This window comes from Thalia democratica, chromosome 2 (assembly GCF_965202585.1).
Source record: "Thalia democratica chromosome 2, ktThaDemo2.hap1.1, whole genome shotgun sequence".
NCBI lineage: Eukaryota > Metazoa > Chordata > Thaliacea > Salpida > Salpidae > Thalia > Thalia democratica.
Window position 1 is genome coordinate 86,912,574 of NC_139166.1, and position 144,179 is coordinate 87,056,752.

General features: G+C 24.5%; 17 non-coding genes across 17 annotated transcripts; 11 read left to right on the forward strand and 6 right to left on the reverse strand.

Annotated features, from left to right (window-relative positions):
- Positions 1-50,216: 50,216 nt before the first annotated feature.
- Positions 50,217-50,288, reverse strand: Trnae-uuc (transfer RNA glutamic acid (anticodon UUC)). Its single transcript has one exon. It is a non-coding gene; the product is annotated as a tRNA-Glu (tRNA).
- A 1,486-nt stretch (positions 50,289-51,774) lies between these two features.
- Trnak-uuu (transfer RNA lysine (anticodon UUU)) lies at positions 51,775-51,847 on the forward strand. The gene has a single exon. It is a non-coding gene; the product is annotated as a tRNA-Lys (tRNA).
- Positions 51,848-51,900: 53 nt separating this feature from the next.
- Trnastop-uca (transfer RNA opal suppressor (anticodon UCA)) lies at positions 51,901-51,987 on the reverse strand. The gene has a single exon. It is a non-coding gene; the product is annotated as a tRNA-Sec (tRNA).
- A 6,258-nt stretch (positions 51,988-58,245) lies between these two features.
- Positions 58,246-58,318, forward strand: Trnak-uuu (transfer RNA lysine (anticodon UUU)). The gene has a single exon. It is a non-coding gene; the product is annotated as a tRNA-Lys (tRNA).
- Positions 58,319-59,178: 860 nt separating this feature from the next.
- Positions 59,179-59,250, reverse strand: Trnah-gug (transfer RNA histidin (anticodon GUG)). The gene has a single exon. It is a non-coding gene; the product is annotated as a tRNA-His (tRNA).
- Positions 59,251-59,257: 7 nt separating this feature from the next.
- On the reverse strand, positions 59,258-59,329 carry Trnam-cau (transfer RNA methionine (anticodon CAU)). Its single transcript has one exon. It is a non-coding gene; the product is annotated as a tRNA-Met (tRNA).
- Positions 59,330-78,181: 18,852 nt separating this feature from the next.
- Trnak-uuu (transfer RNA lysine (anticodon UUU)) lies at positions 78,182-78,254 on the forward strand. The gene has a single exon. It is a non-coding gene; the product is annotated as a tRNA-Lys (tRNA).
- Positions 78,255-83,286: 5,032 nt separating this feature from the next.
- On the forward strand, positions 83,287-83,359 carry Trnak-uuu (transfer RNA lysine (anticodon UUU)). The gene has a single exon. It is a non-coding gene; the product is annotated as a tRNA-Lys (tRNA).
- Positions 83,360-83,508: 149 nt separating this feature from the next.
- On the forward strand, positions 83,509-83,595 carry Trnastop-uca (transfer RNA opal suppressor (anticodon UCA)). Its single transcript has one exon. It is a non-coding gene; the product is annotated as a tRNA-Sec (tRNA).
- A 5,240-nt stretch (positions 83,596-88,835) lies between these two features.
- On the forward strand, positions 88,836-88,908 carry Trnaa-agc (transfer RNA alanine (anticodon AGC)). The gene has a single exon. It is a non-coding gene; the product is annotated as a tRNA-Ala (tRNA).
- Positions 88,909-91,157: 2,249 nt separating this feature from the next.
- Positions 91,158-91,229, forward strand: Trnaq-uug (transfer RNA glutamine (anticodon UUG)). Its single transcript has one exon. It is a non-coding gene; the product is annotated as a tRNA-Gln (tRNA).
- A 4,361-nt stretch (positions 91,230-95,590) lies between these two features.
- On the forward strand, positions 95,591-95,663 carry Trnak-uuu (transfer RNA lysine (anticodon UUU)). Its single transcript has one exon. It is a non-coding gene; the product is annotated as a tRNA-Lys (tRNA).
- A 4,378-nt stretch (positions 95,664-100,041) lies between these two features.
- On the forward strand, positions 100,042-100,113 carry Trnah-gug (transfer RNA histidin (anticodon GUG)). Its single transcript has one exon. It is a non-coding gene; the product is annotated as a tRNA-His (tRNA).
- Positions 100,114-100,911: 798 nt separating this feature from the next.
- On the reverse strand, positions 100,912-100,984 carry Trnaa-agc (transfer RNA alanine (anticodon AGC)). The gene has a single exon. It is a non-coding gene; the product is annotated as a tRNA-Ala (tRNA).
- Positions 100,985-107,073: 6,089 nt separating this feature from the next.
- On the reverse strand, positions 107,074-107,189 carry Trnal-caa (transfer RNA leucine (anticodon CAA)). Its single transcript has 2 exons — positions 107,152-107,189; positions 107,074-107,119 (listed from the first exon to the last, which is right to left on the reverse strand). It is a non-coding gene; the product is annotated as a tRNA-Leu (tRNA).
- A 1,442-nt stretch (positions 107,190-108,631) lies between these two features.
- On the forward strand, positions 108,632-108,703 carry Trnap-agg (transfer RNA proline (anticodon AGG)). Its single transcript has one exon. It is a non-coding gene; the product is annotated as a tRNA-Pro (tRNA).
- Positions 108,704-109,576: 873 nt separating this feature from the next.
- Positions 109,577-109,648, forward strand: Trnam-cau (transfer RNA methionine (anticodon CAU)). The gene has a single exon. It is a non-coding gene; the product is annotated as a tRNA-Met (tRNA).
- Positions 109,649-144,179: the final 34,531 nt, after the last annotated feature.

Sequence of the window (144,179 nt, forward strand, 5' to 3'; positions counted from 1 at the left end):
TTTCAACATCTTGAGCAAAATATCTAATCTAGATATTTGTAAAGGAGGTGACTTGAGGCTTTATTTGACTGATTTAGAATCAGATAAGAAAAATTTGCAAGCATTCATGAACCTCATCCTTCGCATTATATTAGAATTCAGTAGCAGACATTATTTTATGAAAGGTTTATTTATTTATTTGATCTTTTAAAATACTTCTTATTTAACCTAGTTTGTATTGTATTTAAGTAATCTTTTTATATTAAAAATTATTCTAAGTTATTTATTCTTTAACAGTTTTGCATAATTCCTAATATATATTAATTACGGTAGACTTCCTCTTGAGTTCGCACTTTTTAACCAAAAAAAAAGTTCAAATTTATATTTTCTTAAATTTAACTTAAATAAAATCTATTACTAACTAAGTATTAATAAAACAAAAGATACATAATATTTAATATCTTATATAGATATATTTTTCTAATGAATGTTTGTTTTTTTGTTTTAGTTGATTTCATATTTATTCATAATGTTATTGCATATAACATATTTAAATTTATCATTTTGTATAAAAAATGGTAACAATTTTTGAGGTTAAACTTTTTGATTTTGTTCATAATGCGAACTGAAGAGGAAGTCTACTGTATTTATAAAATGGTTTATGTTTTAAATATGTTAATAGCTTTGTTTTGACCTGGTTAATTTTGTAATTTATATTTGTCGATTTACATTACACTAAAAGTTTTTATAGTATAGTGGTTAAAGTATTTGTTTGAAAGAAATTTATTTAACATATTTTTGTGATTACTCGTTTAATCTGTATAAAAAAAAATGATAACCATTTAAGTTTTTATTTCAAAAATTATTTTTTGGTTTTAAAAGAGTATAGATTTGATGTCTCTATTTGAAATGACTTCAAATTTTTTATTTAAAAAATTGTTAAACTCAAATTTATTTTCTAATTGATTTATTATTGTAAGAAAATCTATATATTAAACAAATTTAAACTATTAATACAACTGTTTTTGTTTTATCTTATTTTTTAATATATTAGCTATTAGAATATGTTGTTTAGTTTAATAATTCAACAATAGCTTTTAGTTTTTCACTATTTTCTTCTGGTAAACTATTATACGCTAATAACTAGAGAAAAAATAAAATTAAACAGTTTTAAATAAGCCATCAAAAAGACTGCTACAGTGACAAAACAAAGTTTTAACATAATTTAAAGAATTTTTTAATTGATTACTTTCTGTTCCCAGAACTAACTGTAAAACATTTGATTTTTTTGGAATTTAAATTAAGAAAAAAAATGTTGAAATTAAGGTTTAGTTTCTTAAAGGTTATTCCAAGTCAAATACTATTTAATGGTTAACTACTACAAAAAATATTGTTTAAAATATTTAAAATTATATTTTTAATTTTACAACTAACTTGCTTATTATATATCTTAGCATTGAAATAAATAATTTTACTGCATTAACAGAAGCTATTGATAAAACCACTTTTCATGAGATAATGAGCCAGTTGGTCAAACTACCTAAAACTAGATCAGCAATGGTGGTTTAATATTTATTTTACTATGTGTAAAATAATCTGTTCATTCTTTTATAGTTTTTTAATCTCTGGTATTTAATTTTAGAACATGCCTACTTATAAAATAATTTAAGTATTTTGTGCGGCTTAAATAAGTTACTTAGTATTCACTTCTAAATGTCCGAAATTCGTTAAATGAGAGATAGTTATAATGTCAGGTTTCAGTTAAGATTTCAGATGGGTAGCGTACGGTCCAGATCCAATCAAATTTCGATCCGCTAAGTAACTTGAAAACTACTTGTGCAAAATAAACAAAGTTTAGTTTTTTGATGCTTATGATTTTGAAATAGAATTTCAATTTGGTTTTCAGTTACTTTAGTTTAGTATTTCCTAGATCACAATAATAGTAAATCATTTTATTACAATTATGCTTGAGCTTTTTAATTTTCTCTTTGTTATTTTTTTAAAATATGCAGCCTGCAATTACATTTTTCAACGAGTTGAAACAAGAAAAGATTTTTTAGTAAACATGAATTGCTGACTACAAAAGTTGTCTACAACAACCCTAAAAGTTTTATTAATTTCAAAACAGTTCATATTTAATTAGGATTGATTACTGATTAAACAAGGCTTTTTAAAATTTAAGTAATTTAAGACACTTTACTGGGCTTATAAGAAAACAACTGTAACTTAATATCCCAAGCCCTTTAAACTACTTTAAACACAGCCCAAAAGTGCGTGCATAAGAAATACCAGACTAAATTACATATCGAACACAAATTTTTAGGCTCAAAAGTTTGTACTCAAGAGAAAAACTACTTTTTGAAATCGTGGGGGGCGATTATTTTTCAAATTTCTGAAAAGGGGGCGATATAGTAATTGAGTTTGGGAAACCCTGTTTTAAACTAATAACAATAGCTTTCAATAACTGTTCATTATTTTAAAATTATAACTAACAGTAGGCACAAGAAAATTTTAAGTAAGTAAAAATCAACATTTTTAAGTAGAATCAAAGAGATTGATGCAATGTTAACTACAAAAATTAAGCAGTCAGGGTTTTATAATAAAGCTAACTTTCCATTATTTTATATACCTCTTTCACAAGTAAATAAAGTAGCTCAATGACTATTAAACTTATTTTAAACCTCATACAAGTTATAATTACCAGCATACCTGCTCTAAAAAAGTAAGTTATTCAAAACTTTTCTACAAATTAAGCTATGAAGGAAAGTACCTAAACAAATTAATAATGATTTCAAATTCTAAGTTTTCTAACACATTAAAAGTTCCGCTTGGTTGCACTTAACAGACATTCAAACTCCACATATAAGCATTACTAACTTTTAATTTACGGCAACATGGTCAGAAACAAATAGTACATAATTTTTACCAATATTTTAACGCGCCTCAGGATAACTAAATCAGAACTAAATTGGATAATTGCAACTAAATTAACATTATCGCTAAGCTGTATAGCTGCAACTTTTCTATAATGTTTACCTTTTATCAGGGGCATTTGATTTCTGCTTTCTACGACTTGATTTCCAGTATGCACCCTATAAAATGCTGGTCAATGACTGCACCCAAGTTTACTAAAATTTTATAGGTTTAACTATTGAGCTAGGTATATTACTGTGTTTCCACATAATCAGGATACTCATTATTTGTTTTATGTTTTTTTAAAGAAATAAGTTTCAGTAAAGTCAACATTTTTTTTGTATAATAGACTGATATAAATAATGAAAATGGTATTACTAAAAGTATCACTGGTATAGTTGTTGTGAAATATAATAATAATAGATTTAAATATATTAATAATTTGCGCTGTTATGTTATGTATCTATACATCGAAAATTTTACTTTTTCTCTGTAAAATTTATTTGATTTTACATTATAGAAAAGTAGAAAAAATTTAAAACTTGGACATTTAAACTTAGCTTTATAATGATGTTATGCAAGTCCTTGAAAATTATAAAACTCGTTACTAGACAATTTTTTTAATGATGTTTTATCTTACATATTATTAAAAGTTAATAAATTAACTTTTGTTTACAGTTTTTCATGTAAAAAACACTAGCAACTTAAGCTCAAATTTTCAATATTTCGCTTGAAAATTTTAAATACAAAGGTATTTTTTTTGTTCTTTAAACGATTTCATTTTATCAATAAAGTTTAGCGTTACTTTTTTTTTTACAATATTAGCAGTTACTGACTATATTTTAATGAAACATTTTTAATAAGTATTTATAACATAAAATAAAACCTGAGGTGAGATTTATACTTTTTTTGTAACCTATTTGATTTTATAAAATTTAATTTTTGATAATACATTTTCCTAACTATAATTGAGCGCTGGTCTCCAATGATTGCAGATTTTGATAATTTTCCAGAGTTAAACTTTACCTTAACGGAAAAATATTTTCTAGCAGTGGTTTAAACATTGATTCATAACTACAATTATTCAATGCAGCAGAAAGCTGGTTGTGTCATGACATAACTGAACGTAGCAAATACGCAGAAAAAACTTTTATCTACGGTTAGACTTTCACTTCTATCAGTTACTGCATTAAAACGAATTTTAGACAAAGTATCAACAAAATATCATGAAAGTAGTAATATTATTGAAGCTGTTTTGAATAATAAACAATAATTAAACTCAACCAGGTACTGCAGCCAAACTAATTTAACAATGTTAGTTTGTGGGGATAGTTAGTAAAAATGTAAACCTAAAGAAAGATTAAAATAATGTTAAGTTATTTAATGCAAACAATTTAGTTGAAGTCAATAGTTTGAGTCACATGAAAAAACGACACAGCAATTTTTTTTCAGTTTATTACAAAAAGTTCTAAATAGAGAGAAATATTTACAATGAACATTGAATAAAATTTTTCAGTTTGCTCTGTATTTGAAGGAAGAGTTGTTGTATGTGGTGGAAGGTACCATTATATTACAATAGACAATGTTGAAGCATTTGACCGTGTTGAAGATACCTTAGAAAACATGCCAAGTATGATTATTGAAAGAGAACGTAACAAATTAGTTGCAGTAAAAAAACAAATTGTTTGTAATTGGTGGATTTCTTGCAGACCGTTGAGATGTTTTTTATTTAATTACTAAACAGTTTACTCTGTTAAAACAGCCTACATTAGCTTCTAGATTTAGTTTATATGACCCTTCTCTAGTGATTACAATTGGCAGTAAGATTTTTATTTTTCAGACTAAGACTTATGTCAAAACCTACGATATTATACACAATGAATGGTCAGGAAAAACATGTGGAGCAACAGAAAATATAGAACGTTTTTCTTTGGTAAAATATTTCTGAAACCTTTAAAAGAACTTTTAAAAAAAACTCAGTAAAAAAAAATACATTAAACATAAATAATTAATAAAAATATTTTAGCCTTTCAGATTAGTTTTGTTTTCGGGAGCTAATGCGAAATTTATAGTATTTTTAAACACATCTTGCTCAAATATTTTACAAACATTTTTTTTGAATAGGTTATTAAATTTTAGTGTGCTCTGTATTAAACGATTCTTTAAGTAAACATAACAATTTATTCCCTTCTTCAAATACGTTTTTTAAACGTAAATACTCAATTTGTTTTAGAAGTTTTACACCAAACAAAATCTCTACAGCCAACGATTTATAAACTTTATTGTTTTTTAATAGTCATACTAAAAACAACTTTAAAAAATCCGATGAAATTTATTTGTATTTAATTTTTAAGTATATAATGTATTGATGATTTTTATATATCATACTTTCTCTGAATAAACTGTATACAAGTGTTGTACTACTATATTACTTGGAGGTTCTTTCGTACTCCATTTTCTAGCACAGGTTGTTTTAAGCTTTTTTTTTTTGTTCAATCAACAACTATATATTCAATTTTTATCGTCTTATTTTTTTAGATTTTATAAAAAAGTACAGAATTAAGATCAATAAACGCATAAAAAATGAAAAAATGTTTATACCAAAGGCTCATTGATGGACATTAACAATTTTAATATTAATATTCGTTTAGTAAAAAACGTCTAATTTTTTCTTTCAATATGGTACTCTACATTAGTATAAAACGAAATGGTTTCAAATGTAGAAATTTGTTTAGTTTATTAATAGACGAATGCTATAAGTTTTTATAGATTTGTATGTAAAAAAGTAGAGCTTTGTTAAATTAAACTTATCTAATAAACATAAACAAATTTATAGACAACTTTTGTTATTTTAGTTTAAAAGAATCATTAAAATTTTGAAGAAAAAACTAAATACTCCTTAGCAGGGACGTAGCTAGCTCAAAAAAGTTACGAATATGCAAAAATTAAAATATCTGAATAACTCGTGATAACGTCCTAGCGGGAACACAGCAATTTAAACTACCTCTAATGTTATTGAATTTAATCTAAAAAATTCAGTTATGTTAATACATCAAAAATGGAATGTTTAGGTACGAGTGATAACTCTATACAAGACAATTTAATTTGCTCCACACCCCCTATGACTCTTTACTTGTGTAAACAAAGAAAACATTCAATAAACGGTAGGAATTTTTATAGGTAGTTTTAAATATTGGGTACTTTCAACTGCAGCAATTTTTCAAAAAAAAAAGTATCAAATATTTTGATGACGTTATTAACTTTACTTTCAGTAGTTTTGAAGCTTAAACTTGTAAAAAAAAAACAAAATTGCTGTCTAAGCCTATGACAAATTCATATTTTTAATTTTCTAAAATATAAAAATAATCATATCTGAAATAAAACAATAGAATAAAACTAAACATTTCCCTATGTTAACAAAGATATAGAAATATTTTTTGTTAACATAAATTTACAATTTTAAATTTAAACACAAATTTGAAAAATGATTTTTAAAATTTTTTATGTATAGTTTATTGATGAATTTAATTCATAGAAGATTTTGAGCTAATTATACATGAGTTATGTACTTCAATAAAAGCAAACTTTTTATAGTTTGAAATAAAGTTAACAGGGTGGCCATCAAACCTAAATGTTTATGGGAATCTTAGAATGTTATATAAAATCCTACAATGACTTGAAATCCTGATCACTTATTTTGTCTAGAAAAGTAAATAAGACTTGAATTTAGAAAAATATATTAAATTTTGAAAAATTGAAAGAAGTTTCAAAAAAATTTTTAGGAGCCACCTTGGGTACAGGGAGGGTGTAGATCACTTTTATTACAATCTGATGTCACTTTATGAAACTTAATCTAAACTACAAGTATCTTTATACAAAGTTATTATACCAAAACAAATTTTTGATACAAAACTTTAAAACAGGAGAGTACAGTAGGTTTTAAGTGTTATCTTTTACTACTTTTCAAATATTGAAAGGAATACTTCCTTAAAATTTAAGCAGGGTTGCCGAAACACCTGGAATCCAGGAACTTGACAGTTTAAACAAAAACTGGAAAAACCTTGAACTTTTGAAATTAAAAAATTTAAAAAAATCTAGTGTTTAAAAAAAATCATCAAAAAATCTGTAACTTTTAAACTACTTCTACATGTAAAATAATGAAATTTTTATAAAATATGATAACTTAAAGTCATCAATAATATATAAAAGTAAAGTTTTTAAAGTCAGAAGCTAAATTTTTGGTTGAATTTAAAATTGTAACTTACACAAAAAATATCAAGTTAAAACTATATTTCCTTAATTTTGTTAACATAGTGAAATGTTTTGTATTGTTTTATTTCAGATAAAATTATTTTTATACTTAAAAAAATAAACAAAGTGAATTGATCATAGGCCTAGACAGCAAATTTATTTTTTTTACAAAGTTTATCCTTAATAACTACCAAAAGTAAAGTTAATGACATTATCAAAACATTAGGTTTTTTTTTTCAAAATTGAGGCAATTAAAAGTAACCAATACTTAAAACTACCCATAAAAAGATAAAAAGTCCTACCCTTCCTTAAAAATAAGTATAATAAATCACCGTTTAACTCAAAGACACTTATACTGTTTTGAAAATCAAACATTTAACGTAGTCAATAGTAACAACAAGGTATGCAAATTTTTGTAACATAGAATTGTATGATTTTGATTTTTGAAGCTACAGCTTCCTTTAGACTTAATTTTGCATTGCAGCTTTTTGACAAAATAAAGCTTTAACGCCCTAAGTGTTACAATTGAAATGTATTTAATTTCTTCAATTTTTTAAGACACTAAAAATGCTAAAGAGTACATATATATCAAAATTATCTCTCAGGAGTGCAAAATTAAGCATAAATGAATACTAAAAGCTAAGACAGCAGAGTTTTTTCAAGTTGAAATAAAAGCAAGTTCTTTCGCACGTAAGTATACGTTTCTGTAGATTTGCAGAAACCTACCTAGCTACGTCTCTGCTCCTTAGCAACTTGTTAGTAATTCTATAATTGTATTCATTTTATTATGCAAACTTAACCTTTAGTGAATATTTTTTCTATATTCATATTTATTAAATTATTTTTTTTGTTTAAGTGCAAACTAAACTATTTCAATCAGAAAATTAAAAGTATTAAAATACAAAGTTGATACATAACATAACAGCGCAAATTATTAATATATTATATTTTTAATTATACCAATTTCATTATTTATATCAGTGTATTATACAAAAAATGTTGACTTAAACTAAAACTTACATCTTTGAAAAAAAGTAAAACAAATAATGAGTATCCTGATAATGTGGTAACACAGTAATATATCTAGCTCAACAGTTAAATCTATAAAGTTGTAGTAAACTTGGGTGCAGCCATTGACCAGCATTTGGCAGGGTGCATACTGGAAATAAATTCACAGGAAGCATGAATCAAATGCTCCTGATAAAAGGTAAACATTATAGAAAAGTTGCAGCTATTCAGCTTAGTGATAATATTAATTAAATTGCAGTTATCCAATATAGTTCTAATTAATTGTTTCTAACCATGTTGCGGTAAATTAAAAGTTAGTAATGCTTACATGTGGAGTTTGAATGTCTGTTAAGTGCAACCAAGCGGAACTTTTAATGTGTTAGAAAACTTAGAATTTGAAATCATTATTAATTTGTTTAGGTACTTTTCTTCATAGCTTAATTTGTAGAAAAGTTTTGAATAACTTACTTTTTTAGAGCAGGTATGCTGGTAATTATAACTTGTATGAGGTTTAAAATAAGTTTAATGGTCATTGAGCTATTTTATTTACTTGGGAAAGAGATATATAAAATAATGGAAAGTTAGCTTTATTATAAAACCCTGACTACTTAATTTTTGTAGTTAACATTTCATTAATCTCTTTTATTGTACTTAAAAATGTTTGTATTAAATAATTAAAATTTTTCTTGTACCTACTATTAGTTATAAATTTAAAATAATGAACAGTTATTGAAAACTATTTTTATTAGTTTAAAAGCTAATTTTTTTAGTTTTAATTTTTTAAGTGAAAAAAATTAATGCAATAATAAAAACCTCTTGAATTTTGATTAAACATTTAAAAAAAGTTATTTTAATTATTGATTAAAAATGATCAAAATAATCTAAAATTTATATTACTTATATATAAAAAACATAAAAGTTATCTTAGTAAATTTATTTTCCTTAAGTAACGAACTGCAGTTAAAATTAAGTAATTCTCATTGAACAATTTTGAAATAAGAATGCAGTTTTTTGTTTTAAACCATTGCATTATCATAATCTTTTTAGTTATGCTAAAAATTCATTTAAATTTATGTTTTAGTTTAGTAAGAATTTATGTTTTAGTTTAGTAAGAATTTATGTTTGTTTATAGCACGGTTGCCTGGAATACTGGAAAAACCTGGATTTTAAAACTTAAGTATAAAAAAACCTTAAATGTGAGAAACTTTAAAAATTTTTCTTTTTCACATGTTAAGTAAAAAAATATTCTCACAATAAAAATAAATATTTAAAAAAAATTTGTCATAAAGAAGCACATTTAGAGAACTAGTAGTTTAAACCTACTAAAAGATCAATTGAAAGTTTATGTAATTTACAAACTGACCTTTGTTAGATTACCTATATAATTTTAGTAGGTTTTGCATAGCTTTAGATGTAAAATATACTATTGACTCTCAAAGAATAACTTCAATAAGATATTTTGGTTTTTTAAGTTTAATTGAAAATAACATTTGTTAGGGTTGCAAAAAAACCTGAAAACATTGAAAAACCTGAAATTTGACAAGTTAGGTTAAAAAGCCTTAAATTTGAGAAAATTGGAAAAAATCTTGATTTTATAACAAAATCATCAAAAAAAACCTAAAAAACCTGGAATTTTAAAACATTTTAACATGTTCAGTAGTAAATTTTGACTTCACACAAGAAATCTTACATACTAATAACTTTTATTATCATCATCAGGACATTTAAAGTTGCTTTACAGTATTTTTTCAATATTTTTCTACTATTTAACATAGTTTTTTATCTTAAATTTTATTTCAAACTAAAAATAGACCAAAAAATTTCTAATTTTATAAATTTAAAGGAATTTCAAAAAACCTGATGAAAATTTGCCAAAAACATTTGGCAAGCCTGATTCAACATAAGTTGTATAGTTTTTTGTAAAGGTCATTGAAATTTCATCTTTAGTTTTGAAAATAACTTAAAGGGGGTTTAGATATAAAGTTTTAAATAGTCAAGCTTGATTTTTTTCACAAAAAAAAAAACTCAGTTTTATAATATATCTTTTATTAAGTGTGTAAAAAACGACTTGAGCAACTAAAGCTTTAATTAGTAATTAAAACTGTTTAAGTAATATGTAATATATTATTAAATTGTTAAAAAAACTATTTTTATTATGATTTAATCTCAACATTATAATTTTGTGCTGGAAATAAAAAATAGTACTTAAAAGTATAATATTACAATAAAAGTACACTTACATTAAACATTTAGTAATTTTTTAGCATTCTATAAATTTTCAGGTCTTTAAAGACTTTTGTACCATTTTTTTAAATTTTAAAGTTAAATTTTGTTTATTTTCTATTTTCTATCTGAAACTTTTAACAGTTACATAACTACTTGTTGAAAATTATAAAATTTATATATTATAAAAAAAAACATTTAGAAGTTTTTAGTTTTACTAAGTGATCAGGAAAAATTATAATTTAAAGCTTATCTAAACAAAAAAAAATTATTACTTTTTATTAAAAAGTTTAAGAGCATGTGTCACCGTTTCATATGTATTTTAAATGTGAAAATGTATTAAGAAAAAAAGTGTAGTTAAAAAAAACTATTTTGTTTTACTAAAATTAATTTAAAGTTTTTTACATTTTTCACCATATTTAACATTGAAAAAAGTTGCTTCTGGTTTAGTATATCTAATGTAGTTATGTTACTATAATTACTTATTATTTATTTATGAATATTTTCAAGACTCTAGTTTTAAAACAAGTGCAAGTTAAAATGACAAATCTGCTTATAGGTACATGCAGGCTACTAGTTTTTTGAGAACTATAAAAATGTTTTGTAAGTAAATGTTTTTGTCCACTTTTATTTTAAACTTAATTAAAAGGTTAAAAACTATGTTAAGTAGTATAACAACATCGAAAGAAGCTACTATGAATGTGGTTTTTATTTCTTTATTTTTTTAAGATGACTAAAAGCTTTTATTTATGTAATAGATTTTTTGTGCTATGTCAAAATTTTACTTTTTAACATTTAAATTTAATATTTTTTCTCAAGTTTAACGTTTTAAGCCTAAATTAGCAAATTCCAGGATTACAGGTTAAGTTTCACTAGAAATAATCTGTTGTGCTTCAAACATGAAAATTTTGAAATTTCTTTAAGTATTTTTTTATGTTGGGAAATCACATAAAAAGTAAGCACAAAAAAATTCCTTCTTAGCCTTAAGTTTGCTGGAGCAAATTACTTTTGAAAATTTAGCTATACGCATTAGTATATAAAAGGGAATACAGACTATTTCACTAAAAATCTGTCAAAACATAATTTAAAAAGATAAAGAAAAAAAAAATGCAATAATAAGAAAAAATATTTTTACTTTTTTAAAAGTAATTATTTGTATTTAAATTATCTACTCTTTTAAAATTTTTTATATTAGAAACTCTTAAGAGTATATTGATACTAATTAAAAACAAAATTAAATTAGAACAAAATAACATTTTTTTGTCATTTTTGCATATATGTTTTTAGTGACTAAAAACTCTATTGAATAACCATAAAATGTCATCAATAACTTTCTTTTTTTTAAGCAATATATAATGAATGGGATAAAATTCATTCAAAAAAAACTTTTTAAAACAGCGGAAGTCAATTTTCTGAAAAAGAAAAATTATAAAATATCAAAACTGAATCAACTAAATTTCATTCAACATTTAAAAAAAAGTTTAGCTTGATATATTCAAAAACCTTAATATTTACCTTAGTTTTTAGTAACATAAACAAGCTGGCCTACGTTAACACAAAGTTCTAAACCAGCCTGAGTTGTCTTGAGTACTTATAAATTTTTATACTGGCCAAAGTTTTCCTGAGTATACTAAGTATACTATATATAATGAGTGTGTTGCAACCACGATGTTACTTGATAATAATTTATAAACATACTCGTCTTAATACATTAAAAATTAGTTATAGTTATTTAGAAAGGATATTTAAAATGTGTCCTAAAGTTTAATAACAATAATCTGTTATGGAAACTGTTTAGTATTTAAGATGTCCTATAGGTTTTATGGTTCTCCTTTAGTTGATTGTCAAAAGGTCCTCACTTCTCTCCGATCTTTTGAAAATTTTTAATATATTTCAATTTATTATTTTAATTAAAACTTCTTTCTTAACTCTAGAGATGAAACTATCTACTAAATTAATTTCACCCTTCCGAACACTAGAATGGTCAATTAGCAGAATAGCTATTAAAGTAAATTTAAAATTAAGCATTAGGGCTGAACTTAACATTAATGTTAAACTTATCGCTTGAAATAAGCTAGTAGAATTAAAATAAACTCTTTTATACACCCTAAAAATTTCGTGATCCCCAACAAAAATCGTGTTCACTAGCTTTCATCTTGACAACCACTGGTACCAACCATCATATCAATGTCAAAAAGTTATTCAAATGAAATAACTCGTTAAAAAAACAAATCGAAAAATAAGGAGTCTTATTGAAATTCTTGGTGTTTTCCAAATACTTGCTGAGTCATCATAGAATTTTTTTTTGTCGTTTATAATTTTATTTATTATTTTTTATTTAGTTTAATAATAGTTTGATTGAGGTGGATTAGGGTTAAGGGTACAAATAAAAACAAAAAATAAATATTTTATTTCAATGCTGACTCAGCAGATATTTGGGGAAAGACCTTAAATTAGAAATCGGACCCAAAAGAGTACAAAATGGCTTATTTTTAGTAGAAGCATAATATAATAGAAGTTTAATAAGTCATTTAGTATTTACAGCTGAACAAGTAACAAGCATAAAATGTATAGTTTTAAGATTTGCAACAATATTTTTAGTTTTCATACCATAATAATGATAATAAAATGTTTACTTAATTGTTATTACATGAAAAAATATCTAAACTAATAAAAAAGTAGAGTAAATTTTTATCTTTTTAGTTATTAAAAAAGAATTATTTATGAACAATTTTTTTATCATATTAGACCTAATTTTAAAACCAGGTCATTAGTTTCTTATGTATTAAATTTGGTCAAAATAGTAAAAAAAATTTAACTTATTTAAGCTAAACAAGTATTGCTTATAAAAGTATATAAAAGTTAAAAACACAAACACATGTTAAAAATAAAGATCGTATATAGGTTTCAATTGAAACAAAATTCTGTCACTTTAAAAAAATTAAGAAGAATTTTAACTAATTTTTAATTCTGTGAGTAACAAAGAAAAATAGTATAAAGTTTTTTTTTTTTTTAATTTAAAAGATGAGTTTTGTTAGTAAGATTTTTGAAAATGTTAAATTTAGAAAACTGAAGATAGTCAAAAGCCAAAATTATAAACTACAGAATAATTTAAGTCATTTTTTCCTGACCAAAAACTTTGAAACTTAAATTATTTTTTAGTTAATGAATTTATTTTTTCAAAAATTTGTTTTACAAATATATAGAAATAATTTTTTTTTTTGTTTTAAAACTTTTTTACACTATTGTTAGCTAAACGATTAACTGAAGTTTTGTGTTTCTTTAAGTTTGGGTTAATTGGGTTGGTGTTATAGTTTTTAACTTGAAATTTATTATTATTCAATTAATTTAGATTTTCATGAAAATTTCTATTTGATTAAACAAAAAGATCATAATGAATCACCAAAATTTAAAAAAATAAGGCTTATATCTTAGAAAGTATCAAATTATAAAAATATAAGAGACTGACCTATAAAGTTAGTTAACTGAAAAATATTCTAAAAAATTTCATTAAAAAACAAATATAGTTTTTAAGATATGCCCAAATGACAAAAAAGTCAAAATTTCTAACTTTATTATGGGCTCTACCAACAATCAACTAAACCTAATAACTCAAAAATAACATATTTTAATTTAACTCTATCAATCTGCTGTAAATTCTGTAAAGAGTATACTTTAAAACAAAAAACAAAAATGTTGTTTTGTTATAAAATTTATAAGCAAAAAAAATTCTCAAATGTCCTTTTGTTTTAAAATTATTTTTGAGATAGTGAAAGTAATATCATGTTGTTTAAGACATTGCTAACAATGTATTTAATGCTTTTGGTACATTTTTATTATTTTATATTGTTTTAAATACCTAAAAAAGTATTTTTTTAAAATATTTTTAAAATATTTTTCTTTAGAATTTATTAAGACTATTTTGATTATTCAAGCTGCTAATAATTTAAATTTGTATTTTTTTCGTTTAAATTTACAGTATCTATAGTTTTTTAATAAGTTTCTTATCTTAAGGGCTACTAAGTAGATATTTAACCTAATGATGGAAATTTATACGTAGAATAGTTAACAGTATAAATAGGTAAATTTTATTAGACAATAATCAAGTGTTAATGCAGTCTGTAGAATGCTAATAAAAGTTTTAATTAGATAAGGGTTTTCAAAAGTGATTCATATTGCCCCCTGGGGGGCAATAAGCAACAAATAGGTCAAATGGGGCCATGAGGCCATTTTCTGAAACTTACACTAGATACTCTGGAATTAATGAACAAGTTCAAAAAATAAATAAATAAAATTATTATATCTTTGTAAGGGTAATTTACCACTTATTGTAGATCCAGTAAGAAAATTACATCAGAACTTTAGAGGGCCATACGCTGTAAAATGATAAGACATGATGTCAAAATATAAAATTTAATTATATATTCCAAAGTTGATAATAAAGAGAATAAAAATTTTGAAATAAATTAAATATTAATTAACTCCAAAATTATATCAATTAACTTTATATCTGAACATAAAATCAGCATAACTACAAAGTGAGAAAAAAGTTATTAACAAGAGTTGAAACATCATTTGAAAATCAGTAATTATACTGAACTTTATATGTTTGTTTTATTAAATAAATATTAAACAAAATTGTTAATGAATAAATATAAAAATATCCCTAAGTTTTTTGTTTTTTATATGTAATGTTTTATATAATTGTTTGCTAGTAGTATCTTATTCTGTTGGTTCTTTAGTAGTGAACTATAGAATTAAGAAATATTTTAAATAAAACACGAGAAAATTCGGCGTTTATATAAATAAGGCTCATATATTGGCAAAAATTAAATCATATTGTTTAAATTCTTTTCATTTGGCTGCTGTAGTTTACTGTTACTTATAACATAATTTGTTGTGAAAGTTTTATCTAAATTACAGCTTAAAATTTATTTAAAAAAAATTATCTAAAACTATGAAAGAACCTTTAAATATTATCTTTTAAGAACACAGAAATTTACATATATAACTAATATATGGAAAAAATTACTCCAAAGGACATCCAAGATTCTTTAGACACAAACTGCTCTAATATGATTGATGAAAGAATAAAAAAGAATGAAACCAATCATCCGGAACAAAGAAGCAGTAAACTACCTTATAAAGATTCTCCAGTATGTGATTTAGTTAAGCAGTGTAAAGAAAATTCCTTTAATTTACTCAATATAAAACGTGAGCAAAAACCAAAGGACGAAATTAAACAAGGTATGTTTTTATAGACTGTCGTTCGTTTTCTTTATGTAATTGAAAATAGTAATTTTGTTTTTGTTAACTTGTTGTCTTTAACTTTTAAAACTAAATAAGTAAAGAAAATGTGTAATGAACTAAATAAATAAAATGATCTTTAATTCTAACTGTGGTTCCCGTCAAGCAAACACTAGGCACTTACCAATTGGTAGTAACAAAATATTTAAAGTTAAATTTGTTGTTCTATATTTTGACGTAATTTTAGTTAATAGACTGCATAGTCGTTTTTCAGTAGTTTATTTTAGTTTGGCATTTTGAAGTAATGTTATTCAAGATTAGGTGCTCCTTAAAATTTTATCCATACTAAATTCAACTTTAAGACACTTAGAAGAATAAAAAAACTGCCTACATCGAATTTTAAAATTTGTGTAAAGTCTTATACAGTGTACATTCTCTTTTAGCTGATAAATTAAATAAAGATATAGAAAAACATTAATTTAATTCAAATTTCAATTAGTTATAAAACTAATTAAACATCTTAACTAGAAACATTTTTATGAAAATTTAAATTAAAAATATAAAATTTATTTTCAAAATGAACTCATCAAAGAAAATATCTTGAAAAATTTACGCTGAAGAAGTTTTTCTTCGACAATTACATAAGCTTAATAAAAGTATATATTCATTCTGAATTAAAACTTAACTAATATGTTTTTTATAACAAAATATATATTACGGGCAACAACTTTAATGCAAAGTTTCAAAAACAGTCTTTAAGATTTATTCATTTATTATTATGGTATAATTATACTTGTTTAATGTTTTAAAACAAAACTCAAAAATATCAATTATTTGTTAGTGATTGATTATTGTCTAAAGTATTTTTTTGATTAGAGTTTGTGTTAAGTAAGATCTTTTATATTAAACTTTTTGTATTACAGGAAAAACTATACCACAAGTCAGTACTTTCATTTTATCTTTAAAAGATAACAAAGTTATGTGTAATGAAGATGTAGACAAAGAAGTCTACAGAAGGATCAAAGATAATATTAATTTATGCAATGTTCTAGCTCTTTATCAGCTATCTCAGGTTTTTAAGTTCTCAAACATACGAAAAGCTCCGATTCTATTTATCGAACGTCTCTTCCCTGTTATTAGCGAGTCTCAAAAGTTTTTGAATTTAGATTATAAATATATTGCTAAAATATTGTCAAGTAGTTACTTGAACATTGATTCTGAACTAGAAGTTTTTAACGCAGTAGTTTCCTGGCTAGGTAGTTGTAAAGAACGTAAAATATATGCAAAACGTCTTACTTTGAAGGTTCGTCTATCACTGTTGTCAGTTCCTGCACTTAATTTCATTTCAGGAAAAATCTCGTGTTTCATAGACAATCTTGCTTTTATAAATGAAATAATTGATGAAAAGAGTAAAGGTTATCAAGCAAAAAATTTTAAAACTGAAAGTAGGTTTTGTGACCAAGATAAATTTAATATAGTTGTATGCGGTGGTAGGAAAAAAGAAAAAGTTGTTCGTTTCGTGTTTAGTACTAAAGCAAACAATCATAGAGCTATTAAGAGTTTACCACAACTTGAAGTACGCAGACAATTGCCAGAAGTTGTTTGCATAAAGGGTGACATTTTTGTGTTTGGTGGCTATGATGATCATTTAAGAAGTATAATGTCTCTAGAAAAATACTCAAGTGATACTAAAACTTGGAATGTTATAGGAAATATTCCCGATGAACATTTTGGCTTTAGTGTGTGTACATTTATGGGGAACGCTTATATTTTCGGAGGATTTAATCAAAGAAGAGCAGTTGACTCTTGTCTTAAATTTAAAGCAGCAGACTTTAGCATGAATAAAATTACTAAAATGAATAATGCAAGACACCGTTCAGCTTGTGCAGTATTTGAGGGAAAAATTATTGTTTCCGGTGGAAATAACAATGATCGACTAAATACTGTAGAAGCTTATGATCATTTAGCTAATGAATGGACAAACATGCCTAACATGGTTGAAGAAAGATGTGGTCACAAATCGGTTGCTGTAAAAAACAAATTGTATATGTTTGGAGGTTATGCAAAAAAATGTGAAGTTTATGACTCGACTTGTAAAAAGTTTGTTTTACTTAAACCGCCTGATGATTGCTTTTCATGCTACTTAGATTGCCCACGTTCGGTTATTTCAATTGGTAACAAGCTTGCTGTATTTAATAGTGAAAAGAGTACTTCTTTAATTTATGATGTAGAAAATGAAAGTTGGTCAAAAGAATCCTGCAAAGTCAGTAGAAATCTGTCAAGCTTTAGTTGCGCCAAAGTACCTCAATTTAACCCATTTCAGTAAAAATACAAATAATTGAGCAAAAAGTTTCAGTAATAAAATAAAATACGGTTTAAGTAACTAAAACAGTAAAACTAAACATGAAAAAAATTACTTATTAATAATTGTCGTATAAATACCTATAAATAAAAAAAAAAGTTATAATCTCTTATTATTTTTAGCAAATTAATACTAACTAGCATTTTACATTTCATCTACAAGAAGCACAATATAATTAAAAAAAACTATTAATAACTAGTATTATGGCAATAAATTTAAAAAATAATGATTAAATAAAAAAACACATGACGTTATAGCTTAAACTAATGCTTTAACGTAGCATTCTAATTATTAGAAAAAATCTCACAAACTTAATATGAAACTGTTATCAGCAAACAGTATAAATATATACAATGTTGAAAGTTTTATTTTGAATGATTTACCTGATTTTTTTAAGATGTTGTTAAATTAAATAGGCTATAATAACAACCTGTTAAAGTGCACAAATAAATTATATGTTACATAATGATTAAAATTGACGAAAACAACCTAAATATTTTTTATAATGTACTAGATTTATAAAAGTGTTTTCATTTTTAATTACCCAGTTTTATAAATTTTTAACCATACATCTGCTTCGTAAATTTCTAATTAATTAAAGAAAAGCGAAGACTTGAAATTGCAGACTCAAAAAGCCTAATTATAAAACAAAATGTTTTAGTAAATTTAAAACCAAACATCTCTTTTCAAAACAAAAACAACGTTACTTGCGCGAAGAAGCCTTGGTTGAAGTTTATTTTTTTACCTAAAAATATAAACTATTGTAAAAAAATGAACTAAACATTAACATAAAGTGAATTAAGCTTTAGCCAATTAAAAAGTCTTAGAACTTGCAGCTGAAAGTTGAAGGCTTGCACTTCTTTGGTTTAAATTAAGCACTAAAGTATTTAGCATAATAATGCGCTTTGCTACAGTTAGTGATTATATATAAATTTTAATGTTTGTTCATTATTTAATACTCCCTTAGGCTTGTTTGCCATTTACTACAATAATACTAAAATAAATCTGAAATTAATGTTGCTTTTGTTTTAGAAATATTACGACATAATTAATATATCTATGATTTTTTATGTTCGTAAGGTTAACATACTTAAAAAGTCAAATTCCAACAAAAACTTTATCACTAACATTTTACATCAACTTTATTTTTGAAACTTATATTTCTGTATTGTGAAAATTTAATACTTTTCCAATAACTACCTTAGATATAATAACAAATGTGGAAATTAAGTATTCTATTTATTACCCGGGTAAAAAATACAGGAAATACGCAATAAGTATAGTTTACACATGTACTATTAAATCCTTATAAGTTGTTACTTTACAGTAAGTTGTGCAATATGTTTTGCTAAGACAAATAAAAATATAACAATACTTAAATAAATTGTTTAATAAGTTATTTTTTTAATTATTTGTATGTAGCTTTTTATTATGAGACTTTGAAAAACAAATTTCGCGGGTAAAGTTTGCATGTTTAAGGCCGTATTTTCACCCTTCATAGACCACATTTTTACGGTGGACCACAGTTTCTCAATGTATCATTAAAATTTTAGGAGCATACGTGTCTAATTTGTAAATTTATATATAGTTGTTTAGTTAAAATACACTTTTGTTCCTTTTTTTTTGAACAAGTATTAGAAGTTAACAAAAACTGGACAATATCTGACTAGTTAGCAGCTAATTAAGATCTAAAAAATACAAACTAATCTAAACATAGGTGACGTTATAAGAATTTGAATAAAGTTAGCTAAAAATTTCATGACAAGTTTTAGTAGAACATAAATAGCTCATAAATATTCTATAAAAAAGTTTGTTACTGTCTGTAGCTGACAGTAAGTTAGTAAATTGTGTTTTCTGTGTAAAAGAGTTTAGTTTTCAAATGTTTTCTGAAAGTAGTAATATACATGTTTATTAAACTGTATGTATGTAACCAATAAATTTGTTGTTTTTTTTACTTTTTTTTACTACAACTGAAAGAAGCTACAATGAAAAACTTTTTATTTAAAAATATTTTGTTGATTTAAGATTTCTTAAGTTTTTTTAGACTACTATTTTCTATAAAAATTAGACTACTATTGTACTTTATTAAAAAGAAACAAGGTTATTACTATACACAAATATATTTCAACAATTTTAATTAGTGTGTTACAAATGTTACAACAATCTTAAAATTTTAATTTTTTATAGTCCTATAATTGCATAAGAAATTAGTTAATCAAGTGAAACATAAAACAAAAAGTAATTAAACATAACATAATAGCCTTAAATAACTAAACAATGATAACACATAATCAAATGTCTCTACTTATTTATTTCGGTCTATTTAAATGAATTTACATGGATTTAATCTTGATCAGGTCAAAAATACATTACAACTTCTTTATATTCTAAATTTTATTGTAAATTTTTCCAGAAATTGGATTGATTTTAAATTCAATGTTTTGATATTGAAGATATATTCCTTGCATTTTAAATTGCCATACTAATTTTCTTTAACTGACTTCCAATATGATTTTTTACACACTTTTAAATGAGTTCAAAAAGTTTTAAAAAATACTACTTTATTTTCAATGATATATTTATATATCAAATGTCGATAAATTAATACAAACTATTTTAGTTATCTAAAAATCTACTACACATATTAATTGAACATTTTACAAAGACTTTAAAATGTTCACTAAATAAGGTAGAAAAAAACAAAATTTACAGTTTTAAACTAAAATATTTTGATTTTAACCAGTAAGGTTTTTAATTTCTCTGTGCAAAAAACAAATGACGTCATTAAGCGTGGCCTAACGCATATTAACTTTGATGTGCCAGCAAGAGTAAAGTTTTAGTCATAGTAATATTTTTAAAATTAAAAAATTATAAATTTAAAATTGATAAACAGTTTAGTTATTTTTTGGAATAGTTTAATACATATTTCTTAAACTACTGACTTTAATACTTTATACTAATGATGTTTTATTTGAAAATTTTCTGAATTAGATTTCTAAAAAAACGGTAAGTAATAATTTAAATAAAAAAATTTCATGTTCTAAATATCTATGTCGGACAAAAATAATATATAATGCTTCCTATAAATGAAAGTAGTTTTATAAATTTCAGTTTGTAGCTGTTTCAAGTAGACAGTATACTTTTCACGAATTAAAATTTGCTCGTTGTTAATAGTAATCGTTTGTCTTTATTTTATATACTTATTTTCTATATGCAAAATATCAAATTATTAGTTGTTTGTTTTCTAATCTCGTTATACAAACTAAAGTAGTAATAGGAAGTTAATTAGTTAGTAAAAGTTATTATTTTAACAGTATTTAGTTGTGACACAGTTATTATAATTAACAAAACCTAGTTTAATTAAGGCTTACAATATAAACTACTGTTGTTATTAATTCTTTCATCAGTCATTTTCAGTTTGTAGCTGTCATAATCAGATAGTGATTTAAATTTTCTAAAAGATTACTGTTTCTAGTTAAATCAAAAATATAATGCTCTATCTAGATAAAAACCCAATAGATCTAGATGTGTATATTGCTTCAGCAGTTAGAGCAGGGTTTCCCAAACTAATTTTCTAAATCGCCCCCTTTTCAGAAATTTGAAAAATAATCGCCCCCCACGATTTTAAAAATAAGTTTGTCTCTATAGTACAAACTTTTGAGCCGAAAAAGTTGTGTTGGAAATGTAATTTAGTCTGGTACTTCTTATGCACGCACTTTTAGGCTGTGTTCAAACTAGTTTACAGGGCTTGAGAAAATAAGTTACTGTTGTCTTCTTATAAGCCCAGTAAAGTGTATTAGAATACTAAATTATTAAAAAGCCTTGTGTAGTCTGTAATCATTCCTGTTTAGATATGAATTGATTTTAAACTATTGAAACTTTTAGGTTAGTGTTGGACAAATTTGGTAGTCAGCAATTCATATTTACTAAAAATATTTTTTAGTTTCAACTATTTAAAATTTTTTTTGCGGGCTGCATAACTTGAAAAAATAACATTTAAGAAAATTAAAAAACTCGAGCAAAATTGTAATAAAATGATTTATTATTATTGTGACCTAGGAAATACTATTGTGAACTGAAAACCAAATTAAAAGTGTATTTCAAGATATTAAATATCAAAAAACTAAATTTTGTTTATTTTGCACAAGTAGTTTTCAAGTTACTTAGCTGGTAGAAATTTGACTAGATCTTAACCGTACGTTACCCATCTGAAATCTTAACTGAAACTTGACATTATAATAATCTATCATATAACGAATTTCGGAAATTTAAAAGTTAATACTAAGTAACTTATTTAAGCCGCATAAATTACTTAATTTATTTTATAAATAGTTATATTCTGAAATTACTATACTAGAGATTAAAAAAACTATAAAAGAATGAACAGTTTATTTTACACATAATAAAATAAATATTAAAACACAATTTCTGATCTAGTTTTAAGAATTTTGACTGACTGGTTGATTATCCACATAAAAATTGGTTTCATCAACAGCTTCAGTTAATGCAGTAAAATTATTAATTTCAATGCTAAGATATATTATAAGCAAGTTAGTTGTGAAGTTAAAAACTTAATTTTAAACTTTTTAAACTATATGTTTTGTGGTAGAATACCATTAAATAGTATTTAACTTAGAATAAACTTTAGGAAACTAAACCTTAATTCTAATATTTTCTTTTTACTTAATCTAAATTCAAAAAAAAAAATCAAAAGTTTTACAGTTAATTCTGTGAACAGAAATTAATCGATTAAAAAATTCTTTTATTTAGGTTAAAATTTTTTTTGTAACTGTAGCATTTTTTTGTTGGCTATATTTAATACTGTTTAAAATTATTTTTTCTCTAGTTATTAGCCTATAATAATTTACCAGAAGTAAATAGTGAAAAGCTACAAGCTAGTGTTGAACTTTTAAAATAAACAACACATTCTAATTGCTCATATATTTAAAATTAAAATAAAACAAAAACAGTTGTATTAATAGTTAAAAATTCCTTGATATATAGATTTTTAACAATAACAAATCAAGTTAGAAAATAAAATTGAGTATAAGAATCTTTTGAATGATAAATTTGAAGTCATTTCAAATAGACAACTTAAATCTATACTCTTTTATAACCAAAAAAAAATTTGAAATAAAAACTTCAATTGTTATCAAGAATTTTTTATTAATATAGATTAAACAAGTAATAACAAAAATATGTCAAATAAATTTCTTTCAAACAACTACTTTAATCACTATGCTATAAAAACTTTTAGTGTAATGTAAAACGACAAATATAAACTACAAAATTAACTAGGTCAAAATAAAATTATTAACAGATTTAAAATATAAATCATTTAATAAATACAGTAGACTTACGCTTGAGTTCGCACTTTGAACAAAATCAAAAAGTACAAACTCAAAAATTATTACCTTTTTTTTTACAAAATGATAAATCTAAATATGCAATAAAGTTATGAATAAACATGAAATCAACTAAAAAATAAAACAAACATTCATAAAAAAATAGGTCTATATAAGCTATTATATATTGTGTATTTTTTGTTTTATTAGTACTTACTTAGTAATAGACTTTATTTAAGTTAAATTTTAGAAAATATAAATTTGCACTTTTTTTGAGTAAAAAGTGCGAACCCTAGAGTAAGTCTATCATTATTAATATTTATTAGGCATTATGCAAACCTGTTGTAGAATAAATAACTAAATAAAATTATTATTATATAAGGCTACTTAAATACAATATAAACCAGGTTAAACAAGAGTTATTTTAAAAGATCAAATAAAATAAAAAACACTTTTATAAAATAATGTCTACTACTGAAGTCTAATATAATGCGAATGATGAGGTTCATGACTGCTTGCAAGTTTTTCTAATCTGATTTTACTCTAATCTAGATTAGACCTTTTGCTTAAGATGTTGATAATTGAACTGAAAGCTTTCTCAACAACAAAGGAAAAACTATAAACAACAATCTAAACTCCTCTCAAATGATTGGATACTTCTGCCTTAATTTTTGATTAATCCAAAAGCTTTCATATCGTTCTTTGGAAAAATTTACTTTAAGTTCAAGGTCAGTTTGTAAGTCTGAGAAGGTTTCCTGTAAGTCGTTTACTTCAAAAAGATCTGTCTCGAAGGGATCCATATTTTTATCTATATGATAGCCTTTTTTGTCAAATCAAAATTTTACTTCTTAATATGTTGAAATTGTTAAAAATTCTAGATTTTTTAGGTTTTTTTTGCCTAAATTGTCAAATTCAAGGTTCTAAGTAAATTCGCAACCCTGTATAGTTTTATTTTTTAGTCTAACTTAGTGACTTTTCAAAAAAAAAATTGAAAATATCATGAGGTTATAGTTGATAATAGATAAATTAGAAATTTACAAACCATTTATGATCCCAAATAACATTTATGTCAGGTTATAAAATGGTGAGAGGGATTCCGATCGTCTATGATCTATGTAATTGTCAAATAAGAAAACATATAAATGAAAATATGTAATTTACTTGAAAGTAAGAGTTGTAAGTACTTGTTTTTTTTTTCTATATTTTACATAAACAAAATAAACTTTTTTATTTAAGTTTTACCTCAGGGTCAGATATTTAATAGCAAGCTAAAATTAGTAACAAAGCAGGATAAAAAGTAAAAATTTTATGACAGCTAAAAACTATAAAATCGCCCCCTTACTAGTTATCGCCTACCCTTTCGCCCCCTTACTAATTATCGCCCCTCCGACTTACTAAAATCGCCCCCAGGGTGGCGATATCGCCACTTTGGTAAACCCTGAGTTAGAGAAAAGGTTGTAGTAATTTTTTTTTTCGTAAAAGTTTGATTTTTTTTTATTAATAATATGTTTAAAATTACTTTATTGTTTTCAATCTTCTTAAATCTAAGTTTTTAAACCAATTCTTTTTCTAATATCTAACTCTAAAATAATTTAAATTTAATAGTAAGTGTTTATATACTTTTAGTGTTAAAACAAACTTTCTAACAAACTTTCAATCAGTCTACTTAGTCTACGCTTAAAGGTGACGTTGCAGTAATATTTTAGTGAAATATTTCTAAGTTTTTAAAAATTTACCAAGATATTTTAATAAAGAGCTAATGATGCAAGTAAAATAATAAAAGCTATGTATTTGATGGTACATTATAAAATCTGTTATTACTGAGTATTTATGTAGCTTGGATTTATATAAATATTCTAAGAATGTAGAATCTTATAACTTGTTTATGTTTTTTTTTAGTTGAAATTAAATTTGCTGAGTTTTCTTAGTATTCATTTAAATTATTTAAAATTAAAAAAGCATCCCAATACTTTGTTAAAGCAATTAAACTTTTATGTTTGTAAATTTCTAAGCTTTGATTTAATATATAATATAATAAAAATTTTAATAAGTTTAAAAAAAGTATTTTTGATCAAAACTTATATATGCCTAGTGAATATTCTAAAGAGATTGTAAGCAATATATAATGTAACAAAAACCATTAAATAATATTCTCCATCTATCTAAGAGCTTCATTTAAAATTATTTTATAAATGCTTCATTTGACAATGATTTCTAATTTTTAAGTTATCTTACGTTTTTATTTCGAAATTTAACTAGTGTTTTGACTATTTAATTATTGTGAAATATAAAACAAAGTTAATGTACTGGTAGATTTAAAACAGTTTTTTAAACTTACTTCAACTACACTAATAAAACATTTATAAATATTCACAAATAAAGATATAACTTTGTACTAATAAAGTACCAAAAGTACCAAAAGTAACTTTGTACTATATGACTTTGAAAAACAACTTTCGCAAGCAAAATTTGCATTATCATGGCCGTAGTTATGCCCTTCATAAGCCTCATTTAAACGGTGGACCACATTTTTTTTAGTATCATTAAAATTTAAGGAATACAGTAACCTCTCGCTTATTTACGCACATTGTGTCCAGAGAAAAAGTGTGTAATAATACGAGAGATCGTAAAGATACGAGAGGTACCAAATATACTTACTATAATGTATGTTTTTTTATATTGCTTCTAGTTAAAAGCAGACTGGGGACTTTCCAACTTTTAACAGTTTGTTTACTTTATTTATGAATGTGAAAACAAAAAATGAAACTCTACATATATTAAAAAAAAGATTTTAATTTATATAAAATAGTTATAATAACTAAATTTATTAATTTTAATAATAATTAGATTTTATTTTTATTTATTTATGACTTATTTCATACTTTATGTTTATATTCTATTCTACTTAACAATTTCAAATTATAATTTAGAATTTGCTTACAATTAAGAAATGGTGTGATGTCTACATTAAAATTTGTTTCTATAGCCTTTTACAAAATTTTGCATTTGGTGCTGTAATGGATTTCTTCTTTTAAACAAAAATCTATAAAATATAAGAAAAATGTTTAATAAAAATTGTTTATGTTACTACAACTTTTTTTAAATTGTTGTTTGCCCACAGAAGAATAAACTTGTCTTGCATTGTATCAAAGATATATTAATAGATACTTTGAGGAGAAATAAAATTTCATGCCATAAGAATTTAAAAATTAATTTTTTTTTATTTAAAGGTATAAAACGAGGATTGTTTAGACACCTAAGCTATAAAAGTCAAAGCAATAGAGTTCAGTAGGCTCCCTATGGAACGTACAAACTAAAAAGGCAAAAGTACTAATTCACTTAAAAATATACAATAATCCTAATTAGTACAATATTAACAAAATTAAAATTTTAATTTTTGAATTTTTTACAATTCTAAAATGCGTAACTAAACGAGAGTGCGTGACGTCACGAGTGCGTAAAGATGCGAGAGGTTACCGTATACGTGTCTAATTTGTAAATTTATAAATAGTTCTAAACTTTGAATACACCTTTATTCCATTTTTGAACAAGTATTAGATGTTAACAAAAGAAAGGAATACTCTTACTAGTTAACAGCTAATTAAGATCTAAAAAATAGAAACTAATCTAAACATAGGATAGGTTATAATTTAAATTTACAAAAACTAGCTAAATATTTCATCATAAGTTTGAGTAGAACATAAATAGCTCATATATTTTTTATAAAAAAGTAAGAAACTGTTTCTAGATATAGTAAGTTAGTAATTTGTGTTTTTTGTGTAAAAAAGTTTAGTTTTCAAATGTTTTTTGAAAGTAGTAACATACATGAGTATAAAACTGTATGTATGTAACCAATACATTTGTTGTTTTTTGGGATTTTTACTGTAACTGAAAGAAGCTATAATTAAAAACTTTTTATTTGAAAATATTTTGTTAATTAAAAAATTTAAGTTTTCGTTTTGAAAAAGTTTTCGTTTTTAGACTGCTATTTTATTTGAAAGTTATTCTACTATTGTACTTTGTTATAAACAAACAAGGTTTATTACAATACTCAAATAAATTTCAACAAATTTAATCAGTGTTTTACAAATGTAACAACAAAATGAAAACTTTAAATTTATATAGCCGTATGATTGCATAAGAAATTAGTTAATCAAGTAAAACATAAAACGAAAAAGTAATTATACATAACATAAGAGCTTTAATTAACTAAACAAGGATAATAAATAATTAAATTTTCGCTACTTATATAACTTCGGTTTATTTTAATAAATGAAAATGGATTTAATCTTGATCAGGTCAAAAATATAATAACAACTTCTTTGTATTCTAAATTTTATAGTAAATTTTTCCACATTTGGGATTTTCGTTCTGCTATTGAAGATTTGTTCATTGAATTTTAAGTTGCTAATACAAAAATTGTTAAAATATTTTTTGGTTAAACTTTTTTTTGTAACGAAAATAGTTTAGTTAAAATCTGAAATATATATTAAAATATAGGAAAATATATTAAGATTTATAAATGATTAAAACTTGTAATACAAAGGACAGAAACTTAAAGTTTTTTAATAAGTTTAAATTTTTTTTTAAGAAACTGAAAAAAAATCAGACTTTTTGAAATGGAATATTAATAATACAAAGCTTACTTTTAGAAATAACTTAATTGGTGTCTGCTAAAGTCATCTTTAAACTAAAAAATTAAACTTGTTATTTTTTCATCAAATGGTAATAGTACAATTTCTCTAGTTAAATAAACACAGATGTACTGTTAAGTCTTTTGAAACACTAAGTTTACTGTTTGGTTCCTACCCTGAGTCAAAAACCTTTAAATCTTCATAATCACTTTATATGTAGGTGAGAAAGCTAAATTAGATATTATTAATAAAAGATCAAACTTATACTCATACAAAGTAGGTAACTCAAACTTATTCTTACTGAATTAAAACATAACATATAACTTTTGGCTAGTAGTCGTCATGGTCATCCTTCGTATTAAAATTCAGGAAGGGACAATTACTTTTACTAGTAGTTTAATGAGTTTATAATTGTAAGTTTTTTTTATTGTTTGTTATCTAAGTTAAGCATTACCATCTAGTATAGAATCAAAACGCTTAAAGAGTATTATAAACATAAAAATGTACATGTGACGTCAAGATTACAACCAATAAAAACAAGCATACAAATATATTATAAATTCTAGTAGCATTCTAAAAATTTGTGACTAATATTAATAAATATTAAAAGTTATATTTTTAGTCTTTAGTCGTTTGTTCGTTTATATAAACACGACTAAACTGTATTTTAAGTTAACTTAAAATATTCCGTGAAGTTCTTAAAATTTCATAATAAAATAGTAAATGAACTAAAGTATACAGCGTCATAGTTTAAACCAAGGACGTAGCTTGGTACATACCTACTTCAGCTTGAAAAGACTCTGCTTTCATTAGCTTTCATTTATACTTCGTAATGCACTCCTGAATAATAATTTTGACATAAATGTACTCTCTAGCATTTTTAGTGTTGTAAAAATTAAACGAATAAACTACATCTAAATGGTATTCATTTAGAACAATACAGTTTTAATTCGTCAAAAAGGTGCATTGCGAAATTAATTCAAATGGAAACTGTAGCTTTCACTTTAAAAATTAAGATCGTACAATTTGTGTTACAAAAGTTTGCATATTTTAATGTTGTTTCTATTGACTTCGTTAAATGTTTGATTTTGAAAACAATATAAATAATTTTGAGTTAAAATATGTTTGTCTTATACTTATTTTTAGTGAACGTTTTTTGGGTTTACACAAGTGGCAATGCATACAGTAAAAAGCCATAGGGGGTGTGGAGCAGAAAAAATTGCCTTGTATACAGATATAACCCATACTTTAACATTCTATTTTAGAAGTATTAACATAACTGCATACCGCCATATTAAATATATTAATATGAGAGGTAGTTTAAATTGCTGTGTTCCCACTAGGACGTTATCACGCGTCATTTCAGATATTTCAATTTTTGCAGACTCGTAACTTTTTTACGCTAGCTACGTCACTGTTTTAAACTAATAAACGAAGCATAAAGTTTTTATATAAATGAAAGAAAAATTTTTGATGTTTTCTAGTACTGCATATGGAAGTTTCTAACTGTCTTTATCGGACAGTAAACTAATTCTTAAAAAAAGTTTGCTTGTTGTACAGATACTTCGTATTTATAAATGTTTTGTAAAGACGTAAAACTTGATTTTAATTAATAATATATGCAGAAATTTTTAGTTAGATATATTTAAGAAGCTACTGTTTATAAGGTGTTCATTTTACAATGCCTTTGAAAATTTCTCCTATTTTTGACGGATGCAGACATATATACCGTTTTGATTATTAGCGGATATCGTTTTAATTTTCTGTGTAAAAAAAAACTACTGAGGTCACAAAGCGTGCAAGAATTTCGCTTCTAATGCTAAGTGCATCAGTTGGAGGAATTCTTTAATTAGCAGGCTTTAAATTAAATCACATTTTTGATGAGAATCTAAATAGTTAAAAAGCTGTTTTACTCGCACAGAGTATTGTTGTTTTAGTTTTAATCGAAGAAAAAAAAATCATGCTATTTCAAACTACTATAAAGTTAAATACTAGTTATTCAGATTTTTTCAGAAAAATTCAGAATGTTTAGTTTATGAGAACATACAAAAAAAAACTTTAATAATATGAAAATTTTAGTCAAAACTATTATAAATAATTTTAGATAATACTTGAATTGCACATTGCTAGTAATAATTACTCTAGCAATTTTGTTTAGAAGAAAAACTTTAAAAAAATTACGACCTATATATTAGACTTATATGTTAAAAAAAAACAGGTTTTAAAAAGTATAAAAACGATATTCTTATACGTAATGCACTTTCTTAAATTGTACCGTCTACCAGAGACCGCTACAAATTCGCAATCGTTGTGTCTAAAAACATCCATGAACGTACTTTGTTATATAATATGATTTGAAGCTAGTTTTTAAAAATTTATATTATGACGTTACATTCTGTATTTTAGTAATAGATTAACTGAAATAAATAAATTATAACCATCTGACCTAATGTCATAACGATCTTACTTACTGTTATTATGATCTACTAACCTAGTGGTATTTAAAGATCTGACCTAGTGACTTTGTGGCCGTCTGACCTAATACAATTATAACCTACAATTTACTGTCATTATTACTAAGATGTTTTTTATGGTTATGATTATAATCATCTGTAGTACAGTGGTTACGAGGGGTAAGGTACTGTTTAAAGGAGCGAATAGGGAAAGTTAAATGTTATAGTGTTATTAATGCGCTGCTAAAAACTAAGTATATTTGTATTAATACCATCGAACTTGTGAATCGACTTATAATAAAATGTTATAAGAACTTCGTGGTAAAATCTATAAAAATTAAAAAACCCTAAGAGTAAGTACTTAATAACATTATTAATTCAAGTAGAAAACTTGAAAACTAATAACCTCAGTTTTCTATCTACTCAAAAACCTAGTTTTAACTGAAACAAAGTGTATGTGATACAGTTGCTTTCGAACTGAGTAAACACAACAAAATATTTATTACTTTTTGAAACTACAAATAGTAATTTAGGTTACATAATTACTTACAGCAAAGTTTAAACAAGTACATCACACTACTGTTTATTATTACGTTTTAAAAATATAAAAAAGTATGGAACAGTTACTTTCAAAACAATAAAACAATGTAAACAACGAGTAATTACTATTTTTTAAGCGGCTAAATAAAAATAGATGAAAAACACTTACTTTGAAAAAAAACTGACAATGCATTAAACTCATACACAGAAATTTAGACGAAACGTTCCGAATTTAGATAGGAAGTTGCTAAGCTATTTGAAGTTCAATAAGTTTAATTTATGGGTAAAAGGGCATAATAGAAGACATTTAATACACAAACCTAATTAAAATTAATTTATTTGTAACATGAACTAAAAAAACACAAAGATACAGTATGACTACATCACATTATACTAAAACTATAGTTAAACACAAATGGTCATGTAATACTTTTAAGCGCTTTAGAACTTAAGCAGAATGTATTAGTTTAGCGGCTAATTCATTAGTTCTTAAATCTAAAGTGTTTAAAGCACAACATTAGCATACATTAAACTGCCAAATGCCCATAACTTTCAAAATGTTGTTTGCTTTATTTAAAAGCAAATAAAACTTCTTTTTTCTGACATATTCATTGGAAAGAAATTAGCTTCTTAGAATAAATAATGTTATCGTGGGGAAAAGGGAAAACTGTTTTGAGAAAGCTTATCAAATGTTTTTATTATTACAAAAAAAAAATATTTATTCACACGCTTTAAAATTATAATTCGAAATGTTGATATCATTAATATATAAATATTATTTTAAAAAGTTCCTTTTCTTTACTTAAGCATGTATCATGGTTTTTACAAATATTTTAGATTTGTTTTTATGCATGTCTATTAAAATTTTGCTAAATTAGAACTTTGTACTTATTAGTTTAATAGATTTCCATATAAATTATCAATTCATTTAAACACATATTTTTAACTTCAAGATTATATTTTTATCTACTGATATATTTTAAAGAGAACGTGTATAACAATCATCGCTGCTAGAGACAGCTGTAAACTTAAAGATTACCTCTAAAGAAACCTTGGAAGAGCTAATTTCATTTATATCATAAATTATCGAGATAATTGTTGTTACCTTTTAATATGACTTCATATATTTTATTTATGATTTTGTTTTTATTTTTTAGGTTTTCACAAGATAATAAAAGTTTCCTATGAATTTTTTGTGCTCATTTTAGTTAACAACAAACTATAAACTTGTATATTCAAACAATGAATATGTATCACCAAGTCTTAAGTATTCACTCTCCGATAAATACGCGCATTACGGTTTGTTCAATTTTTGCACACAAAAAGTAAGTTATTGTATAAAAAATTTGGATATTTTTGCAACGACCGATTTCATAGGATTGATTATTTTGCTGTCTACTACAAACTTAAACGAGGTAATGATAATAATCAATCATATTTCTTGTATATTTTATATTATATTTACAAGATAAAAGTTTATATTTAAATTCCCTACGTCGTACTTTTTTTTTAGTATTTAGTTTTTTAAACTTGTTACCTTTTAAACAGATGTTCGTACTTTATTTAAACTATATAGTATTATTTCAGTTAAAAAACATAGCATTTTAATGAAAAAACTTGCATTTTACTAAATATCACAGTGTAAGCTAGAAAAATATAAGTAGAACATATGTAAAATGTAATCCATATTTTTTGGTTGTTTTACAAAATTTTGTAGATTTTTCTCAAAAAGGACTAGAAATAATTAGTACTATAACTTTATTTTTATACATAACAATTTTTTAAACATTTAATAATAGTTAAACTGCATACAAAAACATCTGAAACAATTTAACTCTTCATTTCAAATTCAACTTTATTCACGGTTTTAAATGTTACTTAACTAAATAATTAAAACTAAACTGTATATATCTGACAAAAAAGTTTAGTTTAACAAAAAATAAAAAATATATAATTATTAAATTTAAGTACTTTCTGTATGTACGAATTCTTGTGTGAATAGACAATAAGTTACAACAACCGGATTCATAGAATTGGTTAATTTGCTGTCTACTACAAACTTAAACGAGGTCTTTACTGTCTGATGGAGACAGATACAAATTTTACTTGATAAAAAGATAAGAACTTTTAAAATACTAATTCAACTTATAATATAATTTTCGACTAATTTTTGTGCAATTAGTTAAATATGTCACATGTACGTAAACCGCTCACATCTTTAAAATAATTATTAAACGTGCTTTGTTTAAGAATAACTAAAGTTAAATTTCGAATCCCTAAACTTAAAGACTGCAAGAAAACTTATAAAACATAACATATAAGTTATTCTTGTTTAGATAAAAAACAACTACATGAATTATTTTAAAATGGGTACACTTTAAAAATTTAAAGTTTTAGACATCTAATTTACTGTCTGCTGTAGACAGTTGAGTAAATTTTTTTCAAGTAAAAATTTGTATGCTTAACTCAGCATAAAAAGCATAACATGTTGAAAAAAAAATTTTTTTTGTTAAAAATTTATTTAAATGTTGTTTTTGAAAATTGTATAACAAACTTGAATGAAATACCAACTAAAATTTGTTAATATTAATTAAAAACAGAAACAAAATCATTAAAATGTAGCAAAGAATATCATTAATTTAGAATAAACTTAAAAAGAAAAAAATATATATATATGATATTCTATAATGTACTGTAGTAGCGTTCTTTAAAATTGTTTTTTGCCTTAGAGTTATGAAGTTTTTATTTGCCTCTAGCAAATAGTGAGTTAGTTATATTCATACATTGCTTTTAAAATACTTTTTTTCTATTTCATATCTTTTTTTAATTTAGCTTTGACATTGGTAAAACCAATGCATTAGTTGTTTAAGAAATGATTTTTTTTAGAATTAAAGTAGCAATAACAACAACTTGTAAAAATCAATCTATAACTAAATAATTAACTATTACATAATGATTGATTTAAGAAAAAATGTTATAGCTACTTTTGAAACAATACTCTTTAAATAATGCAGATACTTCGTTGAAGTACTAATATGTACTTTTTATAAATAATAGCTTATACATTGGTTTTACAAATTAAAAAAATTTTATTATACAATAGATTCAAAAACATAATATTTAAACTACAAAAAAATAGTTAATAGTATCTAATTTTTTGTCTGCTAGAGACAGTTACAAATTTAGAAATTGTTACAGGAGAAACTTATGAAAAAAAAACGTTGTATTATAGTATTTTATTAGTTTTCGTTTGTTTGTTTTATAATCATTACGTCAAACTTCTCTGAAAAAGAATATACAAGCACTTTCTAAAAACTCCTTGGGCAGATTTTTCAATTAACAAAATCAGCAGTTCTTACACCATGGAAGAAATAAACTGCCAATTGAACAGGTCAATTATGGGACAGTCTAAGTCAAAACAAAACTACCATAGAAATAAAAAATGCTCAAAAAAATACGATTAACAAAGCAGAGATGTTTTCAAACAGCAGCAAAGAAGCAAATCAAATTTTACTCAAACTACAAATAAATTAAAATCAGCAAAAACAAAATTTTACAAAAGAAACAACACCAATAAGCATACTTTAAAAGGATTGCACAAGTCACAACATGTATACTACTGATTAAAAAATTATCAGATCTTGCATGGTATCAACCACTAGTTTGAAGTTTGGTTTAAAAAGTCTGATTTTACTTAAAAAACCTTACCTCCTAATAGTTTACATATTATATTAAATTCCCCACAAATTTATTTGCCCCCCTCTGGTTTCCATTTTACAACTGTTAATTTTTCTCCTAAAGCTAAGCTTACGAAAAGCAACTCAGTCAAGTTTAAACATAATGGAAATTTCTTGCCTGAAATGAAGTTTTCAAACATATTACAAGTTTCTAGCAGAAAAAGAAACCAAGTTAGAGTAAATATAATTCAAAATTTTTAACTCTATGTTTAAATTGGTTAGCCATGTGTCAACAGTTTATCTACAGTTTTAAAATCAATATCTTGAACTATTTTACTTAAAATATTTTTCATCTTGCAGGGTATATTTGGTTTATCACAAACAAGTTCAGCAAATACTCTTTAGTATATGTTTGAAAAATTTGAAGCGTAAGTTTCTCAGGTTTTAACTATCTAAAATTTCGTTTCTTATTAAATAGTCGGAAAATAATCAGTCTCTAGTTAAATAGAATTTTATATTTATTTGAGTGTTTAATGAGTCTATTTTTATGTAAGTTTAATTATTTTGATTTTTAAAAATTTGTTCTTGGTTTTAAAACTTTAATATTTAGAAAAAAATTAGTGGGGGTAAGAAGCTATAGCTTTTCAGCCATGATGACAGGGAACGGTTCAGAGGATGCCATTTTGAAGGAATAGAGGTTACCCTTTTATTTTTCGTTTGTAGGTGATTCAATTTTTTGATACAAAATAAGTGAATGTATAAGAACTTTTTTAATAGTGAAGATACAACTATAATCTACAACATTATAAATACATTATTTTAGAAAAAATATAGTTTTTTTTAAATGTATTTCTTTGATAAATAAAACATATAACTACTTTTATTGAAAATTTTGTCGACAAAAACAAGTTATCTAAACTTTTTCAAGCAAAATTATATGCAGCAGAAATAAACTAATCCTTTAAAATATTTTAAATATTGCAATACTTAAATAAATAAGTATTTGCTGATAGTTTAAATTATCTAACATTAAATAATAATTATTTTCAACACTATATTTAAGTAAGTTTGTTTTAAATAAAAAAAATATTTACAGCAGCAAACTTAATAATAAAATATTTGACTAATTATGTCTTAAGTTTTTTAAGTATATAAATAGTATAAGTATAATAATTAAAGTTACTGTAAAAGTTTATACAATTTAACGATAACTATAAACTAATTTTTTTATAAATATTCAACTTGAGCTATTAACTAAAATTGTGTTTTAGACATTTTTAAAAATAAAAATTATACAATCTTTCAAATAAATTATACAATCAAAATGCAATATTTATCTTACAATTTAAAAAATCTTTTAAACACTACAGAAAAAATAATCAATTTGGTTTAATTACTTTGTGTTTTTCAAATTTAAGTTAAATTACTAATTTAAGACATATTTCAGTAGAAAGTTGTTATTTAACAACTTTAACTGTAAGCATTAAACGTAAAGTTTTAGCACTTGGTGTTGATAGTAAAATTTCATAATCAAATATTAAAGAAATAAAGATACGTAATATGATACTTTAAATTTATTCATAACTAGCTCAAAAATTTGTTATAAAGTGAAATATCATTTTATGAATCCCTCAGCAAATTTCAACGATGTTTGGAGCTGTCTTAAGAAGACAGTATACTAGTTATTTAAAGTTATTTTTTTGTTGTATCAGTAAGCAGAAAACTATATTAATAAGTAAAAACTGAACAAATCATCACATAAAATAAATCAAATTACTTCAAAGTAAGAACATATTTTTAAAGTACAAAGCAAAAGTATTTTAATAAAAACAAATATGAATCAAGCTGTCTAAACTCTTTGAAACCAAAAGCAACAACTTCAAAGATCTTTTTTTTTTTGTTTTAAACATTTTAAATCGATGAAACTGTTAGCTTATAGATAAGTATAACAAACAAAGTTTAGTTTAGATTTTTTTTATTAAGTAAATTAAATCAAAGTTTAAAAAAAAAGTTATAATTCTTATTTGTCAATTAACTTAAAAAAAATTAAAAAATATAAGTACTATTTATTTTTTTTTCTTTAGACTGAAAATAGAGTTTAAAACTATATTAGATATTTATAAGACAGTATCTGAATAAAAGATTTAAGAAAACTGCAAAAATAACAACATATTTAATGACTTAAAATTATATAACAAAGCAAACTTTTATGAATAGTAAAACTACAGCCTCATTAAGACAGCTAAAAACAAAAACAAATTAAATTAAAAACTGCAATATAACTTCTTTGATATATATATATATAAAACTAATCTAGTTTTGTTGTTTTGAATTATTGTGTCACAGCACAGCGTGCCTAAATTTTTTTAAGGTAAAATAGGCAATGCTTTTTTTTAAGTTTTTGTTGATCATATTAACTTAAATTAAGTTTTGAATGAATTATTTCAATAATTAAACATAAGTATGCAAATGTTAAAGCTTTTAGAACAAAAATTAAAGAAGCGCATTAAAAAATTATAAATACTTAATAATTATATGACCTGTATTTAAAAATTTTTATCATATAAATTATAGTCCTATTAAAACTTGTATAAGATATACTTATTAAGCTTTCTCAATTTATCTAATAAATGTACAGACTAGATTAACTAAAAGTCATCAAAAGTAATGTTCCAAAGTAGTTGAAAATTTGATATAGCAAAGGAGACTGCAATATAAAAAGATATTAAGTATTCTTAAAAAATGTATTCAATAAAAGGCAAGCCCTAAATTAGCGGTCTACTAATGTAATTTTATTAATTCTATTTTCTTAGTCTGGTGGCTTTGGGATTTAAAAGCATGTGTTAGGCTAAATCAGAAGCCATTTTAACTTATTAGACAGATAAGCAATTACAAAACTCTTTTCAAGCTTTCTGCTTTTTATATCTGAAAACTAATCTCATTGGTGGTTAAATTTATCCATACATTTAGCTTAACAACTAAGTGGTCCATTTAAAGCAATTTTACATCTTTTACAAATGCTTACCTAAAATGAAAAAAACCATTTGTTGTTTCATTTGCTGATTTTTTGGCAGAAAATGCCTAATTGCCGTAAAAAAAATTCTGCTTATACTTTTGTATATATTTAATGATGTTATTAAAACATAAGAATACTACTTTCAAAGTTCTATACATTGAGCCAGGGATCGACGCACGTGCATGTTTAAACTCTGGATGAGATGTGGCCTGCAAAAGAAATTTTTATAAACTAACACTATAATTTTTGGGTTTTGAAACAAAGATAAAAAAGGTACAATTCTAATTTACTGAAAAATTTTCTAGATATTTAGGGACCTTTTAAAAACCTTCGACTCTTGCAAAAGTAAATTATATGTTTAAACTTTGGTCTGCGAGATTCAATAAATTATTTCATGAAGACGCCTTTGTAAGCTAACGTTTTTTCGATTTAATACATTCCATTTAACAACCTTAAGTTTTACTTTCACAAATTTTTGCACACTTTATTTAACTTCTCAGTATAAATATTTTAGAAAAATAGTATTTTGCTAAATATAGTGACACTAAACTATTTACTTAAACATAAAATACTTTTCATTTAAAAATGTTTAATACCTTGCTTACAACAGATGACTCAACTCAATTATGTGAATGATTGTGAATGAATAATGAGCATGATGCATGTATTATATTTACATAACGTGGCTATCATGGGGTTCAAAACAACGACTTTTGCATTCTAGCGCAGTTAAGCGATAACTTAACGAATATTAATAGTCACACAATAAACACACTCTAAAAGATTTGCAGACACTAGGTAAATTTTAGTATAAATCAAGTTTAAACTATTCTATTTTGTAGCTATTGATAACAAACTAAAAGTACTTTAGATAAAATAGTTAAGACTTAAGTATAAAAAAAAAACTAAAAAAAAAGTAACCAAATAACTTGATGACTTTGATGCTATTTTAACTGTTAGTAAATTCGGTAACTATTTATCAAAAAAGAGACATCTCATGAATTATTCTTTTGTAGTCTACGAAAGCATAATTGAATTAAAGAATTATAACGTCATAGTTTAAACTAACCAAGATTACTTCGAAATGTACAATAGAAAACATAGTTTTAGTCTTTCTAAATGCTTTTAAGTTTTGTAGCTCACTCCTGCTGTATATTATTGTAATATAGTTATTTACAATAATTAATATGGTATACAGTTTTTGCATATTTTAATGCTTGATTTACTTAGTTTTTAGATATTTTAAGAGAAATAAAATTTGTTTCTTACCAAAAGTTTTAGATTATTATACAGGAAAAATATCAATTTCTGTTACTAAATAAGAAAGTATGATCCATACAAAAAAGTAATTTAATCAGCAAATACTACCAAAACGTATTTCATAAATCAAATAAGATTTGTAAAGATTTTATAAGTTTTGCACTTTTTCAGTTTACAGTTAGCTGTTTTTAGCATAAAGTTTTTAAAATATTTTGATACTGAAAATTTCATTCAGTTATTATAAGAGAATTCATTTATTATACTTATGACAGTTTTAAATTATTTATTCATTAAATGTTACGGTTTCGTTTGATAATATTTCAGTGAATTTTTTTGAATTCCATACTTATGTTTTTACTTATTGTTCACTATACTTGTTAATGTTTCGCTTAAGCATGTTTCAAAGTTTATAAAGTCAAACTGGAGACATATTTTATAATAAGTAATGCGATCATGGTGCCTAAACATGTAAATAATTTGTAAGTAATAGTTTGACTTGGAAACTTATTCATTCCTAATTTTTTTTCATATTTATAGTGAAGCTACTTATAAGTCAACTATAAATCAATATAATTTTTCCGTTTTAATGCCGAAACATGTTATAATCTCCTTTATTATTAACGTACCTATGAATTGTTTTCTTTAAGTGTTAACTTTTTGTTATGTTTACTTTAATAAAAGTCATTTACATAAAAACACTTAAGTAAATTTTTTAATTTACAGTTCAGAAAAGTTAAAAAAATCTTTAAATTGTTTTCATTAGTCATACCAGTATAACGACAGACTTTTAGTGAACTAAAAAATTCTGTTAAAACATCCATAATAAAATGTTAATTGAGCTATAGATATACAACATTACAGTTTAAACTAACAAATATTAGCATGAAAATCTTAAATAAATAAAAGTAACATTTTCAATGTTTTCAAGCACAACAGTTCAAAGTTTTTAGCTGTTATTAACACACAGTAATATTATTTTTAAAACAAGTTTGCTTGATATATAGATTTTTCGTATTTATAAAAATTTTGTAAATTAAATTTTTTAAAACTTAAAAGCAATATGTTAGTTATATCTTTCCTGGTATTGATATTTAAAGAAAAATTAAGCTTATAAGATTCTCATTTTAAAATAGTAAACACCTATAACATAAAAATTAAGATTAAAAACTTTTAGCTTAAAATGTTTTTTATAAATTTAAGAGTTTTATTGATAATTATCACATGCATTTTATCTTGTTTGTAGCTGATTTTAGCAAGCGGTAGAATAATTAATACTAAAAGTTCGTTTTACTAATGTTCCATTTAATGATACTTTAATAAATTCAGTTCCTTTATATTCATTTCATTATTTTAAGTTTTTATTTTCTTAAAAAGTTCATGGTTAACCTCTATATGTTTTTTATTGGTCTATATTGTTATTAATCTCTCATCTACTACTTTTTTAATCTATTTGAATTGTTTTTAATAAACTTATAAAATATTTATAATTTCCAACAAATATAATGCCTATAATATGTAATTTTGTAAGTATAGTCTATTTCTAGTCTACTTTGTACTCTTGCTTTATCTTCGTGTTATTCTATTTTATTTATTATCACTAATAAGCTCTGATGATTTTTGTTTAGATATAACAGAATAAGCTTAGTGAAAGTTCATTGAAATGACTTATATTAACGTAAATGAATAATTTTACGTTTTTATAGTTTTGTAAAAATCATAATCTTTAGCAAAATAATGCTAATATATATGTTGTAGATATAAAAACATTTTATTTCAAAAATTTTATTTGCAAACAGTGCTGATTTTTTTAATGTAAAACCATATTTAAAAAAAAACAACTTTTAGTCTAAAACTAGAAAATACCAAAGTTACAAACTTTTAAAACTAAAAAAAATAATAAAAATATTTTGTTTAGTTTAGTAGTATGTTTTTTTTTCAAATTTTTGTTTTAATGTTGTATCATACTCATTTTTTCGATTACCATCATAATTCTGTCAGACAATAAAGTAAAAAAAAAACAAGTTGTGCAGTAGGTTATAATATAACAAGAAACATAAAATAGTTTAAAAATCTAAAATAAAATTTTCTAATTTTTTTCTTCGCTTAAACTTTTAAACCTTTAAAAATAGTATTAAAGTAAATGATACCCTTAATTATTTGTTTATAGCTAAATTTTACAATATTTCATACTAATTTTTAGATCGAAACTTAATTAAAACTAAAGAAAGAATAGATTTATAATCTTTAAAGTGTTTTTTAAAACATTTTTACTTACGGATATTTAATTATTAACAAATTTTATCTTAATAAAATCAAATTTAAATTGTTAATTTTAATAAATTACTTGTTTAGTTATTACTTTGGTGTTTTTTTTTGTTCACCACTTATTGTTGTTTTATTAAAGCTTTCCTTACAGAAAGTAAGCACCTTAGTTTTAGAAATTTATTATAGTTTTAGTAGTTTTGAAATACTTTTTTGATCTATTTTTTGTATTATATGTTTAAAATATATTTATTTATAAAAAAGCTTGTAATCTTATTAAATTTAGTTTAAACGTATTTAGCTAAACTATGTTAAACAAAATGCACTTTGTAAATCTAATTTTTTAAGTTCATAGAGTCTAAATTTCCATCTTTTACATAATTTTTCTTTTTGGTAATACTTTAATAGTTTATGCGTTAGTGACACTTTCTAATCAATGTTAAACTTTTCAACTTAATCTAATTTTGTTGCTTTCTTACACTAAAAATTAACTTTTTTGTGTATAAAGCTTTTTAAATTGTTTTTATTATCCTTATACAGTAGTAAATAATAAATAATAAGCTTCACCACACGACCATCGACAACAGCATCCAAGACAAACTACGACTGGTTTCTTCCTTATTAAGACTCGTCAGGTTAGCATAGTGACGAGAAACCGCTGCTGAGATCTAGACCAAGTTGGCATAAGTGCATATGCACTAGGGTCTTTCTGTTATTCCGCCCTTTGATATTCGCTATTTTTTTTTTTGGTGAAAACACATAAACTAACAACACTAAAAATAGTTCCTTAGCTTTAAGCCTGTTAGAGCTATTTACTTTTGAAATTTTTACTTATAGTGAAAAAGACTATTTATCTGAAAATTTAATTTTTCTTACATTTTAAAAAAGATATTTACCTTGAACGTTTTTGAAATATCCCTTGCAATATTAAGTAAAATCTGTCGTGATAGAATTACACAAAATTATAATTAAAACTGATTTTCCATAGTTTTTTTTTAATTTTGTTATAACAGAGTTTTCTTAATATGGCATGAAACATTTCCGAAATTTTTGAGGTAGTTATCTTAAATGTCTTAGGAAAAAACAGATTTTTGGTTAAATAGTCTTTTTTCACTAAATTTAATATACCCATATTAAGTATTTTTTCAAAAGTAATAAGCTCTAACAGGCTTAAAGATAGTAAGCTTTTTTTGTTGTGATTCCCCTCCTACAAAAGAATTGGACTAAGCAAAGTTCCCTTTTGAAGGGCAACAGATGTACTCTAACATGCACTGAAGCTAGGGTTTATTGATAAATTTGTTTCTAAAATTAATCAATAATTTAAATTATTTTAACAACCTTTTTAGTCTAATTAACCATTAAGTTATCTTTTGTAATAAGTATTTTAAGTTTGATGATGTCAAAAAATTCAATGATAGGTTGTTAAGTTTTCTTCTGTAGCTATAATTTTTTATTTATTAACATAAAACTTATCTTAATCCATAAATGTTCAATAGTTAAGCAAAAAAGTCTTAAAGTATCAAAATTAACAGCAAACATTAATCTTTTTCAATTGACCTTTAGAATATAAAAAAAAAGCGAATTTGTTTTTATACACCTTTAAAATATTTTTTTCAAAAAGTTTAGAATACTTGTTAATGTCAATGATATGTTAAAAAAAAATATTTTTTTTATTTTATTTTACAAAAAAAACAATTTAAACATACAATGATGTTATAATACAAAACAGATATATAGTTTATTTCACCTTCAAAAGTTTCTGTTGTCTTTATTTATTTTGTTTTTATTTATTAAGTGTAGCTTAAAGAAAAAATAAACATGTAACTTCAAATAATACAGACTTAAATGTTTAAATCATAAAATTGTTTTATAAGCAACTGAAAAATTTTTGTTACAAAAGTATTTAAATAAACTGTTTGTTTTGACGATTAAGTATGTATACAACATTTTCTTTTATTTACATTTATCGAAAGAAAAATAAGGTTAGTTTTATTTTTGTTTAAAACTATTCAAGTTTTGTAATAACAAAGTTTTTTTTTGCTACTTCTATATGAAGCGCTTAACTAAAAGTAAAACTAAAATAAAAATAACACATTCTGACAAGCTTACTGACGTCACAAGGGTTTTAATAACATAAAAAATAATCAAATGTGAGTATATTAACAAATGTATTACCTTAACATTTTAATTTTTGAATTAAAAATATACAACTAAAGTTAATTTTTAAAGACACTGCAAAGTGCTTAAAAGTAAGTTCATCTGCTTATATAATATTTTAAGCTTATGGTAATTCAATATAAAAAAAATTATTTTCATTGATAATCTTTTAATTAGATTTTTACTAAAAACCAAAAGAAGTACTTTACAAAGTTGCATTAAGATGACATAAAATAATATAAATTAAAACTAACTAAGTTTTGTAGAGTCGACACAAATAAAATTTATGTTCATTCAGCATATAAATTAACAGCTAAAAATTTAACTAGCTGAATAATTCTTTAGGGCTAAGTGTCTAAAGTAAGAAATTATATAACTTCAATTATAAACAAAATATCAGTAAAGAGTGGTTTTAGCTGTAATTTTAGGGTTTGAATTAAAACTTTGCTTTATTATAATAGTAGTTTTGTTGAAAACTAATTTCTATTAAAAACTAACTTCATAACGAATTTAATTAAAAAAAAAAGAAAACGGTTTTAAGTTAATTTTCTTTTTAACTGTCATACTAATTAGTTTTATAAAGAACAATCTTACTAAAGTAAATTATGATAACTAAATAGTCTAAATAACTTCAATACTAAATTTAATTTTTTTAACCTGCTTTAAGCATCCAATAAGATGTTTAAAACTATAGAAATATTATAGGAAAATGCTTCAAGTTTAACTTTATTCTTTTATTAAATAATTTTTGTTAATTAAAGAAAGTGAAATGTGTATTAAATAAAATAATCATAAAGTTAAGATCTAAAACGTTAAACAAACTAGTGATTTGAAAAAAAAATCATTACGTCATAATTTAAATTGACAAAAACTAGCTCAATGATATATGTAATAATTAATTCAAAGTAGCTTTCTTAAATTCCCGTATTTTCTATATTAGAGTTTGTAGCTGTCTTTAGCAGACAATATTTTAGCTTAATCTAGAATTTTATTTGTTGTACTTATATTTAGCTTTTAATGTATTATACTCATTTTGGTTTTTGATTTGATCTTTGGTTAGTTATCTTTTTAGTAGGTGTAATAAAAAAGGTTACTATTAATAGTTAAATTAATTTTTGATTTTAAAACTAATTCAAAGTATAACATCTTTATCTAATTTGTTACTTAACTAAAAGTTGTTATCGCTAAACCAGACGCTAAAAATTTATTTAAAATGTATTGTGTTGCGTCAAGTTAAAAATAGTAATTTTGTTGTTCCTTATCGTTTTTTGAAAATTTTAAAACAAAATTTAGTTAAAAAGTAAAAAATAGATAACCCTGAAAATCTAAAGAATAAGAAAAATAATTGAGATGTAACTTTAACTGCTACTCAGTCACATTTTCCGATATTTGCGTTTAAAATAAATAGAGATAAGTAAAATAAAGAGTAAATTTAATTTTTTTTTGCAAATTTGTTTTGAAGACTATGGATTATTTTTTATAGTGATATTGATTATAATTAATTAGTTTCTATTTTTATTGTGCTATTTTTTTGATTTATTAATTTAAAATTTATCAAAAGAACAACCCTATAGTAAACAACTTATTCATTACATAAAATTTACAAAGTTATAATATTAAACAAATCAAATAGAACCTTAACCGAAAATTTCTTCGGGCATATCAATTTTTAAGTTAAATTTTTGATATGTTGCACTATATAGCAATACTAAACATAAAATGATTTTATTTAAACGGATTTAATCTATAATAAAATAAATTAGGTTTTTCTAATATTAGTTAAGCAAGATAAGTAAGAATGCGTTTTAGATATTATGAATTACAACCTAAGTTACATTACAAAACTATTTGCAATAATACACTAAAATGCGTTTAAAAATAATTTTAATTTAAATGCTTTACTGATGTCGTAATCCTCATCACAAACGCTAATTTATTTGCAATGAATTTACTAGAATGACTTTTGTTAGTGCATGTTGTGATTGTTAATTCTCTAACAGTTTATTAAATTTTAAAAGTCGTTAAAAGAACGGCTAATAAAGACAGTTTCTTTAAAATATTTCTAAATAATAACCGTCTTGTTTTATCGCTGTACTAAAAATATTTAACAAGAAGTTGAACTGAATTAGTTGCTAAAATACCTTGATATTAATAAAAATTGTTACTATGATTTTTTGCTGCTCTAATTACTAACACTAAGTAATGGCTTAGAATTTAATTTTTTTTATATATATCTAATATTTTCCTAAGTTTTTGTTATTTATGCACCAAAATGCAGTTTCTTTTAGGTCAACTTAGCAGCTCATTTCTGCATTATAATAAAAAACGAGCGACGTTGATGAAAGCAAATAATTAAAATTATCTAAAATGTTCCTGCATTTGTTAATTAGTATAAAAGTAGCTAAAAATCAATTAAATAGTATTGTTAATAATCTATCTTAGTAATTTTGCGATGTTAGACTATAGAAAAAATCAAAACAGCCAAATATATGTACAACATTTCACTAAATTTGTGAATTTAAAATGCAGTTTGTAACAAAATGTAAAGTGCGTTGGAAAACAATTCGTATTGGATTAAAATTATAATTAAAATTATAATTAAATCTAATTTACAATATAAACTAAAATTTACTATTAATATTTAGCATTATAAACAGTCTGACTATGTCATATCTATCCTTTGATTATTTACAATTAAACAATATTCATAAGTATTTTAGCTACAATTATTCATACTTGTAAATTAGCAAAATATCTTATTTTAAAGTTGTAAATTATTTTACACTAACGCTAACATAATTTTTTTTTATATCTTTTATAAATAAGTATTAATTCTAGCTGTGCTACAATTTTGTTGATTAAAAAAAGTAAACTAGTTGAATACAAGAGATTAAAATAAAGCTAAAATTCTTTATTAATCATATAGCCATCTATAGGGATATGCCAATAATATTTAATCGAATAATTAAAAATTAATCTGTACCTGAAAAAGCTGTAGCTAAAAGAATAAACTTTTGCACTTGAAGCTGTTATAAATCATATGGTATTAAAAAGAAGTTTTAGCAATAACTACAGAGTTTAAATTAAATTTTGATTTTATATTACAGTGATTTTGTTCAAAACCTTAGCTGAGTTATATTTTAAATATTTATTGTAAAAGGCAATGTAAATTCACTTTTACTACATGATAATAAGAGTTATAAATTTGTCTTTTTTAAACTGATTTCAAACTTAAATATAGAATGTATTGTAAACTAAGTTTTAACGAGATAAGTTAATCAGTATAAGTTAAAATGCGTTAAAAAATATTTAGCATTATAAAATAAACTACACTATTTGCAATATAAACTAAAATGCGATATAAAAATAGTTCGCATTCTAAATGTATTACTGACGTCATTATTTTCACCACAAACGCTCAATTATTTCAAATGGATATTTTTAGAGTATATTTAAAACTGATATGTTTTTATTACCATTTTTCTCTTATTTTGTTAAATTTTAAAAGCCGTTTATAATTCGGCTAATCAAGATTTTTGTAAATCAAAAGTGAAAACCAAAACGTTTTATCGCTCTACTTAAAATATTACTTGAATAGTCAAACTGAATTGGTTGTTAGAATATCCTGATATCAGAAAAAAATTTATAATTAAATATTTATTGCTCTAACTAGTAACAAAAAATAATAATACAGAAACAAAGTTTCTATCGTGTATTTTTAATATTAGCTTAGTTTTTTTGTAAATAATGCAACAATATTTTTTTACGGTCAACCAAGCAACGCAGTTCTACAAAAAAAAAAAAAGCGACGTTAAAGACGTCATAAAAAAGATAAAATAAAGTTATCTTTATTATATATTAGTTATCTAAAATATTCTTGTGTCTATAATAGTATTCAGATAATATATATAATATGTCATGAAAATTTCTAATTGGATAATTACAAAATGATTAAACACATAAGTGAGCTACGATTTTAGTAAAAATAAAAATAAGACGTTCTGAGACCAAACACTAAATTTGTTTCGCTGCTTTACATTGTACCTAAAGATAAAACCTGAAGATGAAGTATAAAATATGGTAGTTCCAAATTAACGTTTGGTATCTGAACCTCATAAAATATTAATGGTATTTAATAGAGCAAAAAAAGAAAAAAAATCTATAAATGGTACATAACTTAAAACTATTGTAGCTTTTGCTGCTTAACATTCCCTCTATAATTACATCTCTGTTTATCTCGGTTTTAACTTAAAGTTTTAAGCTTAACTAAACTTTGTTTAGATAAACGGTAGAAATTAAAATAGAAAAGTAAGTTAATTTTCATTAAAATTTTAAGTTTTTTATTTGTTAAATCTTTAAGTACAGCGTAGCAATTAATTATAAAATTGTTTTTTATGCTTTTACTTTAATTTTTGATACTTATGTTTTAAAAATATTTTTACACTAATAGTTTTGTTTCTATTATTTTTCCAATAATAATAACTTTAGTTAAAAAATAAAACTAAAGTTCAACCTGTAAAATATTTGATATTAAAGAGTAAACTCTTTAGATTAAGTGAATTTGTAATGTAATTTCTGTTTGAAATTTTCTTTTTATTTGAGAATTTATTAAACTTTGAACACTTATCATATGAAAGTACTTGAAAATACTATTATATATCAAATACTTTGTTTAGTTTTTTATTTTGTTTCAAAATAAATTTAATGCTCTGATAAATAAAAAAAACATAAGTTTCAGGGATTTTTATAACTTATGAAAATTTTTAAAATGAAAATATTCGTGGATCGAAAATGAAGTTTTTATTTTTCCTATATAACTGAAATATCTATATTGAGTTTTTGAATATCTGAAAATTTTCTTGAGACTTATTTTTATCATTTATTCAATTTAAATCAGGTAGTACCTAAATTAAATTTGAAGACTTTATTTTGCTGACCAAATTTCTATTTTTTGGAATACCCCTTTTTCAGCCTAATTTTCCTGATGAACCACAGTTCCCTAATCCCTTTGCATTAAAACAGTAGAAATATTTAAAAATGATTTATAAATTACCGAAAATTTCCTGCTTCATGTACAAGTTTTTTTTTACTTACACTGATTATTTATGTTAAGTAAAGGATATCGATAAAATCTAAGCAGTTAGCAGTTAGTTAAAATTATGATAGCTTATTGTTAAGTATACATTGAAATAAATAAATGTGACGTCATAGTCTAAACTAAGAATAAGTAGCTTGAAATTATTTTATAAATTTAAGTACCTATCTAATTATACGCCTTAAATAAATTTAAGAAAGTTTGTAACTGTCTATGGCAGACAGTAAATTATTTCATTGGAAGTTTTCTTTGAACGAAGTTGTTTCGATTTTAAATGTTTTATAAGTTAAATTATAAAATTGATAGTTACTTTATATTACATAAAGTTTTTATTAAATTTAGAGGAGAAAAAATAACACCATCTAAAATTTGTATTTAGTACAAAATAAAACCCTATAACATAATGAAATATATGCAAATATCAACTGAAAAGTTTTTTGAAATACCGCCAGAATTTTATGATCTTGATGGTTCGACAGTTTGTTAAAATGCAGTAAAGTATCTTTTATATAAGTAATATTTTGAATATGTTATATTTTTTTTATGTTGTAAGTTTAGCATAACTATAAAATAAATCAAACTGTACTAAAATCAATTTGATACCAATTAAAAATATTAAACTTTCGTAATTGATGCTTAGATAGGATATTTTGAAATTATCGTGTGCTATTGATACTTTTAGAATAATTATAAAATAATACTATTTGTTTAATTAAATGTTTATTTTAAAAGTAAACTTCTTTTGGTCAACTAAAACAGGAATTGGCAGGCATTTGATAATTAGCGAAAATTCAGGAAATAGAAATACTCGTTGGCTGCAATCGAAAAATTTACTTTTAATAACATAACCGAAAATTTTTTAGAAATATAATAATCATTTTAAATTGTACTTGTGACCATAGTAAACATATGTGACGTCATATTTGAACTACTAAAACTAGCTGAAGATTATAAAATAAGTTAAAGAAGCATATTTGATACTATTGTAGGAAACATAATACATTTTGAAAATTAATATTATTGCAAAATTAAAATATTTAAAAAGTAAATCTAATAAATAGATGTATGCTTAAGTTTTTAACATGTCTGATTTATTGATATTTTATAAAACTGTAGAGTAAAATAATACTTGTCGCTTACCAAGCAAAATTCAAATTATGTTTTTTAAATGCAAGTTAATAAAAATTTAGTTACTAAATAAGCTCAACTTGTTTTATATATTTCCAATGGTTTTAATAGTACCAAAACTACTTGAAAGCTTAGCTTTGGCTCATTCAGAAATAAATTAAAGTTTAAAAGCAGTATTTGTTCTTTATTCGTAATCAAAAAATATATAAGTTATAACAAAGCTCCTAATTCCACAATTGAATTAAGTTTAAAAATTTACATGAATATGTGAAGTATATAATGTAAAAATATTTATTTAATGATATATATATATATATATATAGATTATATTAATACAAAAGTATTTGTTGAAGTTTTAAATATTTTGCTTTTAGAAAGTATTTAAACATAAACTGATCCATATCAAATAAATATAATATATTATATACTGCAATATTTATAAAAATAGTTATATATAAATGCTTGCAATCAAGCATGTACTGTACACTTGAAAAGTTTTTTTATTTGTAACCATTTCAATTGTAAAAGAATTGGTTAATAAGCTGTGTTTAATTACAAACAAGTTTAGCATAGTGTTTCAAATAGTTTTAAAAAGCTCTGTTTACATTAGTTAAAAATAAAATGTTTTTACAATTAAAACATATTAACTTTTAAATTTCAAAAATTTTCCTTCACCGGGAATCGAATCCGGGCCGCCTGGGTGAAAGCCAGGAATCCTAACCACTAGACCATGTAGGACGATGAAGAAGTTTATAAGTATTCATATATAAAAGCTTTAAACACAAACTACATGCCGAGCTAATTTATTTCAATTAAATGTTGCAACACCTTCCAACTTACATAGTTGATTAAAGTATTATAAGTTTATATAGCGCACATTATTCTTTCTTGCACTGTCCTACATGGTCTAGTGCAGGGTTTCCCAAAGTGGGCCAAGTGGCCCCCTAGGGGGCCATGACAGATACTCAGGGGGCCATGAGCAGCAAAGGGGGAAGAGGGGGGGCCATGAGCAGTAAAGGAGCCACAGGGGACCATGAGGCCATAACTTGAAACTTACACTAGATATCTTGAGTTGCAGATGAAGAGCAAAAAAAAAAAAAGGTCTGACATGTATTTTATGGCTGTTTAGAAACTTACACTAGATACTCTCTTGAGTTTCAGATGAAGAGAAAAAAAAAAAGGTCTTATGTGTATTTTATCGTAGTTTATGAGTAATCTATATGTTGAAGGGGGCCATTACTTTTTCAAACTCTTTAAAGGGGGCCATTAGCAAAATTTTAGTCTAGTGGTTAGGATTCCTGGCTTTCACCCAGGCGGCCCGGGTTCGATTCCCGGTGTAAGAACATTTTGATAAATATTTTTGACTAAAGTACATTTCTTAGTATAAGTTTAGTAGCAGTATTTGCTTTTCAAGCTTACTTTATTTATAACTTTTAAAAGTAAAAGCAAGTTTTTACAGCTTTAATAAATTTTTTTGTTTTAAAATATTTTAAAGTACTATCAATATTTTTTTTATTTCTATATTTATTTTTAACTTAAACTTACCAAGTTTTCTAGCACTAAACAATGAACTTGATTAAAAAAATAGTCTGTAATCCATTTTTTCAATCTATAGCAGCTTTGAAAAAAGCAATATTCTTTACAAAATTTAATTAGGGAAACTTTAAATCTAATTTAGTTTTTTTGTTAACGTTTCTTCTTTATAGCTATTAACTATTAAACTTTTTTTTTAAATAAGATAAATTATAACATGTTTATATCATGACATTATAACAGAATTTTCAAACAAACCTTATTAAGTTTAAATAAACATATTTAATATTTCTATTGGATTTCGGTTAAGAAAACTTTTAACTCGTACATAACAAACAATTTATTTTAGTAAAAGCTTAAAAAAAATTCTTAATAATAGGTTTAACTTTTTTTCAATAAAAGCTTATACAATTTATATGTTGTTTTGCTGATTTAATATTATTTAAAATTTATCATTGAAAAGCTTTACTTTGCGTTGTTAAACATAGGAGCTATGGAAAAAATCTAAAGCTTGTACGCGTAACGCCAACTTCAAAATTGAGTTAAGATTACAATACATGCCCTTACTTTAGCAATCAGCAGTCAAAGCTTAAATCAAAGCTTTTAGTCAAAGCTAATCAAAGCTTTAATTTTTACGTCACATAATGTAAAGCTTGCCTTTATAAACGCTGCAAATCAATCTCACTCGTGAGCCTGGCTAGCTCAGTCGGTAGAGCGTTGGACTTTTAATCCAACGGTCAGGGGTTCAAGTCCCCTGTCAGGTTTCTTTTACAAAAAATTTTTTTTTGATTAATTATTAAAATTTCATAAAAATGATCGCCTGAAAGGTGGAATCGAACCACTCTGACGTTAATCAGCTACGGGTTTGAAGCCCGCACACCAGACCACTGAAGCTTGTTCAGGCGACAGGTTGAATGACAAACTTGATATTTATACGCGTCGGTTCGCTTGCATGCGAGCGTTTGTTGGTTACGTCATGAAACGAGAGAAGCTTGTTTGGTAGGGCTAGAAAATTTGAGAGAGTAGCTTTAGTGCAGTGATTTAGCTGCATTCACTTAGCTTTGCAAGCATTCCATTTCTGCTTAGCACAGCATTTTTATTTGTTGGCTTATGCAAGTGTTTATCAGTAAATCTAGAACTAAGTGTTGTTGTTCGTTTTTATTCATGCTTGCAAGAAAAACTCAAATCTGGGTGTAAAATTATTACAGTCTTTATTTTATACCAGTTAATTATTTATTAAGTGTTGTTACTTATACATGAAATTTGTTTTTAGATAACTAAAAAAGGCGTTAAATTTTATTTAGTGTTTCAACAAAGTTGTTTACCAGTGTATGTTTTCTATTTATAAACATATAAAATTTACTGTACATACTTGTACAGAAACAAAAATAAGCCGACAAAGCAATAATAAAAAAATTGTAAAATAATTACTAAAATATAAGTTTATAAATAATTTTAACATTTATATACCTATCTAGCATATCACTTTTTATTTAGAATATGCAGTTATCAGTATTTAGTTATGATAAATATTATAAAAAAAATTATCAGTGAATTTGTTAGTGAATTTTGTTAAAAAAATTAATTTGTTCTAAAAACTTGTTTTGCTATTACCGTGAACTGGTTTTAGTTAACTTTTTATTTGTAGATACACATACTTTTATTCATATACTAGTAAAAAGCAACTTTTTTTTGTTCAAAACTAAAAATAAAAGGTTCTCATAAATTGTTGTTCTGCTTCAACCCTTATTATTAAAACTGAATTAACATAAATATTTATAATTTTTTTATTTCATTATGACAACATAAGACAAGGCACTTGTCAAAAATAGTTATGAAAAAAAACTGTGATTTCTCTAATTTCATTTGTTAAAACAGTTTTAGTTAAAAAAAATATATATTGTGTCATTTACCATAAAAGATTGTACCAAATGCATAAAATTTTAATGAAAATATTATTTTGTATAGACAAATATACTTATGCAAAAACTTGTTTGTTTATATTTAGCCTATTTTTAAATAATAGTTTAAAGCTTTCAAAAACTAATGATCATATAGATTACAAGTAATAATAGCTTAATATACTTAAGCAACAAGTAAGAACATAAGTACAGCTTGCTTGCCTACTTTATGTTGTTTAGCTAAAAGTTCTTAAAATGTTATACCAAAAAGTTTAATACTTACGATAATTTCTCAGTAGTAGTGATCGAATTCACTTGCTCTTATGCCACCTGGCTAATAAAATTATAAATATAAGATGTACAAACAGTTTCAAAATATAAAATACTAAACTGTTTTTATTAACAATTAAATTGATTTAAACAAAATAGGAAGTAATGGTTGATTTTACTTCCTTTTATTGTGCCACTCAGCAACTAAATACGAATATTTAGTATGAATATTAAATATTATAAATTTAGCAACTAAATATAAACATAGCAACTAATAATATAGTTAATTTATTTACAACAGAGGACGAAGTAGTAGTCGAGTTTGCCTGTCTTCTCTTATGCCATCTAGCGTATACTATAACATACCATAAAACTAAATAAACAATATTAATATAACTGATTTTGAAATATTACTTCTACAACTTCTCACATACCACTCAACCATTTACTATAGAATTACTATCAATTAAATAAAAATAATATAGTTTATAATTTTTTTTTACTAAAGCAACAGAAGACAAAGAAGCAGTCGAGTTCGCTTGTTTATTATTATTATTATTATTACTATTATTATTATTATTATTATTATTATTATTATTATTATTATTATTATTATTATTATTATTATTATTATTATTATTATTATTATTATTATTATTATTATTATTATTATTATTATTATTATTATTATTATTATTATTATTGTGCCATCTAGCTTATAAAGTAATAAATTATTTACTACAATTTTTAATAAACTTACAGAGGATGAAGTAGTAGTGGAATTCGCGTGTCTTCTCTTGTGCCACCTTGCGGACGATTTCACGCACAAATTCGTCATTTGCGACGGTGGCGCCATCGAGCAGCTCGTCTATTTGGCCCAATCAAGTCAAGATGCAGATGTTCAGCATAACTCGCTGTTGTGTTTGAACAAAATAGTTGAAGTTGGTTATTATTTATAATAATTATATAATGTTTTACATATACTATTATTATTTGTTCAACATAACTCGTTGTTGTGTTTGAATAAATTAGTTAAGGTTTGTTAATAACAATACTGTTTTTTTTTTAATATCATTTATATCTATTCCTTCAAAACTTTATTATGCAAACTAAGTTTCGGTCAAAAACCTCGTTAATGCTTAAATTATAAATCTAAAAAGTAAAAGTAACAGTCATGGAAAATAGTATTTAAACATTTAAATAAGAAAAAAAAACATACAAACAAAACTAATTAAATTTGAAACTTAAAGTGAGTTTATGTTAAAGTTTAAATTTTAGTTAAGTTTCGAAATTAACATACTAATAATATTAAGAGGAAGAACCCATATATTTTTTTCTTCTAGTGAGTTTTAAAAATAAACATTGCTTAATAATATTATATCATTTATATTGGTATTATTATTCTATCGCTTTTATTTCTCGCTCAATCCTAATTAATAACTTTACTTTGCTACGTAAAACTGTCGTTAAATTACTTATATACATTTTGCTTGCTTAATGTAAAAAAAAAACGATATTATCAGCATTTTTTGTTCTACTCTGCGTTTACCTTTGGCTATGACCAGTGGCGTAGCGTGGTATTTTGGTCAGGGGGTGCGCAAACTTTTTTCTCAAAAAATTCCCTTTTGTAACTAGCTATGGAAAGATCTTTTAATAAGTAATATAATTGAAATAAATTCGTTAAGTAAAATAAGTTCGAAGTAACTGTGTTACTTTAAAGTTTTTAAGTTAAAAGTAAACTTTTTAAATTTAATTTATCTGATTATATTTGTTTGAAATAAAAATCACAAACAAAGTTTATTTCTCATAGGGTGTCACGCTTTTTTTGTATGTTTACAAAAGTAAAGATCAGAAAACTAGCAGTAGTCTAAACATTTATTGTAGCATAAAAAAAAACTTGTAAAATTGTTTAATTTTCTTATAAGCGTGACGCATTTTTGTAAATTTTTTGTAGAAAAATCTGCCATAAGGTTAAACTACAGCGGTGCATTACATTAATTGCGTGCTTTTTGAGTGTAAATTCTTATGAAGTTCATGAAGTTTAAAATTTTTCCTTATGGAGTTTTAATCAACATCGGTGCGCATTTTCGCTTGCGCACCGAATCAGTATACTGAGTAATTTCCCTAACTTGTCACTAATTGGTATTCAATATTTCGTTTAACTTTTCGAACACTAGATAAATATAGTTGAAAAAAGACAAATTAAGCATAAAAAATAAACAATAAAGGATAAAGGTATTACGATCTATTTTTTCTTTCTTTCTTTGGGTGGCACACATGCGCCAGTGTCCCTCCCCATGCTACGCCCCTGGCTATGACGTAATAACTGCATTAAAAAGTTTTATTGTATTATAAAAACTGCATAAACTTCAAAAAATTAACTAAAAACTATTTTGACTATGTAATTCAAATAATCTCTCTAACTATTATAACCATACAGTTTACAATAATACAGTTTTCAACTAGAAAATTAATACAAATCGTTATATGCTACAGGATTTCGAAAGCAGAATGAAAGTAAGAGATGCGGGCATAATAACAAGTTTGATGGAAAGAGTCAATTCCGAATACCCGACTATACAGATGGTCGCTTTGAGCACATTGGCTGTACTATTGCAAGACGGTTAGTAGTTAATTGAATTTAAATTAGTGCATGAATAGTTGTTGAATATAATATATTGGCTGTACTGCTACAGGTTGGTTTGTTGATTGTTTGAATTATTTATATCAGCTGTATTTTCAAAAGATGGTTAGTAAAATTTATAAACCAAGTTGAATGTATTGTTAGGATAAAGTTAAACTTAATATATTTATTGTACTGTTACAAGTTTGTTTGTTTTTATTGCAAGCTTAATTTACTACTTACTGGCTGTGCGACTTTAAGATGATTAGAAAAACAGCTCATTCAGTATATCGACTGTATAACTAGAAGATGGTTGTTTTTAAATAAAGTTTAATACACTGGCTGTACTTCAACAAGATGGTAAGATAACCATGTGTTAAGTTGACTATACTACAACAAGGCAAAAGTTTACTAATAAATAGGTGTACTATTAAAGGACTTTTGCAAAAAATTTATGATTCAATACGTTTATGTTTAAATGACTAAAAAATTAAAAATGTAACCTATATTTTCACAAAATGATTAAAAATAAGATGAGTTTATACTTTTGTTTTTAAAAGTTAACTTAAAATGAAAGTTTTTAAACATACAAAAGTTTTAAAAAATAGCTCCAAAGCGTCGAAGATAAATTTTAAAGTCAGCTATTTTATTACAAAAATAGTATAATGTTTTGTTTTTATTTTCTAGATGTGTTGAAACATTCGATTAAAACGAAATACATTAGTTAGAGTATTACAAGAAATTTGATAAAGTAAAAAAGTTAGAAAGTTAAACAGTAATTTAAAGATGTTAATTGTGATTCTAAAACTTGTTAGAAAATAAATAAAGATAATTTAACGCGTTGTATATACTAACATCCCCAAAGTTTGCAGTAATGTATATAAAACTGCTTCATTTTTTGCTGTAAATTTGTTATTAATGAAAACAAGTTACAGATAATTTGTAACTTCATTTTCACTCTGTTTTTATAATATTTCTCAATTTAGCATTTATAACATTATATCAATATAAAGAAATAAATAATAACAAGAGTTTAAAGTAAGTTCATGTTAAGTTTTAGTGTGCATAGAAAAGTTATAGTGTGCTCAATTCTTAAAATATGGAAAAATTATATATGCCACTAAAAGTGGTAAAATTTATGATATATAAATATGTTATAGAGCTAAATCATTGAAAAATATTTTAAAAGTATATTATAATTATAATATATTAGTTTTACTGTTTCTAGAAAGTAGTATGTTTGTTTAATGAAGTAGGTGTTAGAAAATTGTAATATGTCAATTATATTGCCGAATATGGTTAAAAAGTATAAATGATTTTTGTTATTTTAGTTCAATTAAAATAAAAAATTATGAACAATTAAGTTGTAAAAACAAAAGTCTTCTTTAAAAAATGTTGATTTTTTTTTGTTATATCCAAATAACTAAAATTAATACTGAAAGAATTGGATGATCACTTTAACATAGTTTCTATTTCTTGATTATAAATACATGAATGTAATGCTAGTTTTATTAAGAAAAAACATTTGCTTACTAAAAATAGAAATAAGAGTTTACAAACTGTAAATTAGTTTACAAAGTGATTGAATTTTTGTATGCAAGCTTTTGAAAAATTGATGCAACAAGTAAACTTATTGCTCTAGATTTTTAAAATTATTGTATTTATTGGTAACACAAAAAAAATTGGAGCAAAAATATAATATTTGACAAAGTTAAAAATTGTAACTTATATTGTTCTATGGTATGTAAAGTATTGAGTTAAAGTATGATAAACTAGTTTGAAATTTGAAATGATAAAAGCTGAAAAAACTTTTAGCAATAATTAGTTTGGAATATTAAAAGTGTTTTTTCATGTGTATGCTTTTATTAAATACTTTTATAAGCAAAAAAACTTTAAAAATCTATTTCATAGAAAAAAAATATTCAGTTTAAATTGTAGCTATTGCAATTTAATTAAGTTTACCATAAAAAATTGCCATATTTTACAATATTTTCCAAACAAATCTAAAACAGGTTTAAGAATATTGATGTGTAAATTACTATGATTCATTAATGTTCATAAGTTCTAATTAAATTAAGTATCAATTAGGCAAGGTTTAATCTTGCTATAACTGAGTATGAAATTTTAAATTTGTATCTCAAAAACTTTTGATTTAGTTTATAAACCGTTTAACAACTATTAAAAAACAAGTGAACTTTAAAAATTTACATACCTGAATTCATGAAATTTTTACTGGTACTTAAAAACGATGATAAAATTAAGCATTCATTTCAAGCTGTGTTTGTTTTAGAACATACTAGAAATTGAAACCCACTTTAATACCGCAAATGTAGGTTTATAAACACTAAAAATCTTATTCTATCCGTGAGCCTGGCTAGCTCAGTCGGTAGAGCGTTGGACTTTTAATCCAACAGTCAGGGGTTCAAGTCCCCTGTCAGGCTCCTTTTTTATTATAAAATTTTCATTTAATAGTTTATTTAACAAGTTTATAAATATAATATTAAAAATTTTCATAACAAGCTAAACTAATACTTCAAATTTGTATTGGTTTAGTGATTTTAAAAGTTATTTAGATTTAAAATTGGGGTACTTAACTATACTCTTTCTATTAGTTTTTGAATGCATTTAAAACCGCTAAGTTAGCGGTGCAAATTATCGGTAGAGGGGTTTGAACTACTAGTTTAAAAGGTAATTTTAAAATATTATAAAAGAAAGATGTAAAATAAACTACATAGTTTTTGTTATTACGTCACTACTAAACATTTTTTTGAGAAAATTACAACAATTCTTATACTTTTAGTTATATAGAACAGGTTTGGCAGCCTTTTATAATTTTTCAAAAAAAATGTTTGTTTTCGGGCTACATAAACACTGTACTAAGCAATATTAAAATAGTTTAAACCAGAAATGTGATAAAATATATATTAATGATTTAGCATTTCCATGGTTAACAGTTTGTTTATACAAAAATTTTAATCAAAGTAATAAGCTTCTACAAATATTCAAACAAAAACCTCATAGTAGTACTTGTTTATATAAATTTTATAAAGATTAGTATCAAAAAACCATATAACTTAAAAGAAGTGCTGTAACCAGGAATCGGGCCACTAGTTATACAAAACTTTACATGATTATTACTTCAAAGCCAAGTTACAATTTTTTTTAGTCACATTCAATAATTAGTTAACAAAATTTGTAACCTGAAGTTAAACCACTTACAAAGTATGCGAACAATAAAAAAACACAAATCAACAAATATAAAGAAATTTATTTAAGTAGCATACTTAAGTAATAAAAAATGTGCTGTAACCAGGATTCGAACCTGGGTTGTCACGGCCACAACGTGAAGTACTAACCACTATACGATTACAGCGAGAAAGTAGCAGAGGATGGTTTCGATCCATCGACCTCTGGGTTATGGGCCCAGCACGCTTCCGCTGCGCCACTCTGCTGTTTGTAAATCTCGCTATTAGCGTATATAAACCTAAGCCTAAAGGCAGAGCACATTTGCATGCTAATTGCTTTCCTCTTTAATGCTTAAAAGTTTTAAATTTTCATTTAGATTTTGTTAGCAATTAAGCTGGGTTCCTTAAATATACATCCAATTAAGTTAAAATTTTAAACCACCACTGTTAGTGTACAAAATTGAACAAAATGATTTAGTGTGCTGTGCAATGTGATTATGATATACTTTGTTTGAAATAGTTTCCATAAAATTTAGTAACCAACTTTTGCAACTTTACAATAATAATATAACTTTTTAACATTTTAAAGACAACATGTTAATATGACATGTTAATAATTATTTAAAATTGTTGATAATGTAAAATTTTAAGATTGTTAGAAAAAAAATTAACATTATAAAATGTAAGTAAAAAATTATCCAAAAATTATAAAATAAAAATATTTTTAGAAAGTTGTAAAGATTCAGCTAAGCTGTTTATAAAAACGAAATCGTTTTAAGTTCTGATTGTAAAATTGTTTATAATGATTTTAACATCTTCTAATTTTTAAAAGATAAAATTTTAATTCATGCAATAGCTTGCTATAGTTTTCAAAAATCTAATAAGTTATGTTACTTTTATTCTATAGCTATAAACCAAATTTGACTGAAATAGTTTTTTTAGTCTGAATATTATTATTATATCATAAAAAGTTTTTAATTAAGTAATCAGTAACTTATTTTTAAGCTCATATTAATTGCTGCGCATCTTCTAATGCCAAAACACATTTGAGCTGCTAATTAAACTTTGGCTAGTTTTGTATGTTTATAAGCTTTTTATAGTTTTTATGTAAATGAAATTTTAAAGCTATTGTATATTAATAACATTTTTTAGCTACAATTTAATGATTATTTTGACATGTTTATTAGCTCATCAAATAATACATTTTTACTTTAATTATGTGCAAGCTTGTAATACTTTGTTTGTTAAAAACTTTTAAACAGATTCTGTTTATTTATAGACAATGAAATTTAACTATTTTAAAATAGTTTCATATTAAAATGTGTTTTATATATTTTTTTTACAACTAATAAAGCTTTAATTTATAGTTGAAACTTTGTAACTTTTATACAAGCAAATTACAATTAACATAACAAACTAAATGAAAAAAACTTTTATGTATGTATAAATTAAATTAATTGTTTTTTAGATACTTAAAGTTATTCACCAGTAGAAAGTTTTAAATAGACTCAAGTAGTTCTTACAACACTAACACTTAATTTTTAGTCTGGTTAATTAAGTAAGCAATGGTTGTTTCAATTTTTTCAATAAGCTTCAATATCTTTTTAGACTATAGTTTTAGAATAAAATATCTTAAACCATTTTATTTGAACTTTGTTGTAAAGAAGTTTTATAAAAACTTGTTTATTATTTATAATATCTAATGAAATAAATACACCTAGCTCAAGTAATTGATAGTCAATCTATTTTGTTTTAGCTGCTAAGTGTAAAATGTTGTTGAAAAGTTACAAGCAACAAAAAGTACATACATACTACTTTTAGATAACTCACAAATTAATACTTTTGTTAAACTTTGTTTTGCAGATAAGTAATTTTAAATATTGTAAACTTAATACAAAACCTTAAGAAATAGATGTTGGTTAAGTACAATCTGATAAAATAGTAATATAGAGCTTTCAAATTTTATTCTGTAGTTAAACATTTAACTCCAGCACATATTTATTGTTTCCAATTAAGTGTGTTTTACTTTTTGTAACAGTAATTTCAATACATAAAAGTTCAATTAATTTTTAAAACCAGGTTGGTTAAAAAAACAGCAACATTTCCATCGGGGTTTAACTTACTTTTTAAAGAGTAAACCTTTGAATTTTTATTTAGATACGGTAGTATATTGAAGCAAATTTTCAGGCAATCCAAAATTACACAAAAAAAACTATGTAAATGAAAACTTTGTAGTGACGTAATCATCGTTTTAAAGAATTTTACTTTACAAAATGCAAAATAATATACCATCAATTTTTCTAACGCATCAGGTGGAATACTAAACTCTTCCCATTTTAATTTGAACAGGTGTTAAACCGGTACACATCAACTCGTATCCTAAAAACGCGCCAGTTATTAATTATTATTTTGTGACTTGTAGTATTTCCTAAGTAACTGCATATACCTTTGACTACTTAATCTTTCAATTTGATTCGTGTGTAGAAAGTTTTAGACTTTCTTTTACATAGTTAAATAACATTGTTGCATCATTATTATATAAACTCTAATATAACTTTTTTATTTTAACTTGTTTTTAAATTCAGTGCAGGTGTATTTAATTAGAAGTGTTTTCGTCATAGTTATCTCTTTCTTTTCAATTTAATTTATAACTAAAAATTCATTATACTTGTTCGAAACTTTAACCCAAAAACAAAGTTTTTTAGTTAAATATGACAAAAAAAGATTTAAGATTTAAAAATTTCGTTTGAAACTGTAGTTACGTAGCGATTATTTTGAAAAAGTTTTTATATAATTTATTTTTTAAAAGTCGCAAATAGTTACCAATTTGATATTCTAGAATTTTCCAAGCTTGTTATTATTTTGACTGGTACAAACCAGCTTACATCTTGAAGCACATTTTTGTATAGCTATTCTGATAGTTGTTAAACTAGTAACTATAAGTCATGTAGTTGTTAGTACCATCTTCAATGTTACATAAGTAAAACTTTAAATTTTTTAAACTTTTAATAACTGCCATTATAGAAAATTGTTGACCTTTTATATAAGTATATACTAATAATAATTGAAACATATGGTACCTAACGTTTTATGTTATATACATGGATTTAGTTTGATGAACAAAACACATTTTTATTAATGATTCTAAACACGAAAGAATAAAATGATTTTGTTGATATTTTCGCGCTTAAACAAATGACTTGGATTAAACCTTCTTTGTATCTGTTTTTTATTATTATAAAGCAAAAGTGTAGCTTATATTTTTTAATTATGAAAATATTTATTTTTAAAGTACACATTTTAACTTTTTTTTATATTTTTTGTCACGTAGCAATAGATTCAAGCAAAAAAATATCACACCAAATCACAACTTTTTTAAACAAAAAATCATCAATAAATTGCATCTAAACTTTTTTAGTGATGTAACGATTACTAATTCAAGGAGCTTTTTTATGCTAAGTACATAATATCATGTTTTAAACGTTTGTTTCAATGGGTATACTTGCACAGATCTGTTGATCTAAATTTTAACTGGTGTAAACCAGCATATATAGTACGAACCAGGGTTGACAAAAAACCTGTAATTTTAAACAAAAATCACTAAAAACCTGTAATTTTCATTAAAAAACACTAAAAAACCTGTAATTTTTTCATTTAAAGAAACAAAATTTTAATTAGGCACAACAAAACTACCATAAGAATAAAAAAAGCTCAAAAAATACTTGAACGTAGCTTTACAGTATCTTTTCATTGTTATTATACTATTTAAGACATTTTTTACCTTAAGTTTAAATTTATACTACAAATTAACCAAAAAGTTGTTTATTAAATCCCGGAAGAAATTTGTAAAAAACCTTTGGCAACCCTGACTGACGACTATAACTAAAGAAACATTTGATTAAAAGCAAATTAAAACTGGTGTAAACCAGCATATATTTTGTTGTATAATTATTACTTTATGCAAGAATAATATGTTATGGTATATTAACTACAAAAATTTTACTCAATGCTACATTCATAGAATTTAAGTTGGAAATAGCTTTAAAGAACTACCGTTACAGTAAAGCTTTTAAAATATGTATGACCTCATCTAAAAGTGAATTTGGCATGTTCATTAGCTCTTTTATAAGATTTTACTTAAATAACATGTAAGTTTCATAAAATTTGAAACAGCATAAAGCTATGCCATGATTTTAAAAAGTTTGATATTAAAAAGTGCTTTGCAGTGACTGTTCTACAATTTAGATTTTCTTAGCTTAAATTGTTATTTGTAGTTATACTGTTTTGGTTTATCACAAGCAAATTACATTAGAATATATCAGACAACATAAAAAAAAATATATATAAATAAAGTGTAAATGTGTGTGAGTAAAAATTTAAACTTTAACACTTGAAAAAAAAATCTAATATTAAGCTTTTATTGACTTAAACAATTCTCACAACACTATAACTTAAACTTAAATTTAATAAATTAAATAAGGAACGGTCGTTTAGCTAGTTTTTAAGTAGAAGTTAAAGCCTTTTGTAGACAACAAACTTTTATTCTATTGATATAAAGCATCTTAAATCATTGCAATTAGACTTTGTTTTAAAGCAATCACATTATTGCTAACTTGTTTGTATGATATTAAATACAGTAAATAGACTTTTTCAACTAGTAGCTGTTCATTTTAATTTCTTTAACTGCTAAGATTTCAAATGTTGTTTCAATTTGATTTAGCAGTAATAAAGAAGTTTTTCAATTCATTCGACTGAAGTGTATTTATCATTGCTTATAAAATATGTGTTCTCATCATAACTTTTAAACATTTTTTTCAGTGGAGATAAGTTTTAACTTGTTTAGATTATTCTTTTACAGTGAATCTTTAATCTACTTTCTCATAATACACAATACACAGTAATGAACTAACGCAAATGTTATCATACGAAATTGCACAAAAATATATGTTTTCATTTTAACTTTTTAGTGACGTAGTGATTATCTAGAGGGAAAATTGATTTATAAATCATAAAATAAATAGCAGCATATTCTGATTCAATGTGTTGAGATTAGATTAGTTGTAATCGTTCAAGTATTTGAACTGGTGTAAACCAGCATAAATTCTCAAACAAATTAAAACACTATATCATAAACGGAATAGACATCAAAAAGGTACGCATTTCGAACACAGGCAAAAAAGCGTACCTTACAGCTTAGAGATTAATTTTACTCTCCTAACAATAACTGACATTTTAATTTAAGTACGCTTTAAATATACTATGCATAATTTTTTCAAAATAAAAATTGTATTATATTTGCTTGGGTCGCTCTAAGACTCTGTTATGGAATGTTAATTTTCATTAGTTTTGTAAATTGTTATAAAATTTAAAATACTTTTTATTTAACCATTTTTGAAAACAAAGGCGTACCTTTTTGATGTACTTTTTTGACTGTTCTTATTAAAATGTAACTTGTAAAATATAGTTTTTTTTAAATACTATAGATATTTTACCTTTCAGTATTTAGTCTTTACTTTTTATTTGGTTTATTTATGATAATTTTTCAATGGCTTTTACTTTGCTTAGTTTTACTGCAACATTATATATTAGGATTTTGTATACTGAAATTTAGTTTTTTAATGTGAGTTTATTTAATGAATAGTGTTTTTGTTGTATTAACTTTTTCTTTTTAAGATTAAAAATTTCAAATTATAAATAAAGTAAAAAACTTTTTTTAAAATTTCACCCATTTATTTATAATGAAAAGTTTTGTTTAAAAATTTCATCATAAAAATGTTTATGTGACGTAACGATTATTCTAAAACAATGTTTTATACAAATTATAAAATAAATTGCAAGCAATTACTACTAACATCTACTGTTATGGATATTGTTGATATTTTTAACTGGTACTAACCAGCTTACATCTTATTTTAAAATTGAAATTGAGGCCAAATTAGGTATGGCTAAACTGGTAGATTACTATTATTATTGAAGTAACTCTATAATTAGCATTTTTTATACTGTTTTCAATGTAACATAAAAAGAAATTACAGTTTAAGATTTTTTTTTCTATAAAATATTTTGAACTATTTACAACTGTTGGGTTTTAGTTGGATATATTTAGTTTGATGAACAAAATATTTTTTATTCAAATTATAGATTTTTACAACACCTAAGCCTAAAACTATCATACAAGTATTTTCACGCTTAAAAGAGTGACTTCCTGTTAGGTCTTGCTAGAATTATAATAGGTATTTTAAACTAATTACACAAACGTATTTATTATTGTTGTTTAGTAAAATACGTAACTTATCTCTAACTTTTATAGTTGTGCTACTTTTAATTTTTTAAAGTACACACTTTAAGTTGGTTTATTATCTCAGTAACAAATCAGTGAATTCAAACAAAAATTCAATCAAAGTAATTTTTTTTTTAAATGGAAGGATGGTTTAAAATATACATCTAAACTATGTAGTAACGTAACGATTATTTTAAAAATATAAAGAAAGTATATAAAAAAGTAAGCTTCATGTATGATTACAGACATTTTCCTCTGTTGCTAACCAGAACTGGTGTAAACCAGCATACATAGTGCTATACAACTCTAAACATATTTGCTCTGTACTAAATGAATATTCGCATATGTATAAATTTTAAAGAAGCTTTTTGAAAACTTTTCCATTATAGTTTAAAGTATTCAGTAAAATAACCTATGTCGTAAATCATATCTAATTGTGTCTAATGATAATAATGTAGAGCTTTTAAATACACAGTTAAACTTCTATAAGCTCTCTAGTTACAGGGTTGCCACTTTAACTGGAAAAATCTGGAATTTGACATATTAGGCTAAAATAACCTGGAAAAACCTGAAATTTGAGAAATTTTGAAAAAAACCTGGAAAAGCCTGGAATTTTTAATAATTTTAACATTATCAGTTGTAAAATTTTGATTTGACACAAAAAATCTATCATATAATTAAAATTTTTTGTCATCATCAAAAATTTTTTTATTAAAAAACACGTTTAAACTTACTTTACAGTATCTTTTCACTATTTTTATACTATTTTACACAGTTTCTTAAGTTGAAATCAACTTAAAACTAAAAATAGACCAAAAAATGTGTGCTTTTAAAAACCTGGAAGAAATTTGGAAAACCTGGAAAAAAATTTGAAAAAACGAGTGGCAACCCTGTAGTTAGCTAACTCAGGCAAAAGTGCGTATCATATTGTTTTGAGACTAACTCAATATTTTTAATACCACAAAATAGTTCAATGTATTTTTAGTTGAACTAAGGGTAGGGGGGTCAATGGTTGACTCATGGCTAAGAGGTCTTTGGCTCTGAATGCGAGCACTCTTAGCCCGAGTTTGAATCCTAGTGTCTGGAAGACACTCTGGATTTGGACTGACCCGTGACATAGTTTAAATTTACTTTAACGAAAATTATTTAATAATATAAAATACAAAGCAGTTGGGATAAATTTATATACTAAAAACTTAATAGTAAACCAATTTGTAACAAAATATAAAAAACTTAAAATGAATAAAGTAGTTAAAATTAGACAAAAATTACAATAAAAAACTCAGGTATGAAAAAATCAATAAAGTTTTATAAACTGTTATAAAATTTTATACAATGTTAACAAAATTCAAGAAAATACTTAAATTTGTCTAAAAACAATTTAAGTATCTTGTATACAAAAAAAGTCAATAAAATTAGTCACTAGCACACAGGAAAAGGTGGATCTACTGGAAGACAATTAATCAATTAAACAAGACAAACTTCACTCCAATTCTTTCCTCAGAACTCAGACTACTCTCTCTAACCATGTCCCGAGCTCACAATAGTCATTTCTTTGAATGATGACTGTTGTTATAGCAACAATTTCAAACTTCTTGTACTATAACTTGTCAACATCTCATTTGTTGTTGTTTTTAGCTTTCCCAACAACAAAGTGTTTCCAATTAAAAAATAGAAAATTGTAATTAAATAACGTATCGTTACAAAACTTTAAAAAATAAACTTCATTCAAAATATACGTGACGTAACGTTTATTTTAGAGAAAGTTTTTATTTATGATTTAAATTACATTGCAAGCAAAAACCGTTTCAGTATCAATTGTTTCTTCATCATCCATCGGTCTAATTTAAACTGGTACAAACCAACCTACATCTTACTGCACTATTGAATAAAATAGTTATTTTAATAACTTTGAAAAAATGACTTAATAATGAATTGCTATACTAATGTGTCAATAATTTCTCATCATTGTTATATTAACTTTTTTATAAAGAGTTTTTTTATCTTAAATGTAAGTTTTGTTAATTAACTGTGTTATTGTTACAACATCATGACTTGTTTTCTTATTGTTTGTAACGCACTGAACTTGTTCAATATTTTCATTTAAAAAATCACAAAATTATACAAATTTTATTTCGTTCAAAAAAACATCTAAAGTGACGTAACCGTTATTTTAGAGGAAATTTTTGTTTAGGATATAATATAAATTGCAAGCAAAAACTGCTTCAAATAGCCAACAACTTTAACTAATCCCATGAATTTCAACTGGTATAAACCAGCATACATCTAAAATCACCAGTAATAATAGAGTAATAGATCACTACTATATTATTAAAGTAGTTCTTTATGATATGTACTGTTTTTATTTTGTATTTTGACGAGCATGATGTTTTTTATTCAAATATAAATTTTACAACACCGAAGCTCAAACTTATTATACTGATATTTTCACGCTTAAAAAGTGACCTTATTTTTATACTACCTAGAATTATACTCGGTATTTTATGATTACTTGAAAATTATTAAAAACTTGTCATTGTTGCCAAGTTAAAACGCAACTTTTCTTTAATTTTTATTTATGCTTTTCTTTCTGTTTTATGCCATTTAAACTTTGTTAATGATTCTTTAACAGTTAAAGCAGTGAATTTAAACAAAAATTTCACCTAAAAATCATTACTTTTGTACCCACAAAAGTTTCACTTGAAAAATGCATTCAAACTTTGCAGTGACGTAACTATTATTTCAATTGAAGTTTTGTTTATAAATATATTATAAACATATGTTAATTAAGTAAGTGAATGTTCATCTATTGAGTACCAATTATACCTGGTGAAAACCAGCATACATAATTATATACCCAAATGTAACGTTTGTTATGCTGAAATAACTTTTGCTGTGTGTACATAAAAAATTTTAAGTAATTGTGTAACAGTTAATCTTTTTGTTGTAGTTCTCGCTAATAGTATTTATATATCTTAAAATTTGCTGCTGCCTAGCATCTAATGAACATTTAAACTGCTAATTATACATTTACATGCTAATGATTTAAACGCAGAACTTAATTGGTTTATGCTAGCAAATCAAAATACACTTCAAAAGTTGTTCTGAAGCTAATTGAATTTAAAAGGAAGAATTCGTTTTTATTGTTGTGCTGTAATTCTTAAGCTTTCAATTTGAAATATGCATACAAACTCAATGTATCATACAGTGTGTAATTACTTTTAGTTATTACTACTTTAGCTTCATATAATAACTTCAAATGTTTTAGTTTTGAATTTATTTAACCATGTTACTCTACTTTTTATAAATTTTTAGACTGTAGTTTTTTCATCTTTCAGGGTTGCCAAAAACCTGGAATAACCTTGATTTTGACAATTAAACATGTTCAGTAGTACAATTTCGATTTGACACAAAAATCTATCAAATAAAAAAATAAAAATTGTCATCATCAATTTTTTTATTAAAAACACATTTTAAGTAACTTTACAATGTTTTTTTTACTATTTAACACAGTTTTATACCTTAAACTTACTTTTAAACTAAAAATAGATCCAAAAATATGTAATTTTAAAAACCTGGAAAAAAATTTGACAAAACATTTGCCAACCCTTATTTTTTAACTTTCATTTAATTAAAATAACTTTATAAATCATCATTGTTAATATAAAAAAACTTCCAGTTTTTAAGTTTTACGTTAATTGTTATCGTATAAAAACATGTTTTAAAGTTACTCTCAGAAAATTGTTACCTTATTTGAAAATAGAGGAAGGTTTGAATTTTAGCAACAGTTTAGTTATTATTTTAAGAATGCACCTCAAAATTAATTATTTGATAGTAGATAATGACTTAAAAAAAATGTTCATAAAAAATTACATTGTTACATAAAAATTGACTGAAAACTAACATGTAAAATTTTTGGTGACGTAATAATTATCTTGAAGGTAAATTAGTTTTCCGAACATAGAATAAATAGCCTGTAATTTTTACAAAGCGTATTATCTTTCCAAATCTTAAAATTTTAAACTGGGGTAAACCGGTTCACTTCATCAAACAATTAAAATACCACAGTAAATATTGTGTGGTTATCAAAAAAGTACGCACTTTCAACCTAGGTAAAAAAGTGTACCTTTTAGTTTTGAGACTTATAGTACCTTTTTTACATCTAAAAAATAGCTAATATCTATAATAGCTTAACGTTTTAATTAAAGTACGATGTAAATAGTTATTCATGATTTTTTTAAAGAATAGTGTTATATTTGCTTTAGACCAGGGTTTCCCAAACTCATTTACTAAATCGCCCCCTTTTCAGTAATTTGAAAAAAAATCGCCCCCCACAATTTAAAAAAGTAGTTTTTCTTTTGAGTACAAACTTTTGAGCTAAAAAAAGTTGTGTTCGAAATGTAATTTAGCCTGGTACTTCTTATGCACGCACTTTTGTGTTCAAAGTAGTTTACAAGGCTTGAGAAAATAATTTACAGTTATTTTCTTAGAAGCCCAGTAAAGTGTATTAAAGTACTTAATTATTAAAAAGCCTTGTGTAATCTGTAATCAATCTTGTTTAAATATGAACTGTTGTGAAACTGGTGAAACTTTAAGGCCAGTGGTGGACAACTTTTGTAGTCAGCAATTCATATTTACTAAAATATCTTTTCTAGTTTCAACTCGTTAAAAAAAGGTAAATGCGGGCTGCATGATTTAAAAAAATAACAAATAAGAAAATTAAAAAACTCGAGCAAAATTGTAATAAAATGATTTAGTATTATTGTGATGTAGGAAATACTATTGTGAACTGAAAACGAAATGAAAGCGTATTTCAAAATATTAAGTATTAAAAACTAAATTTTATTTATTTTGCACAAGTAGTTTTCAATTTACTTAGCGGGTCGAAATTCAACTGGATCTGCGACTCGATCTGAGCCGTACGTTACCCATCTGAAATTTTAACTGAAACCTGACATTATAATAATATCACATATAACAAATTTCGGACATTTAGAAGTTAATACTAAGTAACTTATTTAAGCCGCACAAAATACTTATATTTTATAAATAGGCATATTTTAAAATAACTATACCAGAGATTAAAAAACTATAAAATAATGAACACATGGTTGCCACTAGTCAAGCTGAGAAAAAATTCCTGACTTTTCCTGACTTTTTACCAAAATTTTCCTGACTTTTATAAACCAAACTCTTAAATTAAACTTATTCTAAAATACATAATCTAACACTTGAATTTATATAAAGCTTTCAATCTAATATTTATACAGGTTAAAAACAACAGTTTTTTGCTGAATTCTATCATCAAACTTCCAGTACTTAAGTGAAGTAATTAAAAAAAAAAGACATAAAAAAGTAAACTATATATCTGTTGTATAAAATATTTCCTTTAATCATTTAGTATAAAATTTGTAACAAATAAATATACTCTTATTTACTTAAAAAACTTAAGTTACTCTACAAAAAATACAAATAATGTGTAAACTTAATCTTGGCATATACCTCTCTTAAAACTTATTTCATAAATTTAAACAACTTTAAAAATTATAAAGAGATAAAGTTTACACATCAACTTGATCCATAAAATACTAAACTAACTGCTTAACTATAAAGAATTTAACTATTTACTTAAACAAAAAACACTTAGATTCTAAAATTATGCTAGATAAACTTTTGTGTATATATCAGTTTCACTATGGAAGTGTCCTTGCTACAGATTATCAATACTAAAAAGCTTACAAAATCTGCTTGTTAAAGTAGGGTACTTGTTCAATATGTTAATAGAAATTTTTTGCAGTTTTATAAAGGATATTTTATTTCGAAAGCAAAATTATTGGATTCTATTAGAAAATTTCTATCGTGACGTAACTATAGTGGTAGGATGGAGCTGATTTTCATTTCTACTGATACTGACTTCGTTCCAAGGACGCATACAAATTTTCATCAACAATATCGAGTTACTTTGCTGAAATCGTGTTCCAATTTTATTTTTACAATTTCCACTGTGAGGAGTTTTTTATCTTGACTTATACCAGGTGAAGGCATTGGAAATAAAATTAAATATTTTTGTAAATTTCTAGGAAAATTTTGGAATTTTTTTCTGACTTCAAAGGACTTTTTATTAATTTTTACCGTTTGAAGGCTTTGGAAAACAAGGAATTTTGTAAAATTAAAATGACATAATCTGACTTTTTTTAATTTTATCAAATTTCCTGACTTTTCCTGACTTTTTTCAAAACCCCCCATTTTTTCCTGATTTTCCTGATTTTTTTCTTTCTTTTTTTAATTTCTCCTGACTTTTCCTGATTTCCTGACTTTTCCTGACCGAGTGGCAACCCTGTGAACAGTTTATTTTACACATAATAAAATAAAAATTAAAAAATAATTTCTGATCTAGTTTGAGGAAGTTTGACCGACTGGTTGATTATCTTACATGAAAAGTGGTTTCATCAACAGCTTCAATTAATGCAGTAAATTTATTAATTTCAATGCTAAGATATATTGTAAGCAAGTTAGTTGTAAAATTAAAAAAATAATTTCAAACTTTTTAAACTATTTGTTTTGTAGTACAAAACCATGTAATAGTATTTGACTTGGAATAATCTTTAGGGAACTAAACCTTAATTCTAACAATTTTTTTTCTTTATTAAAATTAAAATATAAAAAATCCAATGTTTTACAGTTAATTCTGAGAAAAGAAAGTAATCAATTTAAAAAAAACTTTTAACTAGGTTAAAATTTTTTTTAGTAACTGTAGCAGTCTTTCTGATGGCTTATTTAGTTCTGTTTAAATGTTTTTTTCTAGCTATTAGCCTTTAATAATTTAACAGAGGAAAACAGTGAAAAACTAAAAGCTAGTGTTGAAGTATTAAAATAAACTAATTATGTTCTAATTGCTAATATATGTTGAATTAAGATAATACTAAAAACAGTTGCATTAATAGTTTAAAACTCCTTATATAATAATAATCTTTTTAACAATAATAAATAAAGTTAGAAAATAAAATTGAGTTTAAGAAACTTTTAAATGAAAACGTAGAAGTCATTTGAAATAGAGACCTCAAATTTATACTCTTTTAAAACCGAAAAAATTCTTTATAGACATAAAAACTTTAATGGTTACCAGAATTTTACAATCAGATAATAGTTATATAGTGATATAAGTTATATACAGATTAAACAAGTAATAACAAAAACCTGTCTTTCAAACAAATATTTTAATCACTATGCTATAAAAACTTTTAGTGTAATGTAAAACGACGAATATGAACTACAAAATTAACAAGGTCAAAATAAAACTATTAACAACTTTAAAACATAAACCATTTAATAAATATAGTAGACTTCCGCTTGAGTTCGCACTTTGAAAAAAATCAAAAAGTGCAAACTCAGAAAATTATTACAATTTTTTTTTTACAAAATGACAAATTTCAATATGTTATATGCAATAATGTTAAGATTAAACATGAAATCCACTTCAATATAAAACAAACTTTCATTAAAAAAAAAGATCTATACAAGCTATTAAATATTATATATATTTTGTTTTATAAATATTTAGTTAGTAATAGACTTTACTTAAGTTAAATTTAAGAAAATATAAATTTGTACTTTTTTTTGGGTAAAAAAGACGAACTCAAGAGGAAGTCTACCATAATTAATATTTATTAGGCATTATGCAAACCTGTTGTAGAATAAATAGCTTAATAAAGTTATTAATTTAAAAAGACTACTTAAATACAATATAAACCGGGCTAAATAAGAAATATTTCAAAAGATCAAATAAAATTAAAAAACTTTCAAAAAATAATGTCTGCTACTGAAGTCTAATATTATGTGAAGGATAAGTTTCATGACTGCTTGCAAGTTTTTCTAATCTGATTATTAATCAGTGAAATAGAGCCTTAAGTCACCTCTTTTATAAATATCTAGATTAGATCTTTTGCTCAAGATGCTGATAACTGAACTGAAAGCTTTCTCAACAACATAGCTAGAAGGAAAAGCTATAAACAACAGTCTAAATTCCTCTCAAATGATTGGATACTTTTGCCTTAGTTTTTGTTGAGTCCAAAAGCTTTCATATCGTTCTTTGGAAGAACTTACTTTAAGTTCAAGGTCAGTTTGTAAGTCGTTTACTTCAAAAGTATCTGCCTCGAAGGGATCCATATTTTTATCTATATGATAGCTTTTTTGTGTCAAATCTAAATTTTACTACTTAATATGTTAAAATTGTTAAAAATTCCAGATTTTTCTAAGTTATTTTTTTGTCTAAATTGTCAAATTTCAGAATTTTCCAGGTTTCTAGGTAAATTGGCAACTCTGTATAGTTTTATTTCTTAGTCTAACTTAGTGACTTTTCAAAAAAAAAAAACTGGAAATATCATGAGGTGATAGTTAATATTAAATAGCATAGATTTTTACAAACCATTTATGATCCCAAATAAAATATATGTCAGGTTATAAAATAGTGAGTGGGATTTAAATCGTCTATGATCTATGTAATTGTTAAATAAGGAAATATTTACTTGAAAGTAGGAGTCATAAACACTCGATTTTTTTTTATCTGTTACATAAATAAAATAAATTTTTTTGTTTAAGTTTCACCTCAGGGTCAGATAATTAATAGCAAGCTAAAATTAGTAAAATAGCAAGAAAAAAAGTAAAAATCTTATGACAGCCCAAAATTCTAAAATCGCCCCCTTTTCGCCCCCTTACTAGTTATCGCCCACCCTTTCGCCCCCTTACTAATTATCGCCCCCCAAATTACTAAAATCGCCCCCAGGGGGGCGATATCGCCCACTTTGGGAAACCCTGCTTTAGACTTTATAAGACTCTGTAGAATGTTGGTTTTCATTAGTTTGATAAATTGTTATAAAATTTAAATTCAAGTATTTTTGATTTAATCATTTTTGAAAATAAAGGCTTACTTTATTAATATTATGTGACTTGTTATAATTTTTTAAGTTACTTTAAGTATTATACCTTTCAGTATTTAAACTTTCTTTTTACTTGGTTTATTTGTGGAAATTAGGCATTTATTGTATTGCTGCAAAAGAACTTATTTTATTACTGCAATATTATGACATTAACTTTTGTAGATAGAATTTTTAACTTTTGAATGTAGGTTTATTTAGTTTAACAGCGTTATTATTATAGTTATTATTATAGTTTAGTCGGATATTATATCTAATTGCTTTTGTATCTAAGTATAATAAAATAAAGCATTCAAACTTTTATAAGCTGTCCATTTAGTTATCTCTAAACGCGTATTTATATAGAAAACTTGAAGACTGAAATTGTTGTTCAGGATCAACTTAAACTTCTGAGTTCAACTTTAATTTTGTTGTTCATTTTTATTATATTACTGTTTTTCTGAAGCTTTAGTTTTCAAAAATAAAAAAAAAGTCGATATTTTATAGTACAAAGTTTAGTTATTTAAAGTCATCACTACTTTAGCTACAAGTAATAGCTCTAAATTTTAATATCTAAGTTTTTAAGTTACTCAGATCTTTATTCTCATGTTTATTTATAACTTTTAAGGTTGTACTTTTTATACTTTAAAGTATTTATAGAGTTTAACTAATAAATTACAAGCTTAGAACTTTTAAAATATTTAACTTATAATATATAAAAAGCTCTCAGATATAAGCTATAAAATAAAGGCTAATTGTTATTAGTTGAAATGTACTTTTGAAATAATTGTCAATAAAAAATATCACACAAACGTATAAACTCAATTTGCTTTTATTATTAAGTACAAATATATAAGTTCATTTAGCTATATTTATATTGTTCTGAAAATTTAAATACACAGTTATACCATTATGTAGGATGTACTACTTGAAACAAAACAAGTTTCGACGCTTTGTCAACTTAAAATAAACTTTGTTGGTCAGTATTTAAAATAGATAGTTGATATTAATAATTCCATAGTTTTTTTAATCAAAAAGTTACCAGTTATAAAGCAACTCATGCTTACACTTACATTTAGATTTAAATTGTAGATATTACAATCAGTTGTGTTTATTAAAATCAAATATATTTTTTTACAGATGAATCAAGAAGTCAGTTTAACCAATTAGACGGAATGGAAAAAATAATGGGTCTACTAACTAAAAAGGTTTTTTACTTTATTTTATACTATTTAGTGCTAATTTAATATGAACATTTTATTTCGAATTTCATAGCATACTTTGTGCAATAAAAACAGCTTATACAAGTTTGAGTTAGATAGTTTAGGTTTTTTGTTATCTTAAAGTTTGGGTTTTTCAAAAAAGTTAGATAGAAATTTAATATATTTGTTAACATTAGTTGTTATAATAGATTGAAATTAAAAATTTGATTTTTTACTTAAAAACTATATAACTCATTACTATATATAAGTTATACTATAATACAAATATGAAAAAACTTACAAATAGTAAAACCATTTGGTTTTTTAAATAATATAATATACAAAATATTATTACAATTTAAAGTTTTATCTAAAGATGTGAAAGAACACTTTTTATATGTGACATTAGAACTATACACTGCTTAAAATAAACACATACTTTTTATACTTTAACAAATTCCATGGTTTATAATTAATTTTTGTATTACTAAAATTTTTGTCAGTACCAACATGGTGATACAAACCATATTATATTTAATATAAGACTCAAATAAAATTATATAAAGTAATTTATACTAAAATCTTGTTTTTATAATAAGACTTAAATTTTTTTTTTTTAAATTCTCTATGTAGTAGTTTTATATGAAAAATCAAACTGTCTGTTATCAAATTAATAAAATACATAAAATAACTTTTTACAAATCTATATGCATAATAACAGATAATGATAAAAATTCCTAATTAATTTAAATAAAAACTTCATTACCAAGACCTTAACATACTTATGCTACACGTCATTTCAAAAATATTGTTATAATTTTGTTAAAACACATGACTTAACTTTTAATTAATTATATCTAAATGAAAAAAGTTAATGGTTGAAAAATAATTCAGCATAAAAAACGTTTAAATACCAAGACCTGCACATTGTAACTTTGCACCCCATATCAAACTGTTTCTTATCGGAAAATAATTCAATATTAAAAATATTTTCAGTACCAAGATCTGCACATGGTTGTATTGCACGCCATATCAAACTGCTTGTTATCAGAAGACATGATGGAATCTTTCAGGAACTCGGGAGGTCTAGAAACCTTATTAGTTTTCATGCAGAACAATTTCCCCAGCCCCCAGGTCAAATTGTACGCCGCACAAGCAATTGGAAGGGCTGCTAAGAATGGTGAGATTTTTATAAAATACATAAACTATAGAACTGATAGATAAAAATCAATATATTATTATATTATTAATATATTTTTGTTTTTTTTTTTATATAAGTAATGAAAAGAATGCCTAAATTTACATGAACAAAATTATTTTATACTATTCAATAAACATTTTTTTTTCTACCCAGAGAGAAACGCCAAGGTATTACACGAACAGAATATAGAAGCTTGTATGTGGCATATGCTTAGCACAAATGTTGATAACGACAGCATTCTAATTGCACTCTGTAACACAATGGCCGTATTGGCGTATACTAATGTGTGTGCTAAAGATACCTTCGGACAAATTGGTTTGTTTTTAATAATATTTATTTATTTTTGTTTGTGGTAAATATGCACACTAACGCATAAATTAATTTAGTTTTTTTATTGTTACTGTGCTTGTTTATACCAAAGTATATCATAAAAAGATGTTCTTAATTTTAGCTTAAGATTTATTCATTGTTTGTGTAAGGTAATGGTTTACAAAGTTATTTACACCAAACAAACTTTCTATTTTTTAGTGCTAAATCTGTTTTAAGTCTAAGAATTCTAAATTTATGTTTTAATGTTATGATAGTATCTAACTCATGATGTTAATACTAAAAATTGTGTATAATTGCTTATTTGAATAAGATTGATTTACTTATCAAACATTGAAAGTAAGAAAACATAAAAATAACTTATTTGTTTATATATTTAATACCATCAATAGTCCCACTTATTCCAGTAGAAAATACTTAAATATATAATAAATGAATAATTATTTACAGATACAATACCATCATTAGTAGCATTATACCAGTTAAAAATATTTATTTTAAATATATAAAAAATTAATAATTATTTACAGGTACAATACCATCATTAGTAGCAGAAATACCAGTTGAAAATATTTAGATACTCTAAAATAAATATTTACAGATACGATTCCATCATTAGTAGCACTAATACCAGTTGAAAATGTTTATACTAAATACATGCATAAAACATATATTTACAGATACAATTCCATCATTGGTAGCACTAATACCAGTTGAAAACAGTGAAGTATCTCAAGCTGCATGTCTAGCATTGGCTAATCTTACATACCAAAGTCTCAACAACTCTCTGTTAGTTTTATTTATTGTTATTTTTTATGTTAAATTTTATGTGAATTTAATTCTGCATTATCACACAATAAATAAATAATAAACGTTTTCAAAAATTCTACAATGTAGCAGTATTGTGTAGTATGCAAAAGCTAAGCGACCGCTGTTTAAACAAACTCTCTGTTGGTTTTATTAACCTACTAATTAATTTTTTTTTAAGTTTTCTTTTATTTTGTAAATTAATTTAACGTTGCCCATGTTAAAAAAAAATAGGTTTTATGATAGTTTGAAAATTTTAAAAAGTTCTAGTATGTATATCACAACATCGACCAAAGTCAAGTGACTCCTGTTTAAACAAAGTTTTGTATTATTACGTCACAGTCAACGTATTTTGCGTTTATAATCGCCACAAATCTAGTTCGTTTGTGAGCCTGGCTAGCTCAGTCGGTAGAGCGTTGGACTTTTAATCCAACGGTCAGGGGTTCAAGTCCCCTGTCAGGCTTCTTTTTAATAGTAAAAATGGTACCACTTTTTTCAGTTGAAACTTTAAAATAATATTTTAAGTAAAAACAAATTTACAAATTTTTATAAACAAATTTAGTTTGATTATTAAAAAACCCTGTTTGTATATAATATTTTACTAATAACATTTTTGTTTATGTCGTCTAGTTTTTTAAACCACCTGAACAAAAAATAGCTTCTTTATGAGTTTGAAACAAAGCAACAAAAACTAATGTTATCGAAAAACTTTTTTTTGCTTAAAAAACCACACTTTTGTTTTTGTTCTCTAAGATACAAACACGACAAATTTAAAAAATAAATTGTGATTTATGTCATTTTATGGAATCGTTAATTCCACAATTCTTTAAAACAAAGTTGTTAAAAGTTTATTTGTATTTGTAAAAAAATTATTGTTTGTATTAAGAGCTAGAGGTCAATAAAATCATATTAACTTACTAATTCCTCATACTTGTAGAGATATTTGATCAAAATATACAATAAACAATTAATTAACAGGTTTATAGTCAGAGCTGGAGGTCTGGAACACCTAATAAATTCTCTTATTCCTCATACTTGTAGAGATATGGTTTCTGTAAATGCTGCAGCTTGTCTTATAAACATGTCAGCTGAAATATCTGTCAGGTTTGTTTATACTTGAATTTTTTATTTGTTTATTTTGGAAATACTTTTGTAACTTTCCACTTTATTTACTCAAAAATACAGTAGTGTGCACAAAATGTTTTTTAATAAACTCTGAAAACTCTAAAACTTTTAAACTCTAAATCGTGATGGTAAAATAAAGTTTTATTAAAAGTAATTTAAAAATTTTTATTCAGATACATCTTAATAAGTATCTTTTGTTTAACTATATACAATTTAACAGCTAAACTTTTTTAAATCTATTTAATACAAGCTTAATAATGAATAGTCAAAAAAATGTTATATTCAAAAACATGCTGATCACAGTTTTAAAAGTTTAAAAACCTAGCTCGTGTAAATTACTATTTGTCAGTTACAATACTTTATACAGTAGTACAGTTTTAAATAGTTTAATTTCTATTGGTTTGAGTAAGGTTACTTAACACTTGGTCAGTTAAATTTTAGTTGGATGCTTATTTATTATAATAGTTCTTCAATATAGATGCACCATATTACAAACAGTGAAAATAGTCATTGAAGTTTTTATTTTTCAACACTTACAGAGTTGTTATAAATTACAATAGAATGATTATTTTCAGTCTGAACGAATAAGTTTCAACTTTTATTTGTTTTTAGTATCATATATGTTAGTGCTTTGACACTTTGTTTGTTTTTTATAAACTGAAATATTTGTTATGGGTTGTTAAGAAATATTGTTCAGTTTTTTAGAACAAAAATGTGATCAAAATGTTATAGGTATCAAAATAATTTAAATACTTAAAACCACTTTTGTTAAGTTAATTTTTATTGTCATAAAATGTATGATAACTTAGAATCAAGTAAAATACGTAATAAATACTTAAAACATCATGATTATATCAGGTACTAGTTATGCATTATTAGATAATTTTTAATCTACAAGTATGAATTTAGTTCTGCCACGTTTATAAGACATCTTAAATAAAGGTTTTAAGTGAAATATACTGTTACAACTAATATTTGATAATAAACTTAATTCGATTTACTAAAAAATATGATCTCTAGGAGTCAATAAAATGGTTTAAATATTTTAGTGATTAAAAAACAAATGTAATTTTTGATTTAATATATTTTTACTTAAAACTGAATTTTTCAAATAAAATTTAAATCAAAGAAAAATGATTGCATTTGAAAAAAAAGTTTTTTGTTTAAATTTTAATACAAAACATAGCTTCAGTTTTAAAAGCAGTTTCCTATATACTACTTTTATAAGTTAACAATTTTAAAACCTATGGTATACGAAAGCATTCATGAACACTTTACTTGTCTTATCAAAACTATAATACAATTGTTACGTCATAACAAACGTATTTTGTTTTATAAACGCTACAAACACATCTTAGTCGTGAGCCTGGCTAGCTCAGTCGGTAGAGCGTTGGACTTTTAATCCAACGGTCAGGGTTTCAAGTCCCCTGTCAGGCTTTTTTTCTGAAAACTTTAAACTGATGCACTCTAGTGTAAGTACTATTTATTATTGCTTCCATAGGTCCAATTTTAACTTCCAATTAATTAAAATAACAGTATTATTACAACTATTCTTTAGACACCGTATAATGAAATATATTGCAATTATACAAACTGATATAATTTTATTTTTACAGACATGATATAATGAAACACGGAGTAATTGCTGCCATTGGACAATCTTTAACTTCTAATAACCCGATGGTTTGTAGCAAATCTGCTGAATTATTGGCTTGTTTCATAGATGGTGCACAAGCTAGAGAACAGGCTTGTAATATTTTTGTTGAATTTTTTAATGAATATTAAATTGTATCATGTTTAGTTGGCTCTTTGATAAAATATGTACTAAGTTGAGTTTTTGTATGGTTTTATATTACATCAGAGCATTTTTATTTTCATTTTCACATTATCGAACTTTTAAAAACCCAGATAAACAAAATTTAGTTTTTAAAAATGTTTTACTAATCTATATAACTGTAAAATTTATGGATATTTGAAGAAGTATTTTCTAAACTAAAATTTAGCTATGAGATATACTTATAAATTTATTTGACTATTATGAAAGATTTAGTATACAAAGTTTGTATAGTGATTTTACTTTTAGGTTAACATAAACTTATCACAAGCTTGCTTCAATAAAAGTGAATTTAATTAAACATTTTGTTCTACTTACTAACAAATACAACATTGTAAAAATAGTCCTGTAATAGTTATTTTTTGTTAAAGTAAAGATTGAAAGCTTAAATTTTGTACCTATACATTTATAAATTAATATTTAGATGTTTTAAAGGTTACTAGATTAGTCAAGCTAAAAATTAACATTTACGCAAAATATTAAAAACTGTTTAATAAATTGATCATTGTAATAATTGTTTTGGAACATTTATCTACTCAAATTTGTTTTAGTAAAAACTCTCAAAACTAACTTCATACATTTATATGGTGCAAGGAAAAAAAGTGTCTTATACTTCAAAGTAAATCAAAATGTAGAAATTATCACAGCCTTATTTTTATTTCATGCACTACAAACGTATGTCATTTAAGATATTTGTATATTTTTTAACAAAATTTGTTTACTTAAATCAATTAAACAACACACTTTATAAATTTAAATCTTTTAGATATATTAGCAAAATGCTATTGAACTTTTAGTAGAACTTCTTATATATATAATTAATATGTATTGCTTAGATGGTATCACAATATGTTATTAAACTTTTGGTAAGTTTTCTGATATAATAAATAACTTTATTTTTTGTTTTATAGATGGTATCACAGAATGTTGTAGAACCATTAGTACAACTTCTCAGGAATAACAGTTCTGAAGTTAGAAAATTCACTTGTCAAGCTCTAGCCAGGTATTTAAATTTCAATTTATTAATCTTCTAGTTCACTTTTGTTTTAAATTAATGTTTTTTTAATGATAAGTTATATTTATAAATAATTTCTAGGTTTTTTAATTGTTTATAATATTAATTAACTAATATAAAATTATAAAAATAATTAATATCCAGATGTGCTTCGGATCCACAAGTTTCTGATGTTTTGCTGAAACTGGGGTGAGATTAGTATTTTGAAATTGCTACATATTCCTTTATTTTAAACAATATTAAAATGGACTTACTTAAATATTTTAAAAATATTTTGCATTCTAAATGCTATAAAACATGATAAGTTTTACTATTAGTTTACGATAGTTTAGTCTCAACTATAATTCTTATCTATCAGTTTACTTACAACTATCTTTAGGTAAAATAAAACTAGTCAAGTTTTATTAATCTTACAAAACTTTTTTTTTATATGACATAAAGTCTCAAGTACAGTAATGATTATTTTAATTAACAAGTGTTTATTTGCTACTACACAACAGTTATTATTTAAATTTTACAGAACATTGAAACTGCTTCATGATATCAACAGTTTAAATTAGATTTTTTTTATTTTTAACAGAACATTGAAATTGCTTCACGATATAAACAATTCAAACGAACGTAGGATGAACAGCAGTTTATTAGCATTCGACAAACTGATAGAATCCAACTTATCTGCTAAATACTGCGTTAAAGGACAACTTGCCACTAAAGACATCATTGGCATGCATTTCTACGACCCTGGTAAAGTTAGTAGTTTTACATATAAAAGTTTATTTGTGTTTATAAGTTTGTTGTAATACTACTAATGGGTTTATTAGTAGTTGTTGTTGAGTATTTGCTCAATAGTTTCAGGTTTTTTAATTCAAATAAAAGTTTTAGTTGTAATTGTATACTTTTCAACATATTTTTTTTAATCAATTTAAATTTTATATATTGAGCTATTTTTGGTAGCAAAAGAATTAAAAGTATTCACATAACAAAAATTAAGTAACTTTTTCAATATAGCGGCTCTTAAATTACAGCTTTAAAAGGAACTTGGTTGAAATTTACTTTTTTGAAAAGCTTTTTTGACTCTAGTCTTTATAAATTCCAAAAGCCCAAACTACTCGTGAGCCTGGCTAGCTCAAAATTTTATACACTCAAGAAACAATTACTTCACAATTATTTATTAATATAACAACTAAGATTAATTCATACCTTCAGTTTTATGTACCTTTTGAACAATATGTCTAAAATGTTTTTATATCTGCTAAAAACATTTTTGCTGAAAAAAGTAAAGTTTTGAATAACCTCTCTATATTTCTATATAAATATCAAGCAAGGTCTCAAATATTCAAAATACTGTGCAGTAGATATTTAAAACCACGTAGTTGAGAATTTATTTTGCATGCAAAAATTAAAACAACAGGTTATTTACTTGACCCACCTGTTAAAGCAGCTTCGAGTCTTATGTAAACAAGACCCAGTTATCACGTCACAATACCATTTATAAACGCTTGAAATCACCTCCACCCGTGAGCCTGGCTAGCTCAGTTGGTAGAGCGTTGGACTTTTAATCCAACGGTCAGGGGTTCAAGTCCCCTGTCAGGCTCCTTTTTCAAAAATTTATTTTGAACCCAAATTCTCTCAAATTGTCAAGCTCTACCAAACAAGCTTCTCTCGTTTCATGACGCAACCAACAAACGCTCGCATGCAAGCGAACCGACGCGTATAAATATCAAGTTTGTCATTCAACCTGTCGCCTGAACGAGCTTCAGTGGTCTGGTGTGCGGGTTTCAAACCCGTAGCTGATTAACGTCAGAGAGGTTCGATTCCACCTTTCAGGCGATTGTTTTTTAAAGTAAGCATAAAAATAAAGAAAAGATTTATTTATATAAAACACAACAATTTTCGATAATTTTTTTTTTTTGTAGCTGGTTAGCTTCAGAGTGGTTCGATTCCACCTTTTAGGCGCTTTAACCAATTTGGGTTATTTTATTGGTTTTTATGTCTTAACTACGTGGTCTCCAGTAACTTACTGACTGCTATACTTATGAGAAGTAAATAATATACAAACAGTATAAGTTACAAAACTATTTCCTAAGTTATGAATAAAACACACTTTGAATAAATGCAATTTAATTTATTTTCAATAACAATTCTTAGTTCTGAAGAAAGAAACTATTAAATCACGACACAAATAAAATCTATAAAAAGTATCAACAATCGTAAAGTTACATAAATACTAACATCAACTCCGCGATGTAGACGTTTTCTTGATTCTCGATAATTGAAGTAAAACGTTAAACTTAATCGTAACTAGATCATACCGCGGAATAACTTTGCAACTAACCTTTATTGAAAGACAAAGGCAAATTTATACGCATTAAAATAAAATTAACTCCTTTAAGTAAACAATATTGTTTATTGTTTTAGAAAATTGTTTTAAGAGTTATAAAAATTGTTTTGGAAAAGCTTGTTTTGAAAATAATGAAAAATGTTTTGGAAAAGCTTTTATTGTTACAAAAAATTCCATATTTATTCACAAGCTTTAAAATACTAAAATGAAATGTTAGTTTCATTACAGCGCCAACATTTATTTTTTCTAATACTAATATAAGGCCATAGATAAATTAAACATTTTTTTTACAAAAGATAACTTGGGTATATTTATGAAAGCTTTGAGTACAAACTAAAAGCCAGTTTTCGATTGATAGAGTGGTTCGATTCCACCTTTCAGGCGATTATTTTTTAAATCCATGCAAAAAACACATAATTTTTTATTTCAAATTAAGCAAAAATATTTTATTTTAAACTTTTTTATTTTAATTATATTGTAGCTGGTTAGCTTTAGAGTGGTTTGATTCCGCCTTCAGGAAAAAATTTTAATTTTTAGCTTGTATTTAATTTAACTTTTTTTATAAGCTTTAATATTTTTGAGAAACTTAACTATTTAAAAACAGGCTTTAAAATTAGTTTTTCTCAAAAAATAGAAAATTGTCATGGTACTTTAACCAATTTCCTGTATTATGTAAATAATTGCATATATGTATAGATTTACTTTTACCTTATTTTAGTTGGGTTTTAAACTCTAGGTGACAAAAAAAATAAAAGTTTACAACTTCGACTACATGTTACAATTAGATATTGATATACTTTTTATTTTTTAAATGTTTTTTTAAAAGCTTAGTTTCGCTCAAAGAGTGCATCAATGCTTAATATAAACTAAAAAATTCTTGTTTAAATAGAATCAATTGACGACCTCTTTTATTTTTTTTATCATTAAGCGCATATGTACTGGTAAACACCAGTCTAAAAATTCAGTGGAAATTTTAACACAAAACTGCTGTAAAAATAAGCTCATATTATATATTTAATTTTTTGTAACACTTTTTACTTCAAAATAATTGTTATGTCACTTAAATCTTCAAATGCTTAATTTCAATTTATTTAAGTTTAAATATATCACAGGTTAAGTTATAGTTATAGTCCAACGCTCTACCGACTGAGCTAGCCAGGCTCACGATGACATTGTATTTGTAGCCTTATAAACACAAAATACGTTTGTTGTGACGTAATAATTAAATTTTATTTTGATAAGACTCTCTGTTACAAATATTTCAAGTTAAATATGACTAGTTCAAATAGTTTTGCCAAAAATAGTTTAAAAACTTATAATCAACTTTATGTACTTTTCACTCATTTTACCAAAATTTTAATATTATGAATAAAAAATATTTAACAAATTTTTCTTATACTACATAACAGTAGTTTTACAAATTTTCAGATAAGAAAAGGAGCCGAATTTATACCACTAGAAGTTCTTGGAAAACTTGAAATAAACGAAAAAAGAGCCGTTGTATTGGTTAACTACAAACTAGAAGAGTTAGCTTTCTTTTTTAGTGATTTGGCTTTCAAAATAAAAACTATGCACAGTAAAGTAAAATAATAAAAACAAAAACAAATAATTTTAAGCTGTTTGAAAAAAGTAGTTTTTGTGGCTTGTTTATATTTTTTGATATTAATGTACATTTAAAAATATTTTGTTTTCAATTGTGTACATTTTTGATAAAATGACTGGTAACCAATAAGTATATAACTTAAATAAATTACTACTAGAAGGTATAATAAAAATATGCATAAAAATTGTTATTTCTTTGTTTTGTATAATAATACTTTGGTAATTTTCTTAGTAGTAACTTTAATTTGGTAGTATAGAACTACTAAAACCATTATATAAGTTTTTCTTCAAAAATAAAACAAATACTGAATTTCTAATTTAAATAAGTTTGATTTTATAAAATAAAGTTTGAAAGCTTTTTATACACTTTAAATTATTTTTTTTTGATTTTAGAGTGCCAAAAGCAACTTACAATTAACTTTTTAAAGTATGTAGACTCATCTATGAAAATAAAGTCTAAGCACTTAGTTTACTTCAAATATATTTACTAATATATTTTTTTATTTAGTCCGGAAGAAAAACCTGATGAATCAAACAGCAAAACTTCAGTTGTCGAGTTTGTTTATTTGTTTTATTTTTTTTTAAAGGTTTATTCCTGTGGTTTTTATTACTTATTACTAACTTTTATTAGTTATTGTTAATTGTGTTTATTTTGTTTTTAAACTTATATATTTAATAAAGAAAAATATTTGTATTACCTTTTTTCAACTTTTGTTGTTCAGTTTTTAAGGTATATGGTACTAAATTTTAGTATTAATTAAAAGTTTATAGATTTCTATTTTGCTTTTGTGCATACTAATATATTCTTATAAACTTTTTTTTTTAAACAATAAAGTTTGTAGTGAAATTATTTTCTTTCTGAGTTTAACAACTGCATCATATTGCATGAATGTAATTGTATATTTTTTATGCTTTAGTATGTTTTTATAAAAAATGTTTAAAACAAATCAGTCATCTAAAAAGTTATGGATTTATAAATATTAGTTTTGCCTAATCATTTGTTAATTTGCTAGGGTAAAAACTTAGAGATCATTACTTTTTATACTAGATAATAATAACAGTCGTATTATATTAAACAGAAGATATGTTTAAAAGGAGATACTTTAAAATTATTGCTACGTAAACCATTTCTATATTACAAAGTATTATTTACTATATGAGACAAAAATATTCTCTCAAGTTAGTGAAAATATTTCCATGTAAAATGTATTAATGTATTATTTTAGGGAGAAAAGAGTATCTCAAGTTATGGAAGAAACAAATAAACCAGACAGTAGGGCTCCAAGTAGAAGTACTCCTAGAAGGTAATCAAAAAATATTAGTATGTTATTTAGAAGTATACTTAGAATGTATAAAAAAAAATTTAATAATATCTAGTGAGTAAAATATTAATATTTTGTAAATTTAGCTTTTTTTGAAAATATAATGCACCTATATTGTAAAAAAAAGTTGTTTATACAATTTAAGGTAAAACAAAACATAATAAATAATACTGTCATAGAGTTATTATAAATAAATAACATCTAAAAGGTAAATAATTAAATTTTGTTAATGTTATATGTAAAACTACACCTAGAAGGCAACATTGTTTTTAAAATATGAAACTTAGAAGTACTTCTAGATTATAAAAAAAGTAGTTTATATGGTATCAACTAATGTAAAACTTTAAAAATAAAGAATTCATAAGAACTCCTACAAAATTTAAAAAGAATAATAAAAGCTTTAAATTTCAATAACAATAACTATTTAACTAAGTTAAATTTAAATATTATGATAGTCGATCTTCACAATATAGTTAATTTAATACTTTTAAGTAAATTTTGCCATATATAAACAATTCTTAACATTATACTTGTATAAATTTAACTAATTTTTATATTTACAACTACTTCTATGTACAAAATTTAAAAAGAATAATAAAAGCTTAAAATTTTGTACTTGAAAGTAGTTCTACGTATAAAAATTACTTAAATTTATACAAGTATAATATTAAGAATTGTTTATATATGGCAAAATTTACTCAAAAGTTTTAAATTAACTTTATTGTGAAGATTAAATATCATAACATTTAAATTTAACTTGGTTAAATAGTTATTATTATTAAAATTTAAATCGAATATAATGACCTTTGATTTATATATTATTAATAACTTGTAGTTAAATATTCATAAGGTTTCAAAAGCCATATTTTAGTACCAGTTAATCTTAAAAACAGCCTATTAAATTGAATTATGAGATTGTTTAAAAACAATAAGCTTTTAGTTTTATAAAATTAATTCTAGCGATAAATTAAAAAAGCTTATATATCATCTATTAAAAAAATTAAACAAAGTTTTCGTAATTTCTTTAAATAAAAAGTTTTTATTATTTTTTGAATCAGCTCTTTACATTTTTGTAGTTCTTTTTTAGTTAAGACAAATAACTATATACTATAAGAACATATAACATTCAGAACATTACTATGAAATATTTTTCAGTTATTTAATTTATATGAGTGATCTGAATAAGTAGACTGAATGTTTAAAACTTAAATGAATAACAGTATTTTATTATTAGAAAAAGAAAAACTGATAAAGAAAAACAAATGCAAGAAGTTCAAGAAAGGTTACAGAGAGAAAAAGGTTTTCATATTAGTAATTTATGTAAATTTAACGTGTTTTAAACTTAATCTTTCAGTACTGTACAAATTTTTGTTTAAATATTTCAAAACCTTTAATTTTAAAGATAAATTATTTTGCTCAAATAACTTTTGCAAAACAAACAAAATGATTTATAATATCTACATTTTTTTTTGTTTTTGTATTTCATACAAGTCAAAGCTTAAAATAAATTAACAGTTATAAGTGCATCCTAAAGCTTTGCTTCGGAATACTTTGCAATTAAAATACATTCTTTAGTTTAATTGCTGACTATTATCTACAAAAAAAAGAAAATATTTAAATATAACGTACAAAAAAAATGCTGACATAAAACAAAAATTTATTGATCAACTTAATCAACTCATTTAGAGCAAAACACTTAACGCTCCATACATTAGGTGAACATCACAATGTAAATTTAACAATTTAAACTTGTTAACTCGTTTCTAACTAATTATATAAATGGAATTATTTGCCATCAAACGTGTGGGGGTGTAGCTCAGATGGTAGAGCGCGCGCTTAGCATGCGCGAGGTACCGGGATCGATGCCCGGCACCTCCACTTTTTTAACCAAATAATTTTGAAGCTTTTCAAAATTCCTGTAAATTTTGTTATTTTAATTCAATATAGCTTTTAGGCAAAAATCAATTCATACTTAGACAGTTGAAATAGCTTATTAAATTTTTTATTCAGTTTGATGTCCTTAACTCCAAACAAAACTGGCTTTTTACAAAAGAATTTTTTGATATCAAGTAAAAATAGTTACTGTGTTTTTTATTAAAAACATATCATTATTCATTTAAAACTTAAGCACTTTTTAGTTTTTTGTTTACTTAGCCAGTTTGATATAAAAACATTTTTAAAGATTTTAAAGTTGCTTCGCTGATATCATAAAGATTAAAATCTAAATTATTTTTGAACCTTGATAAGATACTGTTCTTTTGTAATTAGAAATGTAGTACATTTTATGTAGATTAAGTACAGAAAAAATCAATTTTAGTAAAAGATGAAAAATATATCTTTTTACATTTACATGAATACTAAAAGACTAGAAAACTTTTATTTTATGTAGTTTAAGCTTATGGCATTAAGCTAAATATTATATAAAAGTAAATATATATAAAACAAAGTAAATATATTACTTAGTTTTATGATAAAACATATTTATAAACAGAAGAAAAAGAAAGACTCGAACAAGAACAAAAAGAAGCGGAGAAAAGAGGTTTTCGTTGATTACTTATTTTAATTAATGATATTGAATAAAACATAAATGTTTTAATGTTTATCAAATACATTAAGTTAGTATATTCTTATTAACATGTTTAAATTTACTTGAATGTTAGATCAAAGTTTTTTTTTTCAACAAAATTAAATTTGTAGATGCATGTTTCCTAAAGTATCTACTTTTATACATACTATTAACTAGAGCAAGGGTCGGCAGCCTTATATAAGTAAAAGTTTTTTTTTTACAAAAACTTGCTCGCGGGCCGCACTATACAGAAAAAAGTCTTCGCGGGCCGCAGTTTTTAGAAAACTATTTTAATAGTTAATACAAAATTATACAAAAGTACTAATTTAACCAAAATATGTGACAAAACAAGCTATAAAAGGGCACTAGTAATGCGTATTTACTTATACCAAACCCTAGCTGCAACTTTTAACCAGCAAAACTATGTTTTCTACTGTTATAAAAAAGCATGTTTATAGCTTAAATGTATCTCGCGGGCCACAAATTTTGTTTTCAAGGGCCGCAATTGGCCTGCGGGACCTAGTTTGCTGACCCCTGAACTAGTGCTTATTGTATTTACCATAAATTAAAAATAAAATTTCTGCTTTAGTTTGTTGTATATATTTTTATCTATTATTCTTTTTTTACAGAGAAAACATATGTGGCCCCATTAGATCACAACTTGTCACAATATGTGAATGACGTCATCAAAAATATTGAACCAATTCCAAGTTACAAAGAACAAGTTGTTGCATTGGCTCAGTTAGTATAATTATTTTATTCTAAATAATTTCGAATTTATAATGAACAAACTATTGCCTTGGCACAGTTAGTTTCATTTTATTTAATATAAATGATTATCAATTTATAATGAATAAGTTATCTCATTAAGTTAGTTAGTTTAGTTGTTTTATTTTAAATAGTTACCAAGTTATAAAAAACAAGTTATTTCCCAGTTATATAATTTAGTTTGTGATGAATAATTAAGAACTTATAAACAACTAATTATTGCACTTATTTAACATAGACGTTAATAGAACTTTATTTTTATACCATTTTTTTTACTTTTTTGTTTTAGTTTCAAAAAACAAAAGCTCTTATGCTTAAGCAATTAAATTTTTTCCATTGAAGTAACTAATACTCTACTACTACTACTAAAGAAACTATTACTCACAGCTTAGCGCAAAAGTGCTTGAATAAAAAAAAAACAAAGCAGATAAAACTTAAGTTGCATATTTTATTAGTTGAACTTTTTATCAAAATGTGTGTTTTTGTTTTTATAGCTTGTAATAAACTTTTATAAAGCATAGTTTCTGAAAGCTTGCTTTATAACAGTTTATTCAAAACTTTTTGTTTGATACAGCAGCTAATTACTATTTATTAAAAATTTCAGTTGCTTAAACTTAGCATAAAGCTAAAATTAAAACTTAAAACAATTACTTGCATTAAGTTTACATTACAACAACTATCTAACTTACAAAGTAAGCTAAAACAAAGCCAAACTATCAAACGTTTTACGAAGAAACACGTTTATGACGTAACAACGTAAGTATTTATACATAAAATATCGCGCATGGTCGTAGGTCCCGTGGTGTAATGGTTATCACACTGGACTTTGAATCCAGTAATCCGAGTTCAAGTCTCGGCGGGACCTCTTTTTTTTTATAAAAAAATGCACTTAGAGCTTTTTAACATCAAATTTAACAGTTCATTTTTTATAAGCTTATATAACTTTTAGTTCTGTTTTAAAATTAAATTAATAAGCTTAAAATATCAAGTAATTAAACAAATATTTTATCTGCTTTTAAACGAGTATTAATCAATAAAATGTTTTTTAAAGCTACTTTAACGTCACATTATACTTTTATGCTAATGAATAACAAATAAATATATTTTTTGATTACTAGTACAAAATTTCTTTTATTCCTTTTTTCTTTAAACAAAATTTTATTGTACAATGTACGCTGGATAGTACATAAATTTAAATTGTAAAATAATTCAAAAGTTGATTTATTACAAATGTCATTTAATTTATTTAAACTTATCAAAACATTATTCAAGTTTTTTTTATAAAAACTAAATTCAACTTACTATAAAAAGTTAAAAAATTTTAGATTGATGAACTGCCTTTTAAATATTTTGTTTTCTATAATTCGTACTAAAAAAGACTATATTGCTCTCAAAATATTTATGAAATAAACAACTTAAATTTTTAAATATCGAAATTAAAAGTTTTGCATTTTTAATTGTTAATATGGCTGATTCGAAAACTAGTCAAATAACATGTTTCTCTTTAATTTTTTTAATATGTCGAAAAAAAATCTTAATTACAAGATTAAATTTGTGACATGAAAATTAAATTTTTATAATCGACTTAAACTTTAAAATGTTTCAAATTTGTTGTTCGTTTTACTTTTTATTAATTCTTTTTTTATTTTAAATCCAGTTGCAGAAATTTTCCACAATATTTTAAAGAAGGCGGGTTTTTTATCACTTTTAGATTTAGACATTTAAGATGAACTCCTTAGTTTGTAACATTAAATAAAATTAAACTAGTTGCATACTTTTAGCTGATTTGATCATAATTTCAAATATTGTCAAATCAAAGCCAATACATACTACGTTCAAATCAAACAGATACGTTCCATCATGCAAATCAAGTTTCTAAAATAACTCAAACTTACTTTTTTTCAGCTTTTATAAGCTATATTGTCGATAAAGAAAAAAAGTTAAACGTTTGATAATATATGAGTAAACGTGAAAAATAAATTTTTGCATGCTGTACACATAGTCTAAATAAAAACGTCTTTCATATTGACTAATCACAAATACTTTTTCTTATGCAAGTTAGTTAAACCAATCAAATAATAGATACGTGTCGTCATGCATGGGCGGTGAGGTGGAACGGGAAAGGTCACTAGAGTTAAACTGGCAAATTCACGTGGCCGAGCTGAAAGTTCAATATGGGTCAAATGTGGTGCCACTGGGGTCTATTAAGAGGGGAACTTATTTCCACAGGGCTCTGCTTTATAAAGTGAGATTTTGTTTAACTAAAGCTCTGCTTTAAAAAAATTGTTTTAGTTGTTTGTAAATTTGTTAAACTTGTGATACTTTACATAAAATAAAGTAACTTATTTTTAGAACTTTAAAGTTGTGTTTTTTCCAATATAAAACTGTAGCGATAATACTTACTTTATTTCAGTTCGTATTTTATAATTTTAACTGGACACACCTTATAATTTAACAAAAACTAAAAAACTAATCACAATAAAAACTACAAATAATTTTCAGGTATTAGCGGACCGCATCGGCATTCCATGCACTTTAATACGAGGAAACTACAATCTGGCTTGGAATGAAGTATTGCTTTCAGGTAATATAAAACTATATATTGTATTTTTTTAGTAAGATATACAAGGTGATACTTTCAGGTAGTATAAAAACTGTATGATTTTAATTGAATATTTAATATGTAGAGGTATTACTATTAGGTAATATAAAACTGTATAATATAGTTAATAAGTATATATTTATAACATAAACGTAGTAATGTAAATCTATATATAATAAAAGCAAGGTTTTGCTTTTAGGTAGTATAAAAAAAATAAACATATTAAACAAAGTAATTTACAATATAAATTACTTTCAGGTCCCGTGGGGTATCCACCATCCAAATACGTCATAGATCTCATGCACGAACCCGGATTGCTGATGAGGACCTCGAGCCCCCAGGCCCACGTCTATCAGACCATATAAGGGCATGTGTGGTACATATGACCTTATATGGTCATGAGTGGTACGTATGACCATATTTGGAAATTTATTTTAAGCATTTTTTGTTCGATTATTTTTATTTCTTTTTATTTGTGTTATTTTGATTCGTGTTATAAAACCTACAAGGTTTTTGTTAAAATTTTGTCTAAGTTACTAAAACTAAAGGTCATGTACGGTCATAAATGTGATAAAGTATGTGATAAAATTAGCACTAACTATTAAATTTATATGTTTTAAGCTTTTCTTGTTATTTAGATCTTTTTTTGTTTTTGTCTTTTTTAAGGTATAACTTCATCAAATGTGTTTATAATACATTACAAGTGGACTTGTTGCCATATATGGTAATAACTCGTACACATGCCCATATATGGTAAATTATATTTCACATATTTATTGTGAGCATTTAGTTATACTACTTCGTTTTGTGCTGTTTAAAAAAGTTACAAGTTTTAAGCTTACAAATTACTACTTTGCCTGTTGGTTTTAATTTGTTTTAACTTGAAATTTACAGCTGAAACCTTTTAATTTTACTGATTTTAAGGAATTTGGTTCGGTTTAAATAACACTCAGTTTTGTTTAAGTTAGATAAACTTTTTTTAAATATGGTTTTCAAATAAAGATATGGATTTTTTACAATTGTATTTAGCACTGTGTTTTTATTTTCTGAAACATTTTTGGCAATACTTTTTTTACATGTTTTGTTAAACTGTGGTTACTTGTTCATATTATACTTTGTTTTAATAAATTCAAACTGTGTACTAAGGTTTGTATACAAACTTAACTGTTTAAACACTTTATTTAAGGATTAAAAATTGAATAATGTAATGCAAGTTATAATACAGCTTACCGTTTTAAACTAACATATAGTTTGTATTGAATTTATTAAATTGAACTCAATAAATTCTTACTGACTGAACTTACAAATTCATGTTACGTCGATTTGAAAAAATTAGTCTAAGATTTAAAACTTTGAAGACTTTTAAAAAAGTTATAAATACTTGCTACAAACTGAGTAATTGTTTTCTTTTTATTTGTTAAAGTTTTGAAAGGAACTCAGTTAAATAAAATTAATAATTTTCTTAATGTATAAATATTTTAAGTACATATTTATTAGAAGTTTTACCTGACGAAAAAACTTTAAACTCAGTTAAATAAAAAAGTTATTAAATCTTATTAGTAAGTTTATTTTATCATATATTTTACAGTTTAATAATTTACTTTAAGTTTTGACCCATGCTTTGAATTTAAACTAACTGTGTAAAAAAAATATTCATAAGATGTAAACTTTTAGAGTAATAGCTTTTACCTAAAAACTGATTAGACTTGCAAAGTTTGAAAACTATTTAATTAAAAGAATTAATAATAGATATTAACAATCTTAAATTCTAAATCTGAATAATTTAATGGTAACTTTTTCAAAACGACTGATAATTGTATTATAAACCGTTTTAAATGCGAACTTAAAAAGCGTGTTTATGAAATATATTTCTTCTGATTAAATTTATAATTATACAAACAGTTTATGTAAGCACTCTGGGTATTTTGATTATTTCACATAATTAAATAGTTTTTAAGAATAATTTCAGTTTATTAATTTGTATAAAAGTAAAACAATTGTAATAACACAATGAAAATATTTTATTATTAACTTCCTTGAACTTTTATTTGTGCACTAACTTTTAGTTTTAAATTCATACTTTATATTAATAAGTCTAGTTATTTTAAACTTAGTTGTGTTTTAATTCTTGATCATGATATTTTTTAATGCAGTTGTTTATAGAACATTAATAGTATGTGTTTTTCGTATTACAAACAAATTTTATTTTTATAAACTTAAATACTTTTGTTTTAGATGTAGCAGAACTAGTGTAGTATTTTACAATCTATAGAAAAGTTAAGTTTAAAGCAGAAGTTCATTAGTTGATGAAAAGCTGTGTTAAGTAATTAAAAAACAATAGTTTATTGTTTTATTTTTAATTTACCCCATATGTAGATATTTATTAAAAATTATTGTTTCAACATTTTATCCTAGCTTTTCAATAAAGTTATTTTAAGTAAATAGCTCATTTAAAGACATCTGGATATTTCAAGTTGAAACAATAGCTCAAAAGCTATCAAATGCAAAGTAATCTTTGAGCAAATTTGTTTCAACATATTTCAATGAGTCTTATCCAAACAAAGTTTCAATTCACATCAATAACACTTGTCTTTATAATCGCTAAAAACTAACTCCGTTCGTGAGCCTGGCTAGCTCAGTCGGTAGAGCGTTGGACTTTTAATCCAACGGTCAGGGGTTCAAGTCCCCTGTCAGGCTCCTTTTTCAAAAATTTATTTTCATGTTTAATCGAGCAATTAAGCTTCTTTTTGTTATTGCTGGCTTTCAATTTATACACTTTCATTTATGCAAGTTTTTTTTTTTAGCAGTATAAACTTTCTTTTTATTATAACAACATACTTGTTCAATAAAAATGATATGTTCTAGGCCCTAGGGTATTTACAATTCATACATTTTTAATCAATAAAGTCCTTTTAATTTTATCAACACAACAAGTTTTCAATAATTGTAAATATAATAGCTAATATAGCTGACATAATAGTAAGCCACTTGTTTAAATATGATTTAAAGTAAAAACCATTCGTTGAAAACAGCATATAAACTTTTACTATGGTTTTATTAGTCATGTATGTTTAAAACTGACATTTTTTCCAAAGAAACATTAAAATCGTTCATCCTAATGTACTTGATTATATTAGTTAGTAAAGTTTTATAGTTACCTAAAAAATAAACATATATTAGTATTGCCTTAAAAAAAAGTGCTGTGTAAATGTAAGCTGGTAAACACCAGTTAAAAATTGCATTCAATGAAATGTCCTTTGAACTATACATTAAAAATTTGTTTGTAACTTTTACTTATATATTTTATAAAAATTATTTTTCTTCAAAAGAATGATTACGTCACTACCAAGTTTAAATGTTTGTATTTTTTAAGCGAAATTCATTTTGTGTAAAAAGTTAAAACTTATGAATTTTTTTTTTGCATGATTCATTTGCTGTGATCAAAATCGGAATTAAAACTGTTTTCTATTAAAAACAATAAAAAGTAACTACAACAAAATCACTGAGTAAAGTCACTTGTTTAAATATGAATAAGAGTGAAAATACTTATATTTAATAGATTATGTTGATTATTTTTCAGTCTAAAAAAAGTTAAGTTTAATGCAGAAGCTTTTAAGATGTTTAAAAGCTTTGTTAAGTAAATTTGTAAAAAATAATTTTAAGGTAAATATATAGTATAAATAGTTTTTTAATGTACACTAAACTTTTTATGCAATGATAATTCGTTCAACCGGCATAAAAATTTAACTTTTGTGTTTTTGAACTTTTATGTTATAAATCAATTTCATTCCATTGACGACTAACGTTTATATATTTTTTCTAAAAATTATAGCACAAAGATGTGTTATTAATTGTAAAATAAACTTTACTCGTAAATTTAATATAGGCACATATGTTATACTAGCTTAGGGGTCGGCAAACTACGGCCTGCTTTACACTTCTCAGTTATAAACATACCTTTTAAAACAACAAAAACTAATTGTGGATCATAACTTACAATTAGGCTGTTTATTTAATAGTTAGTTATTACCAGTTCTTACTTTCTTTATCACATTTTTATTTAATGTTTATTTTTTACCATAACCTTGTTTTTTATAACTGCAAACAGCAAAATGTTTTATCTGAAAAGTTTGCTTGATAATTATAATAATCAGCCGACCCGGGAGGCTTGAAAGTGTTAGCTGAGTTTGTAGCAATACTAGCGGCAATCGACAGATTAAAGTGCTCTTTTATTGACTGTTTAAACATATTTTGTTTAGATACAGTGTTTTTATATTACTTACTACAATCATTTTAAAACAACTGCTGCCAGCGGAAAAAGAAATCCTGTAAAGTGCAGCTCGCGGCTTAAAAAGGCTGCCGACCCCTGAGTTGGGGTCGGACTAAGGGTTGTAAGTCGCGTTTTGATAAGGGCTAAAATAACAAAAAAAAAATTCAAGCACCTTTTAATACAGTAGTGGCTAATACTCTTAAGTCTCCCGTCGATCCCTTTTATAGCGCTACATGGTTATTTATCTTGATGCTGTATATTAATCTAATAATATGCAGCATTAAGAATAAAATTATCTTAAGGCTGCATATTAAAACGTAAGCTGGTTTGCACCAGTTCAAATTTGTATTTAGCGCTGCAGTCATGATGATGTACCTGATCCAATTTGCTACAGCTTATATTTTTGTTCATATCTATTATTTTGATTATATTTCATTAAAAACTGTGTTTACTTCCCTACAAAGTTCAGACGCAAATTTTGAACGAAACATTTTTTTGTGTGAAAAAGTTAAAACATTTGAGTTGAAAGTTTTTGCATGAGTTTATTTGCTTTTGTCCAAATAAGAATCTAATTAAAACGTGTACTATTTAAAAATAAAAACTTAACTATAATAAAAACACTTAGTAAAGCCACTTGTTTAAATATGAATAACAATGAAAATATTCGTTGCAATTATCATAGCAATTTGGCATAAGAGTTTTAAACCTACTATGTATTAAGCAGTCATGTTATTCTTCAAATTAATTTTCATTAAATTTACAACTAACGCTTAAATTTACTATTATAAAAGTTTGCTAGTAAAGTTTTATGTTAAAAATACATTTACCAAAATAATTAGTAATGAATTAATAAATTTTATGTTGGTTTTCACCTGCTCAAATTTGCATTCAACGATACCGGCTAAAAAACATATTCCTTATTAGCAAAAGCCAGTTTCTATTTTCTACCTTACAAACTATTTTTCCAAAAAAATAATCATCACGTCACTAAACAGTTTAGATGTACTTAATTTGCGATTTTTTTTTGTGTAAAAATGTGATTTTCAGTGAAATTTTTGAACAAGATCAATATCATTACGGTATTTACAGTCAGTAAAATGCATAGATTTTAAATAAAGCCCATACTAAAATGAAATCTCTGTTAGCCACAAAAAATCCAGCAACAAATAAAGTTCTATGTTTGATAAACTGGTTTACATCAGTTAAAATTTAAAGCTAAACTAGCCATTAGGAAATTATTAAACGCAAAGGATTGCTAGTGATTTGTTCTTTGTCTTATAAAGTATTTGTCCTTTACAACAATGGCAACGTCATTACTAAGTTTAGATGCATTTTAAGCGAATTTTTCTGTTTGAAAAAGCTGTGATTTTGATTTAAAAGATTTTGCATGAGTTTATTGCTGTATATTTGAAAGCAGAAACCAAGTTAAGAGGTTTGCTCTAAAAACAACTTTTACTTGTAACATTGGCAAATAAAAATCAGTTTGATAAATTAAAACTATACTTTAATAAAGCGAGTGTTTCGCAAACAGTATTCCGCTCAATAAGCTCATCAATGTAAATAGAATTAACATTGAAGGCATAAAGAAGATAGTAAACATTAACTATTGGCTTAAAAGTTCAAATAATTACTTCCTATACACAAAACGATTTAAAATGAAAGGATATTAAGACTTTTATAGCTTCTTCAAAAACTATTACAAGATACACAAATATCACTGGCCACATAAACTGTATACCGGTTTGCACCAGTTTAAATTTTTTTGAAGGATTAGACTATCTACACATAAAGCACTAAATTGATAGTTCCTTATTTTATGTAGTATTAATAAATTTTTCATCAAAATAATCGTTACGTCACTAAACAGTTCAAATGTACTTTACAAGCAAATTTTTTTGTATAAAAAAGTTGTAACTTATTTGAAACTTTTTGCTTAAAATCCTTACTGTATCTTTTATAAGAATATTAGTTAATAAGTTTACTATCTAAAGAATAAGTTAAACTATTTTGAAAATGTTGCAAAGTTTTAAACCCACCTAGTTTTCAAGATAAGTTAAAATATTTCTGTTATGAAAAAACTTGTTAGGTTTAAGCTTAAGTTTTAATTCCAGTATTTCTAAACTTTATTTCAGTTCATAGAAACTGAAAACTAAATTAAGTTTACTTCATCAGTGGAAATTTTCTAATCTTTAATATCTATGAAATTCAGTTATGTTCCAATGATGTTATATGTATTTAGTTTATTATATTTTACTGCAATTTTCTTTTCTATAAACAAAAAAAATCAATAACAAATAAATAACAACTGAAGCCAAAAACTTAAGTTACAATTAAACTTGTGATAGTACGACAAAATATTTTTTTCTAAAATTAGACTTATTTTAAACATTGCACAATTATGATTGTTTATAAAAGATTTTTAAGGTTTATTAAAAACTTTTAAAGTTTTAATAATTTACATGTTCTTAAAAAAATATTATTAAAATTAGCTAATAAACATGTAAAATTTACCATTACACTAGGTTAAAGTTTTTAATATAATTGAGTTTTTTTGTTCATTTACAAAAATTTAAAAACGCTTCAAACTTTTGTTTACATGTAAACTATAATAAGCTGTTAAACTTTTTAGCTGATTAAGTTTAATTAGCTGATTAAGTGTGTGTTTAGCATTAGGAGACGCGCAGCGAATTTAGAGGTATATAAACGCAATTACCAAGAACAATAAACAGCAGAGTGGCGCAGCGGAAGCGTGCTGGGCCCATAACCAGAGGTCGATGGATCGAAACCATCCTCTGCTACTTTCTCGCTGTAATCGTATAGTGGTTAGTACTTCACGTTGTGGCCGTGACAACCCAGGTTCGAATCCTGGTTACAGCACTTTTTTTTCCTAACATTTTAAGTACTGGATAAATAGTATTATATTAATGCGTTTATTTATTCTTTATTAAAAGTGCGTTAATTATTTAAGTTTTCAAGTGATTAAAACACTTTGTAAGGGAAAAATACATAATTGCTTGAAAAATTATAAACTACTTGGAAGCTTTGTCATACTTGAATTTGGTTTAATTAACTAATACTAATATATTTTTCTGAAGTTATTCAATGTTGTCTAAACACATGTACTTAACTTTTCAGTTTCAGAAAAAAAATATTTATCTTTTCGTTATGTCATTTACTAAAAACTTGGCTTAACACTTTAACTAAATAAATGTTTTTTTAATAAACAGTACTACAATACAACACCTTAAGTTTACATCTAACAGCTTTACAATATAGCTGTTTCAAACTATACCTTGTAGTTAACAAGTTTTTTTAAACTTTAAGTTCAATTCTATTTGAATACGGTTTAGTGTTAATGTTTCAAATTGTTTGTGTTTTGTTTGTCTTAAATTTGAGTAGCGAGGACGTCCAAGAAGCTGTCAGGCAGCACAGTACGTTGTGGTACCAACTATTTCCCAGCCATATTCAATGAACCGCGTTAAGTTTGATCAGAAAATTATAGAAAGTTTAATTTCTCTCAAAAAATGCTTTTAGATGCTCTATAAGCATAAGTTTTTAACTCAGTCTGTGCTTTCATTTGGTTGTATTTTTTTGGAAAAATTAAAACGCCTGTATTTTATAGAGAGAGGAAGGTTATAATGATATAGTGCAGTTTAATTAACTAATAAAATGAGGTGGAGGTGCCGGGCATCGATCCCGGTGCCTCGCGCATGCTAAGCGCGCGCTCTACCATCTGAGCTACACCCCCACGCGTTTAAAATCGAATTATTGCGTTTATAAACTTGATAAAGGCGAGTTCAAATCTATCGGTGAACTTACTTCATATGCGCAAAGGAAGTAATAAAGCTCATGTTACTTTTCACCAGCTATTTAATAACTTGATTACTTTTCACATAAAAGCTACTTATCTTCTTATAGCTTAACAGTTTTAGTTGTTAATAATAATTATTTAACTAATGAAACTGGCTAACAAATTGTTCTATTAAAAATAACAACTATGTATCAATACTGTTTTTAATTGAAAATACTTAAAACCATTCTAATTTATTATCTAAAAAACTTGAAACAAATAAAAAATGTAGAAGAACAAACAATAAAATAAATATTACAACTTATAAACAAACTTAAGAAAAAGAAGTATATAAGAAATTCTGTTCAAAACATCACAAAAGTTTATCAACAGCTACATCTAAACCAAATAAACCATAACTTCAAATCTAGTTGATACAAGTTTTTTCAAATCAATTTTTACTTGAATTTATACTTCATCAGTTACTGTAGTTTTAACATAAGTTTATACTACTACTACTACTGATTAATTTTATACTAATCTAAAGTCGTCTGATTCACTTTAAAATAACTTATTGTTTTTGTTAAAAATTGATTTTGTATGATAAGAGTTTTTAAACTTCTTTAAATTTATACAAAATTGATTATTAGTTCATTTTAAATTTCTCAAAAGTTCAACCAAATAGTCATTAAGTAAACAAAAAATACATGTTTGTTATATTTATAGCTTATTTTGTCATAAAAAACTTGTAAATATGTAATCGAAAGAAACATGTTAAGATGAGCTATAAACTTTTATATTTTGTTTGTTTAGAGCTTTTTTGTAAAATGAAACTAAATTTCAACGAAATATTATTCAGTTTTAAAACAGATTTTTGAGCTAAACACATTTTTACAAATAATGGAAATGAAACTTTTTGTTTTAACATTTTTAGCAATTGTCCAGCTTACTGTCAGTGAAAACAACTCATCCAATGTAGTTAAACCAGGTCAGTTGGAAGTTTAACCTTTAATCTAAACTAGAAGTAAATTTATAGCTTTGTAAAGGCATTTTAATTTGAATTTTAGTTATCTTGCTTAAAAAATTATAAGTTGTTAAAATTAAAGTTACTATAAGAATATGAGCTACATTTTTAAACAATATTTTAACTGATGCAATTTATGTTTGTATAAATATAAATATATAATTTATAACATATTTTATGAAAATTAAAATTTTGGAAATGTGATATTTCAATGATAACTTGGTAATTTTCCAGGGAAAGTCCCCAACTTTTTATTTTTCAGGGAAAGTCCCGTGGTTGAGAAACCCAGATGACGACATGACGAGCAAGATAGTGGGAGGGACGGACGCTTACTTGGGGGAATACCCGTACCAATGCTACCTGCAAATAAGGGTTTCCATGACAATGGCTAGCAGTTGTGGGTGCTCAATTGTTAGTGATGAGTGCGTGGTCACTGCTACACACTGTACTGTTGGGTGGGTTGTTTGATTAGTAGTTAATAATTAAATGCATGTTAATTTGAAAACTAATTACTCAATCAAACTATCAAAAAAGAAAAATGGACTTTAAATTTGTTTATTCGTTTATTGCGTTCAAAAATGCAGTTTGCTACTAGTTTTAAGTTCATCAGTGTATGATTTTTTAGTATTTTGCAACAAATTTAAGTTATAATATGCCGCTTGAACAGATAATTTTTGTCTATACTGTTTATGCTTTATGTACTATTATTACCAGAAAAGTTTTAAAATGTAATAAAACACATTGCTGTAATATTTCAGCAAATCGGCCAGTGTTATGTTAGTGGCAGTCGGTTTTGTGAATTTTGATGACCTTAATCGAGGTAAAAACGGAAAAACTGTGAATGTTGCACGGAAAATCGAGTACCCAGGTTTTATTTTACTTTTTATTTAATGAAGTACATCGTAATAAATTGTTTAATTTTCTGTTAACTGTATAGATTAAAATAAGTTTCGTGATTAAAGTGTTAAGCTTAATAGGTGCACTGCTAGAACTAAAATTCCAAGCCTTACTTAAAGTCGGACAATATCTAAAACTTTTATATTTTCTAAGATTTTTTCTTCTTGTTTTAAAACTAAACAAGCTTTAAACAGTAGTTTAAGTCTCTGTATAAAAGTATTTAAATCTTGTTTAAACTTACATTGCTTACAAAAAAGACTTGTTAATGCTTTGAAAAACTCCAAGTTAAACAACTAATAAAATGTTACACAGGGTATACTGATCCCAACGAAGGAAAAGACATTACACTATTGAAACTGAGGACAAAACTAAAGTTTGACGAATATATTGACAAAATTAACTTGCCACCCCAAGGTGTCGACATTCCTGTGGGAAGTACTTGTGTCATTACTGGGTTTGGCGCCCTTTCTGAAGGTTGTTTGTTTAATAATTGTTTTTTCTCTAATTAGTTATTAGCTTTCCTTGCAAAACGCAATTCAAGTTCTAATTTTACATAGTACTTTGTTGTTGTAGCTGCTTACAAACTAATACTTTTGCATATGTAACATTTTTTATTCTAGTTAGTTATTTGATTACCTTGCAAAAAAAGTTATACAAGTACTAATTACTACAGTATATTTTTTGTTATAGCTTAGAAATCAAATTAATATTTTTTGCATATGTTAAATCTTTTAATAACTAACTATTAATAACTTTGTTGTAGCTGTACAAAACAGTTATAGTTTTAAACTTTTATAAACTATAATTAATTTTTTAAGTATTCTAAGTTTTTATAAAACATTTTTCTACTGTTAATAATTTAAATAAAACACACAAAAAACTGAAACAGGAGGACAATCATCGAAACGTTGCAGAAAGCAAATGTAGAAGTATTTAGCAACCAGCAATGTGAAGATTGGTACTCTAAACTGGATAGGATATTTGAAATGATCTATACATCATTATGTGCTGGGTAAGTTTTATTTTTATTAAAAGATGGTAAAAGATGGTAACTGTGATTTTATAAAGATTTATACTAAATAGTTTACTTTTAAATAAATATGATAACTTACTCTAACGAACCTTGTTTAAAATTAGAGGCTTAATGGTTGTCAATTTTGCTGTCAAGCTTTAAAAAACAAACAAAATGACTATTAAATATGATGACTATTAAATGTTTGCGTTCATAAAAAGTTTTTTCTTTACATTTTAATTATTTTTCAGAAAAGCGTACGGTACAATCGACTCATGCCAAGGTGACAGCGGCGGACCACTTGCTTATTACGAGGACGGCAAACCGTACTTGCACGGAATAACCAGCTTTGGGTACGGGTGTGCGCGACCCATGTACCCAGGAATATACACCAGGGTTTCTGAGTATGCGGACTGGATGCGAAAAATTATCGGTGAAAGTCAGTTTTCATTCAGAGGTTAATCGATAAAATTGAGTTATTGTATTGTAAAATTAGCGTCTGTATAGTTTCATAAATACAAAAACATTTTTTTATGTATTAGATAAGTGTTTAAGCGTTAAACTGTTCTACAAGAACTATTAATTTTCTAAACTTCCATAAAAAATGAAAGTTTTTTTGAAACGAAAAAAAAAAATGGTCTAAAAATTTATATTGTTAGGTTTCAATACTATACCATTTTTGATATCAAACTAATGAACTTTTGAAAAAAATAAAAGCATTCAGTTTTAAAACAAAGTATGTACTTCTTAAAAATCCAAGTAATTGCATAGCTTTGTTATTGGATTGCCTTAAAAAAGCTTTCTGACAAAAGTTACATTGCTTTAAAGTTTTTTAGACACTATCTAGAAGAAATAAACATCAAGTTATTAAATTTTACTTATAAAATTTGTATTTGCATTTGTAACATTTTTTTTTAACTTTATATTTAGTTTGAAGTTTTATTAAAACAGTTTTGAATAATAAAAAATTTCAAAATGTGTGCATGCTTACTTAAACAAGCAAATTACTTGATGAAATAAACAATAAACATTTATTAAACTCAGTTACAAAAATATTGAGGTTAAACTAAAAATAAAGTGCATAAAATTATTAGAATACAATTTTTTTAAATATTACCAAAAAAAAAAAAAATTCAAAAATTCATTCAGAAACTATCAAAGTATTTTCTTACAAATTTATGTTGAAAAACGTGTTTTAAAGTACACATTTTTAGCAAACACACAAGTTTAAAAACTGTCTTACATTAAAATTTTCTCAAATCATAAAGTTAAACTAAAAACAAGCACAAAATTTTCAAAAGATACATAGAGAAAATATCAAATTGTTTGTATGTTAAGTGATGTTAAAAACCTGCTTTAACTTTCATGCGTTTATTGTAAAGCAAACACACAAGTTTAAAAGTTTAAATATTTTCTCAATTGAGCTTGTCAAACACAGATGAAATTGACTTTTGTAGTCATGACGACGACGCGTGCAGTGAACACGCTTCATGCATGAGTGATTTCGACGGTTATAAGTGTATTTGTAACGATGGATATGTTGGAGATGGTTTAAACTGCGATGGTTTGTTTTATTATTTTTAATATTTGTTTTAAATATTTTTTAGCGATAACTTTACCTGAAAGTTGTGACTAATATGTTTTTAAGCTATTAACAAATAATTAGCTGTATATAACAAATCTTAATGTATATGTTTTTTTTTTAAGCTACTCCAAATTTTATTTGGTGTTAGTTTTTTGAGAGTCTATAAAAAGTGTTTGAAAAGTTAGTTTCAGTTTATTTCCAATTTTGAAATACTTACAAACTTCGTTTTTTGGTATTGACCAACACTATACTATACTGTTTTTTTCATTAGTTCTAAGCCTAATAAGTTTAAAATTTCAAAAACTTTTGATCGAAATCAAAACTACTTAAAACGTTATGTTTTGATTTGTTTAAAGATTTTTTTATTTTGAGTCAAGTGATTTTAGTTGCATAAATTAGTTTATAAGGCTATGTGCTTTAATTACATTTTAAGTATTGGGGTTAGGTTTTCAAAAAGCTTTTAAAGCAATTGTACTGTTTTTTTCCTTGGAATAATACTGTTTAGTTAGACTAACTTAGAAGAAAAAAAACATTACTGGTACTTTGTTATAATTAAAAATAACATAAAATTTATTAACTTATATACGCCTAACTAATGAATGGTATTTTGTTCAAACTAATACATTTCGACAAACGAATATAAAAATATACTAAACAACATCAACTACAGATGATATTTTGTATACAAAACTAGAAAGCTTCAAAAAAAGTAAACTTCCTTTAATTACACAATTAAAACTAACGTAAAATGATAGTTAAAAAAGTTTTCAAAACTTTAAAGTAGTTGAAGTATTTTCATTATTTTATTTTTAATAAAGCTCTAATTTATGTATACATAAGTTAATGAAAATATTTCAACTACTTTAAAGTTTTGAAAACTTTTTTAACTATCATTTTACGTTAGTTTTAATTGTGTAATTAAAGGAAGTTTACTTTTTTTGAAGCTTTCTAGTTTTGTATACAAAATATCATCTGTAGTTGATGTTGTTTAGTATATTTTTATATTCGTTTGTCGAAATGTATTAGTTTGAACAAAATACCATTCATTAGTTAGGCGTATATAAGTTAATAAATTTTATGTTATTTTTAATTATAACAAAGTACCAGTAATGTTTTTTTTCTTCTAAGTTAGTCTAACTAAACAGTATTATTCCAAGGAAAAAAACAGTACAATTGCTTTAAAAGCTTTTTGAAAACCTAACCCCAATACTTAAAATGTAATTAAAGCACATAGCCTTATAAACTAATTTATGCAACTAAAATCACTTGACTCAAAATAAAAAAATCTTTAAACAAATCAAAACATAACGTTTTAAGTAGTTTTGATTTCGATCAAAAGTTTTTGAAATTTTAAACTTATTAGGCTTAGAACTAATGAAAAAAACAGTATAGTATAGTGTTGGTCAATACCAAAAAACGAAGTTTGTAAGTATTTCAAAATTGGAAATAAACTGAAACTAACTTGCAAAACATAATTGAAACTAGCTTATTGCTAAAACAGGAATTTAGAGCAAAAATTATCGAAAAAGTGTCAGAAGTGGGATTCGAACCCACGCCCACAATTGTGGACCAGAACACTCAGCATCGCGTTGCGATGAAGCATTTCGCTTGAGTCTGGCGCCTTAGACCACTCGGCCATCCTGACAGATGACGATAAGCACAACATAGCGTTTATAAATGTGTAAGCATTTAATAGCTAACAGCATTATTGCTTGAACTTATTACTAGTGCTTTGTTGTAAACAAACATAACTTAAAGTTCACTAACTTGTATGCTTAACTAATAAATTGTGTTTTGTTTAAGTATTTTTGACTTTTGTAGTGTTAAAAACAAGAAGCATTCAAATTAAATTTTAATTAAAAATAATTTCATAAAAATACATTACTAATATGTTTGATGCTTATATACTAACTAGATAAATATGCTTGACTTGGACTATTAAGATAAAAAAATTATATAAGCTGGTTAAATGTGCATAAGTATCTACTTTGTATTGATTTTTGTTTATATTGATAAATATTAAAATGCAAGCTTTTCAAAACAAGGCTACCAAAAATTTTAAAAATACTCACAGTTGTAATAACTTTATAAGTAATTACTTAAAATAATTTTTTTATTGATTTCAACAAAAAATAAGCTTTCACTTAGACAAGGTTAGCAGCATATAACCTTTTGTAAAGAAAAAACTTGTTAATAAAAAAAAAAAAAAGTTTATTTTGGTTTTTTAAAACAAAAAACTTCTTCTTTTTTTTTCATTTTAAATTTTTATATTTTCTATTTTTTGTTAGTATACATACTTTAACTTTGTTTGCATATTTAAATCAAATCTAAATATTTTGAGCTTATAATTTTATTTAAACTTTATACAATGAGTGCTAAATAAACTTTATTTTTGTAAAACAAAGCTTAAACATAAGCTAGTTTTCTTTTGGAAACGTACAAATTGTACCAAGTGAATAGCTTACCCGTGTTCAGTTGATTTTAGTTAGTCTAAATTTAAACAAACTCTATTATGTTTAAAATAAATTAAATTTTTGGTTATGGTAAGCAGCATATAGAAAAGTGTAGTGACTGTGAGCACTATATATAAAATAGAACTCCGTTAAGTGTAAATATTTTAAAATTAAGTTTAGTGATTTTGAATTTTTTTTATGTTCAATATAGTAAGTGAAAAGTAGTAGACCAATGTAAGTAAGTCCTACATTTTTTCTTAAACTTGTATAACTTTCTAATGGTTTATAAACTCGTTTAAAGTTTTGTTTCAAGTTTTGCTTGCAAACGAAATAAATAAATAATTAATTTGTATCTAGGTCTAATTTTGGTAAATAAAGCAACTATTCTAACCGTAAAATATATTTTGCTAAATGAAAGCACTAGTTATTTTCAATAAATTTTTATTTATTGGTTTTTTTGATGTTATTTAAAAATATTTAGTTGCATATAATAAAAATTTTCGTTGATGAAGGCATTTTAAAGTTCAAACCAACTAAAACCAGATGCTATGATTATTGATGCAATCAAAAATCTTATCATTACGTCACAAAACAAGTGAAGTTTATAAACGCAAAACGTTGATTGTCAACAAGTGGCCCGTTGGTCTAGGGGTATGATTTCCGCTTAGGGTGCGGGAGGTCCCGGGTTCAAATCTTGGACGGGCCCTTGCTTTTTTCTACAACTAGCTTTGTTTTGAATAATTATGCTTTCTAGTTTTTTTAACGATTCTCGTAAACTAACTTGTTTTTATGAAATACTACAAATTCATATGCAAAGCTTAATATATGAGAATACTATGTAGAATAACCAACAGTGTTATTTATAAAGCAATTGTTAATAATACCTAGCGTTTTTCGAGTAAAAACAATGTGATTTTTAAATTAAAGCTTAAAACTTCATTAAAGTCACAATCATTAAACTTTAAAGTAACATTTTCAAATTTAATCATATTCTCCAATTTAAAGTTACATTTTAAGTAAAACTGCAAGTGTTGTGCTTACTTGGTTTACATGTTTAAACAGTTTTAAAAAGGTTTAGGTTTTATTTACTAAACTGCTAAAACTTTTTTAGTTGATTATTTGTTTCAATATTCTCAGTAAATTGTTGCCATGGTTTTACACGACTTAATTTCATAATTTCAAATGCACATTAAACACAGCTTGTATAAGTTTTTTCTTAAGATAAACAACCTTGGTTTAATCTATTTGTTTATTTTAACATAGATAACACATTTTTTTTAAACATATGTTGCTTAATATGACAAATAATTATAAGTTCAAATAGTTTAACATAATGTTTTAAATGATTAATTTTATTTAAACAAGATATTTGAAGTTACATAGAAGTCTACATTGAAACTAAAATAACTTAATGACTAATTACTACCTTACAGTAGAAAATAGTTTTATATAATAAGTTAGCTTGTAAACTGTGATAAATATTCTACTTAATTGGTTGATTAGGCAAGTGACTATAAAAGTTTGTTTAGATGCGTATCGAGTTTTGAGTATATAAACGCAATTAGCACGAACTACAAGCAGCAGAGTGGCGCAGCGGAAGCGTGCTGGGCCCATAACCCAGAGGTCGATGGATCGAAACCATCCTCTGCTACTTTTTCGCTGTAATCGTAAAGTGGTTAGTACTTCACGTTGTGGCCGTGACAACCCAGGTTCGAATCCTGGTTACAGCATCTTTTTTATTTTTACTTGTTTAACAAACGTTTATATTTGTTTATATAATAAGGAGTTACTGTTAGTTAAAACACTTCTTTCAAAATTTTTAAAAGTGTTTATAAAGAAGATACTATTAAAATTTATTGTTATAACTTTGTATGAAAATTTTCTACTAATAAAAACTTTGGAAAAATTAACTAACAGAAAACAAAAGTCTTATCATATAAAGTTATACTGAGAAATTTTCACTATAATGTGATGAACAACTTAAACTTTAAATTAGCAAGGTTGCATATTAGATAGACTTGGAATTATTAAACTTTTATTCATTCAAACCTAGTTAAACATTTCTTCAAAAAATTTATGAGAACATGATTTTACTTCATCAGAATTTAGTACTATACATACAAGTTACTCTGACTTAACTAATTAGTTTACTCACTATTGACTCGTATCTTAAACAAATACTTATAAGCATAATCCTTGATATGTTACTTAAAAATTTGTGAGCTACCACATTATAACTAAATTTCTTAAGCAACAAAAAAAAACTGCGAAATTGTATTTAGTTAACAAGTTATTTTATATAAAAACTTACCTTTAAACTACAATGGTCTTCTTTTAAATACTAAAAACATCATTTTAGCTTTCAACTAGTTTAATATAAAACGGTTTATAACATTAAAATACCTTTTATTACTGTATTTATTACCTTTAAAAAAAAATTTTTGCACCTTTCACCGCATAAAATACAAAAAATCAAAATCTAGAAATTAAACTTTATAGTTTATACCTATATTTTGTTGCAAAATGAATTTAAAAGTGGAGGTGCCGGTCATCGATCCCGGTATCTCGCGCATGCTAAGCGCGCGCTCTACCATCTGAGCTACACCCCCACACGTTTGAGAGCGAATAATTGCGTTTATATAATTGTCCAGCCTAAGCTTCATTTGCATCATTGACGCATACAAGTAGCTCGTAATAATATAAAGAAACTGTTTGGTTATACAAACTATCTTCTTAGCGTAATATTGTTTAAACTATGAATATATACTTGCATAATATATAATTCTATTTAAAGTTAATATTTTTAACATCTAACTAATTTTGATTTAAAATTATTAAACAAATAGGCTATAACAAGGCAGGATTCTATAAGTAAACATCTTTAACTTAAGTTATTTAAATAAACTTATAATATAGCAAATTCTTTTATTTTCAAAGTTATACATGCATGTATTAGTGATTTAATACGTTACAGTTTAAGTTCTCTGTATTTAAATACAGTTATTTAGAATTATTAGATTCTATTAAATATTCTTCTTATTATTATTAGTATTTGTAATTGTAATTGATATCCATTATTCCCTATATTTATATTCTAATATTTGATATTCTGATATTGTTATCTTGTAAGAAAGAGTATATTAAGATGATCTTAAGTGACTCAAGGGCAGTATCTGTTCCGCCGGTGCTACTAGGCCCTCCGCGCGGACAAACAGAAAAAAAAAACTAGATATAATTTGAAAAAAAAAGTTACTGACTGAAGGTAAGAGTTAGGGGTAACAGTGATTGTTAGAATGAAAATAAAAAAATAACTAATAAAGATTATCATCAAAAAAAAAATTATACTTACTGACCAACGGTAAGGGTTAAGAGTAAGAGTGATAGTAAAAAAAATACTTGTTAAAAAAAAAAAAAATAATAAAAAAAAAAACTTTATTCGTGCAAAATTGTCATCGTGCAAAATTGCCTGCTCGTGCAAAAGTGTCTTTGTGCACTCGTGCAATTTTGTACGCTCGTGCAAATAAGATACCTACCCATTACTAGACTAGTATGTAATTAGCTATTGAACTAACTATAAAACTTGAAGTTTTTAATACTATTTCAAATGCTACACAAACAAACACAACTAAAAGTTTTAAAACAACTTTTGTATAGTTTTCATTGTAAAAATGTTTTGACAATATATATAACTGTATACAAATATATACTCAATATGTGTTACATGTAACTCTTATTGTTAATTAAATGGACTTAGCTTGATAAAAAAATGTTTTTTAAAACAAATACTTGTTGTACAACAGAATAGTTTAAACTATTATGATAAAATTTTCACGCTTAAACAAGTTACTTTCTATTAGGCTGAGCAAAAATTCAGCTTGATAATTTAAAACAAATGATTAAATTATACTTTTATAATATATTTTTTACAAAGCAAAATGTAACTTTTACTTTTACAATCATGGTATTGTTTTTTTATTTTTAAATAACGCATTTTAACATAATTTTTGATTTTGGTAACAAATCAATGAATTAAAACAAAAATTTTCACACCAAATCTCATCCTTTTTAAACAAAATATTAACTAATAAAGTGCATTTAATCTTTTTAGTGACGTAAAGAATGTTTTGAGGGAAGTTTTTTTCTTAAACATATAATAAAAATAAATTACCATTAGAGTAGTTGGATAATTCTTTAAACAGAAATTTGAACTGGTACAAACCAGCTTGTAACTTACTACGATAACACAATTGTACAAAGCCTTATTTTTATATTAAATTTCTGGATAAATATTATAAAACTGTACAGTATAGTTTCCAGTATTAATTAAAATGTGCTTTTATTGTTGTTCTGGCTATATGCGTTTATATACCTTATATTTGCCCAACTCTGATTAATAAAACAGTTCTTTCTACACAGATAAGTTTTAAGTTAATAAAATAACTATATGGTTTAAAAGCAACACTTCCATTATAGTTCAACATATTCTTTTGTGAGTATATCTCTTAATAAAGTTTTGATATTACATACAGTTAAGAAATAAAAAAAAAAGTTTTCATACAAAATGCTCAAAAAAAATCGCTTTTAAAACTTACTTGTTAACTTTTTAGTGACGTCACTATTATTTTGATGATAATTTAATTTATAAAACATTAAATAAATTACCATCAAATTTAGGATGGCATATAGTTTACTGACTGTAAAATACCATATATTGAACTGGTGTAAACCGGTACATTATATTAAATAGCTAAGACAATTTAGTTGACAGACATCGATAATTATACGATAACAAATTAAACCCAGGAAAAAATCTTATCTTAGTGTTTTGAGACTAACTATATCTTTTTAATACCACAAAGTTATTGATACATTTATGTTCTAAATTAAAGTATTATCAAATAGACTTTACTATTTATTTTAAAAGATTAGTTGTGTTGAATTTTAACTAGTCATTATAAGTCCAAGTATTACAAAGTTTAGTTTCGTTAGCTTAATGAAGTATCATAGATGTTTTTAAACAAAAAACTATAGTCTTTATTTTTGAGATTTATTGCGTACCATATTGATGTCCCTACAGTGACTAATATGTAAGTTATATCTTTTTAAGCAACTCTTAGCTTTCAGTATTTACTATTTCCCACTTGTTTGATTTATATAGCTTATACTTTCGTTATTAGAATTGTCTCACCATTGTTATATTAATCTTTTTATACTGAGTTTTTTAATTTCATGTTTAAGTTTCATTAGTTAACGGTTTTTTTGTTTTAGTTTGCCTTTTCTTTTTATAAGAAAATCCCTATAGTTGTTTCTGATTGTTTATAACGCAATATACTTGTTTGAAAATTTCACTGAAAAATCAAAAAAATTTACAAAATCAATTTCGTTTAAAATATCTAATACATCTAAAAGGACGTAGCCGTTATTCTAAAGAAAACTTTTGTCTAGGATATAATATAAATTACAAGCGAAAACAGATCAATAACCATAGTTTTTAAATAATCCCTCTAATTTCAACTGGTACAAATCAGTCAACATTTAATTTTAGATTTAATAATAAAATAGTGTATAGCTAGAGTAAAAGATCACTATTATATTATTAAAGTAACTTTAAAAGTATGTAATACCTTATAATACTATTTTAAATGTCTGAATATCTTATTCTTCTGTTGTTATTTAGATAAATGTATTATGACGAGAATGATGTTTTTTATCTAAATAGAAATTTTACAACACTAAAACTTAAAGTTATGATACTGGTATTTTCACGCTTAAACAAGTAACCTTATTTTCTGACTAGATAGAACTACTCGGTGTTTTATACTTACTTCTAAATTTATGAAAAACTTGTCATTGTTGTAAAGTAAAAACATTACTTGTCTTTTACTTTTTTTATTAATGATATTCTTTTTTTTAGAGTGAAAATTTTAATTTGATTTGTGATTTTGGTAACAAAGCAGTGAATTCAAACAAAAACTTTCACCTAAAAACCTTTACTTTTTTACCTATAAAAGTTCACTTTAAATATGCATTTAAACTTTGAAGTCACGTAACCATTATTTTAGTAGAGATTTTATTTATAAAACATAATAATATTTTAGAAACAATTTCTAGTTGACTAAGTGAAGGTCCATGTATTGAACTCCAATTATACTTGGTGAAATTCAGCATACATATTAATACACCAATATAAAAAGTTTGCAATATGCTGAAGTAACTTTTGCTGTGCATACATAAAGGTGTTTAGTAATTGTTTTAAAAGTTTATCTTTTGTTGTAATTCTCGCTAACAGTATTTTTATAACTTAAAATATGCGGCTGCCCAGCTTCTAATGCACTATTAAACTGCTAAAATACATTTAGATGCTAATGATCGCATAGCTTAATTGGTTTATGCTAGTAAATCAAAATCAATTTCAAAAGTTTATTTGTTGTTTAGAAGCTAATTAAACTTTAAAATGTTTTGTTAGTTTGTTAGGATTCGTTTTTATTGTTGTGATGCAATTCTCAAGCTTTAAATTTGCATATAAATTTAATGTATTATTGTTGAAGGTTTAATTACTATCAGCTATTATTACTTTAGCTTCAAGTATTTTAGTTTCAAACTTACTTTAACCTTGATACTCTTTTTTATAACTTTTAAGACTGTAACTTTTTCATCTTTTAAATTTTATAATATTTAACTAAGTTTATAAAGTTTTGAAGTTTATAAATCAGTTGTTGAATGTAAGCTTCCAGTATTAAAAGTGTAGGTTAACTGTTATCGTATAAAAACATAATTTTAAAATTACTTTCTCAAAACTTAAACTATTTTTTTAAATAGGAAGGTTTAACATTCAGCAACACTTACATTACACTTTAACTTATGGTTTTAAAAGTGTACCTCTTCATTAATTTCAGATATTAGATAATGATGCAGTGATGAAATTAAGGAAAAGGTTTTAAAAATAACTACATTTTTACATAAAAAATAGCTCAAAACTTATATGTAAAATTTTCAGTGACGTAATGGTTATTTTGAAGGTAAATTATTTTACGAAATATAAAATAAATAACCAGTAATTTTTACCAAGCGTAATATATGCTGAGACTTGAAATTTGAGCTGGTGTAAACCAGTATACTTCATCCAACATTAAATACTGTAGTAAAAACAAAATGGATATTAAAAATTTACGTAATTCGAACCAGACAAAAAAAGCACCTTACAGTCATGAGACTAGCCTTTTTACACCTATAAGTAGCTAATGTATGATTTCACTAAATTACCTTGTTGGTGTTCTGACTGTACTTATCAGTTTGTGACTTGTAATAATTTTACAAGTTACTATAAATATTTTACTATTTAATCTTTCCTTTTTATTTGATATAATTACGGAAAGATTTCAATAGCATTTACTTTATTTAGTAATACTATAACATTATTTTATTAAGTTTTGTATACAGAATTTTTAACTTTTATATGTAAGTTTATTTAGTTTAGCAGTGTTATTAGTATAGTAAACTTTTTTTCTTTTTAAGATTAAGCTTTTCAAATTATTTTTTGATCATAGATGAAGCAATGAACTTGTTAAAAAATATCCACTTCAATCACAACTTTTTTTGCTTAATTATTGAACTAACTAAAAAACTTGAAGTAATTAACACTATTTTCAATGTTACACAAGCAGAACTTAAAGTTTTAAAGCAAATTTGAATACATTTATCGGTAAAAAACTTGTGACAGCATATACAATTGTATAGTGTATGCTAATAAGTATTCAATATATGTTACATGTAACTCTTGTTGTTAATTAAGTGGATTTAGCTTGATAAAAAACAAAGTTTTTTTAAATAAATATATGTTTTACAACAGCTAAGTTTCAACTAATGTGCTAATTTTTTCACGCTTAAACAAGTGACTTTCTATTAAGGCTTAGCTAGAATTCTTCTTGATAATTTAATTATACTTTCACACTTTTTGTTACAAAGCAAAAAAAAATTCTCTTTTACTTTTATAATTACGATATTTTTCTTTTTTAAATAACGCATTTTAACATAGTTTTTGATTTCAGTAACAAAGCAATGAATTAAAACAAAAATTTTTATTCCAAATCACGTTTTTTGACACGAAACAATTTAACTTATGAAGTGCATTTTAACTTTGTAGTGACGTAACGATTATTTTGAGGGAAGTTTTTTTTTATTATAATAATTTTAAGTAACTAACCTATTTAGTTAAGTGTTTTCTTAATACAGACAAAGTTTAAACTGGTACAAACCAGCATATAACATAATTATAAAGCACATCTTTACATTGAATTATTCATATGTGCTTTGCATGTACTAACTAAAGTTTGAGTAAATATTTTAAAACTTTACAATACAGTTTTGAGTAGTAATTTTAAGTAATAACCCAGTTCTTATTCTGGCTGAGTACATTTGTATACCTCAAACTCGCTAAGCTCTAAATATCACAATAGTTTTATACTGATAACTTTTAAGTTAATAAAAAACTAGGAGTATTACAAATTTAGCAATGCTTCCCATTATTTGTTTATCTTATTTTTAATAATGTACCTCCTAATAAATTAACTGAATTGTATACTGATACATAAATGAATTTAAGAAAAGGTTTTCATACGAAAATACTCAAAAAATCGCATAAAAAAACTTTATGTGACGTCACCTTCGTTTTGAAGGAAAATTTATTGACAAAACATAAAATAAATTACCATCAATTATAAAAGTCATACAATTAGCTATCATCTGTAATTCAAACTGGTTAGAAACCAGCATACGTTAACAAATAGCTAATTGATAGACACCTATAATGCTCGCATTTTGAACCCAGGCTAAAATTCGTATCGTAATGTTTTGATACTAGCTTTAACTTTTAGATAGCGCAAAATAATTGATTTTTTAAATTATTAGTTCAACTGTGATAAAGTAGACTTTTTTGAAATGTAGCGCGTACCTTATCGATGTATTGACATTATTTAATTAAAAAAAATTTCTAAGTAAATATAAATCTTTTACCTTTCAGTATTAAGTCTTTTTGCTTTATATGGTTTATACTTCACTTAATAATATTTTCTCATTATTGTTGTATTAGTTTTTTATACATTTTACTTTTTTTTTTAGTTTTGTTAATTAAATTTTTATTTTGTTATAATTAGCCTTTGCATCTTAAAAGTAAACATTACAACTTATTTTCTGCTTATACATACAACGCAATGAACTTGTTCAAATTCTGCTTAAATTATTACAAGATTTTACATGAAAAATTTCGTTCAAAAAAACATTTTAAGCGACGTAACATTTATTTTTAAAGAAAGTGTTTATTTAAGATATAAAATTTAAAGCAAGCGAAAATATTAAACAATATTCCTCCAATTTGATATAATTCATACTGGTACAAACCAGTCTACATCTCACATAAATGAATGAAAATAATTGTTTGAATAATTTTAAAACTATAGCTTATAATGAATTGCTAGACTAATGGATCACTACTATTTACTAAAGTAAGTTTTTAAATGACCTTTAAAATACTATTTTCAACGTTTAAAAAGATATGTAATCGTTGGTTGTTATTTAGATAAATATATATTGACGATCATGGTACTTTTTACATAAATTTTGCAACACCAAAGCCTAAAGTTATTTACTGATACTTTTACACTTAAGTAAGTGACCTTTTTAGACTAGATAGAATTTTGCTCCGTTTTTTATACATTTATAAGAACTTTTCATTGTTATGAGGCAAAAATGTATTTTGCATTTTACTTTTATATTTTTACTGATATTCTTTTAGAGTGCACATTTTAACTCTGTTTATGATTTTGGTAACAAAGCAGTGGTTTCAAACAAAAATTTTCACCTAATACCTTTACTTTTTTATACATTTTATAATTAAAAATTTGCTTTAAAAATTCATTTAAACTTTGTAGTGACATAACTATTATTTCAATAGAAGTTTTATTTATAAAATGTATTAATATTCTAGAAACAATTATTAGTTGAGTAAGTTTATGTCCATATATTGAATTTCACTTTTACCTGGTGAAAACCAGCAAACATATTAAAATAACCATATATAATATTTGCAATATGCTAAACTAGCTTTCACTGTGCATTAATAAAAAATATTAAATAGTTTTTAAAAACTTAGTTTTTTGTTGTAGTTCTCGCTATTAGTATTTATATTTCTCAAAACTTGCTGCTGCCTAGCTTCTAATGGACGTTTAAACTGCTAATTGTACATTTATATACTAACAATCTAAACATAATTTAATTGGTTGTACTATTAAATCAAAATAAACTTCAAAAGTTGTTTAAAAGCTAATCGAATTTAAAAGTGTTTTGCTAGGGTTCGTTTTTATTTTTATGCTGCAATTCTCAATCATTAAGTTTAAAACAAGCAAATAAATTCACTTTATTATAGTAAAGGTTTAATTACTATTACCTATTACTACTTTAGCTTCAAGTGATAGCTTTAAGTATTTTATTTTCAAACTTACTTTAACCTTGATAATATTTTATTTATCAAAATTTATTTGATTTTTGCTACTAAATTATAATAAACTTCAGAAGTTTACTTGTTGTTTAGAAACTAATTAAATAAAAAAATATTTAGGTAAATATTCGTTTTTATTATTGTGCTGCAATTCTAAAATTTTAAATTTGAAACATTCAAATAAATTCAATGTATTTTTGTACAATGTATAATAAGTAAATACTTTTAATTCGTACTTTTAACTTTTAAGTGATAGATCTAAGTATTTTAGTTTCAAATTTACTTAAATCTTAAAACTCTTCATTTATAACTTTTTAGAATGTATTTCTTTTTATCTTAAAATATGAAAAAATTCAACTTACTTTATAAAATTTTGAAATTTATATACTTTTATTGAATAAAAGCTTCCATTTTTAAGTTGTAGTTTAATTGTTATTGTATATAACATACTTTTAAAGTTACTATCAAAAAAATTTAAACTAGTTTTTGAAAAAATAAGAATGTTTAAAATTTAGCCACACTACCATTATAGTTCAACTTATTATTTTAAGACTGTACCTCTTAATTAATTTTCTCATATAATATAATGATACAGTGATGAATTTAAGAAAGAGTTTAAAAAAAAAAACATTTTTACAAAAAAAACAGCTCAGAACTTATATGTAAAAATTTTCAGTGACGTAATGATTATTTTGAAGGTAAATTAATTTACAGAACATAGTATAAAGAACCAGCAATTTCTTCTAGACGTAATTTTTCTTAATTTTGAAAATTTGAACTGGTATATTCCAGTATAGTTAATCAAACAATTAAATATTTTAGTATAAACGTAGTAAACATCTATGTACGTAATTTGAAACCAAGCAAAAGAAAGCGTACCTTTCAGTCATGAGACTAACCTTTTTACATTCAACAACATCTAAGTATGATTCTACTAATTTACGAGATATAGTACGTAGCTTATTGATATTCTGACTGTATTTTACTAGTATGTAGTTTTTACCTTTGAGTATTCTTTTTTTTCTTTTAGTTTGGTATATTTATTAAAAGTTTTCAATAGCATTTACTGTATTAAGTAATACTGCAACATTATTATATTTAGTTTTGTAAAGAGATTTTCTTATTTTTTAATGTAGGTTTGTTTAGTTTAGCAGTGTTATTAGTAAAGTTAACTTTTTTATTTTTGATATTAAGGTTTTCAAATTAATTTTTGATCATAGATGAAGCAATGAAATTGTTTGAAAATTTCACATAAAATCACAATTTTTCAAATCAAAAATTTTATTTAAAAACTACATATTAGTTTTGATGTGACGTAACGGTTATTTTAAGGAAATTTTTGTACAGATTATAACATAAATTGCAACCTAGTTCAACCCAAAAATTTAAGACTACAACGGGATACTGATAATTTTAACTGGTACAAACCAGCCTGCATTTTATTTTACAACTAGAACTAAGTATTATGTATGTATTGCTAGACAAGTAAGTGTTTAGCGTGTTATTGAACTAACTATAAAACTTGAAGTGTTTTTCACTATTTTCAATGTTACTCTAACAAACAGAATTTAAAGTTTTAAAGCAACTTTTAATAATTTTTTTTGTAGAAAACTTTTGACAATATATATAACTGTATAGTGTATGCTAATAATAACTCAATATATGTTACATTAACTCTTGTTGTTAATTAAGTGGATTTAGCTTGATGAATAAATTTTCATTTTAATAAACTTGTTTTGTACAATTATTATGTTAATATTTTCACGCTAGAACAAGTGAATTTTCATTAGGCTTCGCAAGAATTCTGTTTCGTAATTAAATTATACTCATATTTGTTTCGAATAAAAATGTAACTTTTCTTATACTTTTATAATTATGGTATTTTTTTTTTGTATATTAAGCATTTTACCATAGTTTGTGATTTCAGTAACATATCAATGAATAAAAACAAAAATTTGCACACCAAATCAGGCTTTTTTAATCAAAAACGTTTAGTTAATAAATTGTATCTAATCTTTTTTGTGACGTAACGATTGTTTTAAGGTATGGGTTTTTTATACAAAATAATATTAAGTAACTATCATTTGTAAGTTAAGTTTTTAAATAGTAAATAACGAAGTACTTATGTAAATTATTCTTTATATCAAAACTGGGATAAACCGGCAAGTATCTCGCTACGATAACACATTTACACAGTAGCTTATTATTATGTGCGTTGCATATATTAATTTTTTTAAATTTGAGTAAATATTATAGAATTTTACAATACAGATTTAAGTATTAGTTAACAGGTATTTTATTTGTTGATCTGGCCAAGTGTGATTATATAACTAAAAATTCGCTAAGTTCTAACCATCGCAATATTTTTTTAATACTGAAAGCTTTTAGGTTAAAAAAAGACTAAGAGTGTTGAAAGTTTAGCAATACTTTCATATTAGTTCAATTTATTCTTATAAAAGTACCACTTAATAAGTTTTCTAGTATTAGATAATGATACAGTAATAAATTTCAGAAAAAGTATAACAAAAAATTGCATAAAACAAGTTGGCTCATAAAATTAGCTTTTTAGTGACGTAATGACAATTTTGAGGGAAAAATATTTTATAAAACATAAAATAATTTACAAGCAGTTTTTTAAATATTCAACATTTGACAGAGTGCTTTGTATCAATATATAAACTGATGCATATCAGCAAACAATATCAAACAGCTAATGCATTCTAGTTAAAATATTTCGATAATGTATGCACTATGAACCCAGGCAAAAATTAGTATTTTAATGTTTTGAGACTAACTTAATCCTATTAATACTGCAAAATAGTTGATACGTTTGTATTTTTAAGTAAAGTATGATTTAAATAGACTTTGCTACGTTTTTTCAAAAATAATTGCGTTGTATTTGCGTTAGTCATTATAAGACCAAGTTATATTTTCATTAGCTTGACGAAAAATCATATATGTTTAATACAAAAAAACTATGGTTCCATTTTTCAAGATTTAGTGCGTTTTACTGAAAATGACTTATAAATTTTATGAAATTACTATAACTGTTTCAGTATTTAATATAGGCTTTTTATTTTGTTTACAAATTTTGTTTTTATTTTATTGTTGTCTCATCATTGTCTCATCATTGTTGCATTAAATTTTTAAACAGAGTTTTTTTAATTTACTTTTTAAGTTTCGCCAATTAACTTTTTTCGTTCTAATGAGTCTTTTATTTTTAAAAATTATGCACCTCGGCCTATTTCTGATTGTATATAAAGCAATGAACTTCTTCAAAATTTGACTCAAAAAATCATAAAATTTTACAAGAAAAAATTCATTCAAAAAAAAACATCTAAGGTGACGTAACTTTAATTTTAGAGAAAAATTTTGTTTATGATATAATATAAGTTGCAAGCGAAAACCGTTTTAAAACCCAACACAACTCCAATATTGTTATAATTTAAACTGGTACAAACAAGCCTATATTTCATTGAACTATTAAATTAAAACAGTTGATTTAATAATATTAAAACTATAATAGTTTAATAATGAATTTCTAGAGCTATAAGTCACGACTATATTATTAAAGTAACTTTAAAAGTAGTAATATATAATATTATTTACAATGTCTGAAAATATATATAAATGTCAGTTTTTATTTAATATTTATGTTTTTTGACGAGCAAGATGTTTTTTTAAATATAGATTTTACAGCACCAAACCTTAAAGTTATTATAATAATTTTCTCATGCTTAGTTAAGTGACCTTATTTCCAGGCTAGCTAGAATTATACTCGGTATTTTATACATGGTTGTACATTAATAAAACCTTTAATTTTTTTACACTTAAAAATTCGTTAAAAAAACATATAAAGTATGTTGTAACGTAACCGTTTTTTCGGAGAAATTTTTTGTTTATGGTATTAAATAATTTGCAAGCGAAAACCAATTTAGTATCTAGTGTTCCTTTCAGTATCCGAAATCGGTATATTTCAAACTGGTACGAATTAGCCTACATCTCATTGCTCCATCAGTTTATAATAATTATTGAGATAATATTAGTACTATATCTTAATAATAAGTTACTTTATAAGTAGTACTATGTAAAACTATTTTCAATGTTTGAATATATTTAAAACTGTTAGTTGTTATTCAGATAATTATTGTTTAACGATCAAGATGTTTTTTTTTGATACAATTTTCACAACACCAAAGCTTGAAGTTATTATACTGATATTTTCACGCTTGTGATCTTATTTTCAGACTAGCTAAGATTCTACTCGGTAATTTATACTTACTTGCACATTAGTAAAAAACTTTTCATTGTTACTTAGCGAAAACATTACTTTTCTTTTACTTTTATAATTATGGTATTCTTTCTTATTTTAGAGTACACATTTTAATTGGTTTGTGATTTTGGTAACAAAACAATGAATTTAAACAAAAGCTTTCACTTAAAAATCTTTACTTTTTTACCCATATAAATTCAATTAAATATGCATTTAAACATTTTAATGACGTAAGGATTGTTTTAATAGAAGTCTTATTTATGAAATATATACTATTTTGTAAACTTATTTTAGTTGAGTAAGTGAAAGTGCATATATTAAAATCCAATTTTGCTTGGTGAAAACCAGCTTACATATTTAATAATCCAAATATAATATTTGCAATATGCCGAAATAACTTTTGCTATGTATACATAAAAAATGTTAAGTAATTGTTTAAAGAGTTTATTAAAGATTCGTCTTAATTTTTGTGCTGCAATTCTAATATTGTAAACTTGAAACATGCATATAAATTCAATGTATTATTGTACAACGTATAATTACTTGTAATTATTACTTCTTAGATTTTAAGTGATAGCTCTAAGAACTTTAGTTTTAAACTTTTTTTATTACTAATACTCTTTCTTTTATAACTTTGAAGACTGTAGTTTTTTCATCTTAAAGTCTTTATTAAGTTTAACTAACTTTACAAAGTTTTGAAATTTATAAATCTTTCTTTGAAAAAAAAAAGCTTCCAGTTATAAAATTATAGGTTAATTGTTATCGTCTAAAAACATATTTTAATAGTTATTATTACAAAAATTTTACTACATTATTAAAATAAAGAATGGTTTAACGTTTAGCTATACTTCCATTATAATTTAACTTATTTTTTTAACCTCTTAATTAATTTTCTTATATTAGATAAAGATACAATGATTAAATTAAGAAAAACATTCATAAAATCTTTCATTTTTACAAGAAAATATAATACAAAACCTACATGTAAAATTTTTAGTGACATTATGAATATTTTGAAGGAAAATTAGTTTACAGAGCATAAAATAAAAAACCAGTAGTTTTTACAATCATAATATGCTCAAACACGTGAAAATTTGAACTGGTGTAAACCAGTATACTACAACAGACAACAAGCTAAAATACTCTATTATAAAAGGTTTGGACATTAAAAAGGTACACTTTTTGAACCTAGGCAAAAAAAGTTTACTTTACAGTTTTGAGACTAGTTAAACCCGTTTTATATCTAATATTAGCTAATATATGTATTTTCAATGAAACAGCAATTTAAATAGACTTTACATAATTTCGATGAACAGTTTTGCTATATTTCCATAAGTCCTTATAAGATCATGTCATTAAAAATCTAATAAAGTAACATAGAAATTTTATTTCAACAATTTTTGGTTCAAATCGTTTCCGAGATTTAGAACGTACCTTATTGATGTTCCGACTGTATTTAATAATATGTATATTCTACTATTTTCTTTGATTAATATAAGTATTTAACCTTTCAGTATTAAATATTTCCATTTTATTTGGTTTATTAAAGCAAAGTTTTCAATTGCATTTACTTTATTTAGTAATACTGCAACATTATTATATTAACTTTTGGGTACAGAACTTTCGACTTTTTAGTATAGGTTTGTTTAGTTTAACATTATTATTCTTATAGTTGATTTTTTCTTTGTAAGATTAAACTTTTCAATCTATTTTGTGATCATAAGTAAAGCAATGAGCTTGTTTAAAAGTTTCACTCAAAATCACAATTTTTTGTTTGAAAAATTTCGCTATAAATTTCATGTTAAACTTGTTGTGACGTAACAACTATTTGGGAGAAGGTTTTTGTATAAATTAATAAATAAATTTCAAACAGTTAAATTTATAATCAATGCATCTCTTCTGAACTAATTGCCGATTTTAACTGGTATCAACCAGCATACATTTCATATAAAGCTAAAATTGAGATAAACATGTACTGCTTGCCTAAAATGTTGTTATAAAAGTAATACTTTTTATTTTCAATGTTACATAATTATAACTTCAGGTTGTAATACTAATTTAAGAACTTCTATTGTAGAAACCCTTTAAAAAATATATTGTCTTTGGGCGTTGTTTAAATGAATGTATTTTGACGAAAAATACTTTTTTATTTAGATATAAGTTTTCCAAAAACAAATTCTAAAATTGTTATACTGATATTATCACACTTAAACAAGTGACTTTCTATTAAGCCTTGCTAGAACTCTACTTTGTAATTTTAATATACTTTTTAGTTAGTCATTGTTTTAAAGCAAAAATGTAAATTGTCTATTACTTTTATAATTAATATATTCTCTTTATTTTTTAAAGTACACATTTTAATTAGGTTTATGATTTCACTAACAAAGCAATATATTTAGGCAAAAATTTACACCCAAAATCACAGGATTTTGCCATAAAAAAAATCCATCTAATCTTTGCAGTGAGGTAACGATTGTTTAGAGTGAAGGTTGTTTCTTTTAAATTTATAATAGCATATAACAAACGAATATTGTGTAATTTTGTTCCATAAGTCCAATGAGGACAAATTTGAACTTGTGTGAACTAGTTTAAAATTTACTAACATTTATTTATAAGTTTTAAAACACTTGACTAACACATGCTATAAAACCTTATGTTATAGTAAGCACAACGTAAGATGTGTTTTGATTGTAATTATCTCTAGTTGCGTTTCTATACCTTGCTTCTTATTTAAGTAACTATTTTAACTGATTATAAAACTTTTATAAACTATTTAATACTCAAAAAGAATATTTTTATTTTCATTCTACTGATGAAATACAAACATGTAGAATTGATTTGTTGTATATGTCTACTTATTTTTTTATTTACTAAGTAGCTCTAATCTTCATTATCGTGCTATAATTTTTTCAGTTTAATACTTGGTTGTTACCTAAATGAATTTAGTGTAATTAACAAACTACTATCTATTTAAATATAAGTTTCACAACACCAAAAAATAACGATTGCAATAAATATTTCACGCTTAGACCTATGAATTTCATTTAGGTCGAGCTAGAATTCAACTTCTTAACTTAAATATTTTTTTACACTTATATTTGTTAGGATTTATTTACTTGTCTCTTATTTAGAAAGTTTAGCTGTTCTTTTTTTAGAGTACCATTTTAACTTGGTTTATGATTTTTATAACAAAGCAATAAAATTAATCAAAAACTTTCATTAAAAATCAAGTTTTTGCTTGAAAAATGCATTTAAACTTTGCAGTGACGTAAAGGTTATTTTGAGGATAGACTATTTTTATAAAATATATAATAACAATAAGCTCCGTGTATAACTTGATAGTTTTTATGCTGCTAATTTGAACTGGTGTAAACCAGCGTCCACAAAACTATACAACTCAAAATATGTATGCTCAATACTAAATGATTATGTGCATATATATAAATTCTAAATTAGTGTTTTTAAAATTTTTCATATTAGTTTAAAGTATTCAGTAAAATGAACATTTGTCGTAAATTATATCTTTTTGAGTTTAAGAGTAGAAATGTAAAGATTTTTAATACAGTTAAACTTCTATAAGCTTTCTAGTTGGTAAACCCAGGAAAAAATGAGTATTTTAGTGTTTTGGGACTAACTTTATCCTATTAATGCCACAAAATAATTAATTTGTTTTTAATTGCTGTACGATTTGAATATTCTTTTCTATGTTCTTTTAATTGATTAATGAGGTTGTATTTGTACTAGTCATTATAAGACCAAGTTTTACAAGGTTTATTTTCATTAGGTTGATGAAATGCCATGTATATTTCAAAACAAAAAAAATATTCATATTTTCAAGATTTAGTGCGTACCTATTAAAGTACCTTATTGAAGTTCCTTCTGTACTTACTAACGAGTGACTAATGATTTTCAAAAAATTATATATATTTTAGTATTTAATATAACCTTTTTATTCGTTTCATATAATATATATTTCTCTTAATAACATTGTCTCACCATTGTTGCATTCAGTTTTAAAACAGAGTTTTTTAATCTTTTATTAAAGTTTTGCGAATTAACATTTATTTGTTCTAATTAGCCTTTTATTTTTTAAAGTAAACATCTCAACTTGTTTTCTGATTGTATATAACGAAATGAACTTGTTCAAAATTTTCACTCAAACAGTCACAAAATTTTACAAAATAAATTTCTTTCAAAATATACATCAAAAGTGACGTAACCGTTATTTTTAAGAAAGTTTTGTTTATGCTATAATATAAAATGCAAGCGAAAACTTTTATAATAATCATTGCTTTTAAGATAATCCGTTTAATTTAAACTGGTACAAACCAGCCTACACTTAATTATGAAGTTAATAATAGTAGATGATGTACTGCTCGAGTAATAGATCACTACTATATTTTTGAAGTAGCTTTAAATATAGTACTTTATAATACTATTTTTAATGTCTGAGTATATATACATATAACTGTTCAAAAATATAGGTTTAATCGTTTGTTGACAAAAGATCCTAGTGAAGTAACTTCACTGGAATATAAACAAAAACAAATCATACAGTAATCTTCCTTTATTGTACCAACATATGTTTCTGTGTGTTAACTAATCAACACACTTCAACTGGGTTCTGTTAAAAAATAATTACTGTAATGAGAGAATAGAGCATAGAATAAAGTGGGTGTATACATGTTGTCATTAAAATAAAATATTTTCTAAAGATAGTAGTTAATGATAGGTAAAATACTTAATATTAAATCCGACTGTTATAAAACTATATAATATTTGTGATTATTAAGTTTAAAATAAGTGAAGTAAGCTAAATTACACAACAAAACAACATAGTTTGTTTCATTAGTTAACAACGATAAAATTTGAATCAGTTATCATTCCCATTAAGGTGAGTTGTTTGTTTATACTATGTATTGTTGTTTTGTTGTGTAATTTAGCTTACAGTCAGATTTATAACAGTCAGATTTAATATTAAGTATTTTACCTATTATTATGTACTATCTCTAGAAAATATTTTATTTTAATGAAAACATGTATACACCTACTTTATCCTATGCTTCTATTCTCTCATTACAGTAATTATTTTTTAACAGAACCCAGTTGAAGTGAGTTGATTAGTTAACACACAGAAACATATGTTGGTACAATAAAGGAAGATTACTGTATAATTTGTTTTTATTTTATATACATATATTAATGAAGCACTAATTTTTCAAATGTAATTACTTCACTTTTCTGTTTAAGTGATAGCTTTAAGTAATATAGTTTTAAACTTACTTTAACCTTAAAACTCTTTATTTATAACTTTCTAGATTGTTAATTTTTTATGTAAATTTTTTAAAGGTTAACTAACTTTATAAAGTTTTGAAGTTTGTAAATCTTTCATTGAAAAAAAAAGCTTCCAGTTTTAAAGTACAGGTTAATTGTTATCGTACAAAACATTACTTTCAAAATTACTATCAGAAAAATTTTACAAGCTTTCAAATAAATATGAAAGTTTAAAACTTAGCAACACTTCCATTATAGTTTAAATTATAATTTTAACCTCTTAATTAGTTTTCTGATATTAGATAATGATACAGTGATAAGTTTAAGAAAAAGTTTTCAATAAAAATTACCTTTTTCCATAAAAACATAGCTCTAAACTTACACGTAAAGTTTACAGTGACGTAGTGATTATTTTGAAGGTAAACTAGTTCACAGAAAATAAAATAATCATCAGTAATAATAATAAGCTTACTGTGCTTCAATACGTGAAAATTTGAACTGGTCTAGACCAGTATACTACATCAGACAAATAATTAAAACACTCTAGTATAAACGGTATGTTCATAAAAAGGTACGCTTTTTGTACCAAGACAATATTAAGTGTACCTTACAGTTATGATATTAACTTATCAACACCTGAAGGTAGCTAATATATATGAATGATTCCCTTCATTTACCTTAGTGCGTAATGTATCGATGTTCCGACTGTACTTATTAATTAGTACTTGTAATAATTGTTTCAAGTTACTATAAATGTTTTACTTTTAAATATTTATTCTTTCCTTTTTAGTTGATATATTTTGGAAAAGACTTCACTAGCATCAACTTATTAAGGAATACTGTAACATTATTATATTACGTTTTATATACAGAACTTTTAACTTTTAAACTTAAGTAAACTTAGTTCAACAGTGTTATTATTATAGTTAACTTTTTCATTTTAAGATTAAACTTTTTAAATTATTTTTTGATCATAGATGAAGCATTGAACTTGTTTAAAAGCTTCCACTAGTTTAAAAATTAAAACTTATCTTTAGAAATAACATTTTTGTTGTGACGTAACGACTTTTTTAGGAAATTTATATATAATTATAATTAAGTTGCAAGCCATTTGAACATAAATTACTATCTCTACTTGGATTTTGATAATTTCCACTAGAGTTAACCAACTTGCGATTTGATTTACAGCTAAAACTAATCGTTGTATGTGTATTGCTAGACTAGTGAGTAATTAGTTATTGGAAATGCTATAAAACTTTAAGTAATTAACACTATTTTCAATCTTACACAAGCAGAACTTAAAATTTTAAAGCAAAGTTGAATACATTTATCTGTAAAAAACTTGTGACAGCATATACAATTGTATAGTGTATGCTAATAAGTATTCAATATATGTTACATGTAAGTCTTGTTGTTAATTAAGTGGATTTAGCTTGATAAAAAAACAAAGTTTTTTTTAAATAAACATATGTTTTACAATATTAATAGCCAAGTTTAAGCTAATGTGCTAATTTTTTCACGCTTAAACAAGTGACTTTCTATTAAGACTTAACTAGAGCTCTTCTTGGCAATTTAATTATACTTTTACACTATTTGTTACAAACCAAAATGTAACTTTTAATTTTATAATTATGAATTTTTTTTTAAATAACGCATTTTAACATAGTTTCTGATTTTAGTAACAAAGCAATGAATTAAAACAAAAATTTTTACTCCAAATCACGTTTTTCGACACGAAACAATTTAACTTATAAAGTGCATCTTAACTTTGTTGTGACGTAACGATTATTTTGAGGGAAGTTTTTTTTTATTATAATAATTTTAAGTAACTAACCTATTTAGTTAAGTGTTTTCTTAATACAGACAAAGTTTAAACTGGTACAAACCAGCATATAACATAATTATAAAGCACATTTTAACATTGGATTCTTCATATGTGCTTTGCATGTACTAACTAAAGTTTGAGTAAATATTTTAAAACTTTACAATTCAGTTTTAAGTATTAATTTAAAGTAATTTTAGTTCTTATTCTGGCTGAGTACATTTGTATACCTCAAAATTCGCTAAGCTCTAAATATTACAACAGTTTTTTTATTAATACTGAAAACTTTAAGTTAATAAGGAACTAAGAGTGTTACAAATTTAGCAATACTTTCCATTATTTGTTTATTTGTACCTCCTAATAAATTTACTGAAAAATATATAATGATACATAAATGAATTTAAGAAAAGGTTTTCATACGAAAATACTCAAAACAATCGCTTAAAAAACTTACATGTAAATTTTATGTGACGTCACGATCGTTTTGAAGGAAAATTAGTTTACAAAACAATAAAATAAATTACCATAAAATTTAAAAGTCATGCAATTATCAATCATCTGTAATTTAAACTGGTCCAAAACCAGCATTCGTTAACCAATAGCTACAATTGATAGGCACCGATATTGTTTGCATTTTGAACCCAGGCAAAAGTGCGTATTCTAAAATTTCGATAATAGCTTTAACTTTTAGATAGCGAAAACAATTGATTTATTTTTAGTTTAACTGTGATTTAAGTAAACTTTGCTACGTTAAAAGAAATTATTGTGTTATATTTGCATTATAAGACAAAGTTTTACAAGATTTTTTTTCTAGGGTTAACAAAAAATCATTGATGTTAAAAAAATTCTAATTTTCGAAATGTAGCGCGTACATTTTTGATGTATTGGCATTACTTGATAATATGTTAATTAAAACAAAATTTCAACCAAATATAAATCTTTTACCTTTCAGTATTTAGTCTTTTATATTTTTTACTTTATATAGTTTATACTTTACTTAATAATATTATCTCATCATTGTTGTATTAATTTTTTACTTAAGTTTTGTAAACTAACTTTTAATTTTGTTATAATTAGCCTTTTCATCTTAAAAGTAAACATTTCAACTTATTTTCTGCTTATACATATAGCAACTTGTTAAAATTTTCACTAAAAAACTCACAATATTTTTCATGAAAAATTTCGTTCAAAAAAACATTTAAAGTGACGTAACATTTATTTTTATTTATTATATTTATTTATTTAGTTTATTTTTTATTTTATTTTTTTTATTTATGATATAAAATTATATAAAACGAGTAATTCATAATAATGGTTATTCACTTTGGTATAATTTAAACTGGTATAAACCAGCCTACATCTCACATAAATGAATTGAAATAATTGTTTGAATAGTTTTAAAACTATAGCTTATAATGATTCGCTAGACTAATGGGTTACTACTATTTACTGGAGTAAGTTTTTAAGAAGACCTTTAAAATACTGTTATTGATTTTTGAAAAAATATGTAACCGTTGGTTGTTATTTAGATAAATTTATTTTGGCGATCATGGTATTTTTTTACATAAATTTTACAAAACCAAAGCCTAAAGTTCTTTACTGATATTTTTACACTTAAGAAAGTGACCTTTTTAGACTAGATAGAATTCTGCTCCGTTTTTTATACATTTATAAAAATTTTTCATTGTTATGAAGCAAAAATGTATTTTCCATTTTACTTATATATTTTTGCTGTTCTTTTTTTAAAAAGTGCACATTTTAACTCTGTTTATGATTTTTGGTAACAAAGCAGTGATTTCAAAAACAAAAATTTTCACCTAAAAACCTTTACTTTTTTACTCATAAATTTTCACTTAAAAAATTCGTTTAAACTTTGTAATGACGTAACTATTATTTAAACAGAAGTTTTATTTATAGAATGTATTAACATTCAATTAAACAATTATTAGTTGGTAAGTGAAGGTCCATATATTGAATTCTACTTTTACCTGGTGAAAACCAGCAAACATATCTAAATAACCATATTTAATATTTGCAATATGCTAAACTAGCTTTCACTGTGAATAAATAAAAAATTTAAAGTATTTAAAAAAAAATAGTTTTTTGTTGTAATTCTCGCTATTAGTATTTATATTTCTCAAAATTTGCTGCTGCCTAGCTTCTAATGCACATTTAAACTGCTAACTATACATCTATATCAGGGTTTCCTAAACTCATTTACTAAATCGCCCCCTTTTTAGTAATTTGAAAAAAATCGCCCCCCCCCCTGATTTCACAAAGTAGTTTTTCTTTTGAGTACAAACTTTTGAGCTAAAAAAGTTGTGTTCGAAATGTAATTTAGTCTGGTACTTCTTATGCACGCACTTTTGTGTTCAAATTAGTTTACAGGGCTTGAGAAAATAATTTACAATTATTTTCTCAGAAGCCCAGTAAAGTGTTTTAAAAAACTTAATGATTAAAAAGCCTTGTGTTATCTGTAGTCAATCCTGTTTAAATATGAACTGTTTTGAAACTAATGAAACTTTTAGGTCAGTGGTGGACAATTTTTGTAGTCAGCTATTCATATATACTAAAAAAATTTTTCTAGTTTCAACTCGTTAAAAAAATGTAATTGCGGGCTGCATGATTTAAAAAAACAACAAATAAGAAAATTAAAAAACTCGAGCAAAATTGTAATAAACTCATGTACTATTATTGTGATCTAGGAAATATTATTGTGAACTGAAAACGAAATGAAAGCGTATTTCAAAATATTAAGTATCAAAAAACTAAATTTTATTTATTATGCACAAGTAGTTTTCAATTTACTTAGCGGGTCGAAATTCGACTGGATCTGCGACTGGATCTGAGCCTTACGTTACCTATCTGAAACCTTAACTGAAACCTGAAATTATAACAATATCTCGTATAACAAATTTTGGACATTTAGAAGTTAATACTAAGTAAATTATTTAAGCCGCACAAAATACTTAAATTATTCTATATATAGGCATATTCTAAAATAACTATACCAGAGATTAAAAAAAATAAAAAAATGAACAGTTTATCATACACATAATAAAATAAAAATTAAAAATTATTTTCTGATCTAGCTTGAGGAAGTTTGACCGACTGGTTGATTTTCTCACATGAAAAGTGGTTTCATCAACAGCTTCAGTTAATGCAGTAAATTTATTAATTTCAATACTAAGATATATTGTAAGCAAGTTAGTTGTAAAAATTAAAAATTTAATTTTAAACTTTTTAAACTGATTGTTTCGTAGTAGAATACCATGAAATAGTACTTGACTTGGAATAATCTTTAGGGAACTAAACCTTAATTCTAACAATTTTTCTTCTGTATTTAAATTCAAAAATAAATCCAATGTTTTACACTTAATTCTGTGAACAGAAAGTAATCAATTTAAAAAAAAACTTTTAACTGGGATAAAATTTTGTTTTGTAACTGTAGCAGTCTTTTTGATGGCTTATTTAATTCTGTTTAAATTTTTTTTTTCTAGCTATTAGCCCATAATAATTTAACAGAGGAAAATAGTGAAAAACTAAAAGCTAGTGTTGAAGTATTAAAATAAACTAAGTATATTCTAATTGCTAATATTATTGAATTAAGAAAAAAACCAAAAACAGTTGTATTAATGGTCTAAAACTCCTTATATAATAATAATTTTTCAACAATAATTAATCAAGTTAGAAAATAAAATTGAGTTTAAGAAACTTTTAAATGAAAGAGTAGAAGTCATTTAAAATAGAGATCTCAAATTTATACTCTTTTAAAACCAAAAAATTCATATTAGATTTTAAAACTTTAATAGTTATCAAAATTTTACAATCAGATAATAGGTATATAGTTATATAAGTTATATACAGATTAAACAAGTACAGTAACCTCTCGGATCTTTACGCACTCGTGACGTTACGCACTCTCGTTTAGTTACGCATTTCAGAATTTTATATAATTCAGAAAATAAAAACTTTCATTTTTTTAATATTGCACAAATTAGGTTTAATGTATATTTTGGAATTAAAATATGTTTTTGAATGCTAACACACCTCTCTATATCTTTAGACTTTTATGTTCCTTGACTAATTAATAAACACTTAGTTATACCTCAGTATATCAGAAATTTTGTTAACAATAAGAGATTAAATCAAAATTCTGAAATAAACATGACTGTGTTTAATAATAAAAGTATAATAAAATAATGAGAGTTTCAAACAAAAAGAAATAATACAGCAGTCTTGCTCTATATATTAATAAACTCCATTTTATATTTGTAAAAAAATGCTTAATTATAAATTGCATTAGCTAAGTAGATAAGAATATAAATGTCACATATAAATAAAGATAGTTTCTACTTATTATTAAAATAGTAAAACAATTTCTACTCGTATTATTATTTTATAGAAATTCAAATCCTCTTTTTTAATATATGTATATTTTTATCTGCTGTTTTCATATCTATAAATTAAGTAAACAATTAGTTAAAAGTGGGAAAGTGCCCAGTCTGCTTTTAACTAGAAGCAATATTAAAAAACAACCATTATAGTAAGTATATTTAGTACCTCTCGTTTCTTTACGATCTCTCATATCTTTACGCACTTTTTCTGTGGACACAATGTGCGTAAATAAGCGAGAGGTTACTGTAATAACAAAAACCTGTCAAATAAAGGTCTTTCAAACAAATATTTTAATTTTATCACTATGCTATAAAAACTTTTAGAATGAAATGTAAAACGACGAATATAAACTACAAAATTAACCAGGTCAAAATAAAACTGTTAACAACTTTAAAACATAAACCAATTAATAAACATAGTAGACTTCCGCTTAAGTTCGCACTTTGAAAAAACTAAAAAGTGCAAACTAAAAGAATTATTACCATATTTGTTTTTACAAAATGACAAATTTCAATATGTTATATGCAATAATGTTATGAATAAACATGAAATCCACTAAAACATAAAACAAACTTTCATTAAAATAAAACAGATCTATATAAGCTAACAAATACTATATACATTTTGTTTTGTTAATATTTGGTTAGTAATAGACTTTACTTTAGTTATATATAAGAAAATATAAATTTGCTTTTTTTATTTGGGTAAAAAGTGCGAACTCAAGAGGAAGTCCACCGTAATTAATATTTATTAGGCATTATGCAAACCTGTTGTAGAATAAATAGCTTAATAAAGTTGTTATTATAAAAAAACTACTTACATACAATACAAACCAGGTTAAATAAGAAGTTTTCAAAAGATCAAATCAAATTAAAAAACTTTCATAAAATAATGTCTGCTACTGAAGTCTAATATAATGTGAAGGATGAGGTTCATGACTGCATGCAAAGTTTTCTAATCTGATTCTTAATCAGTAAAATAGAGCCTTAAGTCACCTCCTTTATAAATATCTAGATTAGATCTTTTGCTCAAGATGTTGATAACTGAACTGAAAGCTTTCTCAACAACATAGCTAGAAGGAAAAGCTATAAACAACAATCTAAATTCCTTTTAAATGATTGGATACTTTTGCCTTAGTTTTTTTTTGAGTCCAAAAGCTTTCATATCGTTGTTTGGAAGAATTTACTTGAAGTTTAAGGTCAGTTTGTAAGTCTGAGAAGGTTTCCTGTATGTCGTTTATTTCAAAAGTATCTGCCTCGAAGGGACCCATATTTTTATCTATATGATAGCTTTTTTTGTGTCAGATCTAAATTTACTACTTAATATGTTAAAATCGTTAAAAATTCCAGATTTTTTCCAGTTTTTTTTTTTGCCGAACTTGTCAAGTTCCAGGTTTTTCAAGGCTTCTAGGTAAACTGGCAACCCTGTATAGTTTTATTTCTTAGTCTAACTTGGTGACTTTTCAAAAAAAAACTGGAAATATCATGAGGTGGTAGTTAATAAAAGATAACATAGATTTTTACAAACCATTTGTGATCCCAAATAACATATATCTCAGGTTATAAAATAGTTAGAGGGATTTCAATCATCTATGATATATGTAATTGTTAAAATTTGAAAGTAAGAGTCATAAACACTTGATTTTTTTTTCTTTTTTTTTTCATAAATAAAATAAATTTTTTTGTTTAAGTTTTACCTCAGGGTCATACAATTTAGAGCAAGCTAAAATTAGTAAAATAGCAAGAAAAAAAGTAAAAATCTCATGACAGCCAAAAATTTTAAAATCGCCCCCTTTTCGCCCCCTTACTAATTATCGCCCCCCAAATTACTAAAATCGCCCCCAGGGGGGCGATATCGCCCACTTTGGGAAACCCTGATCTATATGATAATAATCTAAACACAAAATTTAATTGGTTAGTACTAGTAAATCAAAAAAACTTCAAAAGTTGTTTAAAAGCTAATTGCATTTTAAAGTGTTTTGCAAGGGTTCGTTTTTACTATTATGCTTCAATTTTAAAATTTTAAATTTGAAACATGCATAAAAATTCATTGTATTATTGTACAATGTGTAATTATTAATTACTTTTAATTGTTACTTTTTACTTTCAAGTGATAGTACTAAGTGTTTTAGTTTTAAATTTACTTTAATCTTAAAACTCTTCACTTATAACTTTGTAGAACGTATTTTTTTTCATTTAATATGAAAACATTTAACTAACTTTATAAAGTTTTGAAATTTATAATCTTTTATTTAATAAAAGCTTCCAGTTTTGAAGTTGTAGGTTAATTGTTATTGTAAAAAAACATACTTTTAAAGTAAATATTAGAAAAATTTTAACTAGTTTTTGAACAAACAGGAATATTTAAAATAAACACACTTCAATTATAGTTCAACTTATTATTTTAAGAGTGTACCTCTTAATTAATTTTCTCGTATTATATAATGATACAGTGATGAACTTAAGAAAAACATTTCATAAAAAAATACAATTTTTCATGTAAATAAAGCTCAGATCCTACATGTATAATTTTCAGTGACGTAATGATTATTTTGAAGGTAAATTAGTTTACAAAACATAAAATAAGAAACCAGTAATTTCTGATAAGCGTAATTTTTCTCAAATTTGAAATTTAAACTGGTATATTCCAGTATACTTGATCAAACAATTAAATACTTTAATTTAAACATAATAAACATCAATGTACGTAATTTGAAACAAAGCAAGAGAAAGTGTACATTACAGTCATGAGACTAATCTTTTCACACCCAACAATATCTAAGTATGATTCCACTAATTTACGAGATATAGTGCGTAGCTTGTTGATGTTCCGACTGTATTTTACTAGTATGTAGTTTTTACTTTTGAGTATTCTTTTTTTTCTTTTTGTTTGGTATATTTATGAAAAGTTTTAAACAGAATTTACTTTATTAACAAATATCGCAGCATTATTATATTAAGTTTTGTATAGAGATTTTTTTATTTTTTAATTTAGGTTTGTTTAGTTTAACAGTGTTATTAGTAAAGTTAACTTTTTAATTTTTAATATTAAGGCTTCCAAATTAATTTTTGATCGTAGATGAAGCTATGAACTTGTTAAAAAATTTCACATAAAACAACATTTTTTTAAATCAAAAATTTTATTTAGAAACTTCATCTTAACTTTGTTGTGACGTAACGGTTATCTTAAGGAAATTTGCATACAGGTTATAAAATAAATTGCAAGCTATTTCGACATTAACATCTTAGACCACAACAAGATACTGATAATTTTAAATGGTATTAACCAGCCTGCAATTTACTTTACAACTAGAACTAAGCTCTATATATGTTATGTTAGACTAGTAAGTAATTAGTTATCAACTATGAAACTTGAAGCGTTTTTCACATTTTCAAAATTACACATTAACAAACAGAACTTAAAGTTTTAAAGCAACTTTGAACAAATTTCATTCAAAAAAACTTTTTACAGCTTATATAACTGTATACTATTACTAATAACAACTCAGTATGTGTTACATGTAACTCTTGTTGTTAATTAAGTAGATTAAGCTTGATGAAAAATTATTTTTTTTAATAAATTTATTTTGTACAAATATTATGTTAATATTTTCACTCTAAAACAAGTGACTTTACATCAGACATAGCACGAATTCTGTTTATAATTAAATTATACTAGTATTTATTACGAAGCAAAATGTAACTTTTCTTTTACTTATATAATTATGGTGTTTTCTTTTTTCTTTTATTACGCATTTTAACATAGTTGTGATTTCAGTAAACGAATTAAAACAAAAATTTGCACACCAAATCCGGCTTTTTTAAACAAAAAAGTTAACTAATAAATTGTATCTAATCTTTTTTGTGACGTAACGATTGTTTTAAGGGATGGGTTTTTTATACATAATAGTATTAAGTAACTATCATTTTTATATTAAACTTTTTAAATAGTAAATAACGAAGTACTTATGTAAATTATTCTTTCTATCAAAACTGGGATAAACCGGCATGTATCTCACTATGATAACACATTTACGTAGTAGTTAGTTATTATGTGCGTTGCATATATTGTATTTTCTGAAATTTGAGTACATATTATAGAAATTTACAATACAGATTTAAGTATTAGTTAATAGGAATTTTATTTGTTATTCATGCCAAGTGTGTTTATATAACTCAAAATTCGCTATGTTTTAAATACAACAATTTTTTTTTTTGATAGTGAAAGCTTTTAGGTTAATAAAAAAACTAGGAGTGTTGAAAGTTTATCAATACTTTCATATTAGTTCAATTTATTCTTATAAAAGTACCTCTTAATAAGTTTTCTAATATTAGATAATGATACAGTAATAAATTTAAGAAAAAGTTTTAACAAAAAATTGAATAAAAAAAGTTAGCTTATAAAATTAGCTTTTTAGTGACGTAATGACATTTTTGTGGGAAAATTATTTTATAATACATAAAATAATTTACAAGCAGTTTTTCAAATAAATAACAGTTGACAGAGTGGTTTGTATCAATATTTAAACTGATGCATATCAGTAAACAATATCAAACAGCTAATGCACTCTAGTTGAAATATGTCGATAATGTATGCACTATGAACCCAGGCAAAAATGAGTATTTTAATGTTTTGAGACTAACTTAATCCTATTAATACTGCAAAATAGTTGATACGTTTGTATTTTTAAGTAAAGTATCATTTAAATAGACTTTGCTATGTTTTTTTCAAAAATAATTGCGTTGTATTTGCTTTAGTCATTATAAGACCAAGGTATATTTTCATTAGCTTGACGAAAAATCATAAATGTTTTAATACAAAGAAACTTTGATTCCTATTTTCAAGATTTAATGCGTACCTCTTAACGTATTTATGTTATCGAATTCCCTACAGTACTTACTGAAAAATTACTTATAAATTTTATGAAATTACTATAAAAGTTTCAATATTTAATATACCCTTTTTGTTTGGTTTACATAATTTATATTTATTTAAATGACTTTGTCTCATCATTGTTGCATTTAAATCTTTAAACGGAGTTTTTTTAATTTACTATTTAAGTTTCGCCAATTAACTTTTTTCGTTCTAATGAGTCTTTTATTTTTAAAAGTATGCACCTCGGCTTATTTCTGATTGTATATAAAGCAATGAACTTCTTCAAAATTTCACTCAAAAAATTATAAAATTTTACATGAAAAAATTCGTTCAAAAAAAACATCTAAGGTGACGTAACTTTAATTTTAGAGAAAAAATTTGTTTATGATATAATATAAATTGCAAGCAAAAACTGTTTTAATACCCAACACAACTCCAATATTGTTACAATTTAAACCGGTACAAACAAGCCTACATTTCGTTGAACCATTTAATTAAAACAGTTGATTTAATAATATTAAAACTATAATAGTTTAATAATGAATTTCTAGAGTTATAAGTCACGACTATATTATTAAAGTAACTTTAAAAGTGGTAATTTATAATACTATTTACAATTTCTGAATATATATATAAATGTCAGTTTTTATTTAATATTTATGTTTTTTGACGAGCAAGATGTTTTTTAAATGTAGATTTTACAACACCAAACCTTAAAGTTATTATAATAACTTTCTCATGCTTAATAAGTGACCTTATTTTCAGGCTAGCTAGAATTATACTCGGTATTTTATACATGGTTGTAAATTAATAAAACCTTTAATTTTTTTACACTTAAAAATTTGTTTAAAAAACATATAAAGTAGGTTATAACTTAACCGTTGTTTTGGAGAAAGTTTTTTATGGTATTAAATAATTTGCAAGCGAAAACCAATTTAGTATCTAGTGTTCTTCTCAGTATCCGAAATCGGTATATTTTAAACTGGTACAAACCAGCCTACATCTCATTACTCTATTAATTTATAATAATTATTGAGGTAGTATTAGTACTATATCTTAATAATGATTTACTTTATAAGTAGTACTATATAAAACTATTTTCAATGTTTAATATATTTATAAATGTTAGTTGTTAATCAGATAATAATTTTTAACGATCAAGATGTTTTTTTTTAAATTTAATTTTCACAACACCAAAGCTTAAAGTTATTCAGTGATACTTTCACTATAAACAAGTGACTTTATTTTCAAACTAGATAGAATTCTACTCGGTAAATTATACTTACTTAATTTTATAATTACATCAGTAAAAAACTTGTCATTGTTACTTAGCGAAAACGTAACTTTTCTTTTACTTTTATAATTGTGATATTCTTTCTTTTTTTAGAGTACACATTTTAATTAGTTTGTGATTTTAGTAACAAAACAATGAATTTAAACAAAATATTTACTTTTTTACCCATAAAAGTTCCATTAAAAATGCATTTAAACATTTTAATGACGTAAGGACTGTTTTAATAGAAGTCTTATTTATTGAATATATACTAATTAAAAAACTTATTTTAGTTGAGTAAGTGAAAGTGCATATATTGAAATCCAATTTTGCTAGGTGAAAACCAGCTTACATATTTAAGTATCCAAATATAATATTTGCAATATGCCGAAATAACTTTTGCTGTGTACACACAAATAATGTTAAGTAATTGTTTTAAAAGTTTATTTTTTTGTTATAATTCTCACTAATAGTGTTTATATATCTAAAAGTTTGCTGCTGCCTAGCTACTAATGCACTATTAATTGTAAATTTATATGCTAATAATCTAAACGCAAAATTTGATCGTTTTATGCTACTAAATCAAAATACTCTTCAAAAGTTTAGTTTTTGTTTAGAAGCTAGTTGAATTTTTTTATTGTTTAGGTAAAGATTCGTCTTAATTGTTGTGCTGCAATTCTAATATTTTAAATTTGAAACATGCATATAAATTTAATGCGATATTATACAATGTGTAATTACTTGTAACTATTACTTCTTAAATGTCAAGTGATAGCTCTAAGAACTTTAGTTTTAAACTTAATTTAATATTAATACTTTTTCCTTTATATCTTTGAGGACTGTAGTTTTTTCATCTTAAAGTCTTTATTAAGTTTAACTAACTTTACAAAGTTTTGAAATTTATAATTTTTTCATTGAAAAAAAAGCTTCCAGTTATAAAATTATAGGTTAATTGTTATCGTCTAAAAACATATTTTAAAAGTTATTATTACAAAAATTTACTACCTTATTAAAATAAAGGATGGTTTAACATTTAGCTATACTTCCATTATAATTTAACTTATTATTTTAACCTCTTAATTAATTTTCTGATATTAGATAAAGATACAATGATTAAATTAAGAAAAATATTCATAAAATCTTTCATTTTTACAAGAAAATATAGTACAAAACCTATATGTAAAATTTTAATGACATTATGATTATTTTGAAGGAAAATTAGTTTACATAACTAAAATAAAAAACCAGTAGTTTTTACAATCATAATATGTTCAAACACGTGAAAATTTGAACTGGTGTAAACCAGTATACTACAACAGACAACAAGCTAAAATACTTTATTATAAAAGGTTTGGACATTAAAAAGGTACGCTTTTTGAACCTAGGCAAAAAAAGTTTACTTTACAGTTTTGAGACTAGTTATACCCTTTTTACATCTAATATTAGCTAATATATGTATTTTCAATGAAACAGCAATTTAAATAGACTTTACATAATTTCGATGAACAGTTTTGCTATATTTCCATAAGTCCTTATAAGATCATGTCATTAAAAATCTAATAAAGTAACATAGAAATTTTATTTCAACAATTTTTGGTTCAAATCGTTTTCGAGATTTAGAGCGTACCTTATTGATGTTCCGAATGTATTTACTAATATGTATATTTTAATATATATTTTAAATATTATAAGTATTGAACCTTTCGGTATTAAATATTTCCATTTTATTTGATTTATTTAAGCAAAGTTTTCAATTGCATTTACTTTATCAAGTAATATCGCAACAGTATTATATTAACTTTTGTTTACAGAAATTTTGATCTTTTACTGTAGGTTTATTTAATAAAATTTTTATCATTACAGTTTTTTTTTTTCTTTTTAAGATTAAGCTTTTCAACTTATTTTCTGGTTACAGATAAAGCAATGAGCTTGATTAAAAATATCGCTACAAATCACAATTTTTTGTTTAAAAAATTTCGCTATAAATTTCATCTTAACCATGTTGTGACGTAACAACTATTTGGGAGAAGGTTTTTGTATAAATTATAAAATAAATTTCAAACAGTTAAATTTATAATCAATACATCTCTTCTGTACTAATTGCCGATTTTAACTGGTATCAACCAGCATACATTTCATATATAGCTAAAATTGAGATAAACATGTACTGCTTGCCTAAAATGTTGTTATAAAAGTAATACTTTTTATTTTCAATGTTACATAATTATAACTTAAGGTTGTAATACTAGTTTAAAAATTTCTGTTGTAGAAACCCTTTAAAAAATATATTGTCTTTGGGCGTTGTTTAAATGAATGTATTTTGACGAACAATACTTTTTTTTCAGATATAAGTTTTCCAACAACAAAGTCTAAAATTATTATACATTTATTTTCACACTTAAACAAGTGACTTTCTATCAAGCCTTGCTAGAACTCTACCTTGTAGTTTATAGCGAAAAAAAAGTATTGTCTATAATAATATACTTTTTAGTTAGTTATTGTTTTAAAGCAAAAATGTAAATTGTCTATTACTTTTATAATTAATATGTTCTCTTTATTTTTTAGAGTACATATTTTAATTAGGTTTTTGATTTCAATAACAAAGCAATATGTTTAGGCAAAAATTTACACCCAAAATCACAACTTTTTGCCATAAAAAAATAATCCATCTAATCTTTGTAGTGAGGTAACGATTGTTTAGAGTGAAAGTTGTTTCTTTTAAACATATAATAGCACATAACAAACGAATATTGTGTAACTTTATTCCATAAGTCCAATGAGGACAAATTTTAACTGGTGTAAACTAGGTTAAAATTTGATAACATTTATGAATAAGTTTTAAAACGCATGACTAACACATGCTGTGCATGCTATAAAAACTTATATTATAGTAAGCACAACGTAAGATGTGTTTTGATTGTAATTATCTATGATTACGTTAATATACCTTGAGCTTTGTTTTGCATTTAAGTAACAATTCTAACTGATAATAAAACTTTTATAAACTGTTTAACACTCAAAAAAAATATTTGAAATTTTATACTAGTGATTAAATACAAACTTGAAGAATTAATTTGTTGTATATGTCTACTTAATTTTTTATTTACTAAGTAGCTCTAATTTTCATTATTGTGCTGTAGTTTTTTAGTTTAACACTTGATTGTTGCTTTAATGAGTTTAGTGTAATTAACAAACTACTATTTATTTTCACATAAGACTCAAAAAATCAAAAAATAGTGATGTGATGAATATTTCACGCTTAGACATGTGAATTTCATTTAGGTCTAGCTAGAATTCAACTTCTTAACTTAGACATTTTTTACACTTACATTTGTTAGGATTTATTTACTTGTCTATTATTTAGAAAGTTTAGCTGTTTTTTATTTAGAGTACCATTTTAACTTGGTTTATGATTTTTATAACTAAGCAATGAATTTAATCAAAAATTTTCACCCAAAATCAAAGTTTCGCTTGAAAAATGCATTTAAACTTTGCAGTGACGTAACGATTATTTTGAAGATAGATTATTTTTATAAAATATATAAGAGTAATAAGCTCCGTGTATAGTTTGATGTTTTTTATGCTGCTAATTTGAACTGGTGTAAACCAGCACATAAAACTTTACAGCTAAAAATATATTTGCTAAATACTAGATTAGTTTGTGCATATATATAAATTTTGAAGAAGCCTTTTGAAAACTTTTCATATTAGTTTAAAGCATTAAGTAAAACTATTTTTTGTCATAAATTATATTTATGTATACGATTAATAATGT